Source organism: Betta splendens, chromosome 21 (assembly GCF_900634795.4).
Source record: "Betta splendens chromosome 21, fBetSpl5.4, whole genome shotgun sequence".
Taxonomy (NCBI): domain Eukaryota; kingdom Metazoa; phylum Chordata; class Actinopteri; order Anabantiformes; family Osphronemidae; genus Betta; species Betta splendens.
This window is the reverse complement of record NC_040899.1, coordinates 17,064,796-17,206,134: the sequence shown is the minus strand read 5'-3', so window position 1 is coordinate 17,206,134 and position 141,339 is coordinate 17,064,796. Positions and strand designations below refer to the sequence as shown.

Below are 141,339 nucleotides of genomic sequence, written 5' to 3'. Positions count from 1 at the left end.
GACCCCCATAGTACCTGTGTGACCCATAGTACTGCCTGTTGCTGAACCATTACTTGTAGTACCTGCGTGACCATACTGTAGGTACCTGCGGACCAACCAAATCTGGATATCTGCATGACCCATCCCCCTTAGTACCTGCGTGACATTTTACTGTATATATGCGTGACCCATACTGAGTACTGCTGACCATCCCATAGAGTACATTGTGAGTGACAATCCATACCTGCGTACCTGCGTGACCATAATACATGCGTTGACCATACCATAAGTACCTGCGTGACCATACTGTTTTTGTAGTACCTGCGTGGGACCATTACTGAGTTAACCTGTGTGACCATACTGTAGGACCTGTGTGAACCATAGTACTGCGGACAAATAGAAATGCGTGACATTAGTTTTGTAACTCTGCGTTGACCATTACTGTAATTACCTGCCGTGGCCCTAGTACTGTGTTGGTGACCATAGTAATGACTGACACAATAAGTGAGTAAATGACGTTGGTTGGGGAAAAATACAGGTAGTAACTCAGCTGTGGGTGTGGAAAATAATTAGTACGGAGACCAGTGACCATAGTACCTGGCGTGGACCTCCCATTAATTGTAGTACATGCGTGAAACCCCTACGGTAGTACCCCATGGTGTTGACCATACTGTAAGTACCTGTGTGACATAGTAAGACCTGAGTGACCATACTTTTTACTGTAATATACTGCGTGGACCATACTGTGTAGTCACATAGGTTGACATTACGTAGTAAATTGTGTGTGGTGGGTTTGTTGTGACCATAGTACCTGCGTGACCATAGTTACCGCGTGACCCCCCCATACTGTAGTACATGCGTAACCATTACTTTTTTTTTACTTTTTTTACTGTCGTTACCGGTGTGACCATACGTAGTTACGTGTGTGAACATAAGGTACCTTGCGTGACCCTACTGTAGTACCCTGCGTGACAATATTTTAAGAAGTTACCTGCGTTGACCATGGGGGTGGTTGTTTACCTGATGACCATACTGTTTGATCGTATCTGCGTTTGTGACCATATTGTAGTACCGTTGTGACCATCATAGTAAATGAGGGACCAAGGGGGTACCTGCGTTGACCATGTTGACTGTGTTTTTTACCTGCGTACCATACGGTCTGTAGTACCTATGTGACCATAATGTAGTACTCCTTGTTGTGTTGTTTGAAAATAATACCTGGTTTGACCCATAGTAATCTGTGCGTGACCCATAGTAGTACCTGTGCGTGACCATCATCATACTGTTAGTACCTGCGTTGACCCAATCTGTAATATCTGCTGACAAGCGTAGTAGTAAGTAGAGGTAAATATTAAGTAGTAGTTAGTAGTTGAGTACCCTGCGTGACCCATACTGTAATATCTGCGTTTTGAACCATATACTTGTAGTACCTGTGTGACCATTAGTGACCTGCGTGACGACCAACTGTAAAAAATATCTGCGTGACCATACTGTAATATCTCGTGACCAATACGTATACCTTTGTGACCATGTGTAGTTGAGTAACTGCGTGACCCATTACTGTAGTACCTGTTGTGAACCATAAATGAGTACTGTTGATGCTGTGATGAACATAGGACCTGCGTGACAATAGTAAACCTGCGTTGGTGGAACATTTAGTTTTTTACCGCGTTTTGGACCATACTGTATTAACCTGAGTGGACCCCATAAAATAACAAGTTAGGCAAATAGTTTCTTCCCCATACCTCAAGTAGGAAAGCGCACATGGCGGAAAAGTTCCTTTTTAGTACATGGCCTGACCATATGTAAGTACCTGCGTGTGACCCAATTTACTGTAGTACCTGCGTGACCAATTGTAATATCTTCATGAAAATTCCCAGTCAGGTCAGGTTAGTTAGTAAACTAGTAGTACCCTGCGTGACCATCATCACCCACCAACATACTGTAATTATCTGCGTGACATACTTGTAGTACCTGCATGACCCATAGTACATGAGTAGTACCATACTTGCAGTACCTGCGTGACCATATTAATACCTGCGTTGTTGAAAATAGGTGCCTCAGGGAGTTAAAAATAGGGAAACAGACACATGTCAGTACCTGTGTTGACCATTACTTGTAGTACCTGTGTGAACATAGTACCTGGTGGCATTTTTATTTTTTTGAGTTTCTAGTTTAGTACGGCGGGGACCATAGTACCTGCGTCGTTGACCATACTGATTACCTGCGTGAACATGAGTACCTGCTTGTGACAATAGTACCTGCCCTGAAAATAATGTAGTAGTCACTGAGTTACGTGTGACACAACACAGAATGTAGCTACATGTGTGTGACAATAGTACTGAGTGACAATTTTTGAGGCCTCGAAATGACGAGTCCGGCACCAGGCTTCCAGGCGCCAGTAAATGAGCGCAGCGGAAAAGAAAGGCGCGCTAGGCGATATCAGCGTAAAGGTAGGGAAACAGGCTCTGTTGTTTGGCCGCTTTGGGTTTGGCTTTTGTAAGTTTTTAGTTGGTTCATTCTTCAATGTAGTCCGGTGTGAAATTTCAATTACTGTAGTCATGTGTGACCATAGTACCTGCGGACCATACGTGTAATAATCTGCGTGGACATACTGTATATATCTTGTGACCACTACGTTGAATTAGCCCGCGTGACATAGGTTGTGTTTACATGAGTGATCGGTGCATGTACCTGTGACCTGTACTGGTGTTACAGTTTTTGTACCTGCTATTACTTATTTTTACTGTGTTACTGGTGACCATAGTACCTGTGTGACCATAGTACCTGCGTGACCATAGTGTACGCGTGTGACCATACTGTAGTACATGCGAACCAACTTGTAGTACTGTGTGACCATTACTGTAGTACTGCTGTGAAACCTAGTTTACCTGCGTGACCATACTGTAGTACCTGCGTGACCATTAGTAGCTGCGTGACCATGGTACCTGCTGACCATACTGTAGTATCTGCGTGACCATATGTGAGTACCTGTGTGACCATTAGCCTGCGTGGCCATGTACCTGCGTGACCATACTGTTACCTGCGTAACCATACTGTAGTACCTATGTGACCATACTGTAGTACCTGTGTGAAAAATAAACCGGTGACCATAGATTCGTGGGACCATAGTACCTGCGTGACCATACTGTAGTACCTGCGTGACCAATCTGTAATATCTGCATGACCAGAGTACCTGCGTGACCATACTGTAATATCTGCGTGACCATACTGTAGTACCTGTGTGACCATAGTACCTGCGTGACCATACTGTAATATCTGCGTGACCATACTGTAATATCTGCGTGACCATACTGTAGTACCTGTGTGACCATAGTACCTGCGTGACCATAGTACCTGCGTGACCATACTGTAATATCTGCATGACCATACTACCTGCGTGACCATACTGTAGTACCTGCGTGACCATCTGTAATATCTGCATGACGTACTGCGTTTGACCAACTGTAATATTGCGTGACCATACTGTAGTACCGTGTGACCATAGTACCTGCGTGACCATAATGTAATATCTGAGTGACCATACTGTAGTACTGTGTGACCATAGTACCTGCGTGACCATAGTATACTGCGTGACCATAGTACCTGCGTGACCATACTGTAGTACCTGTGTGACCATACTGTAGTACGCCTGTGACCATAGACCTTGAATGACCATAGTACCTGCGTGACCATACTGTAATATCTGCGTGACCATACTGTAGTACCTGCATGACCATAGTACCTGAGTGACCATACTGCAGTACCTGCGTGACCATAATACCTGCGTGACCATACTGTAATATCTGCGTGACCTTACTGTAGTACCTGCGTGACCATAGAACCTGAATGACCATAGTACCTGCGTGACCATACTGTAATATCTGCCTGACCATACTGTAGTACCTGCATGACCATAGTACCTGAGTGACCATACTGCAGTACCTGCGTGACCATAATACCTGTGTGACCATAGTACCTGCGTGACCATACTGTAGTACCTGCGTGACCATACTGTAGTACCTGTGTGACCATACTGTAGTACCTGTGTGAACATAGTACCTGCGTGACCATAGTACCTGCGTGACCATAGTACCTGCGTGACCATACTGTAGTACCTGTGTGACCATACTGTAGTACCTGCGTGACCATAGAACCTGAATGACCATAGTACCTGCGTGACCATACTGTAATATCTGCGTGACCATACTGTAGTACCTGCATGACCATAGTACCTGAGTGACCATACTGCAGTACCTGCGTGACCATAATACCTGCGTGACCATACTGTAATATCTGCGTGACCATACTGTAGTACCTGCGTGACCATAGAACCTGCATGACCATAGTACCTGCGTGACCATAATGTAATATCTGCGTGACCATACTGTAGTACCTGCATGACTATAGTACCTGAGTGACCATACTGCAGTACCTGCGTGACCATAATACCTGCGTGACCATAGTACCTGCGTGACAATACTGTAGTACCTGCGTGACCATACTGTAGTACCTGTGTGACCATACTGTAGTACCTGCGTGACCATAGTACCTGTGTGACCATAGTACCTGCCTGACCATACTGTAGTACCTGCGTGACCATACTGTAGTACCTGTGTGACCATAGTACCTGCGAGACCATAGTACCTGCGTGACCATACTGTAGTACCTGCGTGACCATACTGTAGTACCTGTGTGACCATTGTTATGGCAAAATTGTCTCTTCCTTATTTCTATGTCTCTTCCTTATTTCTATGCAGTTATTATACGAGTTATGACTTATGTTCTGCAATTAATATCTTATGTTTTGTCTTACTGTATGCATTTGACATTTCACCTAGATTGTTCAATGGTTGTCTCTGCCTGATAGACTCTCAACTCTAGCTTCCAAACCCAAGGTCAGGGAGTTGTGTCTCTGTCTGTTGAGACTTGGTGCTCCTTTCTCACAGATAGTTGGACGTCAGCGATTCAGGTGTGAGAAAGTAAAAATCTTCACACACACTGCGACAGGGAGGAGATGGTGCATGTAATTTGATTGGGTTAGAAAGACATTCCACCCTAGTCGGACAGAGAAGCTAAAAGGCAGAAGCAACTTGAGGATGTGGGCTCTTTGTGCAACACACCTCGTGGTGTGTGCACTGATCTCCCCAGCTGGTTTTTGGTTTGTTGATGTGCACGATCAACATCCCTGCTTTTTATTTGCTTTCCCCATTATTTTTATTTTCTTATTATTTCAATAAATCGCACAAAAGGACAACTCTCTCTCATCTACTTCTTTATGGAAAATTTCCACCACAGAAATTGGCGTCTACGAACAGGATCCCGCGGCAGGTCGTCTGGACGGTGTGACCAGGGACGATAGTCCTGAGGACTAGGGTCGCTCAGCCTCCAAACCTCTACAGACATTCAGAGCTGGGAGGACTGCTCACCCGTCTGAATCGCCTCTGACGAGATCCACGAACTCAGATTGAAACTCAAATCCTAATTTGGCTCGGCTCGGTGAGAGAGATTCCTTTTAATTTGGGAAAAACAAAAAAGAAAATATAACTAGGAAAAGAGATAATAATATTTACTAAACGACTATGTGGCTGAAAACATCTAAATATAATAATTAGGACCAAACAATTTTTTTTAATTAAAAAATTTAATATTCGGGTAAAAATTAATTAGGTCAAAGTCTGCCCTGGTGGTGAGACGGTGGTTGCTAAGGGTTGGCTCGTGGGACCGAGCTTGTTTTGTCTGTACTGAGGATACAGACCAGTGTGCAGATCTGAGCGCAGTCCAAAGGTGTGGACAAGGAAAAAAAGACGGCTTCTGAAATACGGAGCGCGTTTGCAGGGGGAAGTGGTTTTGAGATACGAGGGACCCGGGTCTTAGAGGGGCCTGACGGTGAGGGACCACTTCCGAGAACCCTGTCGTGATTGAGCGGTTCCCTTTCTACGGAGACGTCCGTGGAAGAGAAATTTCGAAAAAAGGTTCCGGCCGGAACACATAAAAATCTAAGGCAGGAAACCGCCGGGACTCTGAAAGAGGGTTCGGGCGATCTAAGTCTCCACCCACAGACTGCAGCATTACAAAATTAAAGTAATTATAAAAGAAAAAGTAAATATGGTTATTAGTGCGTTTCATGTTTCCATGAGTGGGAAACTGGTTATGGGTTCAAAAGGAGAATCGCTTGTGTAAGGACATATGCACCTTAAAAGAAAAATTAGAGACAAAAGAAAATACTTGAAAAAGCAAAACTATCAAAACTAAAGCCCTAAAAGAAACAAAAGATGAAAGTAACGGAAAGAAAGGAGATAACAACTCTGGGGAAGAATTGTTTGCACTCTGCCACAGACACACATACACCACACACACACGTCATGTCAAGAGCAAATGCTCCCATTGTTTCTGCTCTCTATTCTAATGCAGAACCGAGCGCGATGAGGGTAAATCCGGATCTGGACTCCTTTCCCACCATCAGCAGAAGAACCGAAGGAGAAGAAGCGCCGACCAACAACCAGAACAGGGTGGAAGCTCTGACACCACAGCAGCTGGAGGCCACAGACCACAGCATGGACGCCTCAACGACTCCCACAACGTCTGCAGCCATCACGTTCTGGGCTCATCAGATGAACCATCTACTACAAGCATGTGTGTCTGACACAGACACCTGCTTATGACAATCAGCAAAGGAAAACAAGGACAGAGCAACAGCAGAGAAGACGTGCTCTAACACAGACACTGGTTGAAACAACAGGAGAGGCTTCAGACGTGATCGGCCCAATAGAGCTGCATGCGAGGATCCAGGAAAGGTCTGTCATCGAGGAACAACTGTCCCATCTACGTCAGGCTTCACCCGCTGGCGCTCACATCAGACTGATGGTTGGGGAAGGAGGAAGGTGACGGTTCCTTTTCACGTGACGTACAAGACGGTACCGCAAACACACACATTCATACACGCAATGAAGAAACACGCTTACAGCTGATACACGCTCAAATTCATGTTCATGCTTATCTGCTCGCAATGAAGAATCGCTTTTGCTCAAAAAAAAATCCCACAGAGTGATTTTAAAAATATGACAAACAGCTAAATGACAACTGCTGCATGACTTTACAGTCTGATGGGTTTAAACTATTTCAATTTGCAACAAATTCAGTAATAAAATCCTCCATGTTTCTAAAAATACTTGTGCACAATATAGGTTTGTCTGGCCAGACTATAGGAAAACAAAACAGACTGTAGAAAAAACAAAACCAGACCATAGGAAGACTGAGACTGACTGAAACAGACTATTAATGACTATTAAAGGGAAGACGACTATTAGAGAGAAGTAATAATAATTTCTGTACGTACCAGACTATTAAAGAAAAACCTATTCTTTCACTGTCTTGTGGCAACATCTGACAGCAAGACACGTAACATTCATTTTTGCTTTCAAACTTATGCCAGTTTAAATTTTAGGAAGAGATCTTGTGTAGTTTAGGTATTTGATTGATTCCACTCCAGACGGAGTGCAGGTTACGTCTACAGACATTCTAAATAATCCTCTTTTGTTGGTGTTAACTTCAGCTCAGCTGTGCTCTTATCATTGGCTGCTGAGGGGGGCGTATGTAATGAGGCCCTCACACAGGCTGCATCACAGCTTGTTTAGATTTCACACACACACACTGACAAACTGGCCTCAACTTCCTCTTTTGGTGAACACAGGTCTGCGCTTGCGATTTCTTTTACTAACGAACAAAAAAGATTTTTTGATGTTTATTCTACAGCTCCACACGTCCCTTGTGAAAACATGATGGAGACAGATGCAGGACGTGGGTCCTTTCGTGAACAGATGTCAACGGGGTGGAGACTGGTGAACGACTTCTGACCCCATGTGAGTATTCACCTACTTTGCATACTTTAAAAAAAAAAAAAAACTTTTTTTATTCTGCCTGTCATGTGCAGCAAACAGGAACTGGGTACCTCCAATTCTAATGACACACAACACGCTTTTGTTTTATTTTCATTCAGAGGACGCTCTGACCCAACACTCAGCCTTACAGGAAGCCTTGCTTCCCTGTGGCTCACACACAGACATGATGTAGGTTTGATCAGAGGATGTGAACCAGTGGTCTCACACCTAAATCTGACCACAGACCATGTAAACAACAACACCCTCTTAAAGGAAGCCATAGATGGTGTTACTGCAGACACCACTAAGCTATCGAAACATGGATGCTACAGGCCACAAAGAGAGCCTGTCTAAATTCAGTTTGTTCAGACAAAGGTTATTTTCTGGGTCATTGTAATTACAGCTGATGGCAAATCCATCTCACCCAACAGAGTTAAAGCAATTTGAAACCTGCCTAAACCGTGCACGTAAAAACAGCTGATGTTTTTTCTAGGTCTTTGTTCTTATTGTAGGACCTTCAGTCCTAACTTTACTGTCTCTGAGGCCCCACTCAGGGTTCTGATGCAGACGTCTTCATCGTCCACTTCTTGTCTCACGTGGACGTCTGAGGCTGAACAACGTTCACTGACCTCATGCTTGCTCTTCAGGCTCATACCTTGGGTCTTCCTGATCGACCCTATGCGACCTTTCACTCAAACAGTGGATGAGAGATCAGGTTGTACGACTTCTGTTCTTTGTCCTCATACTGTGTCTTTGATTCTTTTGGAAAACATCACATCTTTCTACAGCCCGATGGCTTAGATGCAACACCACTTTGCTCAACATGCTGAACGTTACTATCAAGAGGCCATCTTGAAGTCTGGCTCTTTGCTAAGACACTACTCTGCTCAGGCTGCAGAGTTGATTGTGTTGACTGAAGCTAGTAAACTAGAGAAGGAGAGTCTGTATACTATGGTCACGCAGGTACTTTGGTCACACAGGTACTATGTTCACACAGGTACAATAGTATGGTCACACAGGTACTACAGTATGGTCACGCAGGTACTACAGTATGGTCACGCAGGTACTATGGTCACGCAGGTACTACAGTATGGTCACGCAGATATTACAGTGTGGTCACGCAGGTACTATGGTCACGCAGGTACTATGGTCACACAGGTACTACAGTATGGTCACGCAGGTACTATGGTCATGCAGTTTCTATGGTCACGCAGGGACTACAGTATGGTCATGCAGGTACAACAGTATGGTCACGCAGGTACTACAGTATGGTCATGCAGGTACTATGGTCACGCAGGTACTATGGTCACACAGATACTACAAAATGGTCATTCAGGTTCTATGGTCATACAGGTACTACATTATGGTCACGCAGATATTACAGTATGGTCACGCAGGTACTATGGTCATTCAGGTTCTATGGTCACGCAGGTACTACAGTATGGTCACGCAGATATTACAGTATGGTCACGCAGGTACTATGGTCAGGCAGGTACTATGGTCACACAGGTACTACAGTATGGTCACGCAGGTACTTTGGAAACACAGGTACTATGGTCAGACAGGTACCACAGTATGGTCACGCAGGTACTATGTTCACACAGGTACTATACTATGGTCACACAGGTACTATGGTCACACAGGTACTATGGTCACACAGGTACTACAGTATGGTCACGCAGATACTACAGTATGGTCAGGCAGGTACCATGGTCACGCAGGTACTATGGTCACGCAGGTACTACAGTATGGTCACGCAGGTACTATGTTCACACAGGTACTACAGTATGGTCACACAGGTACTACAGTATGGTTACGCATGTACTACAGTATGGTCACGCAGGTACTATGGTCACGCAGGTACTATGGTCACACAGGTACTATGGTCACGCAGGTAATACAGTATGGTCACGCAGGTACTATGGTCACGCAGGTACTATGGTCACACAGGTACTACACTGTGGTCACACAGGTTCTATGGTCACGCAGGTACTACAGTATGGTCACACAGGTACTACAGTATGGTCACGCAGATATTACAGTATGGTCACGCAGGTACTATGGTCATGCAGATATTACAGTATGGTCACGCAGGTACTATGGTCATTCAGATTCTATGGTCACGCAGGTACTACAGTATGGTCACGCAGATATTACAGTATGGTCACGCAGGTACTATGGTCATGCAGGTTCTATGGTCACGCAGGGACTACAGTATGGTCATGCAGGTACAACAATATGGTCACGCAGATACTACAGTATGGTCACACAGGTACTACAGTATGGTCACACTGGTACTATGGTCACGCAGGTACTATGGTCACACAAGTACTATGTTCACACAGGTACTACAGTATGGTCACGTAGGTACTACAGTATGGTCATTCAGGTTCTATGGTCACACAGGTACTATGGTCAGACAGGTACCACAGTATGGTCACGCAGGTACTTTGGTCACGCAGGTACTTTGGTCACACAGGTACTATGTTCACACAGGTACAATAGTATGGTCACACAGGTACTACAGTATGGTCACGCAGGTACTACAGTATGGTCACGCAGGTACTATGGTCATGCAGGGATTATGGTCACGCAGGTACTATGGTCACGCAGGTACTACAGTATGGTCACGCAGATATTACAGTGTGGTCACGCAGGTACTATGGTCACGCAGGTACTATGGTCACACAGGTACTACAGTATGGTCACGCAGGTACTATGGTCATGCAGTTTCTATGGTCACGCAGGGACTACAGTATGGTCATGCAGGTACAACAATATGGTCACGCAGATACTACAGTATGGTCACACAGGTACTACAGTATGGTCACACTGGTACTATGGTCACGCAGGTACTATGGTCACACAAGTACTATGTTCACACAGGTACTACAGTATGGTCACACAGGTACTACAGTATGGTCACGCAGGTACTACAGTATGGTCATGCAGGTACTATGGTCACGCAGGTACTATGGTCACACAGATACTACAAAATGGTCATTCAGGTTCTATGGTCATACAGGTACTACATTATGGTCACGCAGATATTACAGTATGGTCACGCAGGTACTATGGTCATTAAGGTTCTATGGTCACGCAGGTACTACAGTATGGTCACGCAGATATTACAGTATGGTCACGCAGGTACTATGGTCAGGCAGGTACTATGGTCACACAGGTACTACAGTATGGTCACGCAGGTACTTTGGAAACACAGGTACTATGGTCAGACAGGTACCACAGTATGGTCACGCAGGTACTATGTTCACACAGGTACTATACTATGGTCACACAGGTACTATGGTCACACAGGTACTATGGTCACACAGGTACTACAGTATGGTCACGCAGGTACTACAGTATGGTCACGCAGGTACTATGGTCACGCAGGTACTACAGTATGGTCACGCAGATATTACAGTATGTTCAGGCAGGTACTATGGTCACGCAGGTACTATGGTCACACAGGTACTACAGTATGGTCACGCAGATATTACAGTATGGTCACGCAGGTACTATGGTCATGCAGATATTACAGTATGGTCACGCAAGTACAACAGTATGGTCACGCAGGTACTATGGTCACGCAGGTACTATGGTCACACAGGTACTTTGTTCACACAGGTACTACAGTATGGTCACACAGGTACTACAGTATAGTCACGCAGGTACTACAGTATGGTCACGCAGGTACTATGGTCACGCAGGTACTATGGTCACACAGGTACTACAGTATGGTCACGCAGGTACTACAGTATGGTCACGCAGGTACTATGGTCACACAGGTACTATGGTCACGCAGGTAATACAGTATGGTCACGCAGGTACTATGGTCACGCAGGTACTATGGTCACACAGGTACTACACTGTGGTCACACAGGTTCTATGGTCACGCAGGTACTACAGTATGGTCACACAGGTACTACAGTATGGTCACGCAGGTACTACAGTATGGTCATGCAGGTACTATGGTCACGCAGGTACTACAGTATGGTCATTCAGGTTCTATGGTCACACAGGTACTATGGTCAGACAGGTACCACAGTATGGTCACGCAGGTACTATGGTCACGCAGGTACTATGGTCACACAGGTACTATGTTCACACAGGTACTATACTATGCTCACACAGGTACTATGGTCACACAGGTACTATAGTCACACAGGTACTACAGTATGGTCACGCAGGTACTACAGTATGGTCACGCAGGTACTTTGGTCACGCAGGTACTATGGTCACGCAGGTACTTTGGTCACACAGGTACTATGTTCACACAGGTACAATAGTATGGTCACACAGGTACTACAGTATGGTCACGCAGGTACTACAGTATGGTCACGCAGGTACTATGGTCATGCAGGGATTATGGTCACGCAGGTACTATGGTCACGCAGGTACTACAGTATGGTCACGCAGATATTACAGTGTGGTCACGCAGGTACTATGGTCATGCAGATATTACAGATTGGTCACGCAGGTACTACAGTATGGTCACGCAGGTACTATGGTCACGCAGATACTATGGTCACACAGGTACTATTTTCACACAGGTACTACAGTATGGTCACATAGGTACTACAGTATGGTTACGCAGGTAAAACAGTATGGTCACGCAGGTACTATGGTCACGCAGGTACTATGGTCACACAGGTACTACAATATGGTCACGCAGGTACTACAGTATGGTCAGGCAGGTACCATGGTCACGCAGGTACTATGGTCACGCAGGTACTACAGTATGGTCACGCAGGTACTATGTTCACACAGGTACTACAGTATGGTCACACAGGTACTACAGTATGGTTACGCATGTACTACAGTATGGTCACGCAGGTACTATGGTCACGCAGGTACTATGGTCACACAGGTACTATGTTCACACACGTACTATGGTCACACAGGTACTATGGTCACACAGGTACTATGTTCACACACGTACTATGGTCACACAGGTACTACAGTATGGTCACGCAGGTACTACAGTATGGTCACGCAGGTACTATGGTCACGCAGGTACTATGGTCACGCAGGTACTATGGTCACGCAGGTATTATGGTCACACAGGTACTATGGTCACGCAGGTACTACAGTATGGTCACGCAGATATTACAGTTTGGTCATGCAGGTACTATGGTCACGCAGGTACTATGGTCACACAGGTACTACAGTATGGTCACGCAGATATTACAGTATGGTCACGCAGGTACTATGGTCATGCAGATATTACAGTATGGTCACGCAGGTACTATGGTCATTCAGATTCTATGGTCACGCAGGTACTACAGTATGGTCACGCAGATATTACAGTATGGTCACGCAGGTACTATGGTCATGCAGGTTCTATGGTCACGCAGGGACTACAGTATGGTCATGCAGGTACAACAATATGGTCACGCAGATACTACAGTATGGTCACACAGGTACTACAGTATGGTCACACTGGTACTATGGTCACGCAGGTACTATGGTCACACAAGTACTATGTTCACACAGGTACTACAGTATGGTCACGCAGGTACTACAGTATGGTCATTCAGGTTCTATGGTCACACAGGTACTATGGTCAGACAGGTACCACAGTATGGTCACGCAGGTACTATGGTCACGCAGGTACTATGGTCACACAGGTACTATGTTCACACAGGTACTATACTATGCTCACACAGGTACTATGGTCACACAGGTACTATAGTCACACAGGTACTACAGTATGGTCACGCAGGTACTACAGTATGGTCACGCAGGTACTTTGGTCACGCAGGTACTATGGTCACGCAGGTACTTTGGTCACACAGGTACTATGTTCACACAGGTACAATAGTATGGTCACACAGGTACTACAGTATGGTCACGCAGGTACTATGGTCATTCAGGTTCTATGGTCACGCAGGTACTACAGTATGGTCACGCAGATATTACAGTATGGTCACGCAGGTACTATGGTCAGGCAGGTACTATGGTCACACAGGTACTACAGTATGGTCACGCAGGTACTTTGGAAACACAGGTACTATGGTCAGACAGGTACCACAGTATGGTCACGCAGGTACTATGTTCACACAGGTACTATACTATGGTCACACAGGTACTATGGTCACACAGGTACTATGGTCACACAGGTACTACAGTATGGTCACGCAGGTACTACAGTATGGTCACGCAGGTACTATGGTCACGCAGGTACTACAGTATGGTCACGCAGATATTACAGTATGTTCAGGCAGGTACTATGGTCACGCAGGTACTATGGTCACACAGGTACTACAGTATGGTCACGCAGATATTACAGTATGGTCACGCAGGTACTATGGTCATGCAGATATTACAGTATGGTCACGCAAGTACAACAGTATGGTCACGCAGGTACTATGGTCACGCAGGTACTATGGTCACACAGGTACTTTGTTCACACAGGTACTACAGTATGGTCACACAGGTACTACAGTATAGTCACGCAGGTACTACAGTATGGTCACGCAGGTACTATGGTCACACAGGTACTATGGTCACACAGGTACTACAGTATGGTCACGCAGGTACTACAGTATGGTCACGCAGGTACTATGGTCACACAGGTACTATGGTCACGCAGGTAATACAGTATGGTCACGCAGGTACTATGGTCACGCAGGTACTATGGTCACACAGGTACTACACTGTGGTCACACAGGTTCTATGGTCACGCAGGTACTACAGTATGGTCACACAGGTACTACAGTATGGTCACGCAGGTACTACAGTATGGTCATGCAGGTACTATGGTCACGCAGGTACTACAGTATGGTCATTCAGGTTCTATGGTCACACAGGTACTATGGTCAGACAGGTACCACAGTATGGTCACGCAGGTACTATGGTCACGCAGGTACTATGGTCACACAGGTACTATGTTCACACAGGTACTATACTATGCTCACACAGGTACTATGGTCACACAGGTACTATAGTCACACAGGTACTACAGTATGGTCACGCAGGTACTACAGTATGGTCACGCAGGTACTTTGGTCACGCAGGTACTATGGTCACGCAGGTACTTTGGTCACACAGGTACTATGTTCACACAGGTACAATAGTATGGTCACACAGGTACTACAGTATGGTCACGCAGGTACTACAGTATGGTCACGCAGGTACTATGGTCATGCAGGGATTATGGTCACGCAGGTACTATGGTCACGCAGGTACTACAGTATGGTCACGCAGATATTACAGTGTGGTCACGCAGGTACTATGGTCATGCAGATATTACAGATTGGTCACGCAGGTACTACAGTATGGTCACGCAGGTACTATGGTCACGCAGATACTATGGTCACACAGGTACTATTTTCACACAGGTACTACAGTATGGTCACATAGGTACTACAGTATGGTTACGCAGGTAAAACAGTATGGTCACGCAGGTACTATGGTCACGCAGGTACTATGTTCACACAGGTACTACAGTATGGTCACACAGGTACTACAGTATGGTTACGCATGTACTACAGTATGGTCACGCAGGTACTATGGTCACGCAGGTACTATGGTCACACAGGTACTATGTTCACACACGTACTATGGTCACACAGGTACTATGGTCACACAGGTACTATGTTCACACACGTACTATGGTCACACAGGTACTACAGTATGGTCACGCAGGTACTACAGTATGGTCACGCAGGTACTATGGTCACGCAGGTACTATGGTCACGCAGGTACTATGGTCACGCAGGTATTATGGTCACACAGGTACTATGGTCACGCAGGTACTACAGTATGGTCACGCAGATATTACAGTTTGGTCATGCAGGTACTATGGTCACGCAGGTACTATGGTCACACAGGTACTACAGTATGGTCACGCAGATATTACAGTATGGTCACGCAGGTACTATGGTCATGCAGATATTACAGTATGGTCACGCAGGTACTATGGTCATTCAGATTCTATGGTCACGCAGGTACTACAGTATGGTCACGCAGATATTACAGTATGGTCACGCAGGTACTATGGTCATGCAGGTTCTATGGTCACGCAGGGACTACAGTATGGTCATGCAGGTACAACAATATGGTCACGCAGATACTACAGTATGGTCACACAGGTACTACAGTATGGTCACACTGGTACTATGGTCACGCAGGTACTATGGTCACACAAGTACTATGTTCACACAGGTACTACAGTATGGTCACGCAGGTACTACAGTATGGTCATTCAGGTTCTATGGTCACACAGGTACTATGGTCACGCAGGTAATACAGTATGGTCACGCAGGTACTATGGTCACGCAGGTACTATGGTCACACAGGTACTACACTGTGGTCACACAGGTTCTATGGTCACGCAGGTACTACAGTATGGTCACACAGGTACTACAGTATGGTCACGCAGGTACTACAGTATGGTCATGCAGGTACTATGGTCACGCAGGTACTACAGTATGGTCATTCAGGTTCTATGGTCACACAGGTACTATGGTCAGACAGGTACCACAGTATGGTCACGCAGGTACTATGGTCCCTCAGGTACTATGGTCACACAGGTACTATGTTCACACAGGTACTATACTATGCTCACACAGGTACTATGGTCACACAGGTACTATAGTCACACAGGTACTACAGTATGGTCACGCAGGTACTACAGTATGGTCACGCAGGTACTTTGGTCACGCAGGTACTATGGTCACGCAGGTACTTTGGTCACACAGGTACTATGTTCACACAGGTACAATAGTATGGTCACACAGGTACTACAGTATGGTCACGCAGGTACTACAGTATGGTCACGCAGGTACTATGGTCATGCAGGGATTATGGTCACGCAGGTACTATGGTCACGCAGGTACTACAGTATGGTCACGCAGATATTACAGTGTGGTCACGCAGGTACTATGGTCATGCAGATATTACAGATTGGTCACGCAGGTACTACAGTATGGTCACGCAGGTACTATGGTCACGCAGATACTATGGTCACACAGGTACTATTTTCACACAGGTACTACAGTATGGTCACATAGGTACTACAGTATGGTTACGCAGGTAAAACAGTATGGTCACGCAGGTACTATGGTCACGCAGGTACTATGTTCACACAGGTACTACAGTATGGTCACACAGGTACTACAGTATGGTTACGCATGTACTACAGTATGGTCACGCAGGTACTATGGTCACGCAGGTACTATGGTCACACAGGTACTATGTTCACACACGTACTATGGTCACACAGGTACTATGGTCACACAGGTACTATGTTCACACACGTACTATGGTCACACAGGTACTACAGTATGGTCACGCAGGTACTACAGTATGGTCACGCAGGTACTATGGTCACGCAGGTACTATGGTCACGCAGGTACTATGGTCACGCAGGTATTATGGTCACACAGGTACTATGGTCACGCAGGTACTACAGTATGGTCACGCAGATATTACAGTTTGGTCATGCAGGTACTATGGTCACGCAGGTACTATGGTCACACAGGTACTACAGTATGGTCACGCAGATATTACAGTATGGTCACGCAGGTACTATGGTCATGCAGATATTACAGTATGGTCACGCAGGTACTATGGTCATTCAGATTCTATGGTCACGCAGGTACTACAGTATGGTCACGCAGATATTACAGTATGGTCACGCAGGTACTATGGTCATGCAGGTTCTATGGTCACGCAGGGACTACAGTATGGTCATGCAGGTACAACAATATGGTCACGCAGATACTACAGTATGGTCACACAGGTACTACAGTATGGTCACACTGGTACTATGGTCACGCAGGTACTATGGTCACACAAGTACTATGTTCACACAGGTACTACAGTATGGTCACGCAGGTACTACAGTATGGTCATTCAGGTTCTATGGTCACACAGGTACTATGGTCAGACAGGTACCACAGTATGGTCACGCAGGTACTATGGTCACGCAGGTACTATGGTCACACAGGTACTATGTTCACACAGGTACTATACTATGCTCACACAGGTACTATGGTCACACAGGTACTATAGTCACACAGGTACTACAGTATGGTCACGCAGGTACTACAGTATGGTCACGCAGGTACTTTGGTCACGCAGGTACTATGGTCACGCAGGTACTTTGGTCACACAGGTACTATGTTCACACAGGTACAATAGTATGGTCACACAGGTACTACAGTATGGTCACGCAGGTACTACAGTATGGTCACGCAGGTACTATGGTCATGCAGGGATTATGGTCACGCAGGTACTATGGTCACGCAGGTACTACAGTATGGTCACGCAGATATTACAGTGTGGTCACGCAGGTACTATGGTCACGCAGGTACTATGGTCACACAGGTACTACAGTATGGTCACGCAGGTACTATGGTCATGCAGTTTCTATGGTCACGCAGGGACTACAGTATGGTCATGCAGGTACAACAATATGGTCACGCAGATACTACAGTATGGTCACACAGGTACTACAGTATGGTCACACTGGTACTATGGTCACGCAGGTACTATGGTCACACAAGTACTATGTTCACACAGGTACTACAGTATGGTCACACAGGTACTACAGTATGGTCACGCAGGTACTACAGTATGGTCATGCAGGTACTATGGTCACGCAGGTACTATGGTCACACAGATACTACAAAATGGTCATTCAGGTTCTATGGTCATACAGGTACTACATTATGGTCACGCAGATATTACAGTATGGTCACGCAGGTACTATGGTCATTCAGGTTCTATGGTCACGCAGGTACTACAGTATGGTCACGCAGATATTACAGTATGGTCACGCAGGTACTATGGTCAGGCAGGTACTATGGTCACACAGGTACTACAGTATGGTCACGCAGGTACTTTGGAAACACAGGTACTATGGTCAGACAGGTACCACAGTATGGTCACGCAGGTACTATGTTCACACAGGTACTATACTATGGTCACACAGGTACTATGGTCACACAGGTACTATGGTCACACAGGTACTACAGTATGGTCACGCAGGTACTACAGTATGGTCACGCAGGTACTATGGTCACGCAGGTACTACAGTATGGTCACGCAGATATTACAGTATGTTCAGGCAGGTACTATGGTCACGCAGGTACTATGGTCACACAGGTACTACAGTATGGTCACGCAGATATTACAGTATGGTCACGCAGGTACTATGGTCATGCAGATATTACAGTATGGTCACGCAAGTACAACAGTATGGTCACACAGGTACTATGGTCACGCAGGTACTATGGTCACACAGGTACTTTGTTCACACAGGTACTACAGTATGGTCACACAGGTACTACAGTATAGTCACGCAGGTACTACAGTATGGTCACGCAGGTACTATGGTCACGCAGGTACTATGGTCACACAGGTACTACAGTATGGTCACGCAGGTACTACAGTATGGTCACGCAGGTACTATGGTCACACAGGTACTATGGTCACGCAGGTAATACAGTATGGTCACGCAGGTACTATGGTCACGCAGGTACTATGGTCACACAGGTACTACACTGTGGTCACACAGGTTCTATGGTCACGCAGGTACTACAGTATGGTCACACAGGTACTACAGTATGGTCACGCAGGTACTACAGTATGGTCACGCAGGTACTATGGTCACGCAGGTACTATGGTCACACAGGTACTACAGTATGGTCACACAGGTACTATGGTCACGCAGGTATTATGGTCACACAGGTACTACAGTATGGTCACGCAGACATTACAGTATGAGAACGCAGGTACTATGGTCATGCAGGTTCTATGGTCACGCAGGTACCACAGTATGGTCACGCAGGTACTACAGTATGGTCACGCAGGTACTATGGTCACACAGGTACTACAGTATGGTCACGCAGATATTACAGTATGTTCACGCAGGTACTATGGTCATGCAGATATTACAGTATGGTCACGCAGGTACTATGGTCACGCAGGTACTATGGTCACACAGGTACTACAGTGTGGTCACACAGGTTCTATGGTCACGCAGGTACTATGGTCACACAGGTACTACAGTACGGTCATGCAGATATTACTGTATGGTCACGCAGGTACTATGGTCATTCAGGTTCTATGGTCACGCAGGTACCACAGTATGGTCACGCAGATATTACAGTATGGTCACGCAGGTACTATGGTCATGCAGGTTCTATGGTCACGCAGGTACTATAGTATGGTCACGCAGGTACTACAGTATGGTCACGCAGGTACTATGGTCACACAGGTACTACAGTATGGTCACGCAGGTACTTTGGTCACACAGGTACTGTGGTCAGACAGGTACTACAGTATGGTCACGCAGGTACTATGGTCATGCAGGTTCTATGGTCACGCAGGGACTACAGTATGGTCATGCAGGTACAACAATATGGTCACGCAGATACTACAGTATGGTCACACAGGTACTACAGTATGGTCACACAGGTACTATGGTCATGCAGGTACTATGGTCACACAGGTACTATGTTCACACAGGTACTACAGTATGGTCACACAGGTACTACAGTATGGTCACGCAGGTACTACAGTATGGTCACGCAGGTACTATAGTCATGCAGGTACTATGGTCACACAGGTACTACAGTATGGTCATTCAGGTTCTATGGTCACGCAGGTACTACAGTATGGTCATTCAGGTTTTATGGTCACACAGGTACTATGGTCAGACAGGTACCACAGTATGGTCACGCAGGTACTATGGTCACGCAGGTACTATGGTCACACAGGTACTATGTTCACACAGGTACTATACTATGCTCACACAGGTACTATGGTCACACAGGTACTATAGTCACACAGGTACTACAGTATGGTCACGCAGGTACTACAGTATGGTCACGCAGGTACTTTGGTCACGCAGGTACTATGGTCACGCAGGTACTTTGGTCACACAGGTACTATGTTCACACAGGTACAATAGTAAGGTCACACAGGTACTACAGTATGGTCACGCAGGTACTACAGTATGGTCACGCAGGTACTATGGTCACGCAGGTACTAAAGTATGGTCACGCAGATATTACAGTGTGGTCACGCAGGTACTATGGTCACGCAGGTACTATGGTCACACAGGTACTACAGTATGGTCACGCAGATATTACAGTATGGTCACGCAGGTACTATGGTCATGCAGATATTACAGTATGGTCACGCAGGTACTACAGTATGGTCACGCAGGTACTATGGTCACGCAGGTACTATGGTCACACAGGTACTACAGTATGGTCACACAGGTTCTATGGTCACGCAGGTACTATGGTCACACAGGTACTACAGTATGGTCACGCAGATATTACAGTATGGTCACGCAGGTACTATGGTCATGCAGGTTCTATGGTCACGCAGGGACTACAGTATGGTCATGCAGGTACAACAATATGGTCACGCAGATACTACAGTATGGTCACACAGGTACTACAGTATGGTCACACTGGTACTATGGTCACGCAGGTACTATGGTCACACAGGTACTACAGTATGGTCATTCAGGTTCTATGGTCATACAGGTACTACATTATGGTCACGCAGATATTACAGTATGGTCACGCAGGTACTATGGTCATTCAGGTTCTATGGTCACGCAGGTACTACAGTATGGTCACGCAGATATTACAGTATGGTCACGCAGGTACTATGGTCAGGCAGGTACTATGGTCACACAGGTACTACAGTATGGTCACGCAGGTACTTTGGTCACACAGGTACTATGGTCAGACAGGTACCACAGTATGGTCACGCAGGTACTATGGTCACGCAGGTACTATGGTCACACAGGTACTATGTTCACACAGGTACTATACTATGGTCACACAGGTACTATACTATGGTCACACAGGTACTATGGTCACACAGGTACTACAGTATGGTCACGCAGGTACTACAGTATGGTCACGCAGGTACTATGGTCACGCAGGTATTACAGTATGGTCACGCAGATATTACAGTATGTTCAGGCAGGTACTATGGTCACGCAGGTACTATGGTCACACAGGTACTACAGTATGGTCACGCAGATATTACAGTATGGTCACGCAGGTACTATGGTCATGCAGATATTACAGTATGGTCACGCAAGTACAACAGTATGGTCACGCAGGTACTATGGTCACGCAGGTACTATGATCGCACAGGTACTTTGTTCACACAGGTACTACAGTATGGTCACACAGGTACTACAGTATGGTCACGCAGGTACTACAGTATGGTCACGCAGGTACTATGGTCACGCAGGTACTATGGTCACACAGGTACTACAGTATGGTCACGCAGGTACTACAGTATGCTCACGCAGGTACTATGGTCACACAGGTACTATGGTCACGCAGGTAATACAGTATGGTCACGCAGGTACTATGGTCACGCAGGTACTATGGTCACACAGGTACTACACTGTGGTCACACAGGTTCTATGGTCACGCAGGTACTACAGTATGGTCACACAGGTACTACAGTATGGTCACGCAGGTACTACAGTATGGTCACGCAGGTACTATGGTCACGCAGGTACTATGGTCACACAGGTACTACAGTATGGTCACACAGGTACTATGGTCACGCAGGTACTATGGTCACACAGGTACTACAGTATGGTCACACAGAAATTACAGTATGAGAACGCAGGTACTATGGTCACACAGGTACTACAGTATGGTCACGCAGGTACTACAGTATGGTCACGCAGGTACTATGGTCACGCAGGTACTACAGTATGGTCACGCAGGTACTATGGTCACGCAGGTACTACAGTATGGTCACGCAGATATTACAATATGGTCACGCAGGTACTATGGTCATTCATGTTCTATGGTCATGCAAGTACTAGAGTATGGTCACACACGTACTACAGTATGGTCACGCAGATATTACAGTATGGTCACGCAGGTACTATGGTCATGCAGATATTACAGTATGGTCACGCAGGTACTATGGTCACGCAGGTACTATGGTCACACAGGTACTACAGTGTGGTCACACAGGTTCTATGGTCACGCAGGTACTATGGTCACACAGGTACTACAGTACGGTCATGCAGATATTACTGTATGGTCACGCAGGTACTATGGTCATTCAGGTTCTATGGTCACGCAGGTACCACAGTATGGTCACGCAGATATTACAGTATGGTCACGCAGGTACTATGGTCATGCAGGTTCTATGGTCACGCAGGTACTATAGTATGGTCACGCAGGTACTACAGTATGGTCACGCAGGTACTATGGTCACACAGGTACTACAGTATGGTCACGCAGGTACTTTGGTCACACAGGTACTATGGTCAGACAGGTACTACAGTATGGTCACTCAGGTTCTATGGTCACGCAGGTACTATGGTCACACAGGTACTACAGTATGGTCACGCAGATATTACAGTATGGTCACGCAGGTACTATGGTCATTCAGATTCTATGGTCACGCAGGTACTACAGTATGGTCACGCAGATATTACAGTATGGTCACGCAGGTACTATGGTCATGCAGGTTCTATGGTCACGCAGGGACTACAGTATGGTCATGCAGGTACAACAATATGGTCACGCAGATACTACAGTATGGTCACACAGGTACTACAGTATGGTCACACTGGTACTATGGTCACGCAGGTACTATGGTCACACAAGTACTATGTTCACACAGGTACTACAGTATGGTCACACAGGTACTACAGTATGGTCACGCAGGTACTACAGTATGGTCATGCAGGTACTATGGTCACGCAGGTACTACAGTATGGTCATTCAGGTTCTATGGTCACACAGGTACTATGGTCAGACAGGTACCACAGTATGGTCACGCAGGTACTATGGTCACGCAGGTACTATGGTCACACAGGTACTATGTTCACACAGGTACTATACTATGCTCACACAGGTACTATGGTCACACAGGTACTATAGTCACACAGGTACTACAGTATGGTCACGCAGGTACTACAGTATGGTCACGCAGGTACTTTGGTCACGCAGGTACTATGGTCACGCAGGTACTTTGGTCACACAGGTACTATGTTCACACAGGTACAATAGTATGGTCACACAGGTACTACAGTATGGTCACGCAGGTACTACAGTATGGTCACGCAGGTACTATGGTCACGCAGGTACTAAAGTATGGTCACGCAGATATTACAGTGTGGTCACGCAGGTACTATGGTCACGCAGGTACTATGGTCACACAGGTACTACAGTATGGTCACGCAGATATTACAGTATGGTCACGCAGGTACTATGGTCATGCAGATATTACAGTATGGTCACGCAGGTACTACAGTATGGTCACGCAGGTACTATGGTCACGCAGGTACTATGGTCACACAGGTACTACAGTATGGTCACACAGGTTCTATGGTCACGCAGGTACTATGGTCACACAGGTACTACAGTATGGTCACGCAGATATTACAGTATGGTCACGCAGGTACTATGGTCATGCAGGTTCTATGGTCACGCAGGGACTACAGTATGGTCATGCAGGTACAACAATATGGTCACGCAGATACTACAGTATGGTCACACAGGTACTACAGTATGGTCACACTGGTACTATGGTCACGCAGGTACTATGGTCACACAAGTACTATGTTCACACAGGTACTACAGTATGGTCACACAGGTACTACAGTATGGTCACGCAGGTACTACAGTATGGTCATGCAGGTACTATGGTCACGCAGGTACTATGGTCACACAGGTACTACAGTATGGTCATTCAGGTTCTATGGTCATACAGGTACTACATTATGGTCACGCAGATATTACAGTATGGTCACGCAGGTACTATGGTCATTCAGGTTCTATGGTCACGCAGGTACTACAGTATGGTCACGCAGATATTACAGTATGGTCACGCAGGTACTATGGTCAGGCAGGTACTATGGTCACACAGGTACTACAGTATGGTCACGCAGGTACTTTGGTCACACAGGTACTATGGTCAGACAGGTACCACAGTATGGTCACGCAGGTACTATGGTCACGCAGGTACTATGGTCACACAGGTACTATGTTCACACAGGTACTATACTATGGTCACACAGGTACTATGGTCACACAGGTACTATGGTCACACAGGTACTACAGTATGGTCACGCAGGTACTACAGTATGGTCACGCAGGTACTATGGTCACACAGGTACTACAGTATGGTCACGCAGATATTACAGTATGGTCACGCAGGTACTATGGTCATGCAGATATTACAGTATGGTCACGCAAGTACAACAGTATGGTCACGCAGGTACTATGGTCACGCAGGTACTATGATCACACAGGTACTTTGTTCACACAGGTACTACAGTATGGTCACACAGGTACTACAGTATGGTCACGCAGGTACTACAGTATGGTCACGCAGGTACTATGGTCACGCAGGTACTATGGTCACACAGGTACTACAGTATGGTCACGCAGGTACTACAGTATGGTCACGCAGGTACTATGGTCACACAGGTACTATGGTCACGCAGGTAATACAGTATGGTCACGCAGGTACTATGGTCACGCAGGTACTATGGTCACACAGGTACTACACTGTGGTCACACAGGTTCTATGGTCACGCAGGTACTACAGTATGGTCACACAGGTACTACAGTATGGTCACGCAGGTACTACAGTATGGTCACGCAGGTACTATGGTCACGCAGGTACTATGGTCACACAGGTACTACAGTATGGTCACACAGGTACTATGGTCACGCAGGTACTATGGTCACACAGGTACTACAGTATGGTCACGCAGACATTACAGTATGAGAACGCAGGTACTATGGTCATGCAGGTTCCATGGTCACGCAGGTACTACAGTATGGTCACGCAGATATTACAATATGGTCACGCAGGTACTATGGTCATTCATGTTCTATGGTCATGCAAGTACTACAGTATGGTCACACAGGTACTACAGTATGGTCACACAGGTACTACAGTATGGTCACGCAGGTACTACAGTATGGTCACGCAGGTACTATGGTCACGCAGGTACTATGGTCACACAGGTACTACAGTATGGTCACGCAGGTACTACAGTATGGTCAGGCAGGTACTATGGTCACACAGGTACTATGGTCACGCAGGTAATACAGTATGGTCACGCAGGTACTATGGTCACGCAGGTACTATGGTCACGCAGGTACTATGTTCACACAGGTACTACAGTATGGTCACGCAGGTACTACAGTATGGTCACGCAGATAGTACAATATGGTCACGCAGGTACTATGGTCATGCAGGTTCTATGGTCACGCAGGTACTACAGTATGGTCACGCAGATATTACAGTATGGTCACGCAGGTACTACAGTATGGTCACACAGATATTACAGTATGGTCACGCAGGTACTATGGTCACGCAGGTACTATGGTCACACAGGTACTACAGTATGGTCACGCAGGTACTTTGGTCACACAGGTACTATGGTCAAACAGGTACTACAGTATGGTCACGCAGGTACTATGGTCACGCAGGTACTATGGTCACACAGGTACTATGTTCACACAGGTACTATAGTATGGTCACACAGGCACTATGGTCACACAGGTACTATGGTCACACAGGTACTATGGTCACACAGGTACTACAGTATGGTCAAGCAGATATTACAGTATGGTCACGCAGGTACTATGGTCACGCAGGTACTATGGTCACACAGGTACTACAGTATGGTCACGCAGATATTACAGTATGGTCACGCAGGTACTATGGTCATGCAGATATTACAGTATGGTCACGCAAGTACTACAGTATGGTCACGCAGGTACTATGGTCACGCAGGTACTATGGTCACACAGGTACTATGTTCACACAGGTACTACAGTATGGTCACACAGGTACTACAGTATGGTCACGCAGGTACTACAGTATGGTCACGCAGGTACTATGGTCACGCAGGTACTATGGTCACACAGGTACTACAGTATGGTCACGCAAGTACTACAGTATGGTCAGGCAGGTACTATGGTCACACAGGTACTATGGTCACGCAGGTAATACAGTATGGTCACGCAGGTACTATGGTCACGCAGGTACTATGGTCACACAGGTACTACAGTATGGTCACACAGGTACTACATTATGGTCACGCAGGTACTACAGTATGGTCACGCAGGTACTATAGTCACGCAGGTAATATGGTCACACAGCTACTACAGTATGGTCATTCAGGTTCTATGGTCACGCAGGTACTATGGTCACACAGGTACTACAGTATGGTCACGCAGATATTACAGTATGGTCACGCAGGTACTATGGTCACACAGGTACTATGGTCAGACAGGTACCACAGTATGGTCACGCAGGTACTATGGTCACGCAGGTACTATGGTCACACAGGTACTATGTTCACACAGGTACTATAGTATGGTCACACAGGTACTATGGTCACACAGGTACTATGGTCACACAGGTACTACAGTATGGTCACGCAGGTACTACAGTATGGTCACGCAGGTACTATGGTCACGCAGGTACTATGGTCACACAGGTACTATGTTCACACAGGTACTACAGTATGGTCACACAGGTACTACAGTATGGTCACGCAGGTACTACAGTATGGTCACGCAGGTACTATGGTCACGCAGGTACTATGGTCACACAGGTACTACAGTATGGTCACGCAGGTACTGCAGTATGGTCACTCAGGTACTATGGTCACGCAGGTACTACAGTATGGTCACGCAGATATTACAGTATGGTCATGCAGGTACTATGGTCACGCAGGTACTATGGTCACACAGGTACTACAGTATGGTCACGCAGATATTACAGTATGGTCACACAGGTACTATGGTCATGCAGATATTACAGTATGGTCACGCAGGTACTATGGACCCTGTTAGCCAGAGCAAACAGGGTCTTTCAACCCCGACTAGTTGTACAAGTTAGAAGCACAAAAAGTCCAGGAGTGCTAGTGTGTTAAGTATCAGTGTCATAACTTGATAATTACAACAATTATGACAATAGACAAAATGCACAGTGTAAGTTAAGTGTCAGCCCTTTAGATTTATAAAGGGAAGAAGGCGAGCAAGTGAGTAAATGAATAAATTCTCCATAACTGCTCATAGTTGCTTCCATATTTTACAACTTGGCTTTTAGTGGAACTCGAGTGTTGTGCTACATGTACAGGTCGTACAGATATCACAGCTTTTAGCACTCTGAAGCGTTAAAACATCCCATTTGAGGTGACAAAGCACTATCACACATCAAACCTGCGCCTACTTGGGTGGGGGGCGGCTGAGAGCATCATTATCAGTGTCAACAGGATGCGACTGCTAAATGCCCAAATATGCAACCTTAGGGTTTTTTTGATAGATAGATAGATAGATAGATTGATAGATAGATAGATAGATAGATAGACAGACAGACAGACAGACAGACAGACAGACAGACAGACAGACAGACAGACAGACAGACAGACAGACAGACAGACAGACAGACAGACAGACAGACAGACAGACAGACAGACAGACAGACAGACAGACAGACAGACAGACAGACAGACAGATAGATAGATAGATAGATAGATAGATAGATAGATAGATAGATAGATAGATAGATAGATAGATAGATAGATAGATAGATAGATAGATAGATAGATAGATAGATAGATAGATAGATAGATAGATAGATAGATGTCCTGTTCCTCTGCTGCACACTATACTATACAGGTGTGAATCATGGTCTTCAGAGGCTGCATTCGAAGATGATGATGATGATGATGATGATGATGATGATGATGATGATGATGATGATGATGATGATTCCTTGAATTTTGATCAAGCTTTTGACTGTTTCTTGAAAATGAACAGAAAAGGACTGGGTCAAAGCTTCACTACTGTATGTGAAGTCTCTGAGCAATTAGTTTGTCATCCACTATATGCTAATGTAAGCTGTATGCTAATGACTATAATAAAAAAAGAAGAAAATATTTTGAGTCTGAAACCAAGTTTAAGGTCTAAACAAAAACAACTTTGCTGTTGCCTTACATGATGGTACTAAAGTGCATATAGGCAGTTTGTTTGCTCCATGAAGTTGCCTCTATAGAATGTTTTGGTAGTAATATTTCAAAGGCACATAAGTAGAACAATTAATAAATGCTAAAGTGTGCCGAGCCTGAACCGTGGGTCACACTGGAGGTATGTGTTTGTATGTGCAGTAGAGCTCATGTAAGACGTTCATTGTAAGCTGGAAAAACCATGTGTTACAAACACACAATCAACACTATGCAAGAACTTTGTATGTAAATACAAATACAGCAATTTAGCCAGAATTGAAGCACTAATCATAAAAATAGGTGCATTTGCTCTGATTTGTTTAAATCTACGCTGCCGCCAGCATATGAAACCACCGACTGACAGCCCTGATGGAGACGTCATGTGAGCTGGCAGCAGAACAGGGCCCCTGAGTGTGAAAGCTGTTCCCTGTGCTCTGAGTGAAAATCCTGCTTTGTGCTGAATCTAAAGGCCCAAGCTGGTTTTCCTATTCTCCTCTGGCTGCGTAGCTCTGTGACAGTGGTTCCAGAGGCCGGCCCCTCGCTGCTGCCGCCGCCGCACTTCCCAGGCACAAAACCTTCCCCGATGTCCCCTCTCATTTATATCCATTAGCATCCAGAGGGGGAGGATCCGATGAAAACAAACAGCAACAAACAAAAAGACCAAAGTGGGCCGAGGAGTGCAGAGGGGGGGGGGTTTAAAGGGAGAACTTCTGTGTGCAATAATTGCGAGGAACAATTTCAAACAGATGTCTGTTTGGACTTGGCCCTGGGCTCATGTCCCCGTTAAATATAGTGATTTGATTGGAAAACAAGCATGTGAGATGGGCTGGCAGCCATCCGGGCCATTCAGGGGCTCTCTAATGACCCCCGAGTGTCAAAGGGTCATTGGAGTAAAAGCAGATCAGAGAGGATGTGGGGCCGGCGGCCAAGACAGGGCCCATAAATCTAGTGGGTTCTCAGAGGAGGCTATCTTTTTTCACTTCGCCATCAGAATTAAAATACAATCACAATCATCGCATTGTGCTGCCGCCTGTGTGCAAAGGTTGTAATTCAAAGCTCGCAGGCAGAGCCGGGAGGTTGGGTCTGGTGGTGCTGGACTTTTGGGATCAAGGTCGTCAGGGTTGTATATTTTAGGCCGGATGGGAACTGCAGCTCAGGGGGTTGTGGGAAACTGTCCTACAGATCTATATGTTCAAATCCGTTATCAGTGTGAAAATACGCACCATTCATATAACCGCCACAGTCTGAGTCTGGAAAAAGGTCATTGCGGTCTCCTAAATCCACCTGATGATCACTGCAGTGATGTGTCGTGAACGTGTTGCATTATTGTGGTGGGAACAGCGTTGGTGAAGGCTGAGTGTCTAATGCTGTAACTGACTGGGAGTTTTTCTTCCAATTTTCATCCGGCTCAGCCTTTCACAAATGTGTTAATGTAGGACGGACAGCTGCGCTTTATGGCAAAGCGCTGCAAGATGATCGGTATCGTTTTCAACCCTGCTGACCGCTGGAGGAATACACATGATATGCAGTTCATAAAAAATACAAACTTCATGAAAACCGAGGGAGGGAGAGTGTGAAGCAACAATGGAAGAGACTGAGCTGAGATAATTCCTACACACATTCTGCAGGAAAGGATACATGTATCAGAATCGCTGGGTGAAATAATGGTGATTGTGACAATTATGATCAAGGTGGGTTAGTAAGTTCAACAGTGAATGCAAATGCATTGGTGTCAGGATGTTCAGAGTCTGGGTCACAGGAGGCTTCAAGGCAACAGGCACCTTAAGTAATTAAGATGAAATATTTAAATGGAAAAATCTGGTGGTGTTGAGAGAAAAGACAGTTAGCAAAGCGGTGGTCAAAAGCTAAAATGCATGCTGGGTAACATGGCTCCTGTTGTTACAGCACAGAACAAATAACAGAAACTCTTTCACTGTCCTGTGTTCCGTTCTGTGTTTTGCTGAGCAGCAGCAACATCGTGGCTTTGACTAGAGTGATGCTGTAGCGCCACACTCTGGCTGGACCGGGCAGCACACACTGCTCCAAGTTTTCATGCGAGAGTCCGTCTGGATTTTTACCGACCTCATCAGCTCTGGGATTCTGGGAATAGCAATCACCCTTCACATCGTTTGTCAAATGCATGTATCACCTTTGTCTTTGTGGTGGATGCTTTAGTGTTACTGCAGTGGGGTGTGTTTTGTCTGATCAGGAACTTGTACTTTTACTTGCATCTACCTCCACCTCCCTCTCTTTCTACACCTTGATGAGTGATACTACTAGACAGCAGAATTCGGTCATGGAGGATGACTTCTGGACTGCTTGGGGTCTGAGAGTCTGCTCAGTCAGTCCACATGTGCCTTCTTTGCTCTGGCAGTGTGTCTGGACGATTGGAGCAGAACCGGGCCCACCAACCCTGAGCACTCAGTCCAGCAGGGCTGCACTTTGTCCCTGCATCTCTTCTATTCTTTCAGTGACTCAGAGTCAGGAAGTGTAGCTTCTGCTGTAGCATAACAGGTTGACAGGAAATGCCACAATTGTTGCACAAAGACCTTAGTCACAAGTCAATTTTGTTCCACAGAAAGACAGACAGCAGGAAGGCAGATACATTTTCCAGTAGTGCCCTCAGCAATAATACACACTAAATGGAAAAAGTATAAAACACAGATAATAAGGTATAATGATAACAATTAAACTGACCTTAAACAGATGCAGTGTTCTCAATGAATCTGTTTCATGAACAAGTTGACCTCCTGTTACCAGTCAACTCTAATTATCCAGCATCAGCACTGTTTTTTCTGCTTGTGTTACTGCTGAATTCTGTTATTATATTGACAATTACTCTATTATTAAATGACACACATGCACCGTTACTTCAAAAACAGTATTTATTCTGATCAAAGGAAACTGACACAAGAAATACAGAATATGGAGCATCTGCAAATTATTACAGATTTAATGTGGTTGAACAGAGAAAGCAGAAACACAGACCATCCCCAGCCCTAACTAACTAACTAACTAACTAACTAACTAACTAACTAACTAACTAACTAATCAACCCTAGTCTTCATGCTGCTGCATATGGGGGGTACTTATGCACTAGAACCACTGAGGCAGAAAAGTGGCTGTAGAAACCAGTGACCCTATGACATCAGTGACGTGCTCCCAAGACAACTGCTCTGCCCACGTTTGCAGCCACATTAAACAGGAAAATGACTCATGCCTCCATTGCTGTAGTAAAGAGCCATTTCTGAGTAACAGGGGATAAAAAGGTCTATAAAGGTGATTATCTCTCGTGTTCAATGACCTCAAAGTCTTGCTGCTGTTCTTTTAAAAAACAGTGGCCAAAATTAGGAACAGTTTCCAAGAGTTTGTCTTCTGCCCCAGCACAAAGATCTGCTACCTCAGGAAGAAGATCAGTTATTTCACCTAGACACATTTTGTGTGTTGTTCTAAGTTCCTCCAAACAATATTTTGCAATAATTGGATGAATCAGTTTCACATTTCCGTACTGCTCATCACTCTCAACTGTGACAAAACAAATCAAATTTGAAAGCTTCCCCAAAAGTTCTTCAAGTCTGTCAGTTCCATAGACAGTTTTAAGATCTGGGCCCAGAAGTCTCTCACACACAGAGAAAGGTAGAGATGCATCTTCAGAGTTTACAGTCAAAAGGGATAAAGCAGCCAAGAGCTTGGTTTGTTGCTGATTCTTACGGAAAGCTCCTCAGAGTGTTGTGGACCACAGCCTTAACGTATTCTGGCTTTACATTGTTTTTCATTGTCATGAATGTATAGAAAGTTTTAACATTCCTGTGTGTTTTCTCTACTTGTGCCAGTTGTTTCTCAAACAGTGTCTGCTCCTCAGCAGAGAGACGGTTTCTAATAAAAAATGTTTGTCCATCTATCTCAGCCAGTTCAGAGTGGGATCTGAAACAGTTCAGAAGTATAACTTGTGGAGATTTGATGTTTCTCTTACATATGTCTTCAATAAGCTTCTGTAGCTTAAATACTTTCTCCATCTCATCAAAGTCATCTAGCATCAGCAGAACTGGAACTTGTGCCAACTGGTCTTCAGAGCCATATGTCAAAAGTTGCTTCACTTGATCTGCTACATTAGAAAAGTCAGCATGTGTGTCTTTAAGAAGAGCACAACGGCGTTTGCCCCGGAGTTCCCATAACACATGCCTGACCAAGGTTGTCCCACCACATCCAGGCTCATGCCTGAGGTTGAACAACACACAGGGCTTTGTATTGGACTGTGTGGCCAGAATATAATCACTGATTGACTTAATGAGCCTTCGTTTGATAAGAACTGAGGTTTCACCTTTGTCTAAATAGTGAAAATTCCACCCCGATGCCTTTGTCCCTCTATAGAAGTTTTCCTCCATAGTGGTTTTATCCTCATGTCCTTTCTCACATTGGTTCACACACAGGACTTCTAAAAGATTCAGGTTACGTTCCACATTTTTCTCAAGAAGGATGCTGCTTCCCCCTCAACCAGTTAGAAAACGCTCTGTGCTACGCCTTCCTGATGAAAGACCAGTACCATTAACCTTAGGAAAACTTAGCTCATATATGCATCTATCCGAGATATCAAGTTTGCACTGAGAATCAAGCATGTCCTTCCAAGAAATAAAAGCATTTTCATTGTCACATACACAAAGGATTTGCTTTGTGCCACTGAGTTCCTTGCAGAATGCACAAAAAGTATGAATGAGTGGATGAATCCCCTCACTCACTGGTGACAACAGTAAGAAGATGACAAGGAGGCTCTTATTTTGAAAGATGTTTCGACACATGTTAGAAATTAAAAGTTTAACAGAGGCTCCCTTTTCCTTGGGCCACTGCTCCAAGTCTGAAGCCTCATTCCTAATGCCTCCATTGCAGAAAGGATGCATCAGCAATGCCTTCATCTCTTTCTCTAATATTATACCGTCCTGGTAAATAGCAGTTTAGTGCCATCTGTGATGCAAAGTGATGCTGTAAACCACGTTTAGATGATTCTGGGTCAAAGTCCAGAATAGCCACTGGGTTGAGTTCTGTAAGAAATCTGAGTGATTCAAACTGGCTTGGATGTGATTTGTTAGTTACAACAACATAATTAAAGGGAGACTCATCTAATGAGGCACAGCCTCTGGTCATCAATGATCTTAAACTGAAGCCCTGATTGGTGCTTTTAATCCCACAACGCTGTTTCTCTTCATTTAGTTTTCGAAGTTGTGAACTTTGGGCAACTCTGGTTACCAGGTTTTTGAGTGTGGTTTCTGAAACCTTTTTTCCATTGAAGTCTGTTTGTGACCGAATATGTTGCTTATTAAGATTCACGGTGCTACTGCCTTCGCGGAAATAACAAAGGTATGGCCGTTTAGAGTTTTCACCTGGAGATAAAACCTCTGTGGTAAAGTAAAGATGGTTCTGACATATGATGAGTTCAGGAACTATGTCCACCTCTATTACATACTTGTTAGCTGATGTCTCGTTTCCCTTAAGAACCTTAACAAATCGAGGAAATTTTATACAAAGGAGAGGATCCTTTGGGTTCTTGAAGTAACAATAATTGCCTGTTTGAGTTTATTTTCATATAGCTCTTTGTTCGCAACATCTACTCCAAACACTTCACCATTGTCACCTATTCCAAAGTGTATGGTACCGTTGGTGCGGCTGTTCATGCAACCAGCTGCAAAGCGAATAGTCTCTTTAGTAAACTTGAAAATCCTTTTTTCATCTGGTGTATTGATGAAACTTTTAAACTCATGGCAGGGTTCAATGAAGTTTAAGGGGCCGGATTCTGGGATATTAAGACAACGTCCACTAATGTATCTATGGGACCTATGGTATTGTTGAAATGGATATGGTACAGTATTACAGTATACAGTACTGTATACATAGTTGTTGTTATTTAGTGGTAGATCTTGGTTTCATGGTTCTCATGTGGTAGTTCCTGTTGTCATCCACATTTTCCTCCTCTTCATTCTAGAACAAATTGTTGCATTTTTATACAAGTCATCATACTACAAATATAAAATGTATAAAATACAAAAATAAAAGATGACAAACACAGGTTTAGTCTTTTAATGTCTTCTTGCATTAATAATTCTCTTTAATGTAATTGCATAGTATACATTACATTAATGTAAGTCAAGCTTCAAAATATTCTCATGTTCAAGTGAACTAAATAGGACACCTGGCTGCGATATGAATAATATCAAATTGGTGTGTGTTTGATGTGTAGCGTTCCTGTCAGCTGTTCCCACACAGTCTGCTGCTGCCCTGTGACAACAGATTAGAGCTAATTTTGATCGGTTGGTAATTAATTTTTATTTCTTTTCGTTGTCAACTTGCTCCTCATCTGATTCACCAAACACAGCTGCCATTCATCTGGCCACTCACCATTCTAGATATTCACACCCGGCAGGGGGCCTGGTTAACTCCACACAGTCTGTCCCACCCACCCCACATGTACAAAAGTAGGTAAAATCTACTTTAGGATTTATTCATTATATTTCGTATTCATTTACCTTGTTTGGACGTTGGTCAGGCATGACAGCTTCAGTTGCTTCAGGACAGTAGATCAACCAGTCTGGTGTATAGGTTTCTGTGAAGGCAGCTTTTGTGTTGTCTTCATCAAAACGTTGGACTCATTTCACAGGAAAAGAGAACAATCAGTACAATAATACAAATACAACAATATCAGCCATAATTACAGGAATTTGATTTGCACAATCTTTTTTGACTTAAATCTACCTGTAAATTGGAGTTGTGACCTGACCTCACAATTTGTCGTTATTGCTTCCGGTTTGTATGAATTAAAAGTGCAGTGTTATGTCTATGCATTTTTAAAATTCCTGTTGTGGTTGATGTGGGATTTGTAAAGTAATGATAATTCAATAATCCAATACGTTTTATGGAGAGCAATTATTACATTAATCTAATTAGGTTTTTAAAAGTTACCCAAAACACGTAATAATATAAGAAATTAATTTCAGTTTTATGTAGGCGCAATCCTGCAGACATAGAACAACGTGGCTAAAAATGAAATGTAAAAACATAATTCAAACAGGTATAAGGTACCATCATGTCATGGGTGTAGACTACCTGACTTTACAATATTTGACATATTAAATAACTAAATAGCATGCAGAGTATAGCAGTGCAGCAGCATTTTCAACATGGCTATAATGTTTTCACACAGTTAAACATTTGACTTCTACTCAGCCAACAGAAAGAAGGCAGAGGCTAGAACAACTGGTGGAGGATCTGCACCTCCACCACCGACGCATGCAGAGGAGAAGGCCCTCAGCCTGAACACTGGAAAGCAGAGGCTGAAGGAATTCATCAGAACCCGTCACTCCCCAGAATACAAGTGCATGTGTAAAATGTAAGAGGTCTACCTATATATTTGATTTTTTACATAGGCTACTTTTGATATATCCATTTCTTAGTTTCTTTTACTTTTCTTAGAGTCTGAGTTGGGTTCTTTGTTGGTCTTAACAGATTCTGATGGTAATATATGAATCCTCCTGTCACAACAGAAGCCCAGGATGTTGTAAGTATACTACTAAATAAAGCTTAAATTATGATAAGCAGTATTATAAAGTGTAATATTAATACGGTTTATACACATCACATGATTTTTGATGTTTGTGTTGCGTAGGTTAAAGGATGTAACTTGATCTCCAAGTATAGTGACTTTATTATCTCCCCTCTGCCCCAGGGTGTCAAAGAACAGCAGGAGGAGGTCAGTCACATTCTGCTGCACAGATGCACACAGTTCAGTGATGTTCAGTAAATGCCAGAGTTCAATTCTGTAAGAGTAATGAGGAACATGTCATTTCAAGATGTTATGTAACTCTAAATCTTCTGTATTTTAAGTTACCGGTTATTGAGTTGTATAAACTAAATCTCAAGGAAATGTTATACTTGTGCCACAAGATTGAAAAGCCAGATCTAGAAATTGAAATTCCCAAACACAAGCTGGAGATGAGTGCATAGTTAAAGGTGAATTGTATGAATTATTGGAAGAATCATAAAATCTAACAATTGCCTTTGTATTTGTAGGAAATGAAAAAAAAACAAATAAATTATGATTTACATCTATTCAGTTTCTTTTATTGGTGGTGGTGGTGATGGTTGATTAAGACATTAAAGCAAATCTGTCCATCCACTCTGCAGATCACTGTGATGGAAGGAGTCTTCCTCAGGGTCTTTGTAGGGCAGGGTGTTGCTCCTCTCTAATAATTGCAATAATGTGGAGAACAACACATTACATGTCACATTAATGTCACAGGCCTCTCAGGTCTTTCCCTGAGGTGACGTAGGCACTGAAGACGTGCTTTCAACAGGCCTATGGTCATTTCCACCCGGGCTCTTGTTCTGTGTGGGCTGGCATGGGTGACCCCTATCTCCAGCAGAAAGTCGTCAATCTCTCCTAGAAGAAAGTTCACATTACTTTAGTGCTGCATAGAAGTGTTCCTGTGAGTGTGAGTGCATGCATTGAAATAAGTGTATAGGACATACATGTACTTACCACAGTGCAGTTATTTAGGGTTGACTCACTATATATTCATGAGTTCACGTTTATGATATGTGCAGCATCACATATGATCTTGGTGATGTAAACAATGTAATGTCAGTTACAGTGACCATTAGAAAGAGTAGTCAGTGAACCTGCACATTTATCAGTTTATTTCAGATCACAGCAAGATATTATTAACTGATCATCATTTTTCAGATTAGCCTCAATGAAACAAATTAATTACCACATACCTGCAATCCTGTGAAACTCCTCTTTAATGGCTTTAAGGAGTTTGTGTCAAGGAAAGCGCTTGAGGTCGATTTTTTTCTACAAACAGTGACTTCACTAATGTGCTCAGCATCTCCAATGTTATAAAGAAAACTACCGTTCAATGCCGTGTGAATTAATAGAGCTTCCTCATCTACAGGATCCTCTAGAAACGGACATTTTGGTCTCTGCGCGAAGGAAACAGATGAAATCTATGAATGTAATGAAAGATTAAATAAGGAATTTAAACACTGTTCACTTTAAAAAGGGGCGGAGACCGAAGGAAACTCTGGGTTTCCCGAATAAAACCTTTCTCCCGACCAGGTTAGGTTCACAGAGTAAGTTGCCATAGTAACTGACTCTGAGTTTCCATTACCTGGCTTCTTGAAACGGGCTTAAACTTACCCCGCTTTACAGGTTTAAGTAACCCCGCTTTCTGAAACCGAAAACTCTGAGTTTTCCTCATTTCGGGGTTAACAAACTCTGAGTTTCCACAAAACCACCTTCTTGAAACGGGCCCCTGTTGTCACCCTGCTGTTGTGATAAAGAAAATAAAGGAGTGCTGTTCACACCGAGGCTCGTAACAATATAAATGTTAAATGTAAATGTTAAATGTAAATGTTAAATTTTAAATGTTAAATTTTAAATGTAAATGTTAAATGTAAATGTTAAATGTTCGCCGAGTGTAAACTGAATATTCATGAATGTGCAAGTAGACTCCATCCCTACCCTCAAACAGCGCTGGTCTCAGATCAGAGACGAGGACTCAAACACCTCCAACAGTGCGCGCAAACCCCGCCCACATCTGATCTGGAAACTTTTGTTTTTAGCCTGGACGTAACTTCGGCTAGCTATAAAGTTAGCTAACTAATTCTCCACCGGCGCCACAGAAATATTCTATTTAAACCTACTTGACTCCTCATTAATGGTGTTTACGACAGAACAGCAGTTTGAAGCGGAGCCTCAGCCCGCACACCTGCCGTTACAGCCCGTTCAATCTCCCCCAACGGGAGGGAGTTGGAGCTGGCGGCCATGATGGCTTCGACTTCAGGCTTCTCTCCAGTATTTTCGTGCACCGATCCAGAGTCAGATGTGGGCGGAGCTATGCGTACTGTTTGACGTGTTTCAGTCCGCGTCACTGATCTAGAATAATAGGGGGTGGAGTCTACTTAAATATTCAGTTCGATCGTTTAACATTTACATTTTAGATTTAACATTTACATTTAACATTTACATTTAACATTTACATTTACATTTACATTTACATTTACATTTACATTTACATTTAACATTTACATTTAACATTTACATTTATATTTAACATTTACATTTAGACTTTTGCACATTTAACTAAATGTGAGAAAACATGTTGTGTCATTCAGTTAAATGTGAGAAAACTAGTTATAGATGCTCCTTTTACATTCGGCACCCCATATCCTTCTACCCCTTTATGAGCAGGTACCCAAATAGCTAGGCTACCATCCTCCTCTCTTCCATCTCCTGTACCCAGTCAAGATAGGTAGATAAGATAAATAAGATAGATAAGATAAACTTTAATGATCCTACAGTGGGGCAATTAAATTGTTAGAGCAGCTACAAAAATATTAAGGTGCAAAAATGCGTAAAAAAATAAATAAATGAAAACATTTTTCAAATATACGACTTTTTAAAACTCTACACATGATGTGTCCACAGTGAAGTAAATTAAACAGGACACATTATGCTAAAACCTTCCTATACTGGGGGTGGATCAGTCCCCACTGACATCCTCCTCTCACCCACCTCTTCCACAGATTCCAGTGGACATCCCAGGACAGAGCTGGCCTTCCTCACCAGCTTGTTCAGTCTTTTACTGTCTCAGTCTGTCGTCTGCTCCGCAGCAGACAACAATGTAGTGAACAACAGAGGCTACCAGCGAGTTATACAAAGTCCTTAGAAGGGGCCTGCTTATTCCCAAGAACCTCAGTGTCCTCAGTCCAGTTCGTGGTTTAGGTGGACACCCAGGTACTTAAATCTGTCCACTGTCTCTATGCCTGAGCCCTGGGTTCTCACCAGTGTGTGATGTGGTGTTCTCCTCCAGGGTGGTTGCACTCACACCAGTCCTACACAAAGTCCATAAAGACTGAAATGCACTCCAGGTCGTTCCCCTCAGACACAAATCCAAAAATGGCTGAGTCATCGGAGAACCTCTGGATATGGCAGCTGCTGGTGTTACAATATATGTAACGTCTGAGCTGTAAAGGGTGAAGAGGAACGTCCCCTGATGGGCCCCAGTGCTGGAAACCACCTAAGACACATGCAGTAGCTGCTTAACCTCACGTACTGTGGTTGGTTGGTAAGGCAGTCGTTGTTTGTCCACTCCTGCCTCCTACAGCTTCTCTCTCAGAAGTGAGTGAGAATTTGCTTATTTCATGATTTTTCATTTTTCATTTTTCTCATTACATCACATTTACCTAGATATGTCATTACTGATTGCTTATTAATCAATTATTTTCCTTAAATGTACTTTTATTTATTTATTTATTTTTACAGTATTTCTTGATTTATTTACAGCTGGAAGGGAAGGTAACAATGGCAAAAGAAAGTCAGATGCTGTGAGGCCATGAATGCATTTTAAAACAAACAAGAGGATTTTTTTTTTAAATAGACACAAAAACAAACCAGGAGTCAGTGAAGTGACGCCAAGTTTAGAGTAATGTGCTCTTGTTTTTTCACCAGTTAAAAGCAGAGCAGCGTTTTGGACTGACTGCAGTCGAAGCTTTCAAGACAAGATGCATTCGCTTTTACAGCCTTGGGTCTGGTGGGGAGTCAGATAGGAAGGAGCCAGAGTCCGGGTGTAAAAGACAAACATATATCATAAATTATTAGTCAGTCAAATGGAACATCAGATGTTTAGACTTGATGTACGTCAGGGCACAAGAGATTATTTGTTTGTGTAAGAATGTTCAGTATTGCACCTAACCAGCACATGACGAGTGTGTTGGATAAGAAACAGCACTAAGGTAAAATTTTTCCATTACATTCCCCCCTTTTGATTACACATTAATCAAACACTAAAATAATAAAAAATTTTCAAACATTGCATTTTGAAATAATAACGGCCCTTACAAATGAAACAGTGAGTGTATTACAGTAAGTCAAAATTCAAAAATACACCTTCACATAAAATGCAAATAACTTAGGGATAAAAGGTTGGGAGCTGTTTTGGTGGGTAGTTAAACAAGAATAACCTCTGTATTGGCATGTGAAGAAAATAAGCTCATTAGCATATTTGTATCAGATTATATTTTGTGATCAGATAGCCTAAAACCATCGTCAAAGTCATTAAGTGAATTAGAGTTGGGGTTTTTGAACATAGTGCATTGTGTCATTTGATACGAGAGTGTTGCTGGGGTCGCACGCATGATGAGACCTCTAACCAGTGGGATAACGCAAAAACCAAACAAGAGAATCACAGCCATCTCAATGATAAAGGAAACAGCTGCGGACATGAGAACAGATTTCCATTTTCCAGACATTTCGTCTAGCCAATTCCAAGAGAAAGAACCTATACCAGAGTTAGCTGAGACTCTGAAGGCCGTGAAGCACCTTCGCCAGAGTACCATTAGAATCAGTGTTATTCAGGATGTGAGTACAACATGCGTCTCCAAACATAACACAACCGCCTCTTTTCTCTGCTAACAACATGTCTACGGCCATTCAATTGTAATGTAATAAAGACAATTACTGTATGATAGCCATAGGTTTCCAATGGGGTTCTGTTTAGTATAATCTTAAGATAGATTTCATGCTTTCGGATCTTTAATTGTACATTTGCGTCTAGAGCGAATAGGAGATTCAGGGATTTAACCAGAATGATGATGCGTTTTTCCGCTTGTGTTGTCTTTCATCTGTAGATAAAGGATAAAACTAGTTGTAGCAGTGAATAAAGTGATTGTGAGCAAATTAAACACCAAATTAATATTTAAACTCAGTGTTGTGAATTATGTGAAATTTTCTCATTCAAAAGTATTGTGTAAAGTTACATAGAAACATCATATGATAAAGGCAATAATCCAAGTAACATAAAATGAAGTCTAACAAAGCACGGTTACAATTGATGTCTTGTAACAATCTGCTTCTTCCTGTTGAACAGTAGCGTTAGATTGTTTCCAACCTGTGTGTTGATGTATTGACAGTTCGTTGGGGTTCTTCAGGTTGTGATCAGCTGATAACAGACACTTGGGATTCGTTATCACCGCCAGGTTTCCTCCCAATGTCGTCTGAGTCACTGTCACTACCGTGATGTGAAGAGTCTACACGTCGTCCAGCATCGGCAACTCAAGGCTGCTCGTGTGTGTGTTTTCTCAGGAGCGTGTGTGTAGATGTATGGTCTGATAGTGTGATTCATCGGCGCAGCTTCAGGCGGCGCTTGGCTCACACCTTTAGCTGAACAGTCAACGCAGCCTCGCCTCAGTGCGTGTGTGAGCACAGCGAGGGTCGTCCTTCTCAGTTCTTTTCGTTAGTGGTGGTTTTCTCCGTGGGATGTAGATGGAGGGTCGTCTGTTGGATCCGGGACCTTCCTGGATGGAGTGGATCCAAGTCGCTCTCTCTGTGACTTTCACAGCCGTGTGGGTCGTCAGAAGGACCTGGAAGGGGCCTCGCCACCGTTTGGAGTTCCAGTGCTTCCTCCTGAACTCCTTAACGATCGCCAGTACCCTGGTTGGATGGTGTAATGGTCCTGTCGACTGTTTTCACCTGTTGGGAAATCTGAATTGTGGGGAAAAAGTGTTTGGGCGGCACGGCTGCCATCAGGCCCAAACCAGACTCCATGGCTACAGGTGGAACCATTCGTCAGCCAGAGTCTGCGTTCCTGTGAGGTAAAAAATGTTTAAAGCACAGGGAGATGAGGAAGGAAAGGGTAGAGAGTTTAGGAGATAGGGAACAAGGATCAGGAGAGGAAACGAGGATCAGGAGAGGGAGGGGTTGTTGGGCAATGACCTTCGCAGCAGCGACTGCAGCTGCATGTCGGCAGAAACAAAGTCGTCACTGATGGTGTGAGTCGAACAGTTACAAAGATCAATAGCTGTAGGCAGCAGGACAGCGTCCAGCAAAGCAGAACCTAATCATGATGTGAGATAGGTTTGCAATCAGACTTTAAAAGCGTCCTATGCTTCCACAGAGCGTCTGTGGAGTCTGTGTAGATGGTAACAGACTCTCCTTCTGCTAGTTTACTAGCTTCAGTCAACGCAATCAACTCTGCAGCCTGAGCAGAGTAGTGTCTTAGCAAAGCACTAGACTTCAAGACGGACTCTTGATAGTAATGTTCAGCATGTTGAGTAAGGTGGTGTTGCATCTAAGCCGTCGGGCTGTAGAAAGATGTGATCTATTTCAAAAGAATCAAAGACACAGTATGAGGACAAAAGAACAGAAGTCGTACAACCTGATTTCTCATCCACTGTTTGAGTGAAAGGTCGCGTAGGGTCAGATCAGAAAGACCCAAAGTAGGAGCCAACTGAAGAGCAAGCATGAGGTCGGTGAACGTTGTTTAGCCTCAGACATCCACGTGAGACAAGAAGTGGACGATGAAGATGTCTGCATCAGAACCCTGAGTGGGGCCTCAGAGAAGGTAAAGTTAGGAACGAAAGTCCTACAATAAGAACAAAGCAAAGCTGTTTTTACGTGCACGGTTTAGGCAGGTTTCAAATTCCTTCAACTCTGTTGGGTGAGATGGATTTGCCATCAGCTGTAATTACAATGACCCAGAAAATAACCTTAGTCTGAACAAACTGTAATTTAGACAGGATCTCTTTGTGGCCTGTAGCATCCAATGTTTCAGTAGCTTAGTGGTGTCTGCAGTAACGCCATCTTTGGCTTCCTTTAAGAGGGTGTTGCTTTTTTACATGGTCTGTGGTCAGATTTAGGTGTGATGACCACTGGTTTACATCCTCTGATCAAACCTACATCATGTCTGTGTGTGAGCCACAGGGAAGCAGGGCTTCCTGTAAGGCGAGTGTTGGGTCAGAGCGTCCTCTGAAAAATGAAAATAAAAACAAAAGCATGTAGTGTGTGTCATTAGAATGTGGAGGTACCAAGTTCACTGTTTGCTGCACATGACGGGCAGAATAAAAAAAATTATAAAGTATGCAAAGTAGGCTAATACGTCACATGGGGTCGGAAGTCGTTCACCAGTCTCCACCCCGTTGACATCTGTTCACGAAAGCACCCACGTCCTGCATCTGTCTCCATCATGTTTTCACAGAGGGACGTGTGGAACTGTAGAATAAAAATCAAAAATCTTTTTGTTCGTTAGTAAAAGAAATCGCAAGCGCAGACCTGTGTTCATCCCAAAAGAGGGAAGTTGAGGTCAGTTTGTGTGTGTGTGTGAAATCATAAACAAGCTGTGATGCAGGCTGTGTGAGGGCCTTAGTTACAGCCCCCCCCCCCCCCCTCAGCAGCCAATGATAAGAGCACAGCTGAGCTGAAGTTAACACCAAGAAAAGAGGGATTATTTAGAATGTCTGTAGATGTGACCTGCACTCCGTCTGGAGTGGAAATCAATCAAATATCTAAACTACACACGAGATCTCTTCCTAAAAATTTAACTGGGCATAAGTTTGAAAGCAAAAATGAATGTTAAGGTGTCTTGCTGTCAGATGTTGCACAAGACAGTGAAAGAATAAGTTTTTCTTTAATAGTCTGTTACGTACAGTAATTATTATTACTTCTCTCTAATAGTCGTCTTCCCTTTAATAGTCATTAATAGTCTGTTTCAGTCAGTTTCAGTCTTCCTATAGTCTGGTTTTGTTTTTGTTTTGTTTTCCTATAGTCTGTTTTTGTTTTTTTCTACAGTCTGTTTTGTTTTCTACAGTCTGTTTTGTTTTCTACAGTCTGGCCAGACAAACCTATATTGTGCACAAGTATTTTTAGAAACATGAAGGATTTTATTACTGAATTTGTTGCAAGTTAAAATAGTTTGAACCCATCAGTGTCAGGATCCTGGGCTGGCTCTGCCTGTCAGGATCCTGGCCTGACTCTGCCAGCCATTCTGTTTGATCTTTTTTTCGTCCTGGACCATGCCTTCTCCCTCACTTGGCCACGCCTCAGCTCTGGACCATCCCCACTCCCTCTCCTTTCCTCTGTAGACAGTAATCAGTTCAACTTGCCACACCTGGACTTGCCCTTTGGATCCCTTCAAAGACTCCTGCAGCACAGCACTCTGTGCTGGGTCATTGCCATACACCACTGTCATACGCTGTCATATGCCACTCTGTCCTTGTTTACCCATTACACCATGCCGTTCGTGTCAGGTTGGTCCATGTGTTAGTTCATTGTTGTTCCCATGCCATGTGTTAGTTAGCCTTGTTGCCATGCCTTAGTTAGCCTTGTCACCATGCCATGTGTTAGTTAGCCTTGTTGCCATGTGTTAGTTAGCCTTGTTGCCATGCCTTAGTTAGTCTGGTTGCCATGTGTTAGTTAGTCTTGTTGCCATGTGTTAGTTAGCCTTGTTGCCTTGCCATGTTTTAGCTCAGTCGTGTTCATGCCAGGTATTAGTTCCTCATTCTTGCTGTGTGTGTTTTGCTAGCTTGTTAAGTTTACCATGTTGCTAGCTCGTTAAGGTTGCCAAGTGGCTAACTTGCTAGGTTTGCTTGTTGCTAGTTCTGTTAAGTTTGCCTTGTGTTAATGGTTTAGCCTCCTGTTATATTTTGTTTTTCTAAAGGAGTGTTTTGTGTTTCTGCGTGTTGGGTGTTTAACATAAATAAATGGGTTAAAATGCATGCCTGGTCCTCACGGCTCTCTGACTTGGCCCAGAACGACTCCTATGATCCGCCATCTTGCGTGGCGGATCATGACAATCAGACTGTAAAGTCATGCAGCAGTTGTCATTTAGCTGTTTGTCATAATTTGAAAATCACTCTGTGGGATTTTTTTTTTTGAGCAAAAAGCGATTCTTCATTGCGAGAACATAAGCATGAACATGAATTTGAGCGTGTATCAGCTGTAAGTATCAGTGTAAATGTTTCAGCTAAATTTAAAAATAAAAGTTCCAATCTTTTTGTTTTTTCCCGAATCAAAAGGAATCTCTCTCACCGACCCGAGCCAAATTAGGATTTGAGTTTGAATCTGAGTTCGTGGATCTCATCAGAGGCGATCCAGACGGGTGAGCAGTCCTCCCGGCTCTGAATGTCTGTAGAGGTTTGGAGGCTGAGCGACCCTAGTCCTCAGGACTATCGTCCCTGGTCACACCGTCCAGACGACCTGCCGCAGGATCCTGTTCGTGGACGCCAATTTCTGAGGTGGAAATTTTCCATAAAGAAGTAGATGAGAGAGAATTGTCCTTTTGTGCGATTTATTGAAATAATAAAGAAAATAAAAATAATGGGGAAAGCAAATAAAAAGCATGGATGTTGATCGTGCACATCAACAAACCAAAAACCAGCTGGGGAGATCAGTGCACACACCACGAAGGTGTGATGCAAAGAGCCCACGATCCTCAAGTTGCTTCTGCCTTTTAACCCCTTTCTCTGGCTCTGGTGGAATGTCTCTCTGCAGCAATGGAATTGTTTGTGCCACCTTATCTCGCTGTGAGTGAGAATGTTTGCTTTCTCACTTCTGCATTGTCATGTCTTGTTATCCAAAGGAAGCAACACCGAGCTTCCAAGACAAGATGCATTCGCTTTAACAGCCTTGGGTCTGGTGGGGAGTCAGATAGGAAGGAGCCAGAGTCCGGGTGTAAAAGACAAACATATATCATAAATTATTAGTCAGTCAAATGGAACATCAGATGTTTAGACTTGATGTACGTCAGGGCACAAGAGATTATTTGTTTGTGTAAGAATGTTCAGTATTGCACCTAACCAGCACATGACGAGTGTGTTGGATAAGAAATAGCACTAAGGTAAAATTTTTCCATCACAGGCTTCACCCACTGGCCCCAGTGAAAGAGCCCACCCTCGGCCCTAAATGTATGTATGTATGTAGCTAGGTATACAGAACTTTGGGGAAGCCCCCAGGGAATTATAGGAGACCGTCAGTTCCCAGAGGGATCCAGCATCCTGCAAAGTCCTGATTGAGTGTGTATGACTAATGCAATTAAAACTGCAGAGCATCCCACTTAGGAGGGATGGTTTGGTTTAACCACTTTCTAGTAGCCCCAGTCCCTCCATCAGTAGGACGCCTCTCACAGACCACTCATCCACAGAAGTGGATGAGTGTGGAGTAATGTAGTTGGGAAGCAAGGTACCGGGGTCAGTAGAGCCAGGTTCCAGACTAGCTCTGCTAGTACTGCCAGCCCCCCCCAGCCCCCACACATCCCTACCTGGAAATGGAATCAATCAGAGTATAGTTTTGGTCGTTGATTTGATGAAGCAGACAATGTGTCTAAGGTGGTATAATCTAACAAGCTGTTCAGGTACTGAGTAATGCTTAATTCTTTTTTAGTTTTCCAGTTCATAAGGATGATTTTCTTTGTGACACAGAGGACAGAAGGAAGTGTGTGATGAGTTTGTCTCTAGATCAAGCCCACTTAGATCTCCTAGAAGACAAAGTGCAGGAGCCGCTGGGATTGGACATCTTAACTGGGTTGACAGGTGTTCACATACTCCTTGCCAAAATTGCTACAGAGGTGAACATGACCAGAATGCATGTAGGAATCTATCTGCTGTTATCTGTACAGTGAGGGCAAATATTTGAGTTTGTGAGACCTATTTGGAACATCCTTTTTTCTGTATAATGTGTTCTATGAAGAATTGTATATAGTATTATTTGTAAGTTAGTGTTTTTTGTTATAAGTTAGCACATATTTGTCCAGAAAACATGATTAGTGGTGATGTCCAGATCAGCTTCCCATTTAGAGATCAGGAGGCTTATTGTGTCATCAACATTGGAAATTACAATACAGATTTTTGACACGTTTTCTTTTTAAGACTCTTTCATCATCAGAAGCAGCAGATGTACAGCCTTAAAAAAACAGAAAACATCACAATTGGTTCTCTGTTTATTTCTACAGCAACCTATGCTTTACACTGTTGCAAATCTACCACAGGTGGGTTTTAACAAAAAAGAAAACAGATTATGTACAAATTTATCATCAGAGAACAAAATAAAGATTAAATAAAATACATACATACATACAAGTATGAATATTACATGACAAATGAAGGAACATGCAACAGCTTGCCAGGAATCATTAACTTCTGTTTATAAGACCAGCAATGTGAGAACAGGTGCTCCATGAATTTTGTTTAGTGATAGGTGAACCTTCTGCCTAAACTACAGATCTGCTTTAAACTGTAAAACAAAATGTCAGCTGATTCAAGTCTGAAGGTGTTAAGGAGAAATAAACTGCAGGCAGAGTAGAAACGCTGCGTCTACAGGGCTGCTTGTACTGAAACCATTCAGTACCAAGAATTAAAAAGCAAATTATAACGCATATAAAGTCTGTACATTTATTTACTTAAATAGTCCAAATCGACCCATTCTCAGTGTGTGAAAACAGCAGCTAACTAAAAGAAGGTGAGAACCAAACATGACCATCCGAGGACACAACCTGTCCCCAATTAAACACAGTACTTACATCTACCAATTATCGCTGTTTACTTGCTAGAAGCAAATCAGGTGACTGAGCCCGTTCTAAAGAGCGTCACTCTACCATAGCAAACCAAATAATATCATATAATGCAGATGGTGATCAGCTGCTCTCAGTCAAGATCCATGTACTGTAGCATCTTATAGCAGGGATTAACGTGTTAAAGCATTTTCATAAATCAAACAGCACTGAAATTCACAACTATGTCACTACCACCTTGTAAAGGCTCAAGCCTCAAAGCTCAAAGCAGGTTTACATAATCAGCAGAGACAATGTGATGACTTCCTCTGCTGAAACCTTAAAAAAATCAGAGATGAGCTACCGGATGTTGTTACAAGTGCACTTCAACAGCCAACCCCCTGGGCCCTGCAAAGGCAGCACAGGCAACGAGTGCTGCAGGTCACATGCAAGCTATTTGAGAACGTGCAAAAGAAGTAACAGTCAACCTGTTTCAGTATTATGCAAACCTGCAAATGCATTGTTCAGATGTGGGCGTACAAAATGTAGTTATTAGTGAGTGTGTGGTTATTGTCAAAGCAGTTATGTGAAGTTGAGTTGGAAGAGGCCAAGGGGGGACGGTGATCAGTGGATTTACACAGTCAGCGCACACAGGTCCGTCTCCCAAAGCCAGGCCTTAGTGACATACGTCCCATTCCCTCCTCCATTACAACCTCATTGTGTGAAGAAAATAAACCACAGTCATTGTTTCTCCTCTCTGTGGGAGAAATGTTTCAGTATTCACAAAGGGCTTTTATCTTCACATAAGAAGAGACTGTGCAGCAGCCTCACAGGTCTTAAAGCATGTGAAACATGTGAAACATGTTCAACAAAACAGCAAAGGCTGAATGTGAAGGTGATTCTGAACTGTGCAGTTCAACTGTATTTGCATCCTCAAATAATATTAGGGATTGTCAATTCAGCATCTGAGCAGCTGTGTGTTTCAATCAGCTTGTTACTGGACGGAGTTCTGTTTTTGGAACGGGAAGTTCAATCTGTTCAGACCATTAATACACAGGCTTTTGTGGCCAGGATCAATAAATTCAAAACATAAAAAGCTTATATGATTCTTTATTTATTCTTACATTATTTGGTTTGTATGCTTAGTACCATCACTGGGCCAGCCAAATGGCATCTTATTCTAACCTGTAGGCGATGTTATATCATTGTGTAGGGGACTATTCATAATGGTTCAACTTCTTGGCTCATCCATTATCAGGCTTCCATTGACAAAAGGTGATGTCAATATTGTGGTAACCATGGCATAACTTCCCCCAGTTTAAAACCTTCCCACGTGTACATTCCACAGTTTAAAGAGCTGTGGGGGGGGTTAAATGGTGGGACAGGTGGAGAGATTCCCCTCAAGGCAGGAGGAAAGGATCAGTGTAGGCAGAGTTGTGACAAGGCTCAGAGGCCCATGGCCTGGAAATCTCCCACTGACGGTGCTTCATACAGGATTCCTAAGTGAAATCTCGGTCAACTAACTGTGGGACGAGACGTCGGAGGAACTGCTGCTATTGCTGTTGGTCGTCTGGGCCCGTTTGATGTACAGGTTCAACAGCTTCATCTGCAAACAGGCAAAGACACAAGATGCTGCTGTTGATTCTTCTGCTGCATCAATCCAGAACTAGCTAAAAATGATGTGTTCAAAAAGTTCTGGTGCACGGCTGCAGCCAGTACCTTGCTGCCCGTGAGCTGTGCTAGATGAGGCTTTAGCTCCTCGCCGATCACAGAGTAGATGGCCACCAGACAGAATACGCTGGCCTTGCGCACGCTGCTCTCTGTGTTGTCATAGCCCTAAGATACAGACATAGACACACAAAAAAAGACAGATCATTCCATGTGTGTTACTCCATAAAGGCTTAGAGATCACACTGCTGCAGGCTTCTTTTAGACACAGACCTGCAGGAGCCCAGGGATGATGTCTGGCAGCAGCTGCAGGAGTGACTCCTTGGCGATGCGTTCAATGACTTTGGTTTGCATCTTTATGGCAGCCAGGTTAATGGGGTAGTCTGCCGTCTGAACAATGGGGCACAGCACCTTGATGCACTGCTCTGGGTGGATGGAGCCTGCCAGGGTGGACGCCGCCTCCTCAGCTGCACGTACCACCTAAAAGCACACAAACATAAACGTTAAGGTCATATGGAGATATTAGCGTTTTCTTTATTACCTGAGTATAAACAGAATAATATAATTTAGAGAAATAGAATATCATTCACTATTTGTGTCGTTAAGAGGACACTGGGTGGTACATCAGTGCCATCAGCTACCGCAGCCTTTCTCCACACAGATACTTCCAGAGGTGCTGGTCAGGTTTAAATAAATCATATACATACATCAGGTGCCTTGAATGAATCTTGAAGTGTAAATGTACTGTAACCAAGAGGTCAAATGGCTTAAATATGTGTGTGTGTGTGTGTGTGCGTGTGCGTGTGTGTGTGTGTGTGTGTGTGTGCACTTCTACACTTTGAAGGGAAAGGGAATGTTTTACGTCAATGGCAAGTTCTCACTCATAAGTACAAGGATGTCTGCATGTGTGTGATGTTTGCATCTTTGTGCATGCATGCATGTGTGTGTATAGTTTATTAAATCTCACTATCTCCATCTCCAAAACAATGAGTGCGACTACACATCACTCATAAAAGTCTGCGTCTTTCATTCATGTTGCACATTGTACTGCACAATGGCCATTCTCCAGTTCTGTGTGTACCTCCTTGTGAGAGTCTTTGTGAGCCTCCAGGGTCTTCATGATGGTGAGCTCTGCATAGTTTTTAAAGCGGGCTGGCTGGTTCCTTAGGATTTCTTTTAACACACGCAAAGCCAGAGCTCGGATGGTGTGCTACAGAGAAATAATGGCACAGAAAGTTAGTGGACAGAAATATGACAAGGCTAAGATAAGATAAGATGCCCATGATAGTAATACTGTGGACAGACAATGATAGTAAAATGATGGCAGTAAAAATACAACCTTGGACCTTGACACCACAATTCTATTTTATAAGGATACTGACACACACAGTTAGCTTATTGAAAGGATGGGAGTGGTTACTTTGATCATCTCTGTGCGTGTTTGCTTAAATGTAACTTTAAACATGATCAGATTGAACAGAGAGGCAGTAGAAAGCATACATCTTTGTCTCCCAGTGTCTCCAACAGCAGCAGGAGGATGGTTTTAAAGTGTTCATCCCACACAGCCATGTTGTCTTCTCGTGTGATTTTCAGCAGCTCCACCAGGGCCCCCTTACGCTCCTCAGAACGCTCGTTGTGATTGGACAGTTCCTTAAGCAGGTCAGCCACCAGGTCTGAGTGGTCCTGTCCAACTGCTCGCAAAGCAAAGGAGAGGAATGAGTTATTCGATACGTTGCTATGATTTCACCCATAACCCTAATATGAGTGCGTTAGAGTCATTAATAAAATAACATGGAGGTCAGTAAAGAAATGCCACAACCAGAAGTAAACAGATCAAGCAGGATAGAAGTTAGTGAACACACATGTACAAGGTGAGGTGAAAGATTTAACACTATAAAAAGTGGTGATAGGGGAGAAAGAGGTGAAGACAGTCAGTGAATGAGTAAGACAGGTTTAGTCACTAGGTCTGTCCTGCAGCTTGTCAGACAGCCAGGTAGGGGAGGCATCTTTACCAGGAGCAAAGACTTTGGGCAGTGACATCTTGTTTTCACCACTTTCCTGACGTCGGCCTGGAGAGGAGGGGGCATGGGCGAAGGATGAGCGTGGAGGTGGGAGACAGAGAGAAGAAAGCGGGATGCAGAGCAGAGGATGTGATGACAACAACAACAGCTGCAGACTCTGAATCTACAACACAGTGGACGCTGAGAACCTAGACTGCATAAATTCAGTAAACGCTTCAGGTTTCCACATCCCTCAAAATGGAAAGTCACAATCTTAAAGCTTTGCAGGGTTTATCCCAATAATGAAAACTACCAACAAGACTTTTTCTCAGCTGTGTTGACATAAACTCACAATCTCGGAACTGCTCCACGTCATCATCAAACACTGCCTCCTTCAGGGCACTCTTATCGTAAGTGCAGATAGTTTCACCGTATCCATATGGGGCAAACTCACGACTCCGAGGCCCAGGGAAGGAACGCGGTGAAGGTGTGTTAAGTAACGAAGTCTTGTTGTCCAAGGCGGTGCGACCCCCCTCCACTGTTTCTAAGCCCAAACGGGCGTCAGAACCAGGGGATGCTGCTACGCTTTCTCTTCCAGCCTGTAAAAGCACAAGGTGGTTGATGGATCACATGGTCTGCTCATGTCGGCGAGAAGTTTCACCTCAAATATAGACTCACTGCATCGTCCCTTTTGCCCTCCCGCCTGATCGGCTCATTCAGGTCCTCCTGGCTCCGGTAGCTGAAGCTTTGGATGGCCTCAGTGACGCCACGGAGCGAGCTATAGATCTCCTCTGAATTCATGTTCTCTGTGTCATACTCCATCATGCTATCAGACACACAAACACAAAGCAATGCACATAAACGCAACATGAAGACCTGACATCAATCAATCACTAGCACATTTCATACAATAAAATGTATCACGTGTTTTAAGACCAAAAGAAATACTGGAAATCAATCATTAGAAGTGAAATTTGAGGATACAACTGTAGTCACACAACAAAAGGATACATTTAGATGTAAAAAAAAATATATTACAGCATAGTGTATTCATAATAAATATATTTACATAAATATAAAAAAACAAGTTAGGACAGGTAAAAAAAAAGTAAAATTTGAATTTTATAATTTATAATTTATAAATTCGTAAATAGTGACATTTCATTAAAGTAAAGTTAAATAAAGGGGAAATATTAGTTGCATAAATTTTTTTTTACTAAAGTTAGATAAAATTTGTTAATCAGGTAAAATATCAAGACCATGACCAGATCATGACCATGAATGCAAAGTGCTTTAGCATTGTATCTGAAATCCAAAATGGCCAAGACTTAAATCTTTACAGTAATTGAATGTGCATGTATGTTACATCATCAGTGAATAATTTTAGGTGATGAAGTAATACACATACAAACTACACTACAGACAGTATTAGGGGAAAAGGGGTGTTGATGAAAAGAATCCGGGCCGGGTGTGGATGGGATAATGATCTCCTTTGTATCTAGGTTCCTCATTACCTGGGCGAGTATGCTCTGCGCAGGACCCTTAAGGAGGGGGCGGCAGGGGTGGAGTGAGGTGGAGGAGGAGGGGCAGGGGGGTGCTTTGACAGTCCGTCGACACCCCAACCCCATAACCGACTGTTGCCACAGCGCGGCCGGAGTGAAGGATGGACAGACAGAAGAGAGAGAGAGAGAAGGAATGGAAACAGAAAACACCAGGAGGGCACAAGACAAGAGAAGCAGGAGGGGAGAAAGGTAGCTCGGGTGCAGAAAGAGAAAGAGAGAAGACAAAAACAAACTAGTCTGAGCTTAGTTAAGGTGAAGGGAAAGTGTAACCATCCAGAGGAAGTAGAATCCCATAAAAAATGAGTTCCATTACAGTAGCAGAGCCTGTTTCTTCAGTGTTTATGGGCTTCTGCTTTCACACAGAATGGTAACGTGAGCTGCTCAGTCAAAGAATTTAAACCCTGATACCAGTAAAATACCCAGTAAAACAGATTTAGTGGATGGTTTCAGTGGATAGAAGATTGTCATTTTGTCGCATTTACTCGTCTAGTCTTGTAATTCAGTTCAGTCACATCCTCTGGTCTCACCCAAACCACGCTGGCAGAGGTCTATGGCTACCAGAATGTACAGTAGTTGTCGGGAAGAACAGGAAAGTTTAATTAAAGCAGTACTGTAAGTAAGTCAGTAAGTAACTTTAGGTTTAAATACAGGGGTCTCCCAGACTAAAACTCCTGATTCAAGGGCTTTTGTGGTTTTGCCACAAAAATTGAATCCTGTGTAAGGTTTGTATTTTTTGATCTTTTGAGTTTTCTTTATCTTATTTCAGGGTGTAAAAATCCGATTAGGCTTTAAGTGGGGGTTTGCAAACCTTCACAGTATATCTTTCAACAGATGGTTAAACTCTCTGAGCGGCTCATTCAGTATCAACCCATTCTTTAGAGTGTTAGTTTGAACCTCACATGCATAAAGGAAGAAGAAAGAGCAATTTCAGATTGATTATCTAACCTTGGTGAGAGTCCTCCATGGGAACAGTTAGTAGGAGATGTCAGGGGACTGGTTCTGCTGGGTGTCTGGCGTGTTGGTGTCCGACCAGTGGTGTTGCTTGGAGACCCCTGAAAAGCAAGAAAATTATGAAAACTATATTTGTGAGACATAACAAAATATTTGTAGTGATCTAAGCCAAGGTTTAGTTTACTACTCTGCTGTCATAGTCCACTGGTCGCTGTGTAACAATGCCTGTTTAACTGGATTTACCACACTGCTGCTGGTGTTGCTCGAGTTCTTCAAGTGGTTGTGCAGCAGCTTGGTGGCTCCGTCTTGGAAGGTTTTGGGTAGAGCTCCCAGAAGCATGGTGAACTCTGGGGTGTTGAGCTCAAACAGAGCAATTAGCACCACCTGGGCCGCCTGGAGAAGGCAGAGAAAGACACGTTAGGATGGGTAACGCTAGAAACAGGTTCCACAAACTGTCTAACAGTGTTGACGGCTGAAGTGACTTGTATCTGCCCTGGCGTTCGGAAAATACGAAGACAACAGTAGCTGTACTGTAGGACTGTGGAGATACTGTTGTAGAGGTTGTAACCAAATATGTAAATCTTAAATATACATCTTGCATTATTTACAACCTTCTGCAGTGTCAAAGGTCAACACAACTGAAACGAAACCAGCAGTAGAAACTTCCTAATCTATACAACTATGTCACAAAACGTTGGTAATTTCAATGTTGCCCCATGCAAGTGAGTACACATCAAACCGAAAGGGTCAGAGGAAAGAGCTGAGTTACAATCACTGTTGGAAACCTGAAGTGCAAGATGATGTTTGGTCACAGTTAAACTGCATTAAGCCACAACAATCAGGAATGTGGGAATCTTGAGGATAAAAAACATACTAACTATCTGAAGTGGTATATTTATATAATATAAGTATGGCTGGTACAGTATATCAGTATATCTAACACAATGCATACGGATATGAAATGTTAGTATTAGCTAAACCTTTAAATAAAAATGTGAGTCATGCAGGTGGATGAGACCAAACCACACACACGTGTTAGGTAACAGTAACAAAACAGTTTCTTGTTGATGCTTAGGGAAGAAAATCAATGTGAAAGTCCAGTGATACAAAGAAACAAGTCTTTCCTATAATTAGATCATTTCTGGTTGCACAGCAAGCTTGGTTTAGTTGTGAGTGGTCTCTTTACACGAAACACACGGTTGCTAGCTACAGCAGAGTTTAAATGGCAGAGGTGAGTGAGAGAGGCCACGCTGTGGCAGTGTGCTGGTTAGGCACCGGGCAGGTGGGCGCTGCGTGCTGGCTGTATGGTGATTGCTTTTGGAGTGGGGTCTACCTGCTTACACCTTTCTTCCTGGTTGCCCTCAGTAGACAGTAATGCAGGGCTGGACCTGCCTGCTAGCTCCTCGCTCACCCAGTTATGAAGGGTCTGAGGCACAGTGGCAGGACAGAACGGACATTACGGCAACATACAGGTCCTCCCCCGTCACATCTGGATGCAATATTAAACCAAGCTTTCCTAACAACCTGCCTCAGACTCAGAGGATTCTGTTTATGTCTGGACTCACGCAAACAATCTCCGGTAATGACTGCTTGGAGCAGCAGACAAACAAAAAAAAAGGTTTTTAAAAAGTGAGGATTTGATCTTGAAGAACAGCAAAGGAAAAACAAATAGCTAAAGTATTGTACAGACAAGAGGGAAAATAGAATCTTTGAATTTTCACAGTTTCCTATACTTTATAGGACTGAACATTTTATAACTTTTACAGCATTCCCCTGCAGTTGTCATCCAAACGTTTAAGCTATTTGTGCTACAACCGCTTCTTATCTACTTGCTGTGTTATGAGTTTAGTACAGTATTAGATTAGATTGTATATCTATGCATGTGTATGCCATTCTCTGTTAACTGAATTTGGAGATACAGGAATTTAGAATACCAATCACAGCCTCTCAAACCAAACTAAATATATTATACAGTAAGTTGCAATGAGAAATCTGTCTTACTTTCTAGATCAGATTTACCTTTCTGACATCAGAGCTTTTGGGTTCCGTCGTCCAGGTGATGATGCGAGACACAGCCAAGCGTGTCTCACTGGAGTTGACAAAGTCTGTTGGGTCCATCTGTCGTGCCAGGGACTCAATGTACTTTAGAATGGCCACCTTCACCTGAGGAGTTACCACGCATACAGTCATTAATCCTAAAGTAGTGCATCCTACTGACCCACGTCATCACCTTGCGTCCAAGAAGAATCATCGTCTCACTTTACCTTAAGGTTTGGAGTCTGAGTCTGATCAACGATGAACCTCATCAGAATGTTGAACTGTTGGTCAAATGGGAAGGACTCCCTAGCAAAAAGAAAGAAAACAGGAGTTATCATTATTTATTTTGCTTAAGCCTAAGCTTAAATTGAAGATTTTAAGAGATAGCTATCTGCAAACTAACACCTTCACTTCAGACCTTGTGACGTCTAGCGCCTTCTGAACTTTAGCCTGGACCGAGCCCAGCAGGTCTGCCCCCATCTTCTTGAGCAGCTGTGTAAGCAAGACAAAAAGCCAATCCTGCAGGTCCTCCCTGTGTACTGTGATGAAGTCCACCAGAGTCTCCAAGAACATGCTAAACACCTGGGAACATGCGCCAATGAATGTTTAATTACAGCGCAAACTCACTGAAGTGTCCTTTTTAGCTCATGTTTGTGTTTAATACCATAAACTTAAAACTACTTACTCTCTGTCGTTAAAGCCAGAACAAGGCAGACCATGCAACAAGAGACACTCCATTAGTATCATATCAGTCATCGCACAGACAAGAACACTGTTACAGATGCTTGGGTGCATTGTGTTTACACTACTGGGCACTGCTGTAACTGGCCACATGGACTTTCTGTACCTTGCTGTGTGGATCTGCAAACATTCTCGTGAAGATCTCACAGAGTCTCTTGAGCTCCACTCGGCTGTAGAGGACAACCATCCCAAAGGTAAGTCAGGGCGACAAAGAAAATAACATATATAGAGCATATATTTTTGAAAAAACACACAAACTTTATGTCAAAAGAACCTAGCTCAGCCTCAAAAGGCCAACAAGCACTTTTTATTTATATTAAGAAATTTATAAAAAAAAAACAAAGTTACACAACTTTCTCTCTTTCTCTCTCTCTTTGATAATATACTGTAAGAGGCCACTTGCTCCCACCTCAGAATCCTCTGGCTCTTGAGGAGATTCTGCAGGCCCAGCAAACCTTCCTTCCTCTCTGACCAGTTGGAACTGGCACAGTGGTTCAGGACCTCTGCCACATCCTCCGTCTGGCGCAGGTAATGTGGGATGCCACCATTCCGTGAGCTGTATGAGCGTTCTGAGCAGGCGCTGGAAGCGTCGCTGTTGGCATCATCATCAGAGTACATCCCTGGTGATTCATATCGCCGTCGCAAAGGCTTTCTCTGAGGAGCAACACAGACCAGAAACCTTTTATGGTTGTATTATGTATGTGAATAAGTGTTGCCTGACTCTGCATGGAAATGAACTGAGCAATGGGAAGAATCCCTAAAACCAGGTTGCATCAAGGACTGTAGGCATGCAGCTTTCTGTACCGTTTGAAAAAAATGCATAGAGTAAAGCGTCCTGTACATAAAAGGGTTTGTTGTGGGAAACCTCGTTTTGGGTTCACAGTTTCAAATGAAGAATTTGTTTACAGACACATCTGTGCAAATCCTCAAAAAAACCTGATGTGTGAACTGTGATATTATGTTCAATAAAAATTGTAAAAAAAAATAAAATAAGAGTTGACACACAAATAAAATTATAATGTAAAAACATAAATGCTAAAATCTTTCAATGTCATGGATAGAAACGTTCAGGGTGAAACTAAATGCAGTGGGGTCAAGTGATGTCATGAGCCAATACACTGAGACAAGCTGTATTATTGTTGTTTTCTGAACTCGATTAACATGACTATACAAACAGGATGTAAAATAACCAACTACCTTGTTCCTGGAGTCTCCTAATAGCTGTAAAGGTTACAACCAACCAAGAGGGAAAGAAGAGAGAGGGGAGGTTTAAAGGAGGCAACAAGTAAAATCATCATCCTGATGAGTGCCTTACAGTAAAGATGATGAGCTCAAGATAATATCTTCTGTTCTATTATTCTACTCTATTAAATTGAAGCGAGGAGTTCTTTATCTATGGTGAAATCCTGAAATCGCAGACATCAACTCAACACCTCCTGCCCCAGGTATAAGTAATAGTGTCAAACCATCATTACTACTGTTAACACAGACGACTCCACTCAGAAGAACTAACATTAACTTACCAGGGCATCAGCAACTGCTGCTTCCACTTCCGTACCAGTGTTAAGGACCCTCATGGCATTGACTGATGCAGAGATTCTCGCTTGGTGAATCAAACCATATCGATCTAGATGGTAGGTGAGGAAAGAAAAGGGTTTAAAATGGAAAAATAAATATCACGGCAAAGACAACTTACCTGATTAGAACAATTTACTGTCAAAAAGGAACTGCTCATTACAGGAATATAGGCAAAAAACAAAAGAGAAAAGAAAGCTGCAAAAGTAAAACCCAAATAACAGCTGTGGCTTCAGAGGACAGCCCCAATGATACAACAAAGAGGAAGAAGCACAAACACTGGATGAACTTAGAACAGCAGGTTACAGTCAATACCGTGCTGCATACATGAAATAAAACTGGCTACTCCGACAAGGAGCAAGAACAGAGAGCTACTTCAATTACAGGCAAACCACAAGCTACGACCGAGATGTGACTGAAAAAAAGAGGCAATGCAAACTATACATGCACTGCAGCTACAGTAGCCTGATCCGGCAGACCCTAAGCCAAACAAAATCGCTGCCACTTTCCAAGTCCCAATCACTTTGACATCTAATTGAGTGATGTGACATGTATGTAATCCTTTCGTTTGTAACAGCAAATTTGAAGTTGTTACATATTTATTTACTTAGAATGTCCACAGCTGGAGATATGGCATATAACATCAATGTCATGGCATTCGATTGTTTTCATTAGATCGACACAGTTCAAATGTTTGAACAAATAAAAAGTGACAGCCCTGCCATATAACATGTAATAACTTCACAAAAAAACAGCTCACATAACAAAAGTATATAAAATGCACTGAAATGTAATGTGGGGATAAGGGTCAAGCACATGAAGACATGTTCTCCATTTACTGTACATGTCAAATAAATACTCCTACTATACCTAGACTTTCCTGAAAACAAAATGATGGAATGACCGGCGCTGCCTAAAGCGATGAAGACAATAATGGAGACATTTAGGGGTCGGCAGGTCTGGACATGCATGTCACCTGACTGGCCGTGGGGATCAGCTGTGGAGAGAGCACTGGTGGAACGGGAGTGACGTCGGGAAGCTGCAAGGCACAGGAGAGGTGGGCGACATCCAGACTGAGATTAGCTTCAACGCCAGCCTCATGTTGCTACACTGACCCCCGCACATCACAGGGTTTCAGAGGTTTTGAGTTATTTTATCTGATCCTCGCATTATAACAGCAGCTACTGTGACAGGAAACAACAAGCAACCAGCTCATTGCTGAATAATCCAAACATATGATTGGCCATAAATACATAATCTCAACCTAAAACGTTACACTTACACTCAGATATGGAGTACAGTAATACTTAACAGGTACCTGCAAAGCATCCAGAAATACAACCTAAAATAGTTAAAACAGTGACAGGAAGGAAGGGATTCATTAAATGAGGTAAACATTAGCAGGTGTAAACATCTGTTGCTTCTTGAGTAACATCACAGCCTGATGTAACTTAGATATTTGTTCAGAAACAAGTTCAGAAAATCACATTTATAAGAACAACTATTGTTCATCATTATTTGTACGGTATGTAATGGCATCTTAAAGAACAGAAAAACAAAGTTATGATGCGCATAGAAGAGTAAGAATAAGTGAGTCCATGCAGTGAAGACAGGTAGAGGGAGAAGGACCACGCCATCAACACACACGTCACAGTAGAGCACACGGCTCAGGAAGCTGGTGGAAGCAGCTGCACAACACTGTGTTGTTGGGACACTTAGGACTTATTAGCTCAGCAGAACTCACCCAGAGGAGCGAAGCCCCGAGCAGGGCTTGTGTCACGGCTGCTCTCGCGACTGGTGTCGCGACTGCAACCCTGACTCATGCTGGGACGGGGAATGCGGCTCCGGGCTAGCGTGCGGTAGGGAAGAGCAGCAGGAAGAAGAGCTTTACCACACAGGCTGGCTGTCAGGACAACATGTTAGGTGGCAAGTCAGTGTGTTAATGAGAGATGATGAACAGTAGAAGAACAGAGGTTGCAGGAGAAGAGGGGGAGAAGACGTGGCATAAAGCCCAGCGAGGAAGAAGGCTAGGCAACAACGTGATACATGTAACAAACAAGTGTCTGTGCCAACCGAAAAGTGCTGATCCTGATACGACGAAAAGGATTAGTGTGAAGAGTAAACAGTATACGACGATCATAAGAAAATCGTTTGAACACATGATCGGTAACAGATCATAGATCAGAAGACAGGTATATATTCTTGTGCTTTCATTAAAAGAGTTTTGTCACAGGTGAGATGACAGCATTTTCATTTATTGAACTAGTGGAAGAGTTAGTTAAACAGCACTCTGCTAGTAAAGTTTAGAGAGACTAGTCATTCCAAAAAACAACCTAGGTTTCAAGTTAAGGCCTTACAAATACAATTATGACACAGCCCAATAAATTCAGTTGTGTTAAACATCTATGAGTATCTTCATTATACAGCTACAGTATGTAGAATATATTAGTGAAGTTTAATTTTCAGTGACATAAGGTAAATGATGCAAATAGCCGTCCAAATGTGTCATTTTTGGGATCTACACAAATTTATGTCCATTATTAGCCACTGATATTCTTGACTGGACTCCACTACATACTTTTAACCTCAATCTTATGCAAAATGATTTAGTTTTACCGTCGGGCTAACACTTCCTGCTGACAACCCCTTAAACCCTGCTGTTTCTCAGCAGTATATTGCTAGTCCATACAGTATGAGTTTGTGCTAGAGTAAACTGTGACTTTTAAAAGCTTCATGGTAGTTCACTACCTCCACACCACAACAGCAGCTGATTTCTTAAGAGAAAAAGTTCTGTTCTTACAGAGGCAGTCAGTCACCTGGGAGTAGTTTCACAATTACAGCCTTAACTGCGTGACATGAACAGCACACTACTAGGAAAGGTAGGACAGACACTTGAAACTGAAGTTGTGACGAAGTTTATGTCCAAGCAAATCTTTTTTGTACTTTAGATACTGCAAATATGACATGTCCAAATGAATTAAAGTGTGGGAAAAACAAAGAGCAACCAGCTGCTGAAGGACTTGTGACAGCTGTGTGCAGGAGTCCTGATCTTACCGAGGCCCAGACGGTTGGGGCTGGTTTCTCGGCTGCAGCCCTGACTGCGTGGGATTCTGCTGCGCTTCTCAGCTGGCGTGGTGGAGGCTGAAGCCGTGGCTCGAGGGATCCTGCCATAGCTGCTGTGGCCAAGCAGTTTGCCTGGGGAGCTCGAACGGCTGCCGGCTGTCGAGGACACAAACAAGGATAAATATGACCTCGGATTATAGTTAGAGAGGCTGGGAAACAGGCTCCACCACCACGCCACATGTGTCAAACATGTAGATCCAGTGCTGTGGGAATAGTGCATAAAAGAGAATTTTATTTATTCTAATATTATGAACCTCTGTGAAACTAAGAACTTCACTGTTTTAGTTACATCTGGAGGTAAAAACACAGAAACAGGACACCAATAGATGTTCACGGGAAGGTAGGATCACTGATGCACACAGAAGGGAGATGGGATCCGCTCCACAGCAGCCTGGGGAGCAGGAGAGGCTGAGGCACTAGCTACCAGTGGGTATGTTCAGTACATCAGTGAACACAAACACAACAACAGGGCCGAAAACAACTCCAAACACTGTGGTGGTAAAGTAATCACAAGAAAACTGAGATGTAATAGGTGAATCATGCTTCTAGTGTGAAGATGTGATGACATGCAAAGCTATTGGGCACCCAGGTGCTAACTGGATGAAGCTGAGGCCTTACCACTGATGGGATTGGCTGATCTGGATCCTGGGTTATGGAAGCAATAGGCAGGACAGGGTGGAGAATGGTCAAAATGGGATAGAAGAGGGTTATGCTTATTGAGATTACCCAGCATGCACTTTGGGCTGTGAGCATGGTACTGTATCTGTGCACTGATTGCACATAGCATTTAACAATATACTGTCAAGCATTTGGTCAAAGATTTTCATGTATTTCTCACTGCGCAAACAATCAAACTGCCTTTAGTTTAAACTGTTAGTTTTATTTTAGTGGTCGTGTTCCACTATCAAATCAGCAACCACAAGTCACTTTTCATGTTATCGGCTGGACTTCTGACGATCACTATGACTGTTCCATAGGACTGGATACAGGACTTGCCTCCTCTCCGTTCTGTAGTCTGTAGTCCAGTCTCTTAGGCATAGTTAAAGAACCATTTGCTGTTGGCTCACACGCCTAGGTTTTACATCTACATGTTCTGTGTGAGGCTGCAGCAGTTTCTTTCCTCCTTTCTTTAAAATGAGAACCCATGTTTTGGTCTAATTTTTCACTAGGCAGCAGACTGGGCTGATGCGTTGGCCGTAGCGCCAATAAGTAGCCCAGTAGCAGCATAAGGTCAGTATGTACAGTAAACTAGGACATGAACTAGAATCGCTGACATCCACTTTCCAAAAATTTGTCAACTATTAGCTATTGCAACTTTATATTAAAACTGACAGTTGGACTACTTCAGCACTTGTTGCTTTACTTCACATCTACATGCAGTGGTGACATACAGAGCCAATGATATAAATGCTGTGTCCAGATATTGTACACCTGAGTTTAAAGAGATGCTAAACCACACACACACACACACACACACACACACACACACACACACACACACACACACACACACACACACACACACACACACACACACACACACGTTAATGATGCTGATGCTTTGTGCATGACACACAACTGACACACACAGTAAAGAAATCAGACAATAATTTCAACATTATACTAGGGAGCGCTGCACTGTGACAGGCGTGTTTAGTGGTCAAATGTGACTACGACAGATTTCAGGTTCGTTTCACTGAATGAGAGCTTGTGTGGAGTGTGTACACATACGTTGGGACTGGGAGACCACTTTGGCTCGGCTCCGACCCCTACTGTCCACCACTGAGGTACTGGCTCCACCCACACTGCCGGAGCTTTGTCTCCTTGTGCGAACACGACCTGGATGACGAGGCAGAGAGAGTGAAGAGGATTAATTTATGTTAATTGGTTATTTACAACCATGGACAGAGACGCTGGAGGACAAAAAGACCTGGATGGGGAATAAAACCTCAGTGAAAATGTGGAGGGAAAACAAACAAACATGGGTCCATTAGTATTTGCAAATATTGTCAGTGTTTGTCTTGATCCAAGGTAAGAATGGTTGTCATGTACAAGGCATGACAAAACACAAAGGTATGTGTGTCTCATTATACTTCTATGCTAACAATGAATATTTGCAAACTTTCTGACCCAGGTCTGGAGAAAGACAGACAATATTATGTAATAGTGCTGGCTTTATGTTACCCAATTCTCACAACAAGGAAAAAAACCACTGAAAAAAACAAATGACACAGTTATCAACTTTGTGGTGGCAGGAAAATGTATCCAAAAACAAAAGTTCCACTAAGGTGGAGCAAAGGAGATTAGCTATCGCTAAATTATTATCTGTTCTATCCATTTTACTCCTGTGCTCCCTAATTATTTAATTAATTATTTATCTGGTATGCATCTATTGATTCAAACTGCATTAGCAACTTCTGATAAAAAAGAACAAAAGGCGAAAACAAGTTCCTGTATCGACAAAAACAACTGTACACATAACAACTCTACAGTTTAAACAGGGTCAACAAATGGACATAGTTGTTAGGGTTACGGTCAGAGGAGGAAACTCATGCAGACAGTCCATGCAAAGTTCCACGTGTGACAGGGCAGGAGAAGGACAGGATAGAAACCCACAGATGAAGAACACAGAATGTAAACTGTGTGGAGTGACCTGTGACAGGAAGGACACTTATACAGCAACACTTTGAGACACAAACCTTACCATCACTTTTACCGGGAGTGCCATCTTTTGGACATTTATGAAAGGCAGTGCAGCAGCGAGTGGGTGGAGAGGCATAGAGGAAGACATTAGTACTAATTAAAGCTGGAACAGGGGTGAGTGGGTAAGCAAGAGGCCTCATCATCATTAGTAACGACTATTATTGAGCTCTGGAGGCTCATGGAAGGGGAGAAGTTTCTCCATGGGCAAAACGTTACAGTAAATGCCTTTTTTTTTAAATGAATGAGTGATTCAAGCATAAGATGTCATTAAAATCCCTTGAAAGTTTAAGGGTTTTTCTTCACACTTATATGCATTTTAGTCCCATTACATCAATTTGTGATAACGGAGAACCCCAGCAGTTCCTACTGACAGAACTTAGTACTTCCTAATGACAACCTTAGCAGTCATTAATAATCCCTTTCAGACCCAGGAAAACCAATAGAAACGCAATAGAAAACATATTACTACTTCAAAGAGAAAGGATGCTTTGAAAAACATAAGCTTTATGTGTTTACCAACTAATGAAAACACCTGCATCACGCTGTGGTACAAATCTAAGATTTACAGGGGCACCGTGTTGCATTCTTTCACTTTTCATCTTTTATTTTGTTATGTTAAATTGGTGAAATGTAAATGTACTTCATCATGTTTAAGCAGAATAACACAATGACACATTATTAATTAATTTATTAATTTAAAATGATAACCATTTGTGGTTTAATTTAAGAGTCTGTTTTAGCAAATAGACCATAACAGCTGTGATGGTATGTGTTGATATCAACAAGAATCTGTAACTAAAAGGCTGATATTGGGTAATTCCTAACTGTCCTACTACATTTTACAATTCAAGCCACAGGGTTTTTTCAGAGTTTCTGGATGCTGAATTGAGTTTGTTAGTTTCTGACTTTAGCAGGGTAGATCAAGGTTATATAGGAGTTACTGTACCTAAGGAGGCGTAGGAACCTGGGGGAAGAGCAGCTGCAGAGCTGAATGGTGATGAGGCAGGAACGGTAGACAGACGTAGCTTAGCGCTGGAGGCGGCGTTTACATCAATGTCGCTACGAGAACGCTGAAGAGAACCTGGTGTTGTAGGCACCCTTGTGCTCACCAGCTTACCTGAAGCACAACAGAGATGTGACATTAGACTAAACAAAGTTCATTTTAACCAACATGACAAGTGACAGCACGGCAGCATCAAAAGTCCCGAACTATGCAAGATGCGCTAAAATAGACTTCACACAGCAGTGATCCTTTCATTAATAGAATAATCTTAGTTAGAAATGTATGCAGTTTTAGAAAATATATTAGACCCAATATTTTCTGCTTACAAAATTTAATTACTATCACTTCTTATCTTTCAACTCATTTCCTGCTAGTATCTTATCTCAGCTCTAAGCTACAGACTAGTACTGTTAGGGGGAGTATAGAGAACATTAGAATCAGTGAAATGATGAATAACTGTTTTCTCTTCACTAAGTTCATCAGATCGTTGCCCAGGTTCACATTAATTCGAAAATCAAGTGTCAGAATAGAAAGAGAAGAACAGAAAGGCACTCACTCCGTGGGATGCTCCCTCCAATCACACTCTTCACAGACAGGGGACGGCTGAAAATAATCCAGACAAACTTTATTCTTTATATGTATGATAATGTATTTCCAAGTAAGTACATTAACTAAATGTACTCTCTATCTGAAAGGAAATAAGACAATAATTTTAAATGGCTTTTGCACAGTATGGTCGACACCAGCTGGCACAGACACAGATGCCATCAACAGCAAGGCTTCTGGTGGATATGAGGTCATTAGCTCAAATTCTCTGCAGGCAATCTATAACCTCGGTAGATGATGCCAATGAATCCAAGAGAGTATGTGCATGTGCCACTATGGCATTGGCCATCAACCCATTTGACAGCAATTATGCAAATGTGTTTGGCTTTAGCAGAAAAGAGATGATAAAAAGCAACAAGAATAGACGAAAAGGTTCAGACACAGGGAGCACAGGAGTATAATGGAACAAAGAGAGCAGAGACGGAAAAAAGGCTCACTTTAGACTCTCCTGGGAAGATGATGAGGAGCGGTCAGACTGGGGTAGAGATACAATGCTGTCAGAGCTCTTTAGATGAGACTGCAGGGCCTTCTGATAGGTGAACTCCAGTGCCTGGAACAGATGCTCTGCCTCTCGATTGTAGTGACCATGGAATCCCCAATAGCACCTTCAGGTGAAAATAAAGAAACAGAGGATAAGAGATAAGCTGATGTTACCATGAGGTTAGGTAACAAAAACAAAATCATCAACACAATAAGACAATAAGACCGAAGCCCAAAAAGGACACTTACTTTCTTGCAATAGATCTGGCCTCAGAGTCAGCATCATGTATGCCTTTCTTGATGGTCTCAGTCAGAACAGCCACATGTCTGGGATAGTATGGGAACATGGTGATGGGTAACTTATAGGTCTGGTTTCTCTATTGTCTCACTTCAAATTTCTACGGAGCAAAATCCCTCAAACTCTTTCTCTCCTCTTTTCTGGTTTTATCCCGTTGGTGGTCCACCGGGAATGTGGCCATCCACAAGTTTGTCACAAGCTTTTTAAAGTCTCCCTTACGGTTGCCATGGTTACATCTTGTAGAATGAACGTTGCCCTATCGCTCTCTCATGATGACGGCTCTATCAGAACTCATCTATTTAATGGGCCTTATCAGTGGTGCACCCAGCCAGAGCTTAGCTAATTCAAATGTTAGCAAACTCATCATCATCATATGAGAGATGGCAGAGAGGGGACCAAAGTTGCAGCCACCACTTGCATCTACTTCAACCATGTACTGGCCAAGTATGACACATCTGTGTGCATCTGCAAAGTGCTCTGGTTATTTTGGATTAAACAGCTGAATCTTTAGAGGACTTACCGTTCCAGAGTATTAGTGTGCCACTCCTGCAACATGAGGTCTAAAAACTCATAACAGCGTCTGGAAAGGGGACAAGCACTGGTTTGTCACACAGGAACAAAAACTACCAAGAGCCACAAAAAGCAAAAACAAAACAACATTGGTGATAAAATGACTGATTCTATTAATTAAAGCCAAATAATTATAGTTTTCTGCTACATACAGTAGAGAACACTAGAGAGGTCCCTAGCTGTTGCTCTGTTTAAATAATGTTAATCAAATAAACAAATGAGAGTAGCATTAATGTCCTCTTACCTTCTGACGGCTACTGACTTGGAGGTGCAGTTACTGGTGATGATGGGAATGAGACGTGGGTAGTGCGTGTGCTGGAGGACAAAACAAAAGACACATTAGTTTACTGGTTGCTGCTGTGAACTAATTGACTACTAGGATACATACTCGGAGGATAAGGCGAATGGCAGCCACGCCAGATGTGGCCATGACTTTGGCACTGTTTGGCACAAGGTTCAGCAGGGTGGGCATGACGCTCTCCGCTCCATGGTCGAACTTGTTACCCAGCAATGACGACAAATGTCTGGTGGAAAAAGCAGGAAGGAGAGTGTTTCAAAGGTGACACTTTCTTTAAATTTCTAACCTTTCAATACATTTCTTTTGTTACTTGCTACTTCCGTTACAACTTTTTTTGTAACAACCCTTGTTGTAAGTTTAAAATATACATTCAATTCAATTCAATTCAATTCAATTTTATTTATATAGCGCCAAATCACAACAAAGTTATTTCAAGGCACTTTACAAAGTAAGGTTTAAAACCTCACACAACTAAACCCAACAAATCCCACATACAGCAAGCATTTAATTTGACAGCAACAGTGGAGAGGAAAAACTCCCTCTCTAACGAGGAAGAAACCTCCAGCAGAACCAGACTGGATGTGGGCGGCCATCTGCCTCGACCGGTTGGGGTGAGAGGATAGAGAGATAGAAAAGCAGAGCAACAGCAACAAGCAACAACAGAGCACAGGCAGGATGGTAGGACCAGGGACTGGATGCAGGCAGGATGGTTGGATCCGCAGCTGCCCATCACAGACACCAAACTTTGAGTCCAATGATACCTGTGGGTGAGGACAGAGAGGGAGAAAGAGTGGGGGTGGGGGGGAGAGAGGAGAGAAGCACAACTACTGGACAGAAAGAGACAAGGTTAGTTAAACATGGGACAATGATGGGAGGTTATGGGACAGAGGAGGTAGAAGGAAACAGAGGAGCTCAGTGTATAAATTAAGTCCCCCAGCAGTCTATGTCTATTGCAGCTTAACTAAGAGATGGTTCCTGTGACTAACAATAATTGCCAGTGACCTGAACCATCTCTAACTATAAGCTTTATCAAAAAGGAAGGTTTTAAGCCTAATCTTAAAGGTGGAGAGTGTGTCAGCTTCTCGAACCTGAAGAGGGAGCTGGTTCCAGAGGAGAGGAGCTTGGTAGCTAAAAGCTCTGCCCCCTGTTCTACATTTAAACACTCTAGGAACCGTAAGTAGCCCAGCGCTCTGAGAACGAAGTGTTCTGCTGGGAGCATAAGGAACTATAAGGTCTTTAAGATAAGAAGGAGCTTTATCATTGAGTACTTTGTATGTGAGTAGGAGAATTTTAAATTCTATCCTACATTTTACAGGCAGCCAGTGCAGAGAAGCTAATGTAGGAGAAATGTGATCTCTCTTTCTAAGTCCTGTCAGAACTCTGGCTGCAGCATTTTGAATGAGCTGTAGGCTTTTTAAGGAGCTGTTAGGACATCCTATGAGTAAGGAGTTACAGTAGTCCAGCCTAGAGGTAACAAATGCATGGATCAGTTTCTCTGCATCGCTCTGTGATAGGATGCTTCTGATTTTAACTATATTTCTAAGGTGGAAGTAGGCGGTTCTGGAAATTTGTTTAATGTATGATGTAAAAGAGAGATCCTGGTCAAACATGACACCAAGGTTCCTCACAGTAGAATCTGAAGCTAATGTTATGCCATCCAGGGTGGCTATCTGACTTAATAGTGTCTCTCTCAGATTTTTAGGCCCAACAATAAGAATCTCGGTTTTATCTGAGTTTAGTTGAAGGAAGTTTTGGGACATCCAGGATTTGATGACTTTTAAACAACCCTGAATTTTGACTAGTTGATCTGTTTCATTTGGTTCCAAGGACATGTATAGCTGAGTATCATCTGCGTAAAAATGAAAATTAATAGAATGCTTTCTAATAATCTCACCTAGAGGAGACATGTATAAGCTAAACAGAATTGGACCCAGCACAGAACCCTGTGGAACTCCATAGCTAATCCTTGTGCGTGTGGAGAATTTATCATTAACATGAACAAACTGGAATCTGTTCAACAAATAGGATTTAAACCATCCCAATGCTGTTCCATTAATCCCGATTCTATGTTCTAGTGTCTGTAATAGAATGTGATGATCAATTGTATCAAATGCAGCACTAAGATCTAACAGGACAAGGACAGAAACTAGACCATTGTCCGAAGCTAATAGAAGATCATTAGTGACTCTAACCAGAGCTGTTTCTGTGCTATGATGTTTTCTAAATCCTGACTGAAAATCTTCATACAGGTTATTCCCACTAAGGTGGTCAGATAATTGTTTAGCCACGATTTTTTCCAGAATCTTGGAAATAAAGGGTAAATTTGAAATGGGCCTATAGTTGGCTAGTTGTCCAGGGTCAAGGGTTGTTTTTTTCAATAGAGGTTTGACCACAGCCACCTTAAAAGCCTGTGGTACATAGCCTAGTTGTAAAGATTGGTTGATTTGATTTAATATGGATGAGCTGATTAAAGGTAGAGCTTCTTTGAGTAATCTGGTTGGGATTGGATCTAAAAGACAAGTGGACGACTTGGAAGAGTTAATTATTGAGGTTAACTCCATATGAGTTATGGGGGAGAAGCTGTCTAGGTAAGACAGAGGATTTAATAAATTTAAAGTTGACGGATCTAGACAGTGCTTTCTGTCATTTGGAAGAAGTCGCTGCTGAATGTTTTTTCTAATGATGATAATTTTATTAGTAAAGTAGTTCATAAAGTCATTGCTGCTGAGATTTAAGGGGATAGTAGACTCAATACAGCTATGACTCTTTGTCAGCCTGGCTACAGTGCTGAAAAGAAACCTGGGGTTGTTTTTGTTTTCCTCAATTAGGGAGGAATAATATGTTTTTCTAGCAGCACAAAGTGCTGTTTTATATTTCATTAGACTGTCCTTCCATGCAATGCAGTTTACATTTATTTTGTTGGAACGCCACTGTCTTTCTAGTTGTCTAGTCCTTTGCTTTAGACTGCGGATGTCTGAGTTATACCACGGAGCTAACCTCCTCTGATTCACTGTCTTCTTCTTCAGAGGAGCCACTGTGTCTAACATTGTACGTAGAGAAGCTGCAGCATCATCTACAAGACAGTCAACCTGTTCATAAGGATTAAGGTGACTGTTCTCTGTGTATCTGCAAGACATTGAGGCAAAAGATGATGGAATCATCTGCTTGAATCTGGCAACAGCATTGTCAGATAAACATCTGCTATAGTAACATTTCTTTCCAGCTGTTATAGGGTCAGTTGTGCTAAATTCAAAAGTTAATAAGAAATGGTCAGATAACAGAGGGTTTTGGGGAAGAACTATTAAATTATCAATTTCAACTCCATATGTCAGGACAAGATCTAGGGTGTGGTTAAAACGATGAGTGGGTTCATTTACCTGCTGTGTAAAACCAATAGTGTCTATTAAGGAGTTAAAAGCAGTGCTGAGACAGTTGCTGTCAACATCTACATGAATGTTAAAGTCTCCCACTACAATGACTTTATCTGTGCTAAGAACTAAGTCAGATAAGAATTCAGAGAATTCAGTTAAGAACTCTGAATATGGAGCAGGAGGACGGTAAACAATACAAAACACAACTGGTTTCTGAGTTTTAGGGTCTGGGTGAGAAAGGCTCAGAGTGAGGCTCTCAAATGAGTTATAACTATGTTTAGGTTTAGGAGTAATTAATAAATCTGATTTATAAACTGCTGCTACTCCTCCACCTCTACCTGTACTTCTTGGAACATGATAGTTTTCCTTTTACATTTTTTAACCCTTCAAAATGAAAAGAACACATTTGAGGTATGTAACAGATTAACAACAACAATTCCTCCCAATGTTCATGGCCAAAAATTATGATCAGACCTGGTCATGAAAACTACTTATACGTTTTCTACTTGCTTCTACTACTTTTACCTAATAAAACAAAGAGGCAAATATAAATACAAGAGATTTGACCTACCCCAAACACAAATGGTTTGAAGTTGCTTGAGAGGAAAGTTATGATGGTCAGGAGCTGACAGAACTAATGAAGCTTTCATCTATTCATCAACCTCCTGCTCTTTCAGTGCATCTCCTTCAGTTCCACCTCATCAGGATTGTATTAAAATTTGGATGATAGATGTTCTTGGGTGGAAAGCACGAGGCTCATTTAATAGCCAAGCAGGACTCATTTCCATTAGCTTAAGTATGTGCAAAGGAAATATTTTAAAAGGCCACATCCCAGCACAGTTATTATGGTCTATTTGCTAAAACAAAATCTTTCCAATTAAACCACCAATGGTTATCATTTTAAATTTCATGATTCATCATTGTGTTATTCTGCTTAAATGTGATAAAGTACATTAACCTTTCACCAATTTACCATAACAATATCAGATAAAAAACCCAAAGTAAAGACTCTTACCCTAGCGTGATGCAGGCCTCACGGACCACCTGGGAGCGCAGGTCTTTTGCTGAAAGTTTAAAGGGAGCCTCTAGGAGACGAAGCTGCTGAGGGAATCCCTCATAATCTATAGCTCCAGCCAACATAAGCGAACGGACCCTTTTCAACTTGACAGGAAAAGAGAAGAGAGAAAAGAAGAATTAGACTAAATATTACTATTGCTGTACCTATTTACCTGTATGCGTCTGTGAGGAGCATAAGTTTGGTTTGTGAATAGTACCGCTACCACTCGGTGCTCCCAATCATGCTTGTCATCAGACAGCACCTCTCGGATTTTGGTCAGCTGATCCTCTAGCTCTCTGTTTGAGTAGATCTGGATTCAGAAGAAAGATAAAAATACAATTAAGAAAAAGATTTAATAGTACTGTATGATACATTATAGTGACTTACACGTATTGATCTTGCAGAGTTATAATTAGAGCATGTCTCTTTTTGTGCTGCATTTTAGCCTTTATAATAAAAATCAGTCTTAACACAAGCAGCTGTGTGAGGCTGTGCTTTGGAGCTTTGTTCTTATGCCACAATGTTGGCTTAGCCCAGAACCCAGCTTACGCTAACATGCACCAGTACAGCTAAGGCTGATGAGAAATTTATTAGCTTACCTGAACTTACAGGTTAAATAATGTTTGTATGATCAATGATCGTACCTGCACTGAGGGCACGTCTTCAAAGGCTTTTATAAAATCCTCTTCATCAACAGCACCTGCTCCTGCTTCCTTACCTTTAAAAGTACACAGAACTTAATTTAGCATAAAAAGGAAACCTCAGAGACTGTGGAGTACATGTAAATAGAGTATGGCCTTGGGCATGTGTGCAGTGTGGGCCCTTTCCTACCTGGAGCCTTAGCTGCACTAGCTGAGCTGGGTCTTCTGACAGAACCCATTATGGCCCTTCTGCCACTAGGAGGTGCCTTGGAGGACGAGGATGAGGAGGACCGGCCTCCATCCACTGAATCTTCATCCTCAAAGTTCTTATCTGCAGCAATAGAGGAAAAAAGGTGCATGCATAAAAAACAGACAAATTCTTTACATGATGGCTCTTACTTCCTAAAAGAATCAATGTATTACAGCTGATTCAGACAAACCGCACCCTTCCTCACAGGTCATTGCTTTTCCTGGCATTAGTATCTGACCCGTGGTTAAATGCATCGTCATTCTCATTACTCTGGCTACAGAGTATTCTCCACCTATCTGACTTTAATGTGGGCTGGCAGCCACACATGTCCCCCTGTCACCTGCCCGACATGACCATTCACATGAAAGAAAGATCTGGAGTTACAGCAGCAGCAGAGAAAAACAATACTTTTTTTTCCTCTAAAGTCATTATCATTAGAATAAATATGCTCCTGAAGACTGACTTTATAAATTACATATACACATTAATTCCAAAATATGCTGTGAACACAGCTCAGCTGCAAAGACAACCACAATGACACTGCATGTCTGACAAACACAAAAACTGTGGCAGACAAAGACAATGAGCAACAGCTGGGGAGACAGGAGAGCTAAACAGGGAGACACGGAGGAAGATGAGACAAAATAAATAACAGCACAGACAGGAAGCAATAGCAAGCAAGGACAGACGGAAAATAAGGAATCATCAATAGAATGGTCCTTACAAACACAGATTTTTGAAATTGGCAAATTAATAGAAGATTCTGTACGCGAGAATGACTGCTCATAATCAGCTTTCTAAGATAGGATAAAAATAAATAAATAACTGGACTACAAATGTTGCCAGTCACAGCAGTATAGCCTCATTGCGACGTAGACGTTGTGCTACATTCTACACCCTCTAGGTGTCGCAATCCACTGCAAACACACTGCAAACACACTTAAACACTCTCAAGCTGCTGAAGATGTAATGGAACTGCAGAACCACCAATAATGATTGTGAATGACATATTTATATAAGTGGGGGCCTTTTCTCTCCTACTTTTTATGACTGAAAGGCCCAAAGGCACTAAGGAGAAAGTTTGAGTGTCAGGGTTTAGCTCTCCATAACAGGAGGGGTGTCACGTAAAAACAACTTCTTTAAACAGTGTCATGTAACTATTATTTCTGTATCTCACACTTATTCTTTCTGTAATTGTCTTTTCTGTCACTCTCTTCCTCACTGGACTCTTTTCTACCTCCTTCTAGTGTTGCCTGGCCTCTCATCCATCAAGCCCTGGGCTTTATCTCTCACACTGGCCCAAGGTTAGTCAGCAGCCTGTGGTGTTACATAAGAAGCAGATGACTGATGATCAGCATTATGTCATAAGAACAAGGATGTCTCTTTTTGCTGGCAAGCCAGAGGCTGCTGGTCTCCCAGCAAAAAAATCTTTCTTGTGGCTAGACATCTGTTTTAATAAAAAGGTACAACATTTACCAGTATCTGAAAACATTTTGTTTTCTCAAGAAAGAAGTTTAGGAGCGAACTCTTGCTCACAGCTGGAAAAACATTTTGCTGATATGAGTCTAGTGATGAAAAACTGACTTCTGTTCTTCTGTATTTTCTGTAGAGACTTACGAGATCCTATAAAGCTCCAAAAAGTACCAGAGGACAAAACGGTCATAAAGTTCAGGTTGTGCTGACAGGTGCTGCTCAGAAGACTTGGAGCTAGCAGTAATATCAGAACCTTACTGAACTACAGCACAGTCAAATTCTATCCTAAATCTCCACCAAACAAACACGGAGCACCTTACAATGCTACTGGGTCGGGTTTATGTTCTAACTCATGTTAGACAGTTTAATTGGGAGCCACGTCTTCTGGTGCAACCAGATTTAGATAAAAAAATGGGCTAAGCCACTGTTTTAATAAACAACAGAAATGTTCTTGCAAACCATCTCAGTTTCAGCTCCAGTGTATAAAAAACAATCTAATAAGATGTAAGTTTAAGGCCAGTCAGTACAGAATTGGTATCAACACACTGCCAACTGCCATCATCACAGACATCAGCTGTCTAACACTCTTTAGTTTTATTATTAGCAAAACAACCCATTCATGCTCTTAGCATCTGCCACTCACAAAATGACCATCATTTTAAAAACATCACATCAATCTCTTGACAACGGGGTTTGTGTGTTTGTACAGATTTCAGAAGAGTTGCCACAGATAAGCTGTGTGTTTGCAGAGAGGCCACCATTAATGCAGTATCTCATTATGCCAATCATCTTTCATCTGAACAGTCTGTTTAACCGGAGTAACAGAGGCCTACTTGTCCGTTTGGCTTCACAGCCACAGTAGGGGAGACAATCACACCATTCACAAGACAGCAATTCATCCAGTTCTCTCGTCTTGTCTTGATTAATGGCATACTGTAGCATCCTCAAAATGCCTGGATGGCTGTGGCTCTGAAACCAGGTAATCCCTGTTTCTTCCTGGGGAGTTTCCTGTACATAAACACTCCATTCCAAACCATGGAATTGGATTCAGGAACATTCAGGAAGTCTGACACAACAGTTAGAAATAAAGACAAAAAATTGAACAATTAAAATGTTCAAAAAGAGGCAAAGAAGAAGAAGATAAACATAAAGACAACATAAAGCTAATTGCTGACTAGGCTGATCTGGTCTTAGGCAATCAAAGTTTAGGTCTGACACAAGTCTCTGGAATACATAGAAGCTGTTCATCGGGTGATCTCAGGTTACATAGGTCTGATATAGAGCAGATAAAAGGCCCTTTGCAAGGGTCTGAAACAGGTGTAATATCATAATGCAGTAAAATCTCTAAAACAATTTGGAGCTGATTAATGGATTGTTAACTAAAGTTTAAGAAGTGTTACAGAGGTTATACAGAACAGCATTCTCTTTCAGGTTACATTCAATATGCTGTGAATATTACGGAGGAGACAAATACATAATTGCACTCAAAACTCAAGTTACTGTATAGAATAGATGGGGTTTAGACAGCTTAAAAGCTAGATGAATTTCCCAGATACGCAACACTCATTAAGCTTTCTTTCTGCCTGCGCGTTGATCAAAGGGGTTTCATAAATTCCTTCTTTTTGTCCACCCACTTTTTGTCCACCCACCTACATTTCCTCCATCATGCAACACATGGTTCAACACACACAGCGCTCAAGCCCCCACTTAGGCACAGCCTCACTCGTGTCCACTCAACTCCGTGAGACTGGCAGACGCAAGGCTTTGATCGTCTTTTTAATCCTGGAACATTTTCTTACCTTCACTTTGATCGCTGACATGATAGTGATGAAGGCGACTAATGTAGATAAGCTCTGCTTGTCACAGCAGCCTCAGCTTTGGGAAATGACAGAGTTGCAGTGTAGGCAAAGTAAATGTAACAGCAACACGCTGAAGGCAGATACACAAAAGTCTAAACTGTCAACTGTTTTTTAGAGATGGCTACTGGAGATGGTTCAAAGCAATATTAGAATACTGTGGATGTAGGACTATAGATCCTGGAATAAAATGTCCAATTGTATTTGCTGATAAAAAAAATAAATGATCAATTAATTATCTGAGATATTCACATCTATACTGTATTAACTGAAAATGCTGGATCTCAGTGGAACCTTTTAATTGCCAGTAATGGACCTGACCTTACTTGCTGACCCATCACTGTTATCAGCACTGTTTCAGTTTCACTGATGCCCCTTACTGTTAAGAAGTACATTTGTCTATTTCAGGGTATGCATTCAATTCAGTGGTACACAGAAACAAAAGTGGGACAACGCAAAATCTGCAGGAGGTATCTGGCAGATCACAATTGTAAACAAAGGGTTTGCAATTAAATCTTACGATGGCAAGTCAAGTTAACTCCAAATGAACTTGCTACTGCTGTATGAATAAAGATAAATCAGTGGATTGAATAACAAACAGACATCTAAAGAGTGCACATATCAACAGAAATGCTCCTCACCTAAAGCAGAACTGGACTAAGACGAAGCAAGTGTTGTTTCAGACCAGCTACTGGAGCTGGGCCCATTTGCACAGAGTAAAAACAGGAGGAAGAAAAGGAAGCATTGGACTGCTGCGCTGCACCACAACAAAAACAACTATTCACTCGGAGGCAACACAGTGTCCTGTGACTTAAAGCATCAGTGGGACTATACTGTAGAGAAGAAGGTTTATTTTTAAAGGAGGCTGAATCAAAACATGGTTCACTGCAGACAGACAAATTACATGAGAGTTGTTTTCATTTTATCAAAAAATGCTTTGTAATCAAACAGTGCTACCTATGTACGATATAAACCTTAGTAAAGAGGAACCCTATTCTCTTTCTTACCTTCTCCAGCTGTCATGGTGCACGTCCACTACACACTGAAGTCACAGAGGAATGCTGCTGCTCATCTGATAGATAGCTCTCCCCCGCTCGCTCTCTCTCTCTCTCCTTAGTCTCTGCCCTACATTTCTCGCCCACTGTTTATCACTCAACTGTGTTATAGCAGTGGCCACTTTGTTTTTTCTCTGTATCCTACTCCTCTATCTTTCCCTCCACAGTAGCTCTGCCCCCTTTTTCTATTCCCCTTGCCTAAACATACAGATCCCGCTGCCTCTATCTATTTCATAGGTAGATATCACATATTACAAGTATGAGGAGGAATTCCTTGTCTTTATCATTACAACACTATGAATAGAAGGAGGCCAGTGTGGTTTTGTTCCATTGATTACCTGTTCGTTAACATCATTGATGTAATGCATGAAAACTCACTACATTATGACACATTATAACGCCTAACTCTGTTTATTTCTAGGCCGTTAGCATCTGTCACATTAAATCAGTAATTTGGCAGCTTTGAGGCACATAACTTAAAGTCAGCACTATTTTGCACAAGAAGCTGACAATGATGAATACGATACTCAGCTAAGTGCTAATATGAGTCATGGTTCTAAACAAACTTAGCACAATTTCTTTATTTTTGATATTTTATGTTTTGGACTAATTTAATGTATTTAGTTGTGGTTCACCCAGTCCGAAATTTATTTCTATATGTTTCTAGACACTGAACTGTCCAAAAGCAAGTACAGTATATTGACTCATGATATGAATTTTACATGTTTGAAGGTATCTATTCACTCTTGGACTCACAGGATTACAGGATTAGGGCTGCAACAAACGATTATTTTGACAATCGGTTAATCTTTCAATTACTTTTTCGATTAATCGAATTAAAATAAAATGATATATATTATTTGATGTTTTGCTTTTAAGAAATCCCTTATCAGGGTTTTTTTTAACTAAATTTTGATTTTGACTCTTTAGATCTCAAACAAAACACAAAATCCAGAGTTTGAATGATAAAACTTAGCTTCATTAAACAAAGCAAGCATAGAGTTTTATTCCAATGTGAAGATCTGCAGCAGCTCCAGTCAACGTGACTGTGGGAGAAAACCCAGGAAGACAAAGGAGAATATCCACACAGACTCCTGAGCTTCTTCTGGCTCTGAGGTAACAGTGACTAATAATGCTGCTGTTACATTTAGTGTCTGCACCGTTTAAGTTGCGCTGTTCTGTAGTGGCGCCGTTCACTATGTAGCGAAAGAGATGATTGTAGGGCCAGCAGAAGCTCGCGACAGAACAGATAAATTAACAAAGTAAATTTTGCTTATTTAACACGCTGCATAGTCAAATGAGCAGCCCGACTAATCGATAATGGCGAATCATTTTTGATAAATTTCCGTCAACGATTATTATCGATTCGTTGTTGCAGCCCTATACAGGATCATAATATGAAGTGTTATGTGCTCAGAAGTTTATGTATGGCATGCTAAGGTTTAGGTGATGATCATAATTTTATTACCAGGGTTCAGGGTAGTCAGGGTTGATTTTGGTTAACTGTGTAGATTCATGTCACACTTTGTTTCATGCTACAGTAGGTAGTGGATACACTTTTGCTTTGCTCCAAATCTAGTGCAGTTCATCCCTGTTTTCCCTTCACCTCCTTAGAAACCTTAGAAACCTTTATAACTTGGTGGTTCTGAGCTGGCCATCACTTACCAGTACAGCTATGCTCTACACTCATTGGCCACTTTATTAGCAACACCTAAACAGCTATATTCAATTAAACACTGCCATTGATTCCATTCTTACTGTACAAGTCATGACTTTTAGTTTTCAAAAGTGGTCAGAAAGGTAACACATACGAGAAAAAAAACTTCTCAGTCTGTTTGTTTTGACGTGGTATGTATAGTGAGACATCTCTGTAAGTCTGTTTGGGTCTGAGTAAAATTAGCACCTGTGGGCAGTCCATCTAGCCTGAAATGCCCCCATTGAGACACACTACACACGTAAAATACATACAGAATACAATATAATAATTCTAAATGAAGTTGAAAATTCCTGACACAGGAGAGTCATAACCACCTAAATATTTAACGCTTTTTAAAAAACACAAATGCACTCAGAAGCCAGAGCAAGACAGGCAGGGATATTATACTGAGCACTTATTGGAATAATGTACATGCTCATTGTTCTGTCCACTTCACACAGTCTTCAGAGTTAGCAAGAAAAATGTTGAACAATGAATGGAGGACTACACCACAGTCCATTTTAAGAAGATTTTATATATACTACACACACACACACCCACCCACCCACACACACACATACACACACATACACACATATAAATAGCCATCACAAAACTCAAACACTGGAGCACTGAACTCAAAAACAATGACTCACAAGTCCAGTGCTTACCTGAGCCGGAGGATGAGATCATGTTGCCAGATCTTTGGACTTCATCAAATTTGCTGAAGATTACATTCAACCTATAAATGCACAAATAGAGCAGGACAATTTTTTTACATTTTAATTCAAACAGGTTTGTTGGAACAATGATATATAATAAAAGAAAAAAAGATTAATACAAGTGTCAAAAATACAGAGAGATGGACTCTGAACATCTTCTAGCACTTTAAAAGTGGTAAGTGCCCCGAGACTAAAATAGATGACATCTAACACAGCTACACTGATGACTAGCTGGCGTTAAAATGAGGGGAAGGGGTAGCTGGGATGAATTTGAAAGACGTACAGTATGGTGTAAAAAAGGACTTAAAACCTGAGACTATATTGTTTTAATTCAGCTATGATGGTGTTTAAATTGCATCTTTGGGTGGACTGGACTATATTATAGAGATGTAATTTGTGTTCTGCATTACTGGTGGATGGTGGGGTTAATGTAATGCTGTAATGCTATGTAATGTAGTGTTGGCTCTTTTTCTTTAGCCAACCAGAGTAGCCTGGGAAACAGATGCTTTGGTAACCGCTGTATCAGTAACTTTGTCCAGTGTAGCTAGCAGTTGCCCACATTAGCATCCAAGGTCTTGTTGTGTACTTATGTGTCTATTGCAGTTTCTGTATTTGCTTGCCTGGAGGGTGATGTCAGGTGACCTTTCAGGGTGAGTGCTGCATTTGTGGATAATTAGCTTAAGATGACAAGAATAATGCATTTAAAAATGTGTGAAATGTATCGATAAAAAGCACAAAGAGCATGGGAGTCCTTTTTTCTCCAGTCCCACAAACTGTTAGCTATAGTTCCATTGTTTCTTCTTTTGGCAACCTTCCCCCAGGTTCAAAACATCTCAGAGTTCTTCTCATTGGCCCAAGAAAAAGGTCCACTAGTGCACATCTCTGGCTAAGGCCTGTTTAAGGTAGTTTCAGCTAAAAAGTAGCAGTCAGTTAAAAGCCCTATCACTACCTTAGGAAGGTTTTCTGATACATACTTTTTCCCTTCCCGTCTTTTCCTTTTCCTACAAATAGCCTATGACCGGTATAAAACTGCCATGCTCTATCTGTGCAAAATAACGCTGGTTCTCCGGTCTTAGATCCACTTACCAAATCTGTGTGGGTGGTGGCTTCTGTGCCCTCCTTCTACATAAATTTTAAATTAGAAACTACATTTCACACTTTCACACACTTTTTTCAGTAAAGAGAACAGGCAATTGTCCAACAATACAGGGCAGGTTCACAAGAAGAACAAAACAAGGCGAGTATAAGCTAAGAACCTAGAACAGCTGAGAGACAACACATCGGGTCTCATGTTTCACTTAAATTTTTGGAAAATGTGTAAAATACTAACAGGGGGTCAATTTCTAGGTTTCAGGACAAAAGGTGCAAACAATTCCATCAGGTGTAGAAGCAAGTGTAAATTGTTCACCAAATAAAACCTGAAAACAAACTGTGTGAAAAGACATGTGGTGTGGGGAGGGATAAGTGCAGTGAGACAAACAGCAACGTACCGTGACTGTGGAAGGCCCTTTTTGCTGAGGTCCATTCTCACGCGCTCACCCACGTGCCTGTAGATTTCCACCAGGCAGCTCATAGCTCCATCACGTACCTGATGACAAAATCAGTCAAAAGTTTATTCAGTGTTGGGGTCTTTGTAGCCAAAGCTACAAAGACCCCATCATGGTTGGATCATGGTCCAGCAGCTGAACACCTGCCTTGTCTTATTCTGCCACTAGATGGAGTATTATGTCTGATTCTCACTCTAAACATGAATAAAGTCTCACCAAATACTGCAAACCTCCCTTATATCTGATATATATTCATTAAAAAAACTAGCTGGTAGATAAGTTATTCTGTGGTGGTGTTCTTCATTTTTTTTATTATTTTACCTGGCTTGTGGGGTCCCCGAGAAGGTTGCATATGTGGGGAACAATTTTACTAAGAGTCAGACCTTGAGCTCCATACCTGAAATATATAAATTACAACAGACACATGAATTCCTGCTCCTAAAATCCTACTAAAATAAATGGATTGCATTGGCAAATTTTAGTAGTGGCTAATTTAGCATTTAGTAATATACAGTAACGAATTTTTACTATTAAATTCAGGGAAACATGTTGAATACAAAAATAAATAGGACTCACATGTTCAGTGTGGCGATGAGACAAAGGCAAACTCCTTCTCTGGTCCTGTTGTTCTTGTGTTTGAAGCCTCCTAGCATCCTGTCCCATACATACTGTGACCACACACACAGCAAACACATTATAGCCTAGGCAATCATCAACACACAAGGCCACTGACTTGATGCAGATCTCAGAGAACTGTCACCAAAATATTGTTTTGATTTCACAAATTATCTATGAAGTCTAACAACCAAAGCTATTTTTGTTTTGGCTATTTTAATTTAAATGTATGGCTGTTGCTATGAATCACCTCACTAAAATGCAGAAGGAAAGCAGCCAGTTTATCTAGCCAACCAGCTGATGACAAATTTATTCTAACTAACACGTCTTAGTTTTTGTGAAGCTGCTAATATGCCGCAAATTTCAGAATTCTGTTTGTTTTACTGAGTATATTTGTATGCCGTTGTTCAACGCCAGCAGAGTACAGTACAGCAAAACTTGATATATGTGGAGTTCTACATGTGTGTTGGTACCTGTGGGGTGGCCGCTTGTTCCATGATCTTTAGCAGCACTGTTTGGTCTTGGTCTCGCACTTGGTCTTTGGCATCTCCTAGACGATCTATAAGGCTTGGCAGAACTGAAGAAAGACAAAGGCAGAAAGAAGATTCTTAGTATGAGTGGGCATGAGACTTTTTGCAACTCAATGGAGCATTGGGGCAAGTCCCACAATAGCTCCCAGTAGATCCCCTTATAAACAGCAAGAAAGTCAGGACAGAAAGATAAGGGAGGACTTTTAGAGTCATTCTTATTTAACTTAAGTACAGATGACTGAAAGGAAGTAGCCAGAAACTACAAGGGTGTGGAAACAACATTTCCATGTCAAAGACACACCCACTTCAGCGCAATCTGATTGGCAACATATTTAGTTGTTACTAAACAAGTCAAAGCAGGCTTTCAGGGGAGTGTATGTTGGAGCGTGTTTAGTTCAAATGCTGTTCTATAAGTTGTATAATTAAAATGTGTCTGATGCATAAAACTTTAATGATGAACTCAACTAAAAACAACAGAGTCTTCTTTGCTTCAAGTGCTCAAATATTAAATCCGTAACAGACAAAAGGGTACAACACACTAATCAAAGGTCACTAAACAACATATAAACCTAATTAAAAACTTATCACAATGAAGCACATTCAAATCTGAACTGTACCTGTTCCCACCTGGGCCCGGAACCTGTCCTGTAACCTTGTTAATAAGGCAGATAAAAGGTCCAGGCCAAGAAGAGCCACCTAGTGGAGACACAAGATAAAACAGTGATATAAACTGAGATTTGAAATGCTTCATTAATATGAACCATACATGTATTCTGACAACTTAGATGTGTAAGTGAATAAACAATATAGAAAAATAAACAATTGTTCAACATGTCTAAAAGAGCTCAAATTAAAGCAAATTATTAAAGTACTTATATTGAATGGTTGCAAAGGATCATGGGTAAACTTTTTCTTTTCTTTAGTGCTCATAGATGGCAATTCCTTGTGTAACATCATCAATGTCAAATAATTTAAACATATTACTGCTGGGACTTTTGTAGCAACCAAACACTTCTTCTAAATCGTTGTTGTGTTGCAGCACTATGACTGTAGCACCGCTGTCCAAACACTGACACACACACACACTCTAGCTCCTCCCTCCTCAACCGTCCTTGTCTTGGGGTGAGAGAACTACTCAATGAGCGCTTGGTTAGAGTAGTCCTGCGGACACCAGAACAACGCATTAGCACCACCTGAACTCTTGTTCAGGTTCTGGTGCAATTTTTAGAAACCATTAACATGTTTAAATAGAACCAGTAATGCAACTTTCACCGTAATTATCACATTTATATGGGAGTTTTGGGATCTAACTAAACTCAAGATTTCACTCACAACTGGTTGGCTCCACCTCTCCGCCTCTTCTCCAATCACATCAGCAGAATTGCTGATCTATGATTTGCGGATTGTGAACTGAATCTCTGGTGTGAGATAAGGCAGGAAAAGCAAAGAAACATTTCCCCAAATTTATCCCAGCATGGTACGTGCACATATTAATACCTGTAAATTAAAATGTTTTTTTTTAAATAAATTAGTGACAATAAAGTACAATGTATATGCTTTTCTCATTTCCTTTATTAGTATATTGCTGGATCCCACTATTGGTATAATCGAAAACCCTGGAAAAGACTAATATATAGAATATAGACTAATATTGGTGCATCGCTGGATCCTGTGAAGTCTATAAAGCAGGAGAAACAGTCTCTTAAACTGTCTTTAAAATGATTTTGAGACTGCATTATTTATAAGTAAAAATTTACGAAAGGTATTCCTCAAGTTACAGAAGCACACTTGCAGACCTCACATTATTTCTAATGTTTATATCAGAGCCACAATATCACTTGTTTTCTACCACCTGGTCCTTGCAAGTGTCTCTGGCACATTGAAGAACATTGATCGGTGAGACCTGTCAGTCGGGCAAGAGGTAGAAAACAACATGGACAGGTCACTGGTCCATCACTTATAGACAGACAAACCACTCACTGCTGCCCACACACAATCTCCAGTCGACAGTGGGAGGAAACCAGAGTAGCTGGAGAAAACATATAGTATGCAGGCACGGGGAGAACAACACAAAGCAAGACACCTGCGTGACCCTGGAATCTAACCACCTGCCTGGTCACCATGTTGGCCACATTCATATATTAATTAAAACAATGTATCCAATAAAATAAACTATAATAAGATAAGTCAAACTTTATTAATCCCCTTGGGGAAATTATTTTCTTTGCATTTGATCCACACACACAAGTAGTAGCAGTAAGCAGCCATCCATGGGGTGCTCAGGGAGGTAGTGTTAGGTGTCTTGCTCAAAGACACACCTAGTTGGATCAACTCGATTTGAACAGGCAACCTCCTGACCTCCAGACCAACACTCTACCCACTGGGCAAAATCAAACCAATAATTTCATTCTAATACCTTGACCTTTGTTCTATCAACTAGATTCAATTCAGCACATCAAATTCTTGCTTATAGCACTTTTCATGTTTGTCTTCCTTTATTTTCATCAGCTCTAATAGGTTTGATATTTCCTCATTTCCTGCATGCTGTGACACCAGTGTTTGTATTTCATAAGCACAAATTATATTTCACCAAGGTTTTTGAAGGTACGCAGTGAACTGGTAGAGGGCATCCCAGCATTCACTGGTCTAATCCTCAGGTTTACAGGACTAATCCTCAGATCAGTCACTTTGTTCTCCAACTGAAAGGAATTACAATAATTAGACTGCGAGAGGGAACAGAGCCCAAATTATCAGCAGTGCACAGAAGCTAATCTGTTTTTAGCCTTGAGTGTAGACGGCCGTTGTGTTTGTTTTAGAGGAAAAACATTATTTAGAGTTGTAGAGAAGTTATCAGTATCTTGCATCTGTCTCTATGAGGTGCCATGCGGGACATAATTCTAGCTAGCTATTCTAGAGCTAGCGTTTTAGTAGTTGTGTATATTGAGCTAGCGTTTCAGTAGTTTGCATGAGAGCTAGCGTTTTAGTAGTGTGTATGAGAGCTAGCGTTTCAGTAGTGTGTATGAGAGTAGCGTTTCAGTAGTTTGCATGAGAGCTAGCGTTTTAGTAGTGTGTATGAGAGCTAGCGTTTCAGTAGCGTGTATGAGAGTAGCGTTTTAGTATTGTGTATGAGAGCTAGCGTTTCAGTAGTGTGTATGAGAGTAGCGTTTCAGAAGTTTGCATGAGAGCTAGCGTTTTAGTAGTGTGTATGAGAGCTAGCGTTTCAGTAGTGTGTATGAGAGTAGCGTTTCAGTAGTTTGCACGAGACCTAGCGTTTTAGTAGCGTGTATGACAGCTAGCGTTTCAGTAGTGTGTATGAGAGTAGCGTTTCAGTAGTGTGTATGAGAGTAGCGTTTCAGTAGTTTGCACGAGACCTAGCGTTTTAGTAGCGTGTATGACAGCTAGCGTTTCAGTAGTGTGTATGAGAGTAGCGTTTCAGTAGTGTGTATGAGAGTAGCGTTTTAGTATTGTGTATGAGAGCTAGCATTTCAGTAGTGTGTATGAGAGTAGCATTTTAGTATTGTGTATGAGAGCTAGCAGTTTAGTAGTTTGCATGAGAGCTAGCGTTTTAGTAGTGTGTATGAGAGGTTAACTTTCAGTGAAAACAGAAGGCATTTCATCGAAGAAGGAAGGTGATGAAAAAACAGCAAATTCCAAAATAAAATCTAGTAAGCCAAGCTAATAGTTGCGCTGTCCCACGCTGTATGATCGCAGACAGACACAGTAGCTTGTACTTCCTCGGTGCCTTATAATTATTAAGCAAACCTTCAGCAGCACTACCTCTTTTTCTACTTCATACTAAATAACACTGGCTGAATACTCAGAGACGTTGAGATAAACAAGGGCTTTTGTCTGAAACGGGTACATTTTTCCAGGTCCAACCTAAGGCTGTAACACACAAAGAATCTAATGATTCAGCACATAAACAGACAGTTGTTCTTGGGCCTTGAATGGTCATGGGACCCTGTATGACAGAAATGAATGTTGCTGCAGATAGAGACAGAGGAGTCAAACCAAACCATTGACCACCCCATACGTTTGCGTGTGTATTAGATGTGGATGTTCATTTTATAGCCCTTATATTTGTTATGATGTTATCTGTCTTTTAGCAAGTAAATTCAGTTCTGTGGAGTCATGTGTGACATACCTTTATAGATAATACCAAATGAAACTTTGTTGTTTCAACATGAGACTGTTTGATCAGCCAAAACAATTATAAACTGTCAAAAACATAGCAGAGCAGTTTTAAACTAATGTCCCAGTGAAAAGGATGGGATAAGATTCGGCTTCATTAAAAGGTGTTTGAAGGTAGATTGGCTTAATCGGCATTTCTGCTTTTTCTGTAGGTTTACACTTCACGCTTCTGAATTAGTGTTTCAGCTAAAGATCGTATACTAGGCAGACTGACATACTACTACTGTGCAGTATAACAACTATAGCCATGGAATCAGTACACTGCTTTTAATTCAAATTCTCAGCCTTACAGGCATGGAGCTGGGTACATCCAAGCAACAGTCACAGGGTGGGTAATGTTGGTGTTATGCCAGCAATTGCAGACAGTAGCAAGGGTGCTATAATTTTCCTACAGTGGTTAGCCAGCAGTAACCTCCGATTGACTCAGCTCCATTCAGCAGAGCTCAGTACCTCAGGCATGGCAACTAGACAGCACAATGTACAGTATATACACATTATGAAAGTAGTGACGCACACAAATACACACACTCTTTTCCAGTTCACTTGCTCCAGAGGCTGCACTTCATGCTTGATTTACCACAGTGAAAACACTGAAGCAAGAGCCTCGTCCTCCAGACGTACTGCTACTGATACTAATGTGTACTATTGTACGTTATTTTTAGTATTTTCAACATGCTGAATGTTGAAAATGAAACAGGCTGAATATTATAATATGAAGAGACGTCTATATACGCATGGCAAAAAGTGTTTAAAAATATTTATATATATGTTTCACATTTTTGTCTGTCCAAAGACACTGCTTTGAGACACACACTGTAGTCCCTCATCAGATCAGGAGGCAGCCACCTGGAACAGTTTTCATACAGTCGTAGCACTTCAAAGTGACCACCTTTTTTACCGCAGTACATGCGCGTCGCCAGCGCGCCACGGGTGCGTCCCCGACTAAGGATTTTTAATCCTGCAGCCGGCTGAAAAAAATCAGGGTGCTAGTCTCATTTTAACCACCAGGTGACGAAAGATGTGAGGTCCGACTGTTCATTTCTATCCGTGTCTGCACATTAAGCACAAAAAACGATGTCGTGGAATTGTATCATTAAATGTAGAGTAGTTCATTTTATATTATATTTACATTTTTTTATAAATTTATTATTACAAATAGTAGAGATTATTATGCGTCTTTGCTCGGTAGTGTGGGCTAGTGTTTGTTGTCAATTGCCGAAGCTGCTGATGTTTTTACACAGTTTTCAGGCCAGCCGAGAGACATAGTCCCTCCTCCAGCCAATCCAATAGAATAATATAAGTATAATAACATAAAATAGGAATCTATATTTATTCATCAATCTGTGTTATAAATGTATTTTATATGCATATTTGTACTCGTCTTCTGGTTTGTTGATCATGAGGAAAAAATACAAAACAAACTAGATTTGTTTCGTTTCGTCCTCTCTTTATATGAGCGACAAACGGAATTCAAGTGTTGTTGTTTTTTCGACACAAGGCACGGAGTTGGATTAAAAGCTGATTTTTCGTTTTGAGAAAAAAATTAAAGAACGAAACACTAAGTCGTTATCTCGTTATAGCAGCGTTTAAGTTTAACCAAACTCTTAAAATTTACTCCAACCGCAATGACCTATAGTTTACTCTGCAATACAGAAAACAATAAGAAAGCAGAATTTAGATAAATGTTTTTAACTAAAGAACAGCCACTATCACAGACAGAAGTTTCTCTGACCTGATATGGGTGCCCCTAAGGAACAAATTAAGTATGTGTTTATTTCTAGTCTTCATGCAGCTGACTCCAGCTGTGTCCTAGAGGTAGAGATGTGACTTACCATGCGACAGCGAAGGTACTCATGAGTCCTGCCCTGAGCAGGACTCTAAAAACAGCACAGACATCAAAGCAGACGATAACTGAACACCTTTAATAAAAAAAACACACCAAACATATTTAAACACTGATTGAGTTGAGTGTCAAAAGCAATTTTCAGCAAGTCCCAGACACCTGAAGTGAACTGGTAATGAGCCGCTGATTATGGCAGTATTTGAGCTTGTAGCGCAGCTTGAGTCTGAGCTTTTCATACACTGCCATGACACCTGCCACACAGAATAGAGAAGACATCACTCTGTAGGCAGACAACAGTCACAATGAATGTGGCAGCATACCAACATTGCTAGCAAAAAGTGGACATGGAGGCAGAGAGACAGCTGAGTCAGCATGTCGCCATGCTTACACACAACACAGGATGTGAGGGTGTTGGTTGGTTTGGACTGATGAAGGTTACCAGTCACTTACAGGGACAAAGCATTATAATTAAAGCATGGACCATTCTGGTATTGTGGTAATATACAACTATTTATACATATCCAGTTAGAAAAAAATGCACATGCCTTATTTCTTTCTTATGGTGATGACCCTTTAAAACAAGCAGCAGTCCACAGAATCAGCGTATTCCTTTCCGTAACAGACATGTGACAATTGTGGTAGAATTTTGGTACACTTGGATTTTTCTGTGACAAGAAATCAAACCAAGTTTCCAAAATAATCAACTGATGATCAAAGCAAACAAGATCAGGAGTGAAAATGCCCTAGCACAGTTAAACATCCTTGTATGGTTCTCCATTTGTCTACATGCTGCACAAAAACCCTCACTTCCTGTTAAAGAGCAACACTACCTGTCTATGTAAGCTTTTAAATTTGAGCCACCAAACTTTTCTAAATGCACAAACAATTCCTAAATAAAGTGATGTCAACAAACAAGCTTATTGTTGGGGAGAACAATTTTGCATAATAGGGCTCTTTAAATCAAGGTTCATTTTCGCTGTGAAGAAAGGTCTGTTTCACATGAAAGCAGCCAGTACATTTTAATACTGGTTTGTCTATGACAAAGGGCAGCTCATCGTGGCCAACTTGACAGTGGCTTACTGTACTTCTGGACTTTGCTGACTTGGCAGAACATAGCCATACTAATAACATGAAACATGTTAAAGTGCAAGAAAATAGCTTTTAGTGACTACATCTGTTAAGCTAACTTGGACTTTAGTGTGAGAATACAACAGACCAAGTGTCTATGCCCATAAAATCTTATTTATTGGTATATTACCAATTTTCCAGTTTATTAGCTCAGATCATAGAGGTGACCAAATACTCCTCACATTAAAGATGCCTTTATGTCAAAAAGTTCACTAAGTCCAAAAGTTGACTACGGCAAACGATGAAAACGAGAAAATGTTGACAAAGATTAAAACGATGACAAAAGATGGCGATTAAAAAAGATGATGATTAAAAAGATGACCAAGGTCATAAAAATATGACAATCATTCAAAAGTTGACCAAGGTAAAAAGATGTCAGAGATTAAAAGGTTGATCAAGGTGCATTGTTGACAGTCATAAATAAGATGACTAGCTTTTTGATTTGAAGAGAGTATTTGTAAATAATTACTTAACTGTGTAATAGTTTAATAACTAGTAAAGATTTACCAGTCAGAAACAAAAATCTTGCCATTTAGGGTAATAAATTACATTGGCGCTTTTATTTTGAAAGGATTTAGAGGTCGTGTGTGAGTGATTATTAAACTATAAAATAGTCATTAGATAGTCAAAATTTATTATTCAATAGCAAGAATAGCCCTATTAAAGTAAAAGATTTAGATTAAGCCCTTTCAGAATAAAAGCACCCTAATAAGTGAGTGGTTATTTACTGAACACTAAAATAGTCTCATTAATGATTGGTAAGTTTTCAGAACCAGAAATCTTCTAATCTTGCCATTAAAGGTAATAAATTGTAATTGGTGCTTTTATTTTGAAAGGATTTGGAGGAAATTCGTGGGGGTAATTACTAAACTGTTAATCTATCTTTAAATAGTCATAATTAGCCATCTAAAAGCAGAAATATTGCTATTAAAGCTAATTATTTGGCTTGGTGCTTTTATTTTTTAAAGGATTTAGAGGAAGTGTGTGCTTAATTACTACACAATCCAATAGTGTAGTTGACTAATCAGTAATAAACATGGAACTGCTCTGAGCATCAGCAGTTTGACCTCTCAGTCAAATCTGCAGCTGCACCATGGAAACGAAAGGCGGGAAAATCAGGCTCACTCTACTCTGTGAAAGCAGACTTTAACCCTTGATAAATAGGCTTATTCCAGCAAAATCATAATAGGTATTACAAAAATATTTTCATTTTATGAATCCCAAGGCTTCCCTGAACATGTGGAGTTAAATTTATGTTTAAGGACAAAAGCTTGTAGCCACAGTCGCAATTTCAAAATATGTCTCCTCCTGTTTTTTTTCTCCAGACGTCTGCCGAAAATTATCATTAGAGTTTATGGGAGAATTTCAGGATCTCTCCGTGCTTTGAGGTCGATAGCGACGAAGGTATAGGTCTGAGGGTACAGCCAGACACATCATTAGAAAGAAGACAAGTATGACTACATTTTAGTGAAATAATTACGTTGATAGAATAAAAATTGTGGCTGTAGTGACGAGTTAAAGACATAAGTTCTGTCTTTAAAAAGCGCACCCTCGCACTGTAGCTGTGACATCACGCACTCTAGCAGACACAATACACACTAATGGAAAAGCTGAAAATTTAACAAAAAACACACGATATTTAAACGCTCACAAGTTGAAAAGTATAGAAGATACGTGGACGCTGACTGACACTGATAAAGTTAAAAGATGATAGACGCTTTTGAAGTTGAAATGACGTTTCTACTCCAAGGTATGACGATGATAGACGCTGACGAAAAGAGGGAAGTTGACAAAAAGTTGAACGATGATTCCCATAGACGACCATTATAAAAAAACGATGAAAAAAGTTGAATAACAATAAAAGTTTAATAGGTGAAAACATAAAAAATATTAGCACACATCTCCTGAAGATGACACACATTTAGAAAGTTGAACGACAATTCTACGATTAAGTGTTAAAAAAGTAGATAGCAATTGAAAAAAGAGCGGAAGAAGAAGAAGAAGTAGCGGAATAATAAAGACCGAAGATAACAATAGTGTGAGAGCTGTTCAGCTCTCCCACTAATAATAAAACATATTAATAAGTGGAATACAGCCTGACTTATTGTCAGATCACTGATATAACACATAATGAGAAACATGCATTCTGGTTGACTCAGATACAGATACAAAAACCTTTTACCGATTTTCAATGGGGGATGACCAAAACGATGTCGGGTAGTATTTAAGAATGACGGGACACTCAGATTGCTTCATAATTTCTATGCAAAAGTCCCCTGTTCGTAACACATATCACTGCCGTTTTCCCTGTTTTCTCTGGACATAGACCATCAGTCTTAAATGTTGTTGCATAGTTTTGCTAATAATTGCAAAATTTTTATGACACAACTTGCGTTTCAGCGGAAGTATCACTATAAGCTTTGGAGGATGCTGATCCCATAATAATTAACAGGAGTAAATGTTGTGCTGATTAAGCTCATCCTTAAACTAGATCAAACATGTCGTCTGGGTTGAATAACTCAGTTCATAGAAATATGGTTTACAGCGGTTTAGACAGGATGATGCAGCACTTCACAGGCAGCAGAAGTGCAAAGTAAGTGACTTCAACACGGGCACAGGAAAGCATTGCAAAGCCAACCGGAATTAGACTTATTGACGCCTGACACCAACCAGCTACTTTATACAGAAAGAACTTTACTCAATAAAAGTTCAAATGCTCTGTATACAGCAGAATCAGCTGCAGTCAGATTTCATTATAACTGTTGTTGAAGTGGCCATTTAGTCTTTTACTAAAAACTCACGGGACGCTAATCCAATATAAATCTGTTAAATCTGTCTGTGCCGTTGGCACTATGATAATTCAGCTGAGCACAGGCTTCCTTTTTTACTAGCAAATTGATTAGCCAGTGGTATGAGCTCAGACCTAGTTTGCCTTTCACTTACATTCACCAAGGGATGCCAAACTCTGCTGCTGCTCTCCACAATTGTACAGTGTTATAACAGTTGTACAGTGGTAAGAACACAAAGACGGCAGCCAGCAACAGCACAAGCGCCAAAAAAGTTTGAGTTTGCGGGTGGAGTCTACTTGCACATGTCATGAATATTCAGTTTTACACTCGGCGAACATTTAACATTTACATTTGACATTTAACAATTAACATTTAACAATTAACATTTACATTTAACATTTAAATTTAGACTTTTGCACATTTAACTAAATGTGAGAAAACATGTTGTGTCATTTAGTTAAATGTGAGAAAAACGAAGGACGGCACTTGTGAGCCTCCACCAAGACGCATCATCACAGGAAGAACACATGATTTGTATGAAAAGTAGAGGACAATAAAATTGATGCGTTACAACGTGCACCAACTGTTGCTCTCGCCAGGGAGTAGTTACTCCCTGGATTTGTTACTGAATGCTTCTCATATTAATGCGTTAATCGTAGAAAACCTATGCAGTTATTGGATTTTAGGATTTTAATCGTTGACCAACACTAAAAAAATAAAATTATTAATTAAAGTTTGTGTTTATATTTTGCAGTGTCCTTGAACCTCTCTCTGTAGCTGTGTCTTGAATAATGAATAATTTAATTTTGCTGATAGGTAGTAGTTATCATCAGTTATTACTTGCAGCACCAGTCTGAGAACAGAGGGGAAGCCTGGGCTTGAACTCTGGCTTTATCCAACTGGTCGTTTGAGGTCTAAGGATGAAGTTTGGCTTTTACATCCTGTTTTGTTTTGGGCGTTACAGTTTAAATATGTGTTTTCATATACCAGCACTCTGGCAGATATCTGAGTAGTTGGCATGGTTGCCTTTAAGACACTAGAGTCTATTTAGGTTGGTCTCCTTGCTCAGGTTTAAATTCACTTCTTTTGTTCCGAAAATCTAATAAACTGTAATTTGTCAAAACTCCACTTTGATGTTTGCATTTATTAATAATGTTGTTTCACTGTTTGTTCACAATTGAAATTAAACCACTCATGACCCATAAATTCTGTGGGATATGCACTAGTGGATGAACACTAGTCCTTCAATATAATACGTATGTCTGGCCTTATGACTCTCACATGGAAAGCCTTAATATAAAGCACAACCGAACCGATACAGATCAGCCACAACATGTCCATCTGCACGTGTTAAAAAATAGCTGACACAAAACAGACACACACGATTATTCTTAAATCAAAAAAATCCAGATCAAAAAAGAGCAGATTATAGCCATGGCTACAATATTATGGCACACAAAGGGTTCCACTACTGGCAGTGATGGAAGGAGATCATCAGAACATTGATTTATCTGAATAAGTGAGGGGCACATACAAAAGGAAAGGTTATAGATCCATGCACTAGATCAGTACACTCTGCCTCCACTCGTCCTCTTACAGGCTATGGCCAAACTGAATTCACCATCAGATACATGTACTGTACTACACAGACAGGGAACATCATTATGTGTCACATCTGCCATATTACTATTTACAAACACCTTTATACAACCTATTACCACAATATTAATAACATATTTTTGGACTATTTTGTTCTGTCAATAGGAATGTAATAGTGCTAATATCCTTATCACGCGGAGGTAGACAGTCAATCAGCTGCTGATAGAAACCTATCATGTTTACTCCTAGTCTGAAAAGCACTATAAATTAATGGAATCCATTATCTATAAAGCCACAAATAAACCACAACTGGGAGGAAACAACAGCCTGTAAACCAGGTGATAAAGCTAGGGACAAAGCAGCAAGCACTTAAAGCTGAGAGATTGAAAGGAGGACAGTGCAGGAGACCCAAGGGTGGCCAGAATGCATACTCACAGCTCCCAACCCGAACACTGTTAAACTAAGGTAAAAATGTCCAGCTTAAAGGCTTTCAGCTTGTTTGATGGGCTGCTAGAGTGGGAAAGATGACATAAACTGTAGCAGAATTTCACATTATCTGATGGTGTGTAAGACAAAGCCTACATTACCAATGTCCCTGTGAATAAATTGCCTGTGGTCTCTGTGACAATGCAGCACAGACATGGCTGAAAAACATCCCAGGTGGCACGGGCTTGGCTGAGCCTTCGCTTTCAGGCTTGTCAACTCAGAAACACGTCCTGACAACCTGATTAGATTTAGACGGTAAACCAGCCAGGCTATCTGGCTCTGCTTTAAACAGGCAATGGGACAGATTAAAACGATAGAAGGAAGGGGAGGAGTGACGTCATGGATGCATACTGACGAGAGCCAAAATGGTCTTAGAGAGGTATGAAAACAAAAAAAAAAATCAAATCATTCCATGGTTTACTGTGCGTTTACATTTTTTAGAGTGTCCTGAAGCCCTGCCAGTTAAGTGTGGCACCAAATCCAGTCCAACCAAAGCAGTCAGTGTTGTTAATTTTGTTAATTGGAGCAGGCGTTGGATCTGTGCGTTCTCCTCTAGTGTCTCCATGACATAGCACAAGGTGAAACCCCAATTATTAAGTATAGTAATTACATCACGGGTTAATCATGAGCAGAAAACATCCTAACCATCTAAAACAACTACCGTTAACTTGATCCATGATGATACCATTAATGAGCATAAGAGTGTCTATTGTTCATATATACACAACCAGTTCACAGCTTGGACACACCTTCTTTTCTTCAGTCAGTAAACCAGCTCTGCTCTCTTTTCATGACTATTTACATTGTAGACTCTCACGGAAGGCATCAAGACTATGAATGAACACGCGAATTGCATAGTGAAGGAAAAAGTAACTCACTCTACATTGTCACGATGAAGTCGTCACCTGAAATGCATTTCACTTCACAGGTGCCTTGTCAGGCTCATCTGCAGAATTTCTTAATGGGGTCATGAAAATAAAGACAACCATTAAAATTAGATGTGTCCAAATGTTTGATTGGTAAGCAAAGGCAAAGATATGTGAAGGTTTACATTGGGTCATCACAATGTAAAACACCATGAAGCGCTTCCTTTAAACCTGGTTCTTGGTACTAGACAAATCCCACCAAAACTCCATTTATGGTGAATGAATCCTTCACCCTCTCTGTCCCTCTCTCGCACTCTCAAACTAAATACTTTCCACATTAGTTGCCAAGTCATTGACTTGGCCTCTGTTTGGGATACAGTGTCTGCTCTGCTAGCTAACATGAGGATTTTTGTGTAAAAGTAGAGATGTCTATGAGAACTGAATCATTGAGCTCAGTGCTTATGATAAGAAAACAAATGTGATGTATAGTGAGGGCATTTCAAACAAAACTAGAAATATAATTCTGCAGCATGTTAAGGACTGGTCTGTGACCACATGTATCTACTCCCTGTTGTGAAGCCCATCAACTGCTAGCTCTGGCTTTCCAGCACCCCTCCATCTTAGCTGGAGCCAGGCCAGGTCCAATTAAGCTCTGACTTGCTGTGTGTCCTAAAATCACATTTCAAACTTCCTCTGGCCACTCCACACAAATTCTAACAGGTATGTGCCAGATCCCCAAGACAAAAATAAAACAGTGCAACAGGCTAAGGCTTTATTCAGCTGAGATTCAACTAAGCAGAGATATTTTAAACCCATAATGCAACAGTTTTTCCTCTGATAATATAATATATAATATAATGACACAGCAAATAGGCAAATCTGTCCTTAATGAAACTGGGCCATTATTTTGATGTACAATAAAAAAGACAGATAAAATGGGAATTCTGCAACAGGTTTATACAGTACTGCAGCATAGGTGTTCCCCAGTTAATCTACTTAAGCCAAACAAAACTGTTTATACCTGTTTAGGTACTGAAAACAGAATGTAATTGTAGGAGCCGTGTGCTCTATTGTTATTATTTTTTAATTTATCTAAATCACGTGATTGTGACCCATCCCAATAATCGGCACCCACTCACCTGCGCTCTGGAGGACAGTGCAAAAGTCAGGTAGCCGTAATTTTGTTGACCGCTAATGCAAATGCAAAGAGCACGTTTAATACCTACAGTATAGTAACACGCACGTTAATGTCATCTGATTGTACACCATGGAAGAAGAGGATTATGTACAATAAACGGAACTAAACAAGCTAAAATATCTATGTGCTTCTTTGTAGCGTCCACAGTGCGTCACACAATGATACGACCCAATGCAATTTAGGTAGGAGGCTACTTTCAGCACCTAAATGACTGATAACCTCTTGCTTCAGAGACTGAGGCCACAGTTACCCTGAAACCTACATAAAACAAAACTCTCACTCCCTTACTGCCTGCGTTGCTTACTCCTGCCAAGCATCGCAGGCTTGCTGGAGCCTATCCCAGCTTACAATCAGGCAAGAGACAGGTTGCAGACTGGACAGGTCACCAGTACATCACAGGGCCACATACTTTATATACACAGACAACCACTCACTGACACACACACACACACACACACACACACACACACACACACACACACACACACACACACACACACACACACAGTCCCCAATCAGCCTAATTGCATGTTTTCTGGAGAAGATTTCACACGCATCCAGGCCTTCTGGTTGTGAGACAAGAGTGCTAGCCACTACACCATCGCAAAAAACAACAACAACAAAGGTCAAAAGCAAAACAACAGTTTTGAAAAAGCAGTAAGTAGAAAACTTTCTGAAAGGTGTCAACCCAAATATTTTAGAAAGTGGGGAGATAATAAAAAGTAGTGAGTTGCATTAAACCATTATTAGAATGCACATACAGTATATGGAAATTTATTTTATGAAAAGGCCTAATTGGTGTGGGAAACAGTGGGTTCTGTCCACTGACATTTACCTTAAAGTTGCTGGAGTTCACCCAGGAGCTGGCGATGCCATCGACCATCTTGTCCAGTGCAGTCTGATCCTGTTCCAAGTCGTGAGACTTCTCCTTGTCCAAAATGTAATCAATGATCTCTTGGCCCACCTGGAGCCGTCGGCCTACATCCTTCTGCAGAACCTGAGCCAGGCAGTTCTCCATGTTGGGCTCCATCATCCTGGTCTGTGATAAACTCCTTCCTCAGCCTGCCCAGGTGAATGACTGACTGCCTATTAGCAATCTGTCACTGCTCAAAGCAGTGGAAACAAGAGCTATACAAAAGAAGCCCCACTTAGTGAGTATGTGGCTGGTTGACCCCAAAGAGAGAAGCAGTGAGTGAACACAGTCTGCTTGTATTTTTACCCCTGAGGACAGGTCTTTTTGAGCCAAGTGCTAGCTCACTAGACAGCTAGTGGCTGTGCCGTAGGGACGGATGGAGAAGGCCTTGGGGAACGGTAGCAATGAAGCATGTGCGTGTGTCTGGACAGCAGCTGGGGGAGGTTTAGGACTCCCTCCCTTTTCTGTTTTTCCCCTGTTTGCCTCTCTTAAAGTGGGTGAGTCAAATTGCTATAGCAGCCGTAAAAGAGGTGGTTTTGGGGAGCAAATGCAGATCTATAAAGAGGGCTAGCTTAGAGCTCCATGTTTTGTCCCGGGATGTGCCCTGGAGGGAAAGACAGATAGAGAAAATATTCAGTTATTAAGTCTTATAAGTAAGTAAGTATAAGTCTCATAATATGTAAATTGAATAATTCTTATCTATCAGAAGTGTCTTGATAGTGTCTCCTGATCAGACTGAACTTCAAAACCTTCGGACAAAATATCCACTAGAATATGCTAAGCATCAAAAGTAGTCTTCAAGTAGACTTCTATCAATTCACTAAGCAATTTCACAATCTGTTTCAACTAGAGGAAAAATTTAGAGACAAGAATTTTTACAACTATGTTCTGTTTTGTGCACAAAATTAAACTGTTTCTCTGTGATAACCTCCTTTAGGATGAACTGGCTGAACCAGGCCATATTAGCTCACATTGCTAGCCAACTTCACTAATGCTCTTGCAACTAGAAAGGAAAGCAAATCCCTGCAGCAAACATCTGGTACAAGGCCTTAACCAGAGGAGTGGAGGTAGTTTTAGCAGCAGAATATTCACCAGGGTTTATAAATACATCTGACCAAATGAGCGAGTTACCAAAAATCAGACTGCTCAAAGAACAGTATCATTGCTGAGCACCATACTGGCAGGCAGTGACGACTGGTCATGTTTTAACTGATGTACAAAAGTTCAACTCCAAACAGAGTTTTTAAAAGAGTATAATAGGAATGATTATTGCAAAACAAAATAATCTGTGACAGCTTTACATGCCCAGTGATGCAAAGACAAAGGCTAAAAGGTTAAGCTCACAATAATGCCACTGCTTTCTGTATTTGTCCCAATTTAACCTTCCCCTGGTTAGGGTCCTTGGGACGCACAAACAAAGGCATTAGTAATAGGTGAAAAATCAAAGCTGAATTTGTTAAAGCAGCAAGATAAAACCCTCACTGGACTCTGACCTACTTCACACTGCCATAAATGTAAACCAATGCAGTGTGCGTGTGTGTCAGTATAATACAACTTAGTTATAACGCGTTAGCGCCTTAAAAAACACACAGTTGAAAACCGTAACAACGCTACCTGTGCACTATCGTGTTATGTCGCCACTCTGGGCTTTGCAGGGCTACTCATCCCTGTCAGACACAATTGCTCGGCCTGTGCACACGCGCGTGCGCACACGAGCGAAGTGGCTGCTAGCTCGGAGCCAGACCATCACTGCTGCTAGCGCCGCCGACGCAGGGGCGGCTTGACAGCTTCCAGGCGCCGGTGACGTGAAACTAAAGCCTTTGGTCTATTTCACTCCGCTCGCAACGAGATCTCGTTTTAGTTTCTATTCTGTATCCTCGTAACAGCTGGGCCAACCTTTCCATTGTGTCAAACTAAGTAGCTTACTACAGTAGGTGTGTGAGCTAGTCCCCACTAGCGAAGCCCTTCCTTTCAATGAACGTCAGTCCGCAGACAGGCAACACAAAGGGAAGAAAATGTGACATGAACGTGAGAAGGTGTGTTTCCATCATTCAGTTTTCTACTCACCATATCCTGCTTAGAGGTCGCTGCTGGTTTGGGCGCACAGCTCGTATTTCTTAATGTAAAAATTTATCTACGGCCTCAAATCTCTCCTGTCTTCTCTCACTCTTCACCCGGAATGCTGCCTGCAGGACAAGAATGGGATCGTTGTGCGCATGCGTAGTGGATCCGGGATGATGTTGGCACTTGTAAACTGTCGCATGGCGTGTTTACTGGCTGAGTTGTGAGCGCAGCGACACCCACTGGACACATGGTGTGCGACGACGAGACCCCTCCGAGCACAGACGCTGAGCATCGAAGTATAAATGCTAAAATGTAGTTTGGAAGTACATGTCATTACCTTTAAAGAAAAAATATTACACTTTTATTTAGATTCATTTAACAGTTAAAAAATGTATTTAAAATCTAAATTATATTAATTCTAACGAATCTACTAATAATCTATGAATGAAAAGATAATCACCAGGCAGGAAGTAATTTACAACACACGTGAGTTCATAGTCTTTTTAAACTGGTACTATCTTAACAGAAGTTAATCTAGCCACAGGGGTTGCAAGCCAGTGACTTCTGTGCCAGTCCAAGCCTGGATAAATAGAGAGGGTTGCGCCAGGAAGGGCATCAGGCATAAAACTTGCCAAAAACAACCATGTGAATCGTTCATAAAAAATTCATACCGGATCGATCGTGGCCCGGGTTAAGAATGACCGCCGATGGATCGGTCGCGCCCCGGGTTAAGGACGACCGCCAATGCTGTTAACCTACAGGGTGCCGATGGAAAATGGACTACTGCTGGTCGAAGAAGGAGAGGAGGCAGAAGGGTTTGTGGTCAGAGAGAGAAGAGGAAAGGCAGGAGCATAGATCTGAGAATAGGGACACTTAACATTGGCAAAATGAAAGGCAGAGAGCTGGCAGACATGATGGAGAGAAGGAAGGTGGATGTACTGTGTGTGCAGGAGATGAGGTGGAAGGGAAGCAAAGCACATAGAATTGGAGGAGGATACAAACTGTTCTACCATAGCATAGATAGGAAGAGAAACGGGGTAGGAGTGATCCTGAGGGGGAGGTTGTGAACAATGTTCTACAGGTGAAAAGAGTCTCACACAGGGTGATGAGCCTGAAGCTAGAAATGGAAGGGGTGATGGTGAATTTAGTCAGTGGGTCGGCTCCACAAGTAGCTGTGAGTTAGAAGAGAAGGAGAGATTCTGAAGTGGGTTTGGTGAGGTCATAGAGAGAATCCCCAGAGGAGAGAGGGTGGTGGTTGGAGCAGACTTCAATGGGTTGTTGGTGAGGGGAACAGAGGTGATAAGGAGGTGATGGGCAGGTTTGGTGTAAAGGAACGGAGCATGCAGGTGGACTACATCCTATGTAGACAAGGTCTAGAGAGGAGAGAGGTTAGTGACTGCAAAGTGGTGATAGGAGAGAGTGTAGCCAGACAGCACAGCATGGTGGTGTGTAAGTTGACTCTGGTGGTCAGGAAGAAAGAGAGGAAAGACAGAAAAGAAGACCAAGTGGTGGAAACTAAAGAATGAAGAAACCTTCGAGGAATTCAGGCAGAAGTTGAGACAGGCTCTGGGGGGTCAGGAAGAGCTTCCAGATGACTGGGAAACTACAGCAAAGGTTATCAGGGAAACAGGTGCTGTCATCTAGAAGGAGGAAAGAAGATAAAGACACTTGGTGGTGGAATGAGGAAGTACAGGACTGCATCCAGAGGAAGAGGTTGGCTCAAAGGAAGTGGGATGTAGAAAGGACTGAGGAAGGTAGACAGGAGTACAAGGAAGCTTGGAGCAGAGTTAAGAGGGAGGTGGCAAAGGCCAAACAGAAAGCTTACGATGAGCTGTACGACAGGTTAGACACGAAGAAATGAGAGAAGGACTTGTACAGACTAGCCAGACAGAGATAGAGAGGGGAAGGATGTGCAACAGATAAAGGTGATTAAAGACAGTGATAGAAGGGTGCTAACAACCCAGGAGAATGTACAGAGAAGATGGAAGGAGGATTTTAATGATGAAAATGACAGGGAAAGAAGGGAGGAAGATGTGGATGTTGTGGAACAGGCACACAGAACTGCAGCAACTAGAGAAGAATAAAGTTGATGAGCCACACAATGAAGCTGTGGAAAGAAAAATATTGAGAATGTTGATGGAAAAGTACAAAGCTTCGAGTCCCTTCTTGTTTGCTATGCTGGGGGGGTTAGGACGATTCTAAGGGCGCACAAACTTTGAGGGGCCCACAGAGACCAGCTTTATTAATAATAACATTATTATCAGGGAAATATAAGATATCAAGAATTTGCAATTGAATTGCAAATAAGACTAAATTATGGCTTATTTCTGCCTCTCTGTTCAAATTCCACTCCTTTCACAATTACTACATGGTTCTGTTACCTGGATCCGGTAGACCAGGGGTGTCAAACTGATGCCGACGAGGGCCGCTCTCCCTGCTCCAGCTCCTACTGATTACCTTGACCAGGTGTGTTCAGTCAATGACAAGCTGGAAAAGCCTGATCAAGGTAATCAGCAGAGAGCTGGAAAACCAGCAGGCACATGGCCCTCGAGGCCCGGAGCTCCTCCTCACCCCCTCCAGAGCACCACTGAGTAAGACACTCTGCAGCAGCTCCCCGGGCGCCTTGCATGGCAGCCCACTGCTCCCCCAGGGGACGGGTCAAATGCAGTAGACACATGTCGTTGGTACATTGTATGTTATAATGACCTATAATGGCTTTCTTTTCTTTCTTACTGCTGAAGCTAGCTTACAAACGGGAAAATATGTCCAAGATGCGCTATTTGACGAGAGCGGTAAGAGCGCTTACTCCAACTACTTCCCAGGATCCAAGCGCAAAGCTGTCACTGACAGGTTTACAGAATCTATCTTTGAACCCTTTTCCTTCTCACCTGAAAGCCATCATAGTCTAATTCACTAGCGTACGTTTTTCACTATTAAAAATGAAGTTAATGCAATTTTGACTCAATACGTTATCATATAAAATAATAAGTAATCATGCAGCTAATTTCAAACTTGCAACCTCAATGTAATTAACCTCGCACTCTAACCAAGTGCACCATCCAGCCAAGCCTTGGCTGCCAAGGGAAGAATTGCTCAGTACCATTAAGGAACCGTAGAGTCTGCAAATTTTCTTTTTTCTTTTTAGGGCCTTTAACTGCCAGCAGCGCCCATGTATGGATAGCTTACAAAGTAAGCTCTTACACTTAAAATTCATATCAAATATCAAGTTGTACAATACCTGCACCTTTGATTACCTTTATTTTATATACATTATTGTCTGCTTCTTGACATATCAGTGAACGATAAAGTAAACCTGCAGAGAAGAGAGACAACATGCATACATCCATGAGTGTGTGTTACTTTGATCTTTGGTTGTATATGACTGGAGCGTGAACAGAGGCATTGACCATATTTATGGTTATTGGGTGTTCGCTATTATCTGTATTATTCCCAATTTCATTTATTTTCTCAAGCTGTAGAGTTATCCTTGTATAGATGTGGCTAGAAAGTTTGGAAATGGTTTTCTCACTATGTCACAATTTGTGTTTATGCCGCAGTTTATATGCCAATACCATGTGATACGCTTAAGTATCATGTGTTTTAAGTCGGTTCATGTGCTACGCTAATACTGCAAGAAGTGACTGCTGCATGTTATTTGTATAATACACAAGCATTTGTACATCTCAATAATTTTCTCCAGACTCAAATGACAAAAGTACACAGTATAACACACACTGAAACTCAATTATTTACATGTAGTAGATGCTTGTAATTAACTAACAATTGTAATTAACAGTAATTAAGCCATGATTATTTTTAATTCACATCAGTGAAAAATGACTACAGCTCCTTACTTAAGTTACAGGTTAAGTATTAATCATATTTTGCTTTTCTCTTTCCTAAATTTAAATTCTTACATTTATTTATAAAGATAGCTTAGCTAGTTTAATTAATTGAACCACCTATTTCACAAGCATTTGATGTTATTTTTACAACACAAGCACATGGCAAAAAAAACAAAAACAAAACACAGCTGGCTTCAAGACTCACACAGAACATTTCCTTTCAAACAGTCCAGGCCCATGCACTGGGCTCATCACATCATCCAACGACAATTGCATTTGGATACTTCTCTGAATTATAATGCAACACCCACATAATAAACAGACTTTTACTTCTGATTGTGGCTGTCCCATTGCTCTCAAAGCAGAAGACCCCATTATCCTGAGTGTGCTCTCACAGTAAAAAGTTCACAATACAACAGACAAGCCTTTTACTCTGCCTCTTCTTCATTGGATTCCTCACTCTCTTTATTTTTATCCTCCTCCTCCTCCTCCTCTGAAGAGCCATCTTTGTCTGCAGTCGGTAACTTAATGACAATCTCACCATCAGCATCATCATTAACGACCATGGACTTCCTCCTCTCCAGGAGAGAGGGTGTGCATATGGGAGTGGTGTCCTGGTGTGGACAGGAGAAGCACATTAGTCACATGTTCATCATGGCGCACGGTGGAACACTGATACAGGACTTGCTTAACAAAGTATGTTGGCACATGGGTTTTATCACGCAGCCACCAAAAGACACGCAATAAGCTTTACGTACCACCGTACTATAGGCACAGTTATCTGACCCCAGATCACAGACAAACCTGGGGTCATTTTCAGTTTGTGCCAAATCTAAAAATGAAACTGCATGGTACACTTACACTACATGTAGATGCATTCATTGAGTCACAGGACTTTTTCTTTTGAGACACCTGTGCAGCCTGGAAAAAAACAAGCACTGAATGTTAACATGCAAACAAATGAACATCACAAATATATGTCAAAAGTAATTTGAGCAGCTTTAACAACATCAATTCAACTTCCTGTTTTACTTTTAGATTACATAAAACTAACATCAAGATTACGCACAAACGGCTTAAGATGAAACCCAGCAAGTGCAATATTTTTAGTCTGAATAATATGTGATGTGCAGTCCTCTGGGCAAATTATATATAAAAAAAAAACATATACAGCATATGCTGCTGTCTATTTTAGAGATTAATTTATGAAGCTCAGATAAGCACATTTACCTACTAACTAAAAGGTCATTATTCTAAACTTCAAACACTTACAAATCCTGGGAAGTCGTAATCGATGCCATGTGCTGCAAGCCTCTTACGGAGCTTTGCCTCCTTCCGTAAGAGTTTGTCCTGCATCTTCTTGACCCGTTCTGCTGAGTGTTTTTTGTTGTAGCGTGCCACGGCGGGATACACAGGCTTTTTAAAGTGCGCCTGTGAGCCAACAAACAGCTTCTCGTGCACGTTCTCTGGTGCCATAATGTGACCTGCAAAGTAGTGCAAGCAATAATTTTGTTAAGTTAACAACAATTCTCAATCACGACATTAATGTCAATAGTGGCAAAGCAATGTTGTTTTGAGTGTGGCTAACATAAGATTTTTTGAGTAATGCCACTTTTGTAATGTCAGTATAACTTTGTTTTGAATGTTTTAGTTTTGTAAATAATAACAAACAGAATCACCAGGCTGTCTTTGAAAGCTACACTAATTAATCATTAACAAAAACGTGACAGCAACATAAAGCTTCTAGGGTCAGGTAAATATCAGCTGGAGACCAATCAAACGAGAGTGAAGGCACTGACTTATGGTGGTACCTAAGTACTTAATACTCACATTTGAGAAGTCTCTCTCCCATGAGATAATTGTTCATAGTTTCTGCAACAATCTTGGCTACTTCATCACATTCAAACTCCACAAATGCATAGCCTTTGCTTCCACCTGTCTACAAGGAAAATGATTCAAGGTTAAAAAGTAGCTTAGCACTGAATATTGGTATTACTGAATAAGCATTTTCTTCATTCTGACTTCCAAGACAAATCTTAATTTAATATTCCATATTTTTATACATTTGTTGGTACATGGGTTTTATCACTCTGCAAATCAAAACAGGCAATAAGCTAAATGTAACACAATACTTTAGGCTCAGTTGTCTGATCACAGATCACCGTTTCACCTGAGATCATTTTCAGACTGAGCCTACTGTTCTGTCAGGCCTGTCATCAACCCATCAAATGTACAGATCTTTGCATTCTATAATTACAACTGATAGGACAGGGAATGAGTGAGCGAACAACAAACAGGCAAGTTTGCTGATTTCCTTTAAACTATTAATATTTTAAATATGTCAAACATGTTACGGCATCCCCGGACTTACCTTTTTACTCCTGGACAGCCGCAGTCTCAGGACCTTCCCGAACTGCTCGAAGTAAGTCTTAAGGTCGGGTTCGAACAGCCCCAGGGGCAGGTGGCCCACATAGACCACTCCTGGGCTCAACCGGTCCCCCTGCGAGAAAACACATTGCGCGGTATGAGAAAGCGAAAAGGACCCCGCGGCTAAAAATGGAGTTAAGCGGTGATGACCAAAGAGCCACTGAGGCTCGTTCTTGGCTCCACGTTTCGGGACCAACACCAGGTCCTGTCGACCTACCACGTTCGTGTTCTTTTTCTTCGCCTCCTGCACCTTCTTCTTAAACTCTGAATCTTGTTCCGGGTTCAACGCCAGTAGTTGTTCCCTCGGCTTAGCGGCCGATTCCGTCTTACTCTCAGTCATCTTAATAATTTGTAAGACGCACCAGCAGCTAGAAAGCACAAACACCGTCACACAGCTCCGTGTGGAACCACGTTGGCTTCTCTATCCGGTTGCCCACATGGAAACGGCCAAAGACCGTCAGAATGAGGGACCGTGCCTGCATTAACTCCGGCTCTATAGCCGGCGCAGCGCCCCCTAACGGCAGGGGGTGCACGTCTCTTCGGTGACCGTCAGTGTAAGTGCCAAAAAGGTTGAAAGGACTATCTAAGACTGCTGTATCGTGTTTATCACAACTGCGCACGTGTAATGAAGCGTAAGCTTCTTTTGATTGTAAATCTTTAATTGATGTTCATCTGTCTGGCCTCTGGTTGGGTGTTTTTTGTAGGTTTATGTTGATCAAACAGCTTAACCTAAATCTAATGGTTCCTTCATAGAACCACTAGCCCTCATGTAACTCAGTAACATCCAATCATCCTGGAGCTTCTTTGAAGCCTGCTCCAAAATATAATCAATAACCCTGACAACTGGAATGGGCTCCAGTATGCCTATGACCCTTATGAAGGCCAAGTGGTTCTTACATTTCGAACAAATTGTCTCAGGTGCAGTAAAGTGTCCACCGAGCATCAGGTGAATTAAATTCACTGAGAACCTCAAAAAGTCCTGTGAGTTCCTTATTTTATGTGAATCAAACATCAAATTTCAATTATTATTTTACAATTAATGGTTTTACTGTTTATTTCAAAATATTTCTGTATATGTAGGGGGAGGACGAGCAGAGAAGGATGTAGAGAGAATATTAATTAGGAGGTGGAGTGTTTAGCAGTGAAATACTGAGGTGAGACAGAGCAGCTCCAGATGTGCGCTGCACAAAGCCACATCAGTAGTTGTTATTTCAAAAAGCCATGCCAATAAAAATCATCTACTTTACGGTGAATGGGAGACCAGAGCGAGCCGAATTCCCGGAGGATTGTCCTGCCCAGGATGTCAAAGGTAGGCACGAAGACGGTTCATGTTTTACAAGTCATGGGTGATTTAGTGTTTAGGAAACAATGCATGGGATTGATTTGTATTAAACATGAATAATTCATAAATCACACTTTACCTTTGACATTGACTTGTGTGGTGGAAATTTCCCATCAAGAGGCAGATGAGAGAGTTGTCTTTTGTGTGATTTATTTTAAAAGTGAATGAAAATAAAAATAATGGGGAAAGCAAATCAAAATCTGCATCATCGTGTCTTGTTATCCAAACGAAGGAACACCAAGCTTCCAAAACAAGATGCATACAAGAGTCCGGGTGTAAAAGACAAACAGATATCATAAACTATTAGTCAGTCAAATGGAACATCAGATGTTTAGACTTAATGTACGACAGCACAAGAGATTAGTTGTTTGTGTAAGAATGTTCAGTGTTGCACCTAACCCGCACATGACGACAATTTTTCCCATTACACTTGAAAGATCAAAAAACAATGTAACTTTATGATGCCTAAAATATTTGATTTATTTTTATGTGGTTTGTATTATGAACATACTTGTTCAGAGTTTTATAGTGCCTGCAGTCACTGCACAAGCAGATCTGAATTGATACTGTAGCGGTAGAGCTGTGGACAGTGATACAGGTGCGACTGGCAGCTCCTCACTTCACATCATTGTTTTGTATTTGAATTTTTTCCAAGGGGACAAATAGGTAAGGACCTACTCTGTTTCATGTGCAAACAGTTTTCCAAACAGCGTTTGTTTGTCATTGTAACAATTATTAGTGCTAGGATTTAAATAGCTAAGACCCTATGTAAAACCAATCCAGGTGGTTCTTTCCAGATCTGTTCCGCTCTGCAGCAGAAGCAGGACCCCATGACATCCTGAAGCTGTACAACCCCAAAGGCAGCATAATCAACATCTCTCCGGGTCTGGAGCCCAACAGCCCAAACTCCTGCTACAAGCTGGAGGTGGTGGCTGCAGACTGCAACAGTGAGCCGTTAGGTATCTGTAGCATAACATGGGCGGCGCAGGTGACGGGTCTGAGTCCAGGCTGTTGACAGGCTCCGGCTTCTCCTGCTCTTTCAGGTGCAGAGCTTGCTGGTGCACTAGGATTTGACCTCTCATCCATGGAGAAGAGGTAGGAATAGGAACTTGCAGTATTAGCGATGTTACAGGTAAACGTGATCCAGCCAACAGTAAATGTGCCAGTCAGATTTATCGAGTAAAACCAAGAAACAGTTCTACAACAGTTCTAAACCAACTGTGTGATTACTCATGAGCTTAGTGACGGTGTTTCTCAGACTGCAGGGCCTGGAGAAGAAAATCCTCTTTGAAGCCGGGGAAACCCCTGCAGTTGTGTATGAGATGAAGAAGCAGGTGGATTCATTCCAAGAAAAATTGGAGGTACAGCCAACGTGGTCAGAGGCTTTAAATCTGCTTATCTGATTAAGGAAAATGTAATATAATTTCATAATAATGCGTGTTTTAGATGCATGTTAGTGGCAGGTGAAGAAGTGGATGATGCTTTGCCTTTTCAGCAATTTTAGATGAATGCTGAATGTTTCAATAGGCAACATTTTGATAAGATGCTAAAAGTGGCCATATATGTAAATGTGGCCTTTGAGGTATTTTAGTCTTGTTAAATAGATATTGTGTATATCGACAAATACAAAGTACCTCATTATGACTTTGATAGCAGTATTTAATATGAATACAAATGTGAAAACAAAAATACAATTACAGTTAGAACTTGTAGCATGTATTATTATGGGTCGGTTTCCAGGTACAGATTACTGAACTCACCACATCTGTTTCCCAGAGCGTGGAGCATCTGAGTTGGCTTGGATTGTTCAAAGACCTGTCAGAGACGACACACCAGCCCTCCCCATTCTACCACAAGAGGACACTGCATAAAACCAAGGACGAATGTGAGCGTGTGCAGGAGAAGTTCCTTCAAATGAGGCACGTTCACACACAAACCCACTTCCATCCTCATATATGGCGCCATCAGCTTGTACAGGAGCTAACATCAGTGCATCTATGTGCTTACGTTGTCACACTGGCAGCTCTCTGGAGGTTTCAGAGGAAGTGAGGCAGTACTTAAAGACCCCAACCTTTGATAACTGGTAGGTTTCAACCTGTAACACCAGGAAAATAATGGATGAAATGAAGCTGTGTGTTCTCACAACAAGCAGAGCAGATGGCCGTCTAATGGTAGCACGGGAGGCTTTGCCCTTTCCCTCTGATCCACACACTCATATCAATATGAATAGAGCTGCACAGCGCTGTCTAATCAAAAGAAGCTCTTAATGAAAGGCTTAATGAACACGCTTCTGTGTTTGAAGTGGGCCTCATTGGGTTCCATTCACTGGGGCTCGATCATCATTCTATGTTTGAAAGCGGCCGTGTTCTGCTGTTTTTACTCTGCTAGGGATTAGAAAACCCCAAGTGAAAGTTCCCCGCTGCCATATATTTTGTGATTGCATGCAGGCAGTGGGAGGATGCAGAGATAATGGTGCTCCTGCAGGTCATGTACACAGATTTAGATTTCACAGCCACCTTCAACATCGAACCTGACGCACTGCAGCATTTTCTTTTTGAAGTGTACCGAAGATACAACAACATCCCCTTCCACAACTTCAAACACTGCTTCTGTGTGACCCAGATGGTGAGTTTTATCCGGCCGGCCACATTATGACTGCACTATGACATTATACAGCTATGCCAACATATTTTCAATTGATTAGGGCTTGACTGTGTTGTTTTTGGTGGCTGCGTAGAGAAACAATGACCACACACAGTTCAGTGTGAGACCAAGAGTGTTTTTACGCTTTAACAGAAATGTGGTAGAGCCTAAGAATAAAAAGGCCTCGTCATGACATTTTGCCCATCTCTATCTCAAGTGATGTGCTCAGTCCACCATTCTGGGTCTCACTGCGGCTCTGCCTTTGAACAGATGTATGGTTTGATTTGGCTAACTGACCTGAGGAGTAAGATGGACAGCACCGAGCTGCTGATTATGCTGACCTCTGCTGTGTGCCACGACCTTGACCATACCGGCTACAACAATGCCTATCAGGTGCACCCAGGCCTCTATGTATGTCCATCACAGACTGTCTCCTTCCTCACAGGCAGGAGTTTAGTAGTGTAACAACGCCGCAGGACAATTCATTTAAATAATCACCTGCAAGTTTTTGAATTTCTATTTCTGAGTGTTTTTTGTTCAACCACAATTTGGGGCAAAATTCTGGTCCAGAGAAACGTTGCATGTACATCCTTCTGTCTTTCCTCCTATCTCAGATACACACTAGTAATATCTGATAAATTACCACATGAATATGTTTCTGCTGGCTAATAATCATGACTATGGGATAATTATCTATAAAACAAAATCAAACCTATAGAATTTACAGTATATGTTTTTACTTAAAAGAAAACTTCACAAATTTTCTATGGGGTTTGACCAAAACAATATCTGGTAGTATTTAATTTAGTATTCTATGCAGTGAAATGATCATTTAAAGCACTAGTTGTAGTCTGTGAGCCTCTGGCCTGTTACAGAGGCTTTTTGCAGAGTAAATAGTGTCTCTTCATTCTTATATATTACCCAAAGTCGTTTTGGTCAGACCCCATTGAAAATCAATGAAGGTTTTCTTGATTTATATTAAATATTAATATTTAGTGTTGGACCTGGAGCCTGCTGCATCCAGGAACATTAAACCTCAACATTAGATGTGAAAGTCATCTCTGACCATCTTTCAGATAAATGCTCGGACTGAACTTGCTCTGCGCTACAATGACATCTCTCCCCTGGAGAACCATCACTGCGCTGTCGCGTTTGAGATACTGGAAAAGGTGAGGACATGCTCTTGGCTCAAAGGAACAATAAAAAGTCATAAAATGTGGTTGAAAAATTTACAATGAACCTCCAGATGAATGAAGATTATTGTTGTCAAGTTGATTTTGTGTGTGTTTTATTGTTCAGGAAGAGAGCAACATCTTCAGAAATCTATCCACAGAGCAATATAAACGGATAAGAGAGGGAATCATCAAGTAAGATGGATTGTCCAAGTAAACATCTCATGTTATTTAATCACTATAACGTTATATTTGCATTATGGATTTTCACCTGCAGATGCATCCTGGCCACCGACATGACGAGGCACAATGACATTCTCAACAAGTTCAAGTCCATCCTCTCTGCATTCGACTTCACCAACAAAGACCACAAGGACGTGGTAGGAGTTTAGATCGTCAGAGAGCTGTGACTTCCATCCTGTCATTTAATACAATTTTATTACTTACAAATATTTTTAAAATTCTAATAGCATACAAGATATAAATAAATATCAGATTTCTTGTGGTATCCATCCATCTTCCACTCCTTTACGGGGCAGGTTGTGGGGTAGCAGTCGGCTTCTGGTCCCACGCTAGGATGTTCACATTAGGTAGATTTTTGTAAATCTGGCAAATATTCAGACGGACTTAATTTGTACAGAGCCAGTCGTTTTTCTTACTTTTTTTTCGAGTTGAGAAGACATTTTAATGCTGTACATAAAACCGAGGGAGCTAATAGACTAAGCTGTGATTGGATCAGGTAGACCAGGCCAAGACCATGCAGCAGCAAAGAGAAAGAAATAATTATGAACATTGACTGTAAACAACCCACTCAATGAAAAGCTGAGTTCTATAGCATGGTACAATCTTTTTGCAAAGAGATAATGTTTCTTTTTTCTGTGTTTACAGCTGATGATGATCCTGATCAAAGTGAGTGACATATCCAATGAGGCACGACCTATGGAGGTGGCTGAGCCCTGGCTGGACTGTCTGCTTCAGGAATTCTACAACCAGGTCCAGAATGCCCTCTACAGAATGATTTCATACTGTTAGAACCTAAATATTTATTTCAGAACTACAGTTAAGTAAAATTACGATTAACAGATAACCAATAATTGTAATTGTGCTGACCATATGCCCTCAGAGTGACATTGAGAAGCTGGAAGGTCTTCCTGTCACCCCCTTCATGGACCGGGACAAAGTAACCAAACCCTCATCTCAAACAGGTTTCATCAGATTTGTCCTCCTCCCTCTCTTCATCGAGCTAGCCAACCTGTTCCCCTGCCTCGAGGTAAATTTGTTGATGCAGTTCAGATGTCAAGCAAAGAGTTGATATGATTTTTGGGATCTTGATGGAGGTACAGTGCATAACGTCTTAATTCATTCTCTGCAGCAGCACATCATTGACCCGGTAAGGAAGGCTCTGGACTACTACACAGAGATGGAGAAGGCGCTGGAGAGGGAAAATCAGAACCGAGCTCAGAGCGAGAATGGCACCAAGCACAAAGAAAGCGCTGGGAGCACGGTGGACGGCTGTGCAGAGACTGGTCCCGATGCCTTGAAATCAGACGTGATTATCTAAAGCCCATTCATGTATGACACAGTTTATGGTCCTGCTCCGGTTTTTATTTTGAAGTCCTTCCTGTCTGTTATGTTTTGGTTCTAGTCTCTAGTTTTATTTTGAAGGACTTCCTGCCACACTCACCACAGCTGTGTTTCCTGTCACCTCCTCATTACTCACACCTGACAATAATCAGTAATCAGCATCAGTATTTAGTCTTCACCTCACACACCAGCCAGTTGCCAGATTGTTGAGTTCCGATACCACTTTCCAGCGTTTCAGTATAGTTTACCGTGTTTCATGATCTTGTCTGTACCTGACCGCCGATTTCTGCCTGCACCCTGTCTGTACCTACGCCTGGAGATCTTGGTAACGTTCCTGACTGTCTGACCACGATATAGCTCACTCCTTGTCTGTACCTCTGCCGAGCTCACCAGTTACCGAACCTTGCCTGTTCCCGGAACTGAGTTTACCTGCTTCTTTTGTGACTTTGCCTGAGATCCCCCGTGTACGACCTGGATTGCTTTGACTACGTTGCACAATAAAACTGGTTACTGACTGATCATTGTGTCTGCGCTGTGCATGTGGGTCCAACACCTGAGTAATCCTGATTATGTAATATTGTGCAAGGCAAAGTAACTAAAATAAAGAGCATCTCCTTCCATCCATCCATTTTCTAAACCGCTTATTCCCTAATGCGGGGTCACGGGGGTACTGGAGCCTAACCCAGCTGACTATGGGCGAGAGGCAGGGTACACCCTGGACGGGTCGCCAGTCCATCGCAGGGCTAAAGAGCATCTGGACCATCCAATATTATAACTCAGTCATGAGCACCTTGCCCAGCTGCTCTAGGAACACCCTCCTCTTGCTGCGGTTGCCGGGCATCCAGTCCGGGTGGGCCTCCCGCCACACGACGAAAGTGTTGTAGCAAAACACGTCTAGGACGTTGTGAAAAACTGCTCGTCTCGGATGGCAAAGGGCTTTTTGTCCCGCCGCCCTGCGTCGACAAGGAGGACATCGTCGGCGGCCGTTGCGGCCGAGTGTAGCGTGCTCTTCAGGATCACATTTTCGTTTTTCTTGGGCACGTAGGACACCAGGACGGTGCTGGGAGTGAAGGCAAACACGGAGGAGAAGGCACTCCTGCCCTTGACTGAGAGGAGCGCCGGCGGCAATTCCGGCTTGTTCTTGCGAACCGTACCGAGCATGGTGAGCTCCCTGCGCAGGAGCCGCTGGCCCAGTTCGTAAGAAGTGAAAAAGTTGTCGCACGTTACGTTGCAAGGCCCGGCGAGCCCTTCTGTGACGTCCAGCACGACCCGCTGGCCCTGCTTTTTTTCAGAAGCTCTCTTTTCTCCTCCTCCTCCTGGCTTGCCGGTGTAAAGCTGCATCTTCCAAGCGTAGCTGGACTTGGCGTTGCATGCCACCCAAACCTGAGGCCGTATTTTGCTGGCTTGCTAGGCATGTACTGTCTGAAAGAGCAACGACCTACAAAAAATAAAGGTGAGATTTTTAAAAATATATTTTTTTAGAGGTAAAAAAAAGCTGGCTTGCTATGCGTGTGTTTTCTGCATGTCTGTGTGTGTGTGTGTGTGTGTGTGTTGTGGTGGAAATGTTCCATAAAGAAGCAGATGAGAGAGTTGTCCTTTTGTGCGATTTATTGAAATAATAAAGAAAATAAAAATAATGGGGAAAGCAAATAAAAAGCATGGATGTTGATCGTGCACATCAACAAACCAAAAACCAGCTGGGAGATCAGTGCACACACCACGAAGGTGTGATGCAAAGAGCCCACGATCCTCAAGTTTCTGCCTTTTAGCTTCTCTGTCCGACTAGGGTGGAATGTCTTTCTAACCCAATCAAATTAGATGCACCATCTCCTCCCTGTCACAGTGTGTGTGAAGATTTTTACTTTCTCACACCTGCATTGCTGACGTCCAACTATCTGTGAGAAAGGAGCACCAAGTCTCAACAGACAGAGACATAACTCCCCGACCTTGGGTTTGGGAGCTAGAGTTGAGAGTCTCTCAGGCAGAGACAACCATTGAACAATGTAGGTCAAATGTCAAATGCATACAGTAAGACAAAACATAAGATATTAATTGCAGAACACAAGTCATAAATCATATAATAACTGCATAGAAGTAAGGAAGACACATAGAAATAAGGAAGAGACAATTTTTCCCATAACACTCCCCCCTTTTGATTACACATTAATCAAACCATAAAGGAATAAAAGTGGTCAACATCACATTCTGTAATAATAAATGATCCTTGCAAATGAAACAATAAGGGTATTAACTCAAAATTCAAAATCAAAAATACACCTTCACATAAGATGCAAGTAACTTAGGGACAAAAGGTTGGGAGCTGGTTTTGGTGGGTAGTTATACAAGAATAACTTCTGTATAAGCATGTGAAGAAAATAAGCCAATAGTCATATTTGTATCAGATTATATTTTGTGGTCAGATAGCCTAAGACCATCGTCAAAGTCATTACGTGAATTAGAGTTGGGGTTTTTGAACATAGTGCATTGTGTCATTTGATACGAGAGTGTTGCTGAGGTCGCACGCATGATGAGACCTCTAACCAGTGGGATAACTTTCGGATCTTTAATTGTACATTTGGGTCTAGAATGAATACGAGATTCAGGGATTAAACCAGAATGATGATGATGCATATTTCCGCTTGTGTTGTCTTTCATCTGTAGATGAAGGATAAAAATTTTTGTAGCAGTGAATAAAGTGATTGTGAGCAAATCAAACACCAAATCAACTTTAGGATATTTAAACTCAGCGTTGTGAGTTAGGGTTAGGGTTAGGGTTAGGGAGAGGGAAAGGAATTCCATCGCCAAGAGCCGGCGACAGAAGTCCATGCACAGGCCATCCCCATGCCCAGTGAAGGCCCTGCTATTTCTCATTCAGGCCCCGAGGAAATTGTGTGTCCAATTTGTGGATCCACACCCTCTCCGCCTTACGCCTCTGACTCTGTGACCACCTGGGATTGGCCTGTAAAACTGTGGCCTTTACAGCATCCCATCCGTGGCGTAGAAAATGTTGGACGAAGTGGGTGTGGGTCTTTTTTTGTTTCAGTATGTTGTGTCTGTGTTGGGTGAATCTGGTGAGCAGCGTGTTACATGTCTCCCCAACATACTGTACTCCACAGGACGTGCATATGACCAAATAGACACAGTTCCTACTACGAGGATTGCCTCTCACCTCCACCTTATAAACTGTGTTCCTGTCTGTACTGTGGACCCACTCCTTTTGTTTAAAAAAACTAACATATCCTTTTTCCGTTGTGGCCTGCAGTGGCCTGATTTTAGCTCTCACCAAGTAATCATGCAAATTTCTGTTTTTTCTGAATGCTGCTATAATCCTGTGCTCTGGGAGAATGGCCGTGTGTAAGATTGTGCGTGTGAAATTTGTCTTGACCTGTCTGACCAGTTTGACTGTGGAAGGAGAGTATGTAGTGACAAACGGGAGGATTCTGGAGTCTGTGAGCGGTTTCATCTGCTCAAAGGTCTTAAAGCACCTTCTGAGGAAGGATCGAGGATAACCTCTATTCCTCAGCGCCGTAAACAGAGTTCTCGTTGCCACCATAAAGTCCTCCCAGTGACTACATATTCTTCTAAATCTAAGCAGCTGTGATTTGATTAATCCCGCGTATGTGTGTCTGGGATGGAAGCTAGTTCTGTGGAGCAGACCATGTGTGTCGGTGTCTTTAAAAAAAACCTTAGTGTCGAGTCGGTTTGTCTTGTTGAAGTCTTTTCCTTTGAACGTAGTTGTGTCCAGAAAGTCTACTGTTGTGTGGTTGGTGGTTGATTTTAGTGTGATGGAGCTGTTGTGATGGTTAAGCGTGTGCAAAAACTCTTCAAAATCCTGCTGTGAGTGGGTCCACACACCCCAGATGTCGTCCAGGTAACGGAAATAGTGGAGAGGCTTTTTGTGGCACCCAGCAAGTGCTCCGGTCTCCCACTCTGCCATAAAAATGTTGGCATATGCTGGTGCGAATTTCTTTCCCATGGCTGTGCCCTTTATTTGTAGGAAGTGTTCCCCATTAAACTCAAAATCATTTTTGGTCAGGTTGATCTCTAGTAACTGTAGAAGCTCTTTGTCAGGCCTCTTTTTGTTTGGATTCCTTTGAAAACAGTTTTTGACTGCTAGTATGCCTTCTTTGATGTCTATGTTTGTGTACAGGTTGTCAATGTCCATTGTAAACAACATGGCGTCTTGTGGAACCTGTAGTCTCGTCACTGTTTGTACGAAGCTGTAAGTGTCCTTAATGTAGCTGGGGTGCATGGTGGAGAGCGGATTGAGGAAGTGGTCCAAATATTCTGCAGTGCGGTAGGTTTCGCTGCTGCAGTCTGAGACTATTGGTCTGCCAGGTGGAATTTCGAATGGTTTGCTCCATTTTGCCGGATCCTTGTGGATTTTGGGGAGCATATAAAATAACCTCGCTCTAGGTTCTGTGTCGGTAAGTAAATATTTTTTCTGTTTAACCGTAATAAATTTCTTTTCTTGCAGGGTGTGAATTATTTTGTCCACCAGGGGTATGGTGTCCGGATAGATGGGCCTGTCCAGCTTGGTGTAGTAGGTTCTGTTGTTAAGCTGTCTATATCCCTCCCACAAGTACTGTTCCCTGTCCATGATCACAATCACACTGCCCTTATCGGCTGGTTTGATAACTATGTGTTTATTGTCTCTGAGCTCTTCTAAGGCCTGGGCTTCATCTGCGCAGAGGTTGTGTTTGACCCGGCACATCTGGAAGCTCTGATCGAAATGATCCTTATCAGCTGCAGTAAGGGCAGTGATTTCAGGTGGCAGTGTGCCCTTGGGTGGAGTCCAGTCAGATTCGGGAGTGAAAGGTGGCGGTTTCTGATTTCCCCTGCCTCTGAAATAGACGGCCAACTTCAGTCTCCTGTGATACTGTTGGATGTCCCATTTCGCCTGTTCTTTGATGTTCCGGTTGATTCCCCTGGTGGGGATGAAGGTGAGTCCCCTATTTAGCAAGGTAAGTTGTGAGTGCGTGGGTTTGAATTTTTTGGCCAGAATCATAACATTTTTGTTCCCCTCTTGTACCGGCAAGCTTATGGGGACTTTGAGTTTATGTGGTTACACCAATGTTGCAGCATCTGGCGGGCCGTTTCTGGAGTCCAGTGGATATTGTCATCTCCTGTTTTGAACTTTGCCCTGGGCAGCTCAGGTATGTACTGACAATTTTTTGTCAAATACATATTTAATGTCAGCAGGTTGTTTCTTTCTTTCAGGGGAAGCGCTGGGGAGTAGTTCACCAGAGGGACCCAGACTTCAGCCTGTGGAAAGCGAAGCTTTGTGGTTCTGATTGCCGCTTGGAGCTGTTTAGTAGAGGTTTGCTTGACCTTTTGAGCCCTGTTATTAATGCCAAACGACAGTACCACCTTCTCCACCGTGGTGGAGCAGGTGGCTTTGCTCATCAGGGCCTCAGCGTGCCTGAACGTGGCCCCTGGGTAGCTGTCTACCTGGAGGTCCGGCACTTTGAATGGTGGCAGTTTGGCCAAATTCGAGTCCCCTATTAAAAGCCATTTTTTCCCCACACTGAGACTCCAGTTCTGCAGTTTGTTATTAGTGTTAATATGTCTGGTGGGTCTGCGTGTTGGTATGTGTGGTGTGAGCTTTAGGTTTGATGGATCACTCAACACTAGTTGGCTCTGGACTGCTCTTTCCAGTTTTTTAGTTGTAGTTGGAGTCTGTCCAGAGTCCCACTGCATGTGTTGGCCCATGGTTGTTGATTTGATCCTAGGACCATCCCGCTTCATTTCCAGTTCATGTCCTGAGAGGTCCAAGCTGTGGTCAGGTGAGTTTGTAAAACAGGGGGTCCAAGGGGGAGGAGGAGGGGACTGCGGGAGGGTTGTGTGTGTGGCGGTGAATGTTCTTGGCGCTCTCTGTTCTTTGGGGGAAGCTGGTTCCGAGGCAGGTCCCCAGGCCCCAGCAGGAGGCAAGGGAGAGCTGAGTTGCCCAGTTTCCTCTTCACTCCTCAGTGGTGACCAGTCTGTCCCTTGCTGTGTCATTGTGGCTGTTGTCCTAGTGGTGATAGGATGTGGTATGATTGGCGATCGCTTTTGCAAGGTGCGTGTAGTTGTGATGTCCGTCGGAGGAGGGGGGGTGGGGGCTATGGGGAACGCAGTCGCTGTGTGTTGTCCCCTACTGTGAACCTGTGTTGAGACTGTGCTACGTGGCCGCACAGTGTGCTCGGTTTTATCCGGGCTGCAGTCGTGTGGTCCACATTGCTCCTCCTCCCTTTCTCCCCTTTCACTTGAGGTCTCTTTGTCCAAGTGAACCACAAGGACAAGTTTGACCTGGTCCAGAGTTTCATCCTTGAGACGACGACCCAAGTTTCTCCTCACCCAGGATTTTGCCACTTCAAAGGGATCGTGCCAGCTGTGAGTGGAACACAAGTTGGTCAGTTTCTCCACTTCCGCCTCCATGACTTGTGTGTAATGTTCTTGGAGGATCAGCATGGTGGTATATGCCCAGTTTTTGGCATTTCCCTCTATAAGTGTCTGTGTGGTGGTTCTGGGTGATGCCGGCTTGATGACAGTGGAGAGATTGTGAATTAGTCTGGTTATGGTGGGTGGAGGCTCATCTGCTGAGACGTTTTTCAGGTGATGAGCCATTTTAATCACTGTGTAAATAATCCTAACTTTTAATCCAAAATCCGGATCTGAGGATCTGGGTCTTTGTTGCTGTGTATTTTTATATTGTTCATGTGTCGAATTGTGTTGTTGTTTGTAGTACTTTTTATACACGTTTTGTTGTTTAACACGTGAGTTTTTATTGTTATTGCCGGGACCATTACGGTTCCGGCGATCAAAAAATTGCGGCTTGTAGCCTGGCTCTCGGTAGTAGCGTCGGGGGTAACTTCCCGTACGTGTGCCAGCTCTGGTTGCAGAAGCATAGGAGCGGCGGTAGACTGTCTCTTGGAAGCGAGGGGGCTGGAGCTGACGCCAGGTTTGGTCGCGCTGCTTACCGCGGCCGCGCCTTCGTTCAACCACCGTCCAGCCGTCTTCCTCCTCCCATCTGTTCATGTCGGAGCTGCTCCGTAGAAAGCCTCTATGCAGGTGAACAAGCTTAAATTGCAACGTTTCGGTTCTTATAAGAACCTTCTTCAGGCAAGCTTGTTCAAAAAAATGTTTTTGTGGAGAGAAAAAGTAAGAAAAAGTCCGTGTTCGATGTTGAAGAGCGCTATGTCTGCTCTCTGTCTGAGCGAGTGAGCGAGTGCAGCAGCGCGTGTGTGTCCGAGCTGAGTGCTGTGAGTGCCGCACCTGGCCCCGCCCACTTGCTACGGTGAGCGACAGATTCATTTATCCGTCCAGGGGTCTAATTCGTTTTTTGACTTAAATAGAGTTCATTTGTCCAAAGCATTGTGTTCTTTATAGCACATTGTATTTGATGTTCTATTGTAATGTATAAAGGTTTGTAATACTTATCCTTTCAGTCTGTGTTTTCCAAGGAGAATTCCCATTCTATACAGCTATTTTCTCCTCTCATGAGCTGTTTTTTTCCAAAAAAAAGGTCAAATTTTTATGAATGAATTCAGAAAATTTTATTTGATTTGGTCCTGTGTTGTACTTCAGCTTCAGCAAGTGGCCCCTGGGTCTTTTTAAGGTTAGGGAATAGTCCCTGTGTCTTTTTAGGGTTAGGCAATAATCCCTGGGTCTTTTTAGGGTTAGGGTTAGGGTTAGGGTTAGGGTTAGGGTTAGGGTTAGAAAAGAAAAGATTGGATCCCGCCATCCCGAAGGGATGGAGGGATCAGATGCACTCTCCGTCCAGGTGGGTACCGGGAGGCCCACATCCACCGGCCGCATCCCCAGAATCCCACACAGTATGTATTATGGTCCTTATAAATACCAAAATAAAAGGGCCTACAATAAGTTAAATAAAAATGTATAACAATTTACACATCTATGTACATATACACACACACACATGCACACAGAGACCTATGTCCCTTTTGTTTGAGTTTGTACACGTTTTATACAAGTTTTTTTTGCAATTTCTTAGACTTGGGTTGGGAGATGGGTTTGCAGGTGCCCCAAACGATGCAAGGGGCTACCAGGTGGCCATGACTGAATATTGTTTTAAAGATGGCCATGTTTTGGTGTGAGTCTGGGAGTACTTAGGGTTAGGCGTGAATCTGAGAGTGGTTGTGGTTAGGCATTGGTCCAAGGATGGTTAGGGTTAGTAAATTGGGTCTGGGGGGGGGGTTTTAGAATAAATAATAACTGTTACAGTAACCATCCTGACTATTGTTATTATTCTATGAAATGATGATGATGATAACAATAATGATAGTAACAATAATAACAATGATGATGACAACAATAACAATGATAATAGCAATAACAATAATAATGATAATAATAATAATAGCAGCAATAATAACAATAACAATCCTGTCAATCAGCCCGCAAGAACGAGTAGTGTCCAATCTGCCCGTTCACTCCCTTTCTGCTCTCTTCCTCTGAGGACCAGACACACTATAGGACCCATCCATGAAGGACAGGATGCTGGACTGGATGGGTTTGGTCTGCCAGAATGATCTGAAGCAGGCTCAGAGAAAGGTCCTGGAGGGCCACCTGGTGGCCAAGGCGCCAAAGAGGATTTTAGTGGCATTTATGAAATCTCCCTGTTGTGTGCAAATACTATGCAATCTAAGTAATTGTGACTTGACCAATCCTCTAAATGTGTGCTTTGGGTGATGGCTGTCTTGTGTAGGAGTGCGTGAGTGTCTGTTTCCTCAAAATAACCTTTGATATGTCATGTAAATATCTATAAAAGTTTTTAATTTCCCTGTAACCAGTGAGAAAGGATACGACCCGCTGTGGTAGGAGACCAGTGGATGAGGTCTGCCTCGACCTCAAAGAGCTCACTGGGGATGCGGGTGAGATACTCACAGTTCTCCCTAATGTGATCATTAAGTAGATGCAAGTTGTTTTGCTCCACCTGTGGGAGGGCTGGGGAGAAGTTCAGTTCTGGGACGTAAACAGCAGTCTGAGGGAACCTCTTCTTGGCTACTCTGTAGGCACCCTGGAGTTGTTTGATGGTGGTAGAGTGGGTTTTTTGATTTCTGCTGTTGATGCCAAAGGACAGGATGATGGACTGTGTCTGGGTGGAAGAGGTGGCTTTCTGCAGGATGGATTCTGCATGGTAGAAGGTGGCTCCAGGAAAACTGTCGACCTGCAGGTCCTCTCTGGTGAAGGGAGGAAATCTGCCAACGTTGGAATCCCCCATAATGACCATCTTTTTTTGTAGGCAGATGCTCCAGTCCCTCAGTTTCCTGCTGGTGTTGGGGTGGCGAGTGGGCTTGAAAATTTCAGTGCCAGGAGGAGTAGAGGGGGTGGCAAGGATCTCCATTTGGGTAAATTGCCTGCGGCTCATCCTATGGGGGGATCTGGCTGCTGCAGGAGGAGAGAGGAGAAAGATTGGCCCCATTTTGGTCAGGGAGGGGGGGCCTGGAGAGGCAAGATGGAGTTCAGCCGCAGCAGCAGCAGGAGGAGAAGAAGGAGAATCGGAGGAAGAGGAGACAGCCCCCTGCCGGATGATTGTGTGATCCTCTTCATCAGTAGGTGAGTTTAATGCAACTGAAGATGGCGGGGGTATTGGTGTGATGTGGGAGCTGAGGGGCCGGAGTCTGACGTTGGGGAAACTCTGTGTCGATCTCAGGGCGCAAGGCTCCACTGTGGATGTCTCATCCTCCGCGAATTGGGTGTTAGGGAGCAAATCTTCCTCCTCAGACTGGCGAGTGCTAAATTTGGACCTGGAGCCAGTCCTGGGTTCTCTTTGTGATTTAGGAGATGGTGGCGTGTTTGCGACCATGGAAGGAGTGGGAGACACTGGGGTAGATTGTGAGAGCAGATGAGGATGGACGTTGTCATCGTCGTCATCATCATAATCCTCTCCCTCATCCTTATCATAATGACAATGTTCATCATCAACATCATTGTTGTATTCCTCTTCCTCAGCCATGCTCTCCTCTCCCTCTGATTGTTGGGAGGGGAGGGGGGACCAATCCCCGCCCCTCAGGTGAGTCATAGTGCCCATGGAGGCAGTGGTGACTGTTCGAGGTGGGGCAAAAGATGTGGTGCAGGCTGCAGCAGGTGGATGTGTTTGGGCTGCAGTGCTGCGTGTGGCTGCAGGAGCTTGTGATGTTGTGTGGGAGAGGGGGGATGCTGAGGGGATTGCCTGAGATGATGCTGATGAGGAGGAGTCATCTGATTGGGCTCGGGAGGGGCTCCCAGGTGGGTCCAGTACACCTCTGGCATTCAGGTTGTCTGACAAAAAAGTCTCAGCCTCCTGCAGGGTTTTGGGAAGGAGGCGCCGACCCAAATTGCGACGGGCCCAGCCTGACGCCACTTCAAAGGGACCCCTCCAGTCCTGATGTTGGGCATCAGCCATCTCAAGGAGATGCTGCTGTATCACATCCTCATAATGCTGCTTCATTATGGTAATATTATTGTGTTCCCAATTTTTAGCATTACCTTGAATTAGGAGGAGCGTTGTGTGTGTGGGAGAAGCTGGTTTTATAAAGGTAGCAAGAGTCTCCGTCATCTTGCTTACCTGGGATGGTGCTCGGGCTCCGGACCAGTTCCGGAGATGGTGGAATGCCACAATGATTTTGTGTAGGGCTCGGACCTTTTCCCTGAAGCGAGGATCATCTGACTGGATCCTCAGCGGCTGCTGATTTCTGCTTTGTGACTGGCGGTCCGGTCTTCTGCGGTACTGTGGTCCGGCCCGGTCTCTCTCCATGGGAGAATTGCGCCGCTGGCGTCTGCCGTATGTTGCGCGGCGTCGTAGTCGGCGGTACGGTGAACGGTCCAGTTGTGGAGGTTCATAGCGGGGACGTGGTGCAGAATTGTAACCATAAGTACGGTACCGTGGTTGTCGGGCGTAGACACTGCCAGGACGCTGTCTCTCATTTTGTTCATATTCTGTGCGTCTATCCCGTAATGGCTGAGGTGCGCGTTCACGTTGAGGAACGGCGCGCCTCTCATAGCGGTCATCGTCACGCTGACGGCCGTACCTGGTCACTTCAGCATAGGAACGAGGGGGTCTCTGTTCATAATAGAAGTTAGAACGATACCTCCCGTGGTCCCGGTGGCGTTGAGAGGTCGTATAATGGTCCTCCTGTTCGTAGCAGTCGCCTTCAAAATACTGCTCGTCCTCGTGAAGAGCCATGAAGTGCACGGCAGCGCGGAGCGGCGAAAGAAAAAACTTTAATTAAACTGCAAAAAAAGTTGAACTGAAGTATGCAAAAAGAGCGGATGACAGTGAGAATGAGAATGCGAATAAAGACAAAAAAGAAAAATGAGGCTAACTGAGGTGTATAAGGCTCTTATAAAAGTGTTACAAAGACGGTGGAAAAACAACCAAGACTTTTTTGTCCCGTCTTTAAATATTTTATTTTACTATAGACAGGCAAAAAGTGCAAAAGCAAGCAAAGCAAACAACGTTTCGGTCCTGTTTGGACCTTCTTCAGGTTAGCTTGCACAAAAAATTACCGTCGTGTTAGCAGCAGAATAATGGCGAAGGAGCGCTCTGGGTGAATGAAGTATTCCCGTATGCTGAGACGGGTGCAACGTCTCTTACTCTGGGTTTTTTCCATTTTGTTAAACCACGAGAGCGCCCCCGTTGGCCGCGTCGGGTACTGCGAGGCCTTAGATCGCAGGCCGGATAAGCAAAGTGGCAGAGATGAATGAAGAAAACCGTAAAGCATCTTACAAAGGTGAAATCCAGATAAAACATGGATCTACTAAAATGTTAAATTAAAGCTTAATATGTAAATTGTTATGGTAACAGCATGTCAATTATGTAAAGTTATGACAAAAACATGTGTTTCACCAGGAACCTGGGATAAATACGAGGGAGACATTCTCCCCAGGGGGAAAGGGGGGGAGCAGCCAGGGGACGCGGAAACCCACCAGACCCACCTGCAGGCACTGGCTGGGTTAGAAAAGAAAAGATTGGATCCCGCCATCCCGAAGGGATGGAGGGATCAGATGCACTCTCCGTCCAGGTGGGTACCGGGAGGCCCACATCCACCGGCCGCATCCCCAGAATCCCACACAGTATGTATTATGGTCCTTATAAATACCAAAATAAAAGGGCCTACAATAAGTTAAATAAAAATGTATAACAATTTACACATCTATGTACATATACACACACACACATGCACACAGAGACCTATGTCCCTTTTGTTTGAGTTTGTACACGTTTTATACAAGTTTTTTTTGCAATTTCTTAGACTTGGGTTGGGAGATGGGTTTGCAGGTGCCCCAAACGATGCAAGGGGCTACCAGGTGGCCATGACTGAATATTGTTTTAAAGATGGCCATGTTTTGGTGTGAGTCTGGGAGTACTTAGGGTTAGGCGTGAATCTGAGAGTGGTTGTGGTTAGGCATTGGTCCAAGGATGGTTAGGGTTAGTAAATTGGGTCTGGGGGGGGGGTTTTAGAATAAATAATAACTGTTACAGTAACCATCCTGACTATTGTTATTATTCTATGAAATGATGATGATGATAACAATAATGATAGTAACAATAATAACAATGATGATGACAACAATAACAATGATAATAGCAATAACAATAATAATGATAATAATAATAATAGCAGCAATAATAACAATAACAATCCTGTCAATCAGCCCGCAAGAACGAGTAGTGTCCAATCTGCCCGTTCACTCCCTTTCTGCTCTCTTCCTCTGAGGACCAGACACACTATAGGACCCATCCATGAAGGACAGGATGCTGGACTGGATGGGTTTGGTCTGCCAGAATGATCTGAAGCAGGCTCAGAGAAAGGTCCTGGAGGGCCACCTGGTGGCCAAGGCGCCAAAGAGGATTTTAGTGGCATTTATGAAATCTCCCTGTTGTGTGCAAATACTATGCAATCTAAGTAATTGTGACTTGACCAATCCTCTAAATGTGTGCTTTGGGTGATGGCTGTCTTGTGTAGGAGTGCGTGAGTGTCTGTTTCCTCAAAATAACCTTTGATATGTCATGTAAATATCTATAAAAGTTTTTAATTTCCCTGTAACCAGTGAGAAAGGATACGACCCGCTGTGGTAGGAGACCAGTGGATGAGGTCTGCCTCGACCTCAAAGAGCTCACTGGGGATGCGGGTGAGATACTCACAGTTCTCCCTAATGTGATCATTAAGTAGATGCAAGTTGTTTTGCTCCACCTGTGGGAGGGCTGGGGAGAAGTTCAGTTCTGGGACGTAAACAGCAGTCTGAGGGAACCTCTTCTTGGCTACTCTGTAGGCACCCTGGAGTTGTTTGATGGTGGTAGAGTGGGTTTTTTGATTTCTGCTGTTGATGCCAAAGGACAGGATGATGGACTGTGTCTGGGTGGAAGAGGTGGCTTTCTGCAGGATGGATTCTGCATGGTAGAAGGTGGCTCCAGGAAAACTGTCGACCTGCAGGTCCTCTCTGGTGAAGGGAGGAAATCTGCCAACGTTGGAATCCCCCATAATGACCATCTTTTTTTGTAGGCAGATGCTCCAGTCCCTCAGTTTCCTGCTGGTGTTGGGGTGGCGAGTGGGCTTGAAAATTTCAGTGCCAGGAGGAGTAGAGGGGGTGGCAAGGATCTCCATTTGGGTAAATTGCCTGCGGCTCATCCTATGGGGGGATCTGGCTGCTGCAGGAGGAGAGAGGAGAAAGATTGGCCCCATTTTGGTCAGGGAGGGGGGGCCTGGAGAGGCAAGATGGAGTTCAGCCGCAGCAGCAGCAGGAGGAGAAGAAGGAGAATCGGAGGAAGAGGAGACAGCCCCCTGCCGGATGATTGTGTGATCCTCTTCATCAGTAGGTGAGTTTAATGCAACTGAAGATGGCGGGGGTATTGGTGTGATGTGGGAGCTGAGGGGCCGGAGTCTGACGTTGGGGAAACTCTGTGTCGATCTCAGGGCGCAAGGCTCCACTGTGGATGTCTCATCCTCCGCGAATTGGGTGTTAGGGAGCAAATCTTCCTCCTCAGACTGGCGAGTGCTAAATTTGGACCTGGAGCCAGTCCTGGGTTCTCTTTGTGATTTAGGAGATGGTGGCGTGTTTGCGACCATGGAAGGAGTGGGAGACACTGGGGTAGATTGTGAGAGCAGATGAGGATGGACGTTGTCATCGTCGTCATCATCATAATCCTCTCCCTCATCCTTATCATAATGACAATGTTCATCATCAACATCATTGTTGTATTCCTCTTCCTCAGCCATGCTCTCCTCTCCCTCTGATTGTTGGGAGGGGAGGGGGGACCAATCCCCGCCCCTCAGGTGAGTCATAGTGCCCATGGAGGCAGTGGTGACTGTTCGAGGTGGGGCAAAAGATGTGGTGCAGGCTGCAGCAGGTGGATGTGTTTGGGCTGCAGTGCTGCGTGTGGCTGCAGGAGCTTGTGATGTTGTGTGGGAGAGGGGGGATGCTGAGGGGATTGCCTGAGATGATGCTGATGAGGAGGAGTCATCTGATTGGGCTCGGGAGGGGCTCCCAGGTGGGTCCAGTACACCTCTGGCATTCAGGTTGTCTGACAAAAAAGTCTCAGCCTCCTGCAGGGTTTTGGGAAGGAGGCGCCGACCCAAATTGCGACGGGCCCAGCCTGACGCCACTTCAAAGGGACCCCTCCAGTCCTGATGTTGGGCATCAGCCATCTCAAGGAGATGCTGCTGTATCACATCCTCATAATGCTGCTTCATTATGGTAATATTATTGTGTTCCCAATTTTTAGCATTACCTTGAATTAGGAGGAGCGTTGTGTGTGTGGGAGAAGCTGGTTTTATAAAGGTAGCAAGAGTCTCCGTCATCTTGCTTACCTGGGATGGTGCTCGGGCTCCGGACCAGTTCCGGAGATGGTGGAATGCCACAATGATTTTGTGTAGGGCTCGGACCTTTTCCCTGAAGCGAGGATCATCTGACTGGATCCTCAGCGGCTGCTGATTTCTGCTTTGTGACTGGCGGTCCGGTCTTCTGCGGTACTGTGGTCCGGCCCGGTCTCTCTCCATGGGAGAATTGCGCCGCTGGCGTCTGCCGTATGTTGCGCGGCGTCGTAGTCGGCGGTACGGTGAACGGTCCAGTTGTGGAGGTTCATAGCGGGGACGTGGTGCAGAATTGTAACCATAAGTACGGTACCGTGGTTGTCGGGCGTAGACACTGCCAGGACGCTGTCTCTCATTTTGTTCATATTCTGTGCGTCTATCCCGTAATGGCTGAGGTGCGCGTTCACGTTGAGGAACGGCGCGCCTCTCATAGCGGTCATCGTCACGCTGACGGCCGTACCTGGTCACTTCAGCATAGGAACGAGGGGGTCTCTGTTCATAATAGAAGTTAGAACGATACCTCCCGTGGTCCCGGTGGCGTTGAGAGGTCGTATAATGGTCCTCCTGTTCGTAGCAGTCGCCTTCAAAATACTGCTCGTCCTCGTGAAGAGCCATGAAGTGCACGGCAGCGCGGAGCGGCGAAAGAAAAAACTTTAATTAAACTGCAAAAAAAGTTGAACTGAAGTATGCAAAAAGAGCGGATGACAGTGAGAATGAGAATGCGAATAAAGACAAAAAAGAAAAATGAGGCTAACTGAGGTGTATAAGGCTCTTATAAAAGTGTTACAAAGACGGTGGAAAAACAACCAAGACTTTTTTGTCCCGTCTTTAAATATTTTATTTTACTATAGACAGGCAAAAAGTGCAAAAGCAAGCAAAGCAAACAACGTTTCGGTCCTGTTTGGACCTTCTTCAGGTTAGCTTGCACAAAAAATTACCGTCGTGTTAGCAGCAGAATAATGGCGAAGGAGCGCTCTGGGTGAATGAAGTATTCCCGTATGCTGAGACGGGTGCAACGTCTCTTACTCTGGGTTTTTTCCATTTTGTTAAACCACGAGAGCGCCCCCGTTGGCCGCGTCGGGTACTGCGAGGCCTTAGATCGCAGGCCGGATAAGCAAAGTGGCAGAGATGAATGAAGAAAACCGTAAAGCATCTTACAAAGGTGAAATCCAGATAAAACATGGATCTACTAAAATGTTAAATTAAAGCTTAATATGTAAATTGTTATGGTAACAGCATGTCAATTATGTAAAGTTATGACAAAAACATGTGTTTCACCAGGAACCTGGGATAAATACGAGGGAGACATTCTCCCCAGGGGGAAAGGGGGGGAGCAGCCAGGGGACGCGGAAACCCACCAGACCCACCTGCAGGCACTGGCTGGGTTAGAAAAGAAAAGATTGGATCCCGCCATCCCGAAGGGATGGAGGGATCAGATGCACTCTCCGTCCAGGTGGGTACCGGGAGGCCCACATCCACCGGCCGCATCCCCAGAATCCCACACAGTATGTATTATGGTCCTTATAAATACCAAAATAAAAGGGCCTACAATAAGTTAAATAAAAATGTATAACAATTTACACATCTATGTACATATACACACACACACATGCACACAGAGACCTATGTCCCTTTTGTTTGAGTTTGTACACGTTTTATACAAGTTTTTTTTGCAATTTCTTAGACTTGGGTTGGGAGATGGGTTTGCAGGTGCCCCAAACGATGCAAGGGGCTACCAGGTGGCCATGACTGAATATTGTTTTAAAGATGGCCATGTTTTGGTGTGAGTCTGGGAGTACTTAGGGTTAGGCGTGAATCTGAGAGTGGTTGTGGTTAGGCATTGGTCCAAGGATGGTTAGGGTTAGTAAATTGGGTCTGGGGGGGGGGTTTAGAATAAATAATAACTGTTACAGTAACCATCCTGACTATTGTTATTATTCTATGAAATGATGATGATGATAACAATAATGATAGTAACAATAATAACAATGATGATGACAACAATAACAATGATAATAGCAATAACAATAATAATGATAATAATAATAATAGCAGCAATAATAACAATAACAATCCTGTCAATCAGCCCGCAAGAACGAGTAGTGTCCAATCTGCCCGTTCACTCCCTTTCTGCTCTCTTCCTCTGAGGACCAGACACACTATAGGACCCATCCATGAAGGACAGGATGCTGGACTGGATGGGTTTGGTCTGCCAGAATGATCTGAAGCAGGCTCAGAGAAAGGTCCTGGAGGGCCACCTGGTGGCCAAGGCGCCAAAGAGGATTTTAGTGGCATTTATGAAATCTCCCTGTTGTGTGCAAATACTATGCAATCTAAGTAATTGTGACTTGACCAATCCTCTAAATGTGTGCTTTGGGTGATGGCTGTCTTGTGTAGGAGTGCGTGAGTGTCTGTTTCCTCAAAATAACCTTTGATATGTCATGTAAATATCTATAAAAGTTTTTAATTTCCCTGTAACCAGTGAGAAAGGATACGACCCGCTGTGGTAGGAGACCAGTGGATGAGGTCTGCCTCGACCTCAAAGAGCTCACTGGGGATGCGGGTGAGATACTCACAGTTCTCCCTAATGTGATCATTAAGTAGATGCAAGTTGTTTTGCTCCACCTGTGGGAGGGCTGGGGAGAAGTTCAGTTCTGGGACGTAAACAGCAGTCTGAGGGAACCTCTTCTTGGCTACTCTGTAGGCACCCTGGAGTTGTTTGATGGTGGTAGAGTGGGTTTTTTGATTTCTGCTGTTGATGCCAAAGGACAGGATGATGGACTGTGTCTGGGTGGAAGAGGTGGCTTTCTGCAGGATGGATTCTGCATGGTAGAAGGTGGCTCCAGGAAAACTGTCGACCTGCAGGTCCTCTCTGGTGAAGGGAGGAAATCTGCCAACGTTGGAATCCCCCATAATGACCATCTTTTTTTGTAGGCAGATGCTCCAGTCCCTCAGTTTCCTGCTGGTGTTGGGGTGGCGAGTGGGCTTGAAAATTTCAGTGCCAGGAGGAGTAGAGGGGGTGGCAAGGATCTCCATTTGGGTAAATTGCCTGCGGCTCATCCTATGGGGGGATCTGGCTGCTGCAGGAGGAGAGAGGAGAAAGATTGGCCCCATTTTGGTCAGGGAGGGGGGGCCTGGAGAGGCAAGATGGAGTTCAGCCGCAGCAGCAGCAGGAGGAGAAGAAGGAGAATCGGAGGAAGAGGAGACAGCCCCCTGCCGGATGATTGTGTGATCCTCTTCATCAGTAGGTGAGTTTAATGCAACTGAAGATGGCGGGGGTATTGGTGTGATGTGGGAGCTGAGGGGCCGGAGTCTGACGTTGGGGAAACTCTGTGTCGATCTCAGGGCGCAAGGCTCCACTGTGGATGTCTCATCCTCCGCGAATTGGGTGTTAGGGAGCAAATCTTCCTCCTCAGACTGGCGAGTGCTAAATTTGGACCTGGAGCCAGTCCTGGGTTCTCTTTGTGATTTAGGAGATGGTGGCGTGTTTGCGACCATGGAAGGAGTGGGAGACACTGGGGTAGATTGTGAGAGCAGATGAGGATGGACGTTGTCATCGTCGTCATCATCATAATCCTCTCCCTCATCCTTATCATAATGACAATGTTCATCATCAACATCATTGTTGTATTCCTCTTCCTCAGCCATGCTCTCCTCTCCCTCTGATTGTTGGGAGGGGAGGGGGGACCAATCCCCGCCCCTCAGGTGAGTCATAGTGCCCATGGAGGCAGTGGTGACTGTTCGAGGTGGGGCAAAAGATGTGGTGCAGGCTGCAGCAGGTGGATGTGTTTGGGCTGCAGTGCTGCGTGTGGCTGCAGGAGCTTGTGATGTTGTGTGGGAGAGGGGGGATGCTGAGGGGATTGCCTGAGATGATGCTGATGAGGAGGAGTCATCTGATTGGGCTCGGGAGGGGCTCCCAGGTGGGTCCAGTACACCTCTGGCATTCAGGTTGTCTGACAAAAAAGTCTCAGCCTCCTGCAGGGTTTTGGGAAGGAGGCGCCGACCCAAATTGCGACGGGCCCAGCCTGACGCCACTTCAAAGGGACCCCTCCAGTCCTGATGTTGGGCATCAGCCATCTCAAGGAGATGCTGCTGTATCACATCCTCATAATGCTGCTTCATTATGGTAATATTATTGTGTTCCCAATTTTTAGCATTACCTTGAATTAGGAGGAGCGTTGTGTGTGTGGGAGAAGCTGGTTTTATAAAGGTAGCAAGAGTCTCCGTCATCTTGCTTACCTGGGATGGTGCTCGGGCTCCGGACCAGTTCCGGAGATGGTGGAATGCCACAATGATTTTGTGTAGGGCTCGGACCTTTTCCCTGAAGCGAGGATCATCTGACTGGATCCTCAGCGGCTGCTGATTTCTGCTTTGTGACTGGCGGTCCGGTCTTCTGCGGTACTGTGGTCCGGCCCGGTCTCTCTCCATGGGAGAATTGCGCCGCTGGCGTCTGCCGTATGTTGCGCGGCGTCGTAGTCGGCGGTACGGTGAACGGTCCAGTTGTGGAGGTTCATAGCGGGGACGTGGTGCAGAATTGTAACCATAAGTACGGTACCGTGGTTGTCGGGCGTAGACACTGCCAGGACGCTGTCTCTCATTTTGTTCATATTCTGTGCGTCTATCCCGTAATGGCTGAGGTGCGCGTTCACGTTGAGGAACGGCGCGCCTCTCATAGCGGTCATCGTCACGCTGACGGCCGTACCTGGTCACTTCAGCATAGGAACGAGGGGGTCTCTGTTCATAATAGAAGTTAGAACGATACCTCCCGTGGTCCCGGTGGCGTTGAGAGGTCGTATAATGGTCCTCCTGTTCGTAGCAGTCGCCTTCAAAATACTGCTCGTCCTCGTGAAGAGCCATGAAGTGCACGGCAGCGCGGAGCGGCGAAAGAAAAAACTTTAATTAAACTGCAAAAAAAGTTGAACTGAAGTATGCAAAAAGAGCGGATGACAGTGAGAATGAGAATGCGAATAAAGACAAAAAAGAAAAATGAGGCTAACTGAGGTGTATAAGGCTCTTATAAAAGTGTTACAAAGACGGTGGAAAAACAACCAAGACTTTTTTGTCCCGTCTTTAAATATTTTATTTTACTATAGACAGGCAAAAAGTGCAAAAGCAAGCAAAGCAAACAACGTTTCGGTCCTGTTTGGACCTTCTTCAGGTTAGCTTGCACAAAAAATTACCGTCGTGTTAGCAGCAGAATAATGGCGAAGGAGCGCTCTGGGTGAATGAAGTATTCCCGTATGCTGAGACGGGTGCAACGTCTCTTACTCTGGGTTTTTTCCATTTTGTTAAACCACGAGAGCGCCCCCGTTGGCCGCGTCGGGTACTGCGAGGCCTTAGATCGCAGGCCGGATAAGCAAAGTGGCAGAGATGAATGAAGAAAACCGTAAAGCATCTTACAAAGGTGAAATCCAGATAAAACATGGATCTACTAAAATGTTAAATTAAAGCTTAATATGTAAATTGTTATGGTAACAGCATGTCAATTATGTAAAGTTATGACAAAAACATGTGTTTCACCAGGAACCTGGGATAAATACGAGGGAGACATTCTCCCCAGGGGGAAAGGGGGGGAGCAGCCAGGGGACGCGGAAACCCACCAGACCCACCTGCAGGCACTGGCTGGGTTAGAAAAGAAAAGATTGGATCCCGCCATCCCGAAGGGATGGAGGGATCAGATGCACTCTCCGTCCAGGTGGGTACCGGGAGGCCCACATCCACCGGCCGCATCCCCAGAATCCCACACAGTATGTATTATGGTCCTTATAAATACCAAAATAAAAGGGCCTACAATAAGTTAAATAAAAATGTATAACAATTTACACATCTATGTACATATACACACACACACATGCACACAGAGACCTATGTCCCTTTTGTTTGAGTTTGTACACGTTTTATACAAGTTTTTTTTGCAATTTCTTAGACTTGGGTTGGGAGATGGGTTTGCAGGTGCCCCAAACGATGCAAGGGGCTACCAGGTGGCCATGACTGAATATTGTTTTAAAGATGGCCATGTTTTGGTGTGAGTCTGGGAGTACTTAGGGTTAGGCGTGAATCTGAGAGTGGTTGTGGTTAGGCATTGGTCCAAGGATGGTTAGGGTTAGTAAATTGGGTCTGGGGGGGGGGTTTAGAATAAATAATAACTGTTACAGTAACCATCCTGACTATTGTTATTATTCTATGAAATGATGATGATGATAACAATAATGATAGTAACAATAATAACAATGATGATGACAACAATAACAATGATAATAGCAATAACAATAATAATGATAATAATAATAATAGCAGCAATAATAACAATAACAATCCTGTCAATCAGCCCGCAAGAACGAGTAGTGTCCAATCTGCCCGTTCACTCCCTTTCTGCTCTCTTCCTCTGAGGACCAGACACACTATAGGACCCATCCATGAAGGACAGGATGCTGGACTGGATGGGTTTGGTCTGCCAGAATGATCTGAAGCAGGCTCAGAGAAAGGTCCTGGAGGGCCACCTGGTGGCCAAGGCGCCAAAGAGGATTTTAGTGGCATTTATGAAATCTCCCTGTTGTGTGCAAATACTATGCAATCTAAGTAATTGTGACTTGACCAATCCTCTAAATGTGTGCTTTGGGTGATGGCTGTCTTGTGTAGGAGTGCGTGAGTGTCTGTTTCCTCAAAATAACCTTTGATATGTCATGTAAATATCTATAAAAGTTTTTAATTTCCCTGTAACCAGTGAGAAAGGATACGACCCGCTGTGGTAGGAGACCAGTGGATGAGGTCTGCCTCGACCTCAAAGAGCTCACTGGGGATGCGGGTGAGATACTCACAGTTCTCCCTAATGTGATCATTAAGTAGATGCAAGTTGTTTTGCTCCACCTGTGGGAGGGCTGGGGAGAAGTTCAGTTCTGGGACGTAAACAGCAGTCTGAGGGAACCTCTTCTTGGCTACTCTGTAGGCACCCTGGAGTTGTTTGATGGTGGTAGAGTGGGTTTTTTGATTTCTGCTGTTGATGCCAAAGGACAGGATGATGGACTGTGTCTGGGTGGAAGAGGTGGCTTTCTGCAGGATGGATTCTGCATGGTAGAAGGTGGCTCCAGGAAAACTGTCGACCTGCAGGTCCTCTCTGGTGAAGGGAGGAAATCTGCCAACGTTGGAATCCCCCATAATGACCATCTTTTTTTGTAGGCAGATGCTCCAGTCCCTCAGTTTCCTGCTGGTGTTGGGGTGGCGAGTGGGCTTGAAAATTTCAGTGCCAGGAGGAGTAGAGGGGGTGGCAAGGATCTCCATTTGGGTAAATTGCCTGCGGCTCATCCTATGGGGGGATCTGGCTGCTGCAGGAGGAGAGAGGAGAAAGATTGGCCCCATTTTGGTCAGGGAGGGGGGGCCTGGAGAGGCAAGATGGAGTTCAGCCGCAGCAGCAGCAGGAGGAGAAGAAGGAGAATCGGAGGAAGAGGAGACAGCCCCCTGCCGGATGATTGTGTGATCCTCTTCATCAGTAGGTGAGTTTAATGCAACTGAAGATGGCGGGGGTATTGGTGTGATGTGGGAGCTGAGGGGCCGGAGTCTGACGTTGGGGAAACTCTGTGTCGATCTCAGGGCGCAAGGCTCCACTGTGGATGTCTCATCCTCCGCGAATTGGGTGTTAGGGAGCAAATCTTCCTCCTCAGACTGGCGAGTGCTAAATTTGGACCTGGAGCCAGTCCTGGGTTCTCTTTGTGATTTAGGAGATGGTGGCGTGTTTGCGACCATGGAAGGAGTGGGAGACACTGGGGTAGATTGTGAGAGCAGATGAGGATGGACGTTGTCATCGTCGTCATCATCATAATCCTCTCCCTCATCCTTATCATAATGACAATGTTCATCATCAACATCATTGTTGTATTCCTCTTCCTCAGCCATGCTCTCCTCTCCCTCTGATTGTTGGGAGGGGAGGGGGGACCAATCCCCGCCCCTCAGGTGAGTCATAGTGCCCATGGAGGCAGTGGTGACTGTTCGAGGTGGGGCAAAAGATGTGGTGCAGGCTGCAGCAGGTGGATGTGTTTGGGCTGCAGTGCTGCGTGTGGCTGCAGGAGCTTGTGATGTTGTGTGGGAGAGGGGGGATGCTGAGGGGATTGCCTGAGATGATGCTGATGAGGAGGAGTCATCTGATTGGGCTCGGGAGGGGCTCCCAGGTGGGTCCAGTACACCTCTGGCATTCAGGTTGTCTGACAAAAAAGTCTCAGCCTCCTGCAGGGTTTTGGGAAGGAGGCGCCGACCCAAATTGCGACGGGCCCAGCCTGACGCCACTTCAAAGGGACCCCTCCAGTCCTGATGTTGGGCATCAGCCATCTCAAGGAGATGCTGCTGTATCACATCCTCATAATGCTGCTTCATTATGGTAATATTATTGTGTTCCCAATTTTTAGCATTACCTTGAATTAGGAGGAGCGTTGTGTGTGTGGGAGAAGCTGGTTTTATAAAGGTAGCAAGAGTCTCCGTCATCTTGCTTACCTGGGATGGTGCTCGGGCTCCGGACCAGTTCCGGAGATGGTGGAATGCCACAATGATTTTGTGTAGGGCTCGGACCTTTTCCCTGAAGCGAGGATCATCTGACTGGATCCTCAGCGGCTGCTGATTTCTGCTTTGTGACTGGCGGTCCGGTCTTCTGCGGTACTGTGGTCCGGCCCGGTCTCTCTCCATGGGAGAATTGCGCCGCTGGCGTCTGCCGTATGTTGCGCGGCGTCGTAGTCGGCGGTACGGTGAACGGTCCAGTTGTGGAGGTTCATAGCGGGGACGTGGTGCAGAATTGTAACCATAAGTACGGTACCGTGGTTGTCGGGCGTAGACACTGCCAGGACGCTGTCTCTCATTTTGTTCATATTCTGTGCGTCTATCCCGTAATGGCTGAGGTGCGCGTTCACGTTGAGGAACGGCGCGCCTCTCATAGCGGTCATCGTCACGCTGACGGCCGTACCTGGTCACTTCAGCATAGGAACGAGGGGGTCTCTGTTCATAATAGAAGTTAGAACGATACCTCCCGTGGTCCCGGTGGCGTTGAGAGGTCGTATAATGGTCCTCCTGTTCGTAGCAGTCGCCTTCAAAATACTGCTCGTCCTCGTGAAGAGCCATGAAGTGCACGGCAGCGCGGAGCGGCGAAAGAAAAAACTTTAATTAAACTGCAAAAAAAGTTGAACTGAAGTATGCAAAAAGAGCGGATGACAGTGAGAATGAGAATGCGAATAAAGACAAAAAAGAAAAATGAGGCTAACTGAGGTGTATAAGGCTCTTATAAAAGTGTTACAAAGACGGTGGAAAAACAACCAAGACTTTTTTGTCCCGTCTTTAAATATTTTATTTTACTATAGACAGGCAAAAAGTGCAAAAGCAAGCAAAGCAAACAACGTTTCGGTCCTGTTTGGACCTTCTTCAGGTTAGCTTGCACAAAAAATTACCGTCGTGTTAGCAGCAGAATAATGGCGAAGGAGCGCTCTGGGTGAATGAAGTATTCCCGTATGCTGAGACGGGTGCAACGTCTCTTACTCTGGGTTTTTTCCATTTTGTTAAACCACGAGAGCGCCCCCGTTGGCCGCGTCGGGTACTGCGAGGCCTTAGATCGCAGGCCGGATAAGCAAAGTGGCAGAGATGAATGAAGAAAACCGTAAAGCATCTTACAAAGGTGAAATCCAGATAAAACATGGATCTACTAAAATGTTAAATTAAAGCTTAATATGTAAATTGTTATGGTAACAGCATGTCAATTATGTAAAGTTATGACAAAAACATGTGTTTCACCAGGAACCTGGGATAAATACGAGGGAGACATTCTCCCCAGGGGGAAAGGGGGGGAGCAGCCAGGGGACGCGGAAACCCACCAGACCCACCTGCAGGCACTGGCTGGGTTAGAAAAGAAAAGATTGGATCCCGCCATCCCGAAGGGATGGAGGGATCAGATGCACTCTCCGTCCAGGTGGGTACCGGGAGGCCCACATCCACCGGCCGCATCCCCAGAATCCCACACAGTATGTATTATGGTCCTTATAAATACCAAAATAAAAGGGCCTACAATAAGTTAAATAAAAATGTATAACAATTTACACATCTATGTACATATACACACACACACATGCACACAGAGACCTATGTCCCTTTTGTTTGAGTTTGTACACGTTTTATACAAGTTTTTTTTGCAATTTCTTAGACTTGGGTTGGGAGATGGGTTTGCAGGTGCCCCAAACGATGCAAGGGGCTACCAGGTGGCCATGACTGAATATTGTTTTAAAGATGGCCATGTTTTGGTGTGAGTCTGGGAGTACTTAGGGTTAGGCGTGAATCTGAGAGTGGTTGTGGTTAGGCATTGGTCCAAGGATGGTTAGGGTTAGTAAATTGGGTCTGGGGGGGGGGTTTAGAATAAATAATAACTGTTACAGTAACCATCCTGACTATTGTTATTATTCTATGAAATGATGATGATGATAACAATAATGATAGTAACAATAATAACAATGATGATGACAACAATAACAATGATAATAGCAATAACAATAATAATGATAATAATAATAATAGCAGCAATAATAACAATAACAATCCTGTCAATCAGCCCGCAAGAACGAGTAGTGTCCAATCTGCCCGTTCACTCCCTTTCTGCTCTCTTCCTCTGAGGACCAGACACACTATAGGACCCATCCATGAAGGACAGGATGCTGGACTGGATGGGTTTGGTCTGCCAGAATGATCTGAAGCAGGCTCAGAGAAAGGTCCTGGAGGGCCACCTGGTGGCCAAGGCGCCAAAGAGGATTTTAGTGGCATTTATGAAATCTCCCTGTTGTGTGCAAATACTATGCAATCTAAGTAATTGTGACTTGACCAATCCTCTAAATGTGTGCTTTGGGTGATGGCTGTCTTGTGTAGGAGTGCGTGAGTGTCTGTTTCCTCAAAATAACCTTTGATATGTCATGTAAATATCTATAAAAGTTTTTAATTTCCCTGTAACCAGTGAGAAAGGATACGACCCGCTGTGGTAGGAGACCAGTGGATGAGGTCTGCCTCGACCTCAAAGAGCTCACTGGGGATGCGGGTGAGATACTCACAGTTCTCCCTAATGTGATCATTAAGTAGATGCAAGTTGTTTTGCTCCACCTGTGGGAGGGCTGGGGAGAAGTTCAGTTCTGGGACGTAAACAGCAGTCTGAGGGAACCTCTTCTTGGCTACTCTGTAGGCACCCTGGAGTTGTTTGATGGTGGTAGAGTGGGTTTTTTGATTTCTGCTGTTGATGCCAAAGGACAGGATGATGGACTGTGTCTGGGTGGAAGAGGTGGCTTTCTGCAGGATGGATTCTGCATGGTAGAAGGTGGCTCCAGGAAAACTGTCGACCTGCAGGTCCTCTCTGGTGAAGGGAGGAAATCTGCCAACGTTGGAATCCCCCATAATGACCATCTTTTTTTGTAGGCAGATGCTCCAGTCCCTCAGTTTCCTGCTGGTGTTGGGGTGGCGAGTGGGCTTGAAAATTTCAGTGCCAGGAGGAGTAGAGGGGGTGGCAAGGATCTCCATTTGGGTAAATTGCCTGCGGCTCATCCTATGGGGGGATCTGGCTGCTGCAGGAGGAGAGAGGAGAAAGATTGGCCCCATTTTGGTCAGGGAGGGGGGGCCTGGAGAGGCAAGATGGAGTTCAGCCGCAGCAGCAGCAGGAGGAGAAGAAGGAGAATCGGAGGAAGAGGAGACAGCCCCCTGCCGGATGATTGTGTGATCCTCTTCATCAGTAGGTGAGTTTAATGCAACTGAAGATGGCGGGGGTATTGGTGTGATGTGGGAGCTGAGGGGCCGGAGTCTGACGTTGGGGAAACTCTGTGTCGATCTCAGGGCGCAAGGCTCCACTGTGGATGTCTCATCCTCCGCGAATTGGGTGTTAGGGAGCAAATCTTCCTCCTCAGACTGGCGAGTGCTAAATTTGGACCTGGAGCCAGTCCTGGGTTCTCTTTGTGATTTAGGAGATGGTGGCGTGTTTGCGACCATGGAAGGAGTGGGAGACACTGGGGTAGATTGTGAGAGCAGATGAGGATGGACGTTGTCATCGTCGTCATCATCATAATCCTCTCCCTCATCCTTATCATAATGACAATGTTCATCATCAACATCATTGTTGTATTCCTCTTCCTCAGCCATGCTCTCCTCTCCCTCTGATTGTTGGGAGGGGAGGGGGGACCAATCCCCGCCCCTCAGGTGAGTCATAGTGCCCATGGAGGCAGTGGTGACTGTTCGAGGTGGGGCAAAAGATGTGGTGCAGGCTGCAGCAGGTGGATGTGTTTGGGCTGCAGTGCTGCGTGTGGCTGCAGGAGCTTCGTGATGTTGTGTGGGAGAGGGGGGATGCTGAGGGGATTGCCTGAGATGATGCTGATGAGGAGGAGTCATCTGATTGGGCTCGGGAGGGGCTCCCAGGTGGGTCCAGTACACCTCTGGCATTCAGGTTGTCTGACAAAAAAGTCTCAGCCTCCTGCAGGGTTTTGGGAAGGAGGCGCCGACCCAAATTGCGACGGGCCCAGCCTGACGCCACTTCAAAGGGACCCCTCCAGTCCTGATGTTGGGCATCAGCCATCTCAAGGAGATGCTGCTGTATCACATCCTCATAATGCTGCTTCATTATGGTAATATTATTGTGTTCCCAATTTTTAGCATTACCTTGAATTAGGAGGAGCGTTGTGTGTGTGGGAGAAGCTGGTTTTATAAAGGTAGCAAGAGTCTCCGTCATCTTGCTTACCTGGGATGGTGCTCGGGCTCCGGACCAGTTCCGGAGATGGTGGAATGCCACAATGATTTTGTGTAGGGCTCGGACCTTTTCCCTGAAGCGAGGATCATCTGACTGGATCCTCAGCGGCTGCTGATTTCTGCTTTGTGACTGGCGGTCCGGTCTTCTGCGGTACTGTGGTCCGGCCCGGTCTCTCTCCATGGGAGAATTGCGCCGCTGGCGTCTGCCGTATGTTGCGCGGCGTCGTAGTCGGCGGTACGGTGAACGGTCCAGTTGTGGAGGTTCATAGCGGGGACGTGGTGCAGAATTGTAACCATAAGTACGGTACCGTGGTTGTCGGGCGTAGACACTGCCAGGACGCTGTCTCTCATTTTGTTCATATTCTGTGCGTCTATCCCGTAATGGCTGAGGTGCGCGTTCACGTTGAGGAACGGCGCGCCTCTCATAGCGGTCATCGTCACGCTGACGGCCGTACCTGGTCACTTCAGCATAGGAACGAGGGGGTCTCTGTTCATAATAGAAGTTAGAACGATACCTCCCGTGGTCCCGGTGGCGTTGAGAGGTCGTATAATGGTCCTCCTGTTCGTAGCAGTCGCCTTCAAAATACTGCTCGTCCTCGTGAAGAGCCATGAAGTGCACGGCAGCGCGGAGCGGCGAAAGAAAAAACTTTAATTAAACTGCAAAAAAAGTTGAACTGAAGTATGCAAAAAGAGCGGATGACAGTGAGAATGAGAATGCGAATAAAGACAAAAAAGAAAAATGAGGCTAACTGAGGTGTATAAGGCTCTTATAAAAGTGTTACAAAGACGGTGGAAAAACAACCAAGACTTTTTTGTCCCGTCTTTAAATATTTTATTTTACTATAGACAGGCAAAAAGTGCAAAAGCAAGCAAAGCAAACAACGTTTCGGTCCTGTTTGGACCTTCTTCAGGTTAGCTTGCACAAAAAATTACCGTCGTGTTAGCAGCAGAATAATGGCGAAGGAGCGCTCTGGGTGAATGAAGTATTCCCGTATGCTGAGACGGGTGCAACGTCTCTTACTCTGGGTTTTTTCCATTTTGTTAAACCACGAGAGCGCCCCCGTTGGCCGCGTCGGGTACTGCGAGGCCTTAGATCGCAGGCCGGATAAGCAAAGTGGCAGAGATGAATGAAGAAAACC

At 43.5% G+C, this 141,339-nt stretch overlaps 3 protein-coding genes, 3 non-coding genes and 1 pseudogene across 9 annotated transcripts; 2 read left to right on the top strand and 5 right to left on the bottom strand.

Annotated features, from left to right (window-relative positions):
* Positions 1-31,784: 31,784 nt before the first annotated feature.
* Positions 31,785-34,517, bottom strand: LOC114847043 (sterile alpha motif domain-containing protein 9-like; annotated as a pseudogene).
* Positions 34,518-47,588: 13,071 nt separating this feature from the next.
* Positions 47,589-99,811, bottom strand: clasp1a (cytoplasmic linker associated protein 1a). Its single transcript, XM_055504909.1, has 41 exons — positions 99,664-99,811; positions 97,519-98,200; positions 83,201-83,279; positions 82,527-82,630; positions 82,015-82,106; positions 81,760-81,835; positions 81,382-81,479; positions 79,841-79,911; positions 73,030-73,170; positions 72,843-72,916; positions 72,416-72,508; positions 72,157-72,302; positions 67,861-67,996; positions 67,717-67,787; positions 67,423-67,482; positions 66,854-66,931; positions 66,562-66,729; positions 66,075-66,121; positions 65,462-65,632; positions 64,517-64,540; positions 63,544-63,651; positions 61,744-61,908; positions 60,434-60,538; positions 59,666-59,728; positions 58,638-58,741; positions 58,312-58,335; positions 57,524-57,768; positions 57,221-57,284; positions 56,792-56,955; positions 56,601-56,679; positions 56,356-56,499; positions 54,580-54,729; positions 54,331-54,437; positions 52,502-52,649; positions 52,176-52,422; positions 51,836-51,892; positions 51,324-51,517; positions 50,905-51,033; positions 50,097-50,303; positions 49,875-49,991; positions 47,589-49,761 (listed from the first exon to the last, which is right to left on the bottom strand). Exons 2-41 carry the CDS (start codon positions 97,714-97,716, stop codon positions 49,675-49,677), a joined length of 4,635 nt encoding a protein of 1,544 aa, XP_055360884.1. The 5' UTR covers positions 97,717-98,200; positions 99,664-99,811; the 3' UTR covers positions 47,589-49,674.
* Positions 83,689-83,815, top strand: LOC114847857 (U4atac minor spliceosomal RNA). Its single transcript, XR_003784288.1, has one exon. It is a non-coding gene; the product is annotated as a U4atac minor spliceosomal RNA (small nuclear RNA).
* A 3,090-nt stretch (positions 99,812-102,901) lies between the features above and the next one.
* Positions 102,902-106,378, bottom strand: nifk (nucleolar protein interacting with the FHA domain of MKI67). The gene is made up of 6 exons (XM_029137631.3): positions 106,150-106,378; positions 105,877-106,005; positions 105,336-105,444; positions 104,778-104,989; positions 104,367-104,426; positions 102,902-104,119 (listed from the first exon to the last, which is right to left on the bottom strand). Exons 1-6 carry the CDS (start codon positions 106,270-106,272, stop codon positions 103,934-103,936), a joined length of 819 nt encoding a protein of 272 aa, XP_028993464.1. The 5' UTR covers positions 106,273-106,378; the 3' UTR covers positions 102,902-103,933.
* On the bottom strand, positions 104,202-104,330 carry LOC114847858 (small nucleolar RNA ACA64). The gene has a single exon (XR_003784289.1). It is a non-coding gene; the product is annotated as a small nucleolar RNA ACA64 (small nucleolar RNA).
* LOC114847859 (small nucleolar RNA ACA64) lies at positions 105,569-105,696 on the bottom strand. Its single transcript, XR_003784290.1, has one exon. It is a non-coding gene; the product is annotated as a small nucleolar RNA ACA64 (small nucleolar RNA).
* A 235-nt stretch (positions 106,379-106,613) lies between the features above and the next one.
* si:dkey-219c10.4 (high affinity cGMP-specific 3',5'-cyclic phosphodiesterase 9A) lies at positions 106,614-113,192 on the top strand. Of its 4 annotated transcripts, none has more exons than XM_041068998.2 (14): positions 106,614-107,241; positions 108,072-108,233; positions 108,318-108,369; positions 108,533-108,635; positions 109,051-109,193; positions 109,298-109,357; positions 109,722-109,899; positions 110,188-110,328; positions 110,994-111,086; positions 111,217-111,284; positions 111,367-111,469; positions 111,978-112,082; positions 112,213-112,359; positions 112,465-113,192. In XM_041068998.2, exons 1-14 carry the CDS (start codon positions 107,154-107,156, stop codon positions 112,648-112,650), a joined length of 1,629 nt encoding a protein of 542 aa, XP_040924932.1. In that variant the 5' UTR covers positions 106,614-107,153; the 3' UTR covers positions 112,651-113,192. The 4 variants fall into 4 exon arrangements, with proteins under 4 accessions (XP_040924932.1, XP_028993668.1, XP_028993667.1 ...); XM_029137835.3 differs by having other exon boundaries at positions 106,640-107,241; positions 108,072-108,221; positions 112,462-113,192; XM_029137834.3 differs by having other exon boundaries at positions 106,640-107,241; positions 112,462-113,192.
* Positions 113,193-141,339: the final 28,147 nt, after the last annotated feature.

What these genes read in the sequence shown, in the direction of transcription:
- clasp1a (XM_055504909.1), bottom strand. Translation starts at nt 97,716, where the DNA reads ATGATGGAGCCCAACATGGAGAACTGCCTGGCTCAGGTTCTGCAGAAG. An exon ending in AACAAGCGGCCACCCCACAG is followed by an intron (nt 82,107 to 82,526) that starts GTACCAACACAC and finishes GTGTGGTCACAG; the next exon opens with TATGTATGGGACAGGATGCT. An exon ending in CATGGAGGACTCTCACCAAG is followed by an intron (nt 52,650 to 54,330) that starts GTTAGATAATCA and finishes TGTGTCTGATAG; the next exon opens with CATGATGGAGTATGACACAG.
- nifk (XM_029137631.3), bottom strand. Translation starts at nt 106,272, where the DNA reads ATGACTGAGAGTAAGACGGAATCGGCCGCTAAGCCGAGGGAACAACTA. An exon ending in ATTACGACTTCCCAGGATTT is followed by an intron (nt 104,427 to 104,777) that starts GTAAGTGTTTGA and finishes GTTTTTTTCCAG; the next exon opens with GCTGCACAGGTGTCTCAAAA. An exon ending in TGAATGCATCTACATGTAGT is followed by an intron (nt 104,120 to 104,366) that starts GTAAGTGTACCA and finishes TGTCCACACCAG; the next exon opens with GACACCACTCCCATATGCAC.
- si:dkey-219c10.4 (XM_029137834.3), top strand. Translation starts at nt 107,154, where the DNA reads ATGCCAATAAAAATCATCTACTTTACGGTGAATGGGAGACCAGAGCGA. An exon ending in CTGCAACAGTGAGCCGTTAG is followed by an intron (nt 108,234 to 108,317) that starts GTATCTGTAGCA and finishes CTGCTCTTTCAG; the next exon opens with GTGCAGAGCTTGCTGGTGCA. An exon ending in ACCCCAACCTTTGATAACTG is followed by an intron (nt 109,358 to 109,721) that starts GTAGGTTTCAAC and finishes GATTGCATGCAG; the next exon opens with GCAGTGGGAGGATGCAGAGA.